The 144,179-nt window shown below is 42.3% G+C and overlaps 2 protein-coding genes across 3 annotated transcripts; both read right to left on the bottom strand.

The window, feature by feature from the left end:
• Positions 1-23,602: 23,602 nt before the first annotated feature.
• Positions 23,603-36,335, bottom strand: LOC126100152 (uncharacterized). 2 transcript variants are annotated; one of them, XM_049910693.1, is made up of 6 exons: positions 36,252-36,335; positions 28,968-29,149; positions 27,347-27,492; positions 26,917-27,247; positions 25,732-26,312; positions 23,603-24,378 (listed from the first exon to the last, which is right to left on the bottom strand). In XM_049910693.1, exons 1-6 carry the CDS (start codon positions 36,258-36,260, stop codon positions 24,290-24,292), a joined length of 1,338 nt encoding a protein of 445 aa, XP_049766650.1. In that variant the 5' UTR covers positions 36,261-36,335; the 3' UTR covers positions 23,603-24,289. The 2 variants fall into 2 exon arrangements, with proteins under 2 accessions (XP_049766650.1, XP_049766649.1); XM_049910692.1 differs by having other exon boundaries at positions 26,917-27,492.
• Positions 36,336-82,397: 46,062 nt separating this feature from the next.
• On the bottom strand, positions 82,398-126,173 carry LOC126101291 (spidroin-1-like). The gene is made up of 10 exons (XM_049911971.1): positions 126,079-126,173; positions 121,403-121,572; positions 118,803-119,294; positions 116,847-117,328; positions 115,065-115,170; positions 96,271-96,358; positions 89,835-89,995; positions 87,147-87,509; positions 84,703-85,109; positions 82,398-83,039 (listed from the first exon to the last, which is right to left on the bottom strand). The coding sequence occupies exons 1-10, from the start codon at positions 126,085-126,087 to the stop codon at positions 82,933-82,935; spliced, it is 2,385 nt and encodes a 794-aa protein (XP_049767928.1). The 5' UTR covers positions 126,088-126,173; the 3' UTR covers positions 82,398-82,932.
• Positions 126,174-144,179: the final 18,006 nt, after the last annotated feature.

The raw sequence follows: 144,179 nt of genomic DNA, 5'->3' as shown, positions 1-144,179 counted from the left end.
TAATTTTCACATCTTTTCACATCTGTCAACGCCTGAATTGCCTTCTGACAACAAATTAATGAATGACGATATACAATGTAGCTCATTAGATTTTTTTCAAACTAAAACAATCCTGATAGTCAATTGAGAAGTAGGTTTAACATTTAAAGCTGATGAAGGACGAGAAGCAGTTAACATGGACCCCCTTAATTAACCCTCGCTTACTGAGATCGCACAGGCAGGCAGAACTATAGCAACAGGCACTGGCGGCAATAAGACGAAAGCTCGAGCTGACCTAAGATAGCGCTAACTATTCCAAAATTGCAATCGAAGCTCACAAATTGAAGTAGTTTACCAGCCGCTTTAGTAAAAGGAGAGAGATACCTCTATTACACATTGCATTCAGAAGTTACTGGTGACTATTTGGAATTATATGTCTGTTGAGGCGCCCAATACAGCCCCGCTCTGGGATCTCTATCATGAAAGAGGAGTAACAATAATAATAATGGTAATAATCCTGTGGTCCCCTACAACTTACGAAATTATATTAATAAAGTTCATACTAACACGGGCGCTCGCACACATACACAAATCAACTTGACAGCTTACACTAGGACGCTTGCATGAGCACCAACGAGCCACACACCATCAGCAAATTCAGTAACCACTCGTCTTGTACAGTTAACAACAAAATTCAACAAATATTACATGCATGCAGCAATTCATGATGTATGCTCACAATGGTCACAAACAGTGTAGAATAATTAATTAACACTTGCACCCTCACCAGGTTGCATGCAAGGCAATAGAAAATAAATTTTCAAGGTGCAATGTAACAAGAATGACGAGGACTCAGGCTATCCGTTTAATGAGTTCAAATCACTGCCCAATAACGGAGGCAGATGCTCAGATTTCTGGCATTTCCAAATAAGAAAATCCAGGTCAGATTCCTGTCTGTCAAATAGTTGAGCGGCTGGCTAGTGGCTCGACTTGAGATGAACACGAAGAGTCTACAGGAAAGGCTGCCACTTCTGCCCAATGATTAGCTCCGAGAGAAGGTAAAAACGTCTGCAGCAACAGCGAATACAGTACAGTGTGCTTCCAATAAGCCAACACTCTTAAAATATGCCATGCATGTCCCTGTATTGCCATCCGGTACCACATCATTGCCCTCTTTTTTGGGGTGGGGGGGGACGTTTTCGAAGAGAGGCTGCTATCAATATTGGAAGCACTCTGCTCCGAGATGATGACTGCAGTACTCAGTTTCTCTTGTTAATTTGAATATGTGAGCTGTGCAGATGAGGAACTCTGATTTAGTTTTACTTTCAGTCGTCATAAAGATGTCAATTATCTTCAGTACTTCATGTCAGTTTTCTGTGTTTTGTTTTCAGAGTGTCACACTGCAACATGGTTCCATGTCTGCTTTGAATTTGAATGAATACTTGGTATTATTGTGTCGATACCATTTACCAATCCCACTTTCATAAACTTTTCAAATTATCAGGTGACCTTTATTTCACAAATGTAATGAGGAATACTTTAGGGTTTTGTTTCAGTGTGATGGTGTTTCCATATTCCGTGATGGCCAAATTATTAATGTAATGATGCGTATCATGCAAAACTGTTTCTTGTGGTGGGTAGGACTCGCATGCATTTATTTAAGAGGTCGAATCGTTGCTAATGCAGATTAGATTCAGTATCTCAAAAACTATCTTTAAATTTCATTTTTTGCTATAAAATATGTAATATACACTCCTGGAAATTGAAATAAGAACACCGTGAATTCGTTGTCCCAGGAAGGGGAAACTTTATTGACACATTCCTGGGGTCAGATACATCACATGATCACACTGACAGTACCACAGGCACATAGACACAGGCAACAGAGCGTGCACAATGTCGGCACTAGTACAGTGTATATCCACCTTTCGCAGCAATGCAGGCTGCTATTCTCCCATGGAGACGATCGTAGAGATGCTGGATGTAGTCCTGTGGAACGGCTTGCCATGCCATTTCCACCTGGCGCCTCAGATGGACCAGCGTTCGTGCTGGACGTGCAGACCGCGTGAGACGACGCTTCATCCAGTCCCAAACATGCTCAATGGGGGACAGATCCGGAGATCTTGCTGGCCAGGGTAGTTGACTTACATCTTCTAGAGCACGTTGAGTGGCACGGGATACATGCGGAAGTGCATTGTCCTGTTGGAACAGCAAGTTCCCTTGCCGGTATAGGAATGGTAGAACGATGGGTTCGATGACGGTTTGGATGTACCGTGCACTATTCAGTGTCCCCTCGACGATCACCAGTGGTGTACGGCCAGTGTAGGAGATGGCTCCCCACACCATGATGCCGGGTGTTGGCCCTGTGTGCCTCGGCCGTATGCAGTCCTGATTGTGGCGCTCACCTGCACGGCGCCAAACACGCATACGACCATCATTGGCACCAAGGCAGAAGCGACTCTCATCGCAGAAGACGACACGTCTCCATTCGTCCCTCCATTCACGCCTGTCGCGACACCACTGGAGGCGGGCTGCACGATGTTGGGGCGTGAGCGGAAGACGGCCTAACGGTGTGCGGGACCGTAGCCCAGCTTCATGGAGACGGTTGCGAATGGTCCTCGCCGATACCCCAGGAGCAACAGTGTCCCTAATTTGCTGGGAAGTGGCGGTGCGGTCCCCTACGGCACTGCGTAGGATCCTACGGTCTTGGCGTGCATCCGTGCGTCGCTGTGGTCCGGTCCCAGGTCGACGGGCACGTGCACCTTCCGCCGACCACTGGCGACAACATCGATGTACTGTGGAGACCTCACGCCCCACGTGTTGAGCAATTCGGCGGTACGTCCACCCGGCCTCCCGCATGCCCACTATACGCCCTCGCTCAAAGTCCGTCAACTGCACATACGGTTCACGTCGACGCTGTCGCGGCATGCTACCAGTGTTAAAGACTGCGATGGAGCTCCGTATGCCACGGCAAACTGGCTGACACTGACGGCGGCGGTGCAGAAATGCTGCGCAGCTAGCGCCATTCGACGGCCAACACCGCGGTTCCTGGTGTGTCCGCTGTGCCGTGCGTGTGATCATTGCTTGTACAGCCCTCTCGCAGTGTCTGGAGCAAGTATGGTGGGTCTGACACACCGGTGTCAATGTGTTCTTTTTTCCATTTCCAGGAGTGTATATTGTTAATACTCATCGTCATGCATGTATACATGCAGAAATGTGTGCCATTTAATCATGGTACGTCTGAATCAATTTAACACATTAATTCTACAACTAGAATTTTGTATTGAGGAAGTGGCTGTCAGCGGTTGGGTAGGAGAGAGAGAAGTCGACATCCAGTGGTATCTGCTGTTATTATTCTAACGTGAATCTTAGCAAGATACGTCTCGTTGTCTGTTGAGATGGACAGTGCAATGTGCGTGGGATGCGAGTATGTAGTTTCGCATCATTTGGTGCGGTGCAATACGTGTAACAAAACATTAAGTTGTCGGTTACACGCTTAACGAATTCGGCGTTCAAAGCTTCATTCGCATTGCATTTCCTTCTGGTACACTAACGGTACTGGTTTGTAATATTATATTATAACAGTGAGTAGTACGATACTGAGTTGAATGTGCTTCACAGCCCCAACATCTTTTAGATCGAAGATAACGTCACTCACTTATAAAAATATGGCAGTCTTACAGTATGTGGCTTGGTATGGAATACCATTTCTTTCACAACGATATTCGCGATAGTAACTGTTAGGTAGTCACACTGGCGTGTTGTAAACTGGATGAAAGCTAGCAAATTGTGTTGTGAGCTCTGCAAGATCCATGTACTAATTTGTATTTACGTGACAAACCCTATTTCTAAGGCTGTATTTTAATTTTGACAAATGGATCCATGCCGACATTTGTAAAAACGGCGATGGTACATTAGTCCTTACTAATGTAAAATTGCCACCTTCTGAAGAAGACAAATTTAAATTTGTTGAAACCTAGGTAAAGAATTCTTTATCCATTGCAACTGGTCGGCTGTTTATAATTTTATTACGTGGAACCGTTGCTGTTGTGCAGCTATGTTTAAAATACTGAAATTATTTTTTGTTTGTAAACTCAATCATCTCATTAGGAATATTACTTCCCTACCATTTCCGTAGTTCCATGACAGACATTCTTTGACTCCTTCCGATATTTTGCAAAATGTCCAACGGGTGCTCGATTTTCAGCTGAAGGCTGCCAGACAATTGAATGTGATGCAGAAAGCCGTTTCTCTTCGGATGAAAGCTGTGAAGAAGGTGCAGAAAGTGGAATAATGGGTTCCGCATGAACTGAATGAAAGACAGCAAGCAAATCGAAAGACCACTTGTGAAATGCTTCTCGTCATATTCAAAAGATATTCGTTTCTGTGGACTAAGACAATATCAAAAGAAACAAAGAAAAGGATTCTGCAAACTGCGATTGAATGTATACTAGCGTATGGTGGAGGATGGACCCGGGGAGTAGGGGCAACAAACAAGAGCACAGGCAGTAAAATGAATGGAATAAGGAGGGCAACAAGGATATCCAGAACAGGGAGGAGAAGAAATGAGAAATCTGGTAGTTATATGGAACAACTAGTAGTGCAGAATACTAAGGAAAGAGCTCTTCAATGGTACGGCCATCTACGGCGAATGGAGCAAGGACGATAGCCAAAGGCAATCTTGGCATGGTCGCCGTGCGCTGGGCAGAGATGGAAAGCGAGAATAATTGGAACAATGAGGGAGACAGGCCTGAAAGAGGGAGACCTCATTAATCTTGAATGCTGGAGAATATGAAGATCATTGCCCTGTGGCAACCGCTTAGGAGTGGAGAGGCCCTTAAAAGTAAAAGTAAATTCTGTGAATAATATGGATAATTTATAAAACATTACACAGAGATATGGACGTTTCACACATTCAGCTGCTAGAGCGCTATCAGCTGCGTGTGTAGCTCGTTTCTTTTTTTCGGTTTATTTCTGTTGTGACATGCTGTTGCTGAGAAAAGGTTCATATCTATAGTTTACTGCAGCACCTTTGATGGTGCATAATTTTAGATATCCTTAGGTTCTAGTGGAAATTTGTAGTCACTGTAATAACATTAATCCACATGTTGATTTCTTGAGGATGGTGAGATGTATGGAAGAACTTAGTATAGTGATGTCTTTATAGGTAGGTTCTTGTGAACCTAAAGGACAACAAAGGTTTTTGTTTAGGCGTCTACACGTCAGGAACCATTATGCCGTTCTTACTTCTGTGCCATCACATAGAATGAAAACGTCATCCACACACCTCTTACTTAAATGTTTCATGTCACTTTTCAGTTTTAACAGTTTTAATATTATGTCCTCTAAATAGTGTAAATTCCCAGATGGCATCGGTACTTTGCAAAAAAAAAAAAAAATGAAGCAAAAAACAGGATGCCTAGACAAAAGAGAATGTTATTTTATTGATAACTGTACGTTTCAGCAACTGCAGTATGTATTTCAGAATAAAATTCAGTTGTGAGTTGCAAATACATTTTTATAATGCTATACCAGTTTCGTCAAATTGTGATCTCGGAAGCCTACAAAATTATTCATATTATAAAGCATTGGACCTTGGTCATGCTAAGTAAATTTCTGTAATATGCTTCTTATATTTTATAGCCAATTATATTTTATAGCCAATGTCTAAAAATATATAAAGTCCCTAATTCTGTAGCCTTCTGAAGATGACAGAGCAATATGTAAAGTGAAATAAAAATATATTTGCAACTAACGGCAACCGGCCGGGGTGGCCAAACGGTTCTAGGCGCTACAGTCTGGAACCGCGCGACCGCCACTGTCGCAGCTTCGAATCCTGCCACGGGCATGGATGTGTCTGACGTCCTTAGGTTAGTTAGGTTTAAATAGTTCAAAGTTCTAGGGGACTGATGACCTTAGAAGTTAAGTCCCATAGTGCTCAGAGCCATTTGAACCATTTGAAATGACGGCAGAATTTTAGTCAGAAAATGAAACGCACTTGCCGAATATTTGTATCAGTACAAAACGCTGGTAAAATTCGTGTTTTGTTGAAGATAGTTCACCGAAATCGACGCACGATGTCACTACGGCTTGACGTATCTCTCATAAAAAAAATCTGAAAATGAAACCGTACTATTTCAGAATTATAACAACTGAAATGGAAATACTATGTCAGTCGTACGAGTTATGGTACGGTATTGTTGAATTACGAACAACAAGAAACATTAATACACTTGTCGTTTGTAAGGATTAGCAAACCTTCCACATATGGCAAGGTTACGAGAAACAACATTCGAATATAGGGTGTAGAATAGGCTTCGAATCTAAATGGTGAGCACCGAGGATGTGATGTCGGCACAAGGCATAGACGGTCCGGGTTTCTTCATTGAACGGATTCAACATACAGTTACGTAGACTTGATTCAGTGAGGCTGAGGGTGGAGATAAATACGGATTCAATGGAACAACTTTCAGCAAGATGGAGTACCCCGACAGTCGTGTATAGAGTTCTGAATCAAGTTCTTAAAAATTGCTAGATAGTTCGTAATAGACATGACGGCACTGTGTCCAGTACTTGGCCACCCAGATATCCAAAGATTAGACAATAGGATTATTTAATGGGGTTATGTAACCGTCCTCGTGCATATGCATCCTTTGTGGCAAACAAATTTTCTTTTTTGTCATCAGTCTGCTGGCTGCTTTGATGCGGCCTGCCAGGAATTCCTCTCCTGTGATAGCCTCTTCATCTCAGAGTAGCACTTGCAACCTACGTCCTCATTTATCTGCTGGATGTATTCCAGTCTCTGTCTTTCTCTACACTTTTTGACTCTCCAGCTCCCTCCAGTACTATGAAAGTCATTCCCTCATGTCTTAACAAATGTCCTATCATCCTGTCCCTTCTGCTTGTCAGTGTTTTCTACATATTCCTTTCCTCTCCGATCCTGCGTAGAACCTCCTCGTTCCATACCTTATCAGTCCAACTAATTTTCAACATCGTCTGTAGCACCACATCTCAAATGCTTCTATTCTCTTCTGTTCCGGTTTTCCCACAATCCATGTTTCACTGCCGTACAATGCTGTACTCCAGACGTACATTCTCAGAAATTTCTTCCTCAAATAAAGGCCGATATTTGATATTAGTACACTTTTCTTGGCCAGGAATGACGTTTTTGCCATTGCTAGTCTGCTCCGTCCGTCATTGGTTATTTTGCTGTGTAAGTAGCGGAATTGCTTAATGTCATCTACTTCGTGACCATCAATCGTGATGTTAAGTTTCTCGCTGTGTTCATTTCTAGTACTTCTCATTACCTACGTCTTTCTGCGATTTACTCTCAATGCATACTCTGTACTTATTGAACTGTTGAATCCGTTCAGCAGATCATGTAATTATTCTTCACTTTCACTCACAATAGCTATGTCATAAGCGAATCGTATCACCGATATCCTTTCACCTAGAATTTCAATTCCACTTCTGAACCTTTCTTTAATCTCCATCACTGCTTCCTCGATATACAGATTGAACAGTAAGGGCGAAAGACTACATCCTTGTCTTACACCATTTTTAATAAACTTCGTTTTTGGCCGTCCACTCTTATTAATCCCTCATGGCTGTTGTACATTTTGTATATGACCCGTCTCTCCCTATAGCTTAACCCCTACGTTTTTCAGAATTTCGAACATCTTGCACCATTTTACATTGTCGAACGCTTTTTCGAGGTCGACAAATCCTATGAACGTGTCTTCCATTTTTAACCGTAACGTCAGAATTGCCTTTACCTCTCCTAAAGCCAACCTGATAGTCATCTAGTGCATCCTCAATTTTCTTTCCATTCTTCTTTATATTATTCTTGTAAGAAACTTTGATGCCTGAGCTGTTCAGCTGATTGTGCGATAATTCTCGCACTTGACAATTCTTGCCGTCTTCTGAATTGTTTGGATGATGGTTTTCCAAAGGCAGATGGTATGTCGCCAGACTCATACATTCGATACACCAGTGTGAATAGTCGTTTAATTGCCACTTCCCCCAATGGTTTTTGAAATTATGATGGAATGTTATCCATCCCTTCTGCTTTATTTGATCTTAAGTCCTCCAAAGCGCTTTTAAATTGTGATTCTAATACTGGATTTCCTATCTCTTCTTAATCGACTCCTGTTTGTTCTTCTATCACATCAGACAAGTCTTCACCCTCATAGAGGCTTTCAATGTATTCTTTCCAGCTATTCGCTCTCTCCTCTGCTTTTAACAGTGGAATTCCCATTGTACTCTTAATGTTGTCACCCCTGCCTTGAATGTCACAATACTAAACTCAAAACGCGCATTTATAGACCACTCACGTCAGTGTATCATACAGGATATGTAGCATCGATTGTCGCTTAGATGTTTGCCCTGTGACGCAGGTGCCTCCAACAGAACATCTATAACGGAAGAAAAAACATATTTTACACTCCCTTTTACATTCTCTGCATTTTTTAGATGTATTGCTATGCATTAAGAACTTTAGCTGTTTGTAATCATTGTAATGAAACAGAACTGCCCTGTAAAATGGGCCACCCTCCATCGAAAGATTTCATAATTTGAACGGGTGTCCACAGCAGTCATTGGGAAGCAGGTGTATTGTAGGACATAGCGGACTCACTGTTACGCAGTTGTGGCGGGAGCAGCTCAGACCGAGGATCATCTTCTTTCGCCTTTTCGGCGCACTTACGTCACGACGAGTGCCGTTCCCCAGAGTGATTAACGCCGAGAGAGAGACGACTTACGTCACCCGGTGCCTCCCTCGTACGCTCGCCCGGGCGCCAGGAAGCTGTGTCACGTGCCCAACATAGAGGAAGAGAGAGGGACAGAGAGAGATAGAGAGAGAGAGAGAGAGGGGGGGGGGGGGAGATAGAGAGAGCGGGTGAGGACAGAGCCTATGGGAAGCGCAGGGCTCCAGAAAAATGGAGAGAAATCTTTGGAACCATAAATCATGGGACTGTAACAAAGAAGAAACTCCTCGAGTGCGAGGTCGCAAAAGGCCAATGATGTTTACGGCACTCCATATCCCACTTATGGTCTGCCATGCAAAAACAATGTTGGCTACTAATGGCAACAGCGAGCGGGACTGGAGCTATCCAATAGTGATCAAAGTACGATGGTATGGAGCGTTATTGAACTGCGTAGTCGACGAGGAACTCACAAGAGTGGTAAAGTGCTAACAATAAGTGTTATCAAAGTTGACACTTCGTCAGAGAGGAACCCAAAGACTTTCGGTGAGTGAGAAAGAAGCAGCAGACGATATATTAACATTTCTGAACAAAGAGTCAGTGGAATGGGTGGTATCGCATACATTCGACTGTGCGGATGTTGCACGTGAGGATTAAAGTGATAACGGTACGTACTTAACAAGTGAAAGTGATTTTGGGACATATGTCGAGCCGTGTAGTTCAACACCTTTGTTGGACAGGGACACACAAATCTAGTATCCACTGAAACGTAGTAAACGGCAATCGTTGTCCAAGATTGGATACTGAACCTAATGACGTAAATGGGAAAATCATCCATTGCGAAGTAAAAATGAAGATTTCGAATTAGACCGCAGCAGCATGACCGCGAATTGCGTAATAAAAACTACGGATATTCACGGGAGGACAAGGCGCACTTGTTGCAATAATTGGTGTTTGCGAGGTTGAAGGAGGCCCGATACAATTTACGTTATGGTAGTAATCCACTACGTTAAGGGAATATTTACGTCACAGGAAACAACAATGGGAAAATGGGCGTAAGAGAACTAAGACAATCGTGTGAGCACTTTATTTGGCCAACAACTGGTCGAAATAACTTACTTCTGCTTGATTCCTGGTCTGCATACAATAATCGTATTCCCTTAGAGCAAACGGTCCGTCCTGAAGTGTGTGACACTATAATTCGTACCACGTGCAACCAGTGGACAAAGTCAGGCTCTGGATGTTTCTTTTGTAAGTGCGTATAGAACATGTTGCCAATGGCCTTGCCGCAGTGGTAACACCTATTTCCGTCAGATCACCAAAGTTAAGCGCTGTCGGGCTGGGCTAGTACTTGGATGGGTGACCGTCCGATCTGCCGAGCGCTGTTAAGTAATCAGGGTGAACTCAGCACGTGTGAGGCAAACTGAGAAGCTACTTGACTGATTAGTCTCGTAAACTGACATACGGCCGGGACAGCGGTGTGCTGACCACATGCCCCTCCGTGACCACATAGAGTGACGCCTGTGGTCTGAGGATGACACGGCGGCCGGTCGGTGCCGTTGGGCCTTCCAAGGCCTGTTCGGACGGAGTTTAGTTTAGTTTAGTATAGAACATGCTATCGCACTGCCCACAGTTACGCCTTAAAGGATAGACAGTTTCACGATAAGCTCCACAACAGACTATTTTACAGTCGCTTGCATGCCATCACATTTCACCAGTTCTCATCACTCCGTTACACCAATATGAACATATACGCGTTCTTTAAAAGTGTGTAGCCAGTTGAACGTCCTTATTGGTTTGACACTACTGAGAAATTAGCGTTCTATCTCAATGGCTCCAAACTTGGTTATTATTGTGGTGCCCCATTCTGCATTTGATGTTCATTGTGTAAGTTAACGGCTTGTTTTGAACATTTCTTGAATGTCAACGACGTCAGTTTTGTGACGTGTAACACATACATCGCATAGAAGGTTAATCTCAGCACTGTCTGGAAATTCATTTTCTGTCGCCTTCCTGATGCATATCGTGTGTCAGTCTTCTGACTGGTTTGATGCGGCTCGCCACGAATTCCTCTCCTGTTCCAGCCTCTTCGCCAAAGAGTAGCACTTGCAACCTACGTCCTCAATTATTTGTTGCAAGTATTCCAGCCTCTGTCTTCCTTTGCAGTTTTTGGCCTCTACAGATCCCTCTAGTACCACGGAAGTAATTACGTTATGTCTTAACAGATGTAATATCATCCTGTCCCTTCTTTTTCAATTATTCCTTTCCTCTCCGATTCTGCGCAGGACATCCTCATTCCATACCTTATCAGTCAACCTAATTTTCAACATTCGTATGTAACACCACGTCTCAAAAGCTTCGATTCTCTTCTGTTCCGGTTTTCCCACAGTCCATGTTTCACTACCACACAATGCTGTGCTCCAAACGTACATCCTCAGAAATTTCTTCCTCAAATTAAGACCTATGTTTGATCCTAGTAGAATTCGCCTGGCTAGAAATTCCCTCTTTGCCAGTGATAGTCTGCTTTTGATGTCCTCCTTGCTCCATCAGTCATTGGTTATTTTGCTATGTAAGTACCAGAATTGCTTAACTTCATCTACTTCGTGATCATCAATCCTGATGTTAAGTTTCTCGCTATTCTCAGTTTAGCTACTTCTCATCACTTTCGAATTTATCAGATTAACTCTTAGCCCATATTCTATTCACATTATACCGTTCCTTTCATTCAACGTATTATGTAATTCTTCCTCACTTTCACTTAGGACAGCAATGTCATCAGCGAATCGAATCATTGATATCCTTTCACCTTGAATTTTAATTCCGCTCCTGAACCTTTCTTTTATTTCATCATTGCCCTTCGATGCACAGATTAAATAGTAGGGTCGAAAGACTACATTTCTGTCTTATACCATTTTTATGTGAGAACTTCGTTCTTGGTCGTTCCAACTTACTATTCCCTGTTGGCACTTGTACATATTGCATATTACCCTCCTCTCCCTATAGCATGCTTTTATTTTTCTCAGAATTGAACATCTTGTAGCATTTCACACTGTCGAACGCTTTTTCGAAGTCGACAGATAATATGAATGTTTCTTCAAAAAAATGGTTTAAATGGCTCTGAGCACTATGGCACTTAAATTCTGAGGTCATTAGTCCCCTAGAACTTAGAAGTACCTAAACCTAACTAACCTAAGGGCATCACACACATCCATGCCCGAGGCAGGATTCGAACCTGCGACCGTAGCGGTCGCTCGGCTCCAGACTCAAGCGCCTAGAACCGTTTGGCCACTCCGGCCGGCAATGTTTCTTCATCTTGCTTTAGTCTTGCTTCCATTATCAACCGCAACGTCTGAATTGCCTCTCTGGGCCTTTACATTTTGTAAAGCCAAACTGGTCTAACACATCCTCTGTTTTCGTTTCAGTTCAACTGTGTACTATTTTTTGTCAGCAACTTTCATGCATGAGCTGTTAAGCTGATTGTGCGATAATTCTCGCACTTGACAGGTCTTGCAATCTTCGGAATTATGTGAATAGTCGTTTTGTTGCCACTTCCCCCAATGATTATAGAAATTCTGATGAAATGTTATTTACCGCTTCTGCCTTTTCTAAACTAAAGTCGTTCTGAGCTCTCGTAATTCTGATTCTAATACTGGATCTTATATCTCTTTTAAATCTACTCCTGTTTCTTCTTCTATCATATCAACCCAATCTTCACCTTCACAGAGTTCTTCATAGTGCTCATTCTACCTATCCGCTCTCTCCTCTGCATTTAACCGTGGAATTCCTATTGCAATGGTAATGTTGCAACCCTTGATGTTGATTTTACAGAAGGTTGTTTCAGTTTCCTATATGCTGAGTCAATCGTACCGACTGCTCCGATTTCTTCACATTTGTCATGAAGTAATTTCGTCTTAGCTTCCCTGTACTCCTATTTATTTCATTCCTTAGGGACTTGTATTTCTGTTTTCATTAATTTTCCTGAAAATTTTTGTACGTCCTTGTTTCAACGATTAACTGAAGTATTTTTTTCTGTTACCCATTGTTTTTCCGCAGTTACCTTCTTTCTACCTATGTTTTTCTTTCCAACATCTTTTCAGAGATGTCCATTCCTCTTCAACTGTACAGCCTACTGAGCACTTCCCTGTTGCTGCATATACAGTCTTAGAGAACATCAACCATATCTCGTCATTCCTTAGCAAAAACAGACATAATGTCTTGTGGGATAACAGCAATCAGTGATTTTATAATGTTACTTAAAATCCGTCTTGACTGCAAAAATTTTTTTTTTTTATTCATATGACCGGTTTCGGTTATGTGACGTAGCATGTGAAAGTTGCTGGATTTGGACGGGTTACTCTTGTAACTGATATATCAGATCTGAAGATGGTTCTGAATGAACCGAAACCGGTCATATGAATAATATAAAAATTTTTTGCAATCAAGACGGATCTTAAGTAACATTACGTCATTCCTTAGTCTACCGTATCCCACTTCTTTTTCTATTGATTCTTCCTGAGCCACTGGTAGCTAATACTTTTTCTGCCATAACTGTTTATACATCATTTTGAAATGAGCTTGACTGAAGACAGAACTTGTGACCTGGCACTCAAATAATTCCTTGTAATCCAGCGTAACACTTGCAGCATTTCGAATCTCGTGTTAATATTCTTTTTCTCCTTGTTTGGGAATTGAATTTGGATTTTTGGATTCCGCCATCTACAAAATACATTTTGATTCTTTTTTCTAATTCCTTAAACATGTTTCGAACCCTATATATGATCTTCCGTGGGCAGAGATTTTACTTCTATCAAAATATTATACAAAGTTAATGATTTTTATCCTAACTGACATGTGTAATTGTTATATTGTTTTGATTACTCACTTGGAACAACATTTATTATGGAATTGGATCTGCAGATGCTGGCTGCGTTTATGCCTTTTCATTTTAAAGCTTCAACATGTAAATACATTTAATGTAGCCACATGTACAGTTTTTATAGTCATGACAAGCTCATTTTCCGTATTATATCACTGGGCACAACATACTACTGGAAATCTTCAGATGTCAGGAAATTCGGCACGTTTGACAGAGCGTATTTCTTATGAGAGATGTCACTGGTGAAATATTTGGCCACAGAATAATTTGAAATTATCTTGCGACGTTAAAAAGATCTGAAAAGAAGTCTCTTAAAATATTTAACGCAGATCATGCAGGTCATCAACTCACATCCACATTCCATTCGCAATACTACCTTGGTCCCACAGGGTCTTTTAATTCTTTTGAAAAAAAAAAGAAAGAAAAATGAAATTATTTTTTCCTACTAATCGTATTATTAACATTCGCTACTAAAGAATTTCGTTTTCTGCTCTGCTGTTGCTGCTTGTAAACCATGGATTTGAAAAGCTCCAACAGCATCTTGAATTATACATTAGGTAAAGACTGGAGAAGAGTTATTAATTCGAAATTTTTCTCCATTATGTAATAAGCTTTTTGTCATAATGAAATATTATGTGACGTCTCGGTTGTATTTCCTGTTCATTCGATGACGCAAGTAAATATAATATACATTTAGGCAATAATTTTTTTTACGATCTCTCATGTAAATCAGTGGCCACGATCTGTTCGAAGTAACCAAAAAATGAACGATAATATTCTTGGAATAGCTTAGCGAACGAACCAGTTTTGTTGGCTTCTTAGAGCACAGAAACAGATGGTTGTTATATAGTTTCCCTATTGTACGCATATATCAAAGGTTTGTCTATTCCTACGATGTTGCATGCAGATTTTGTATTTCCTCATATGAACTTTTGAGCGTTTTCGTAGAACCACGTGGCCCTGATTTTAACGTTTGGTAAAATTGTATATAGTCTACCTGAAACAGATAAACTGATGAGCCAAAATATTATGAACACCAGCTTATAAGCTTATTTGTCCATCTTTAGAACTAAATACATCACTGATTCTGCGTATCAGTGATCTAAAACTTTTTGGAAGCTTTGTGGGGGGGTCTGTGGTATTAAAATGTGTATGTATCGTCGATGTAATTCACGTAAACAACGGGGCACTGCTTTACGTACGCGTTGATGGTGCCAGATACCGACACACACGGATTCCATAGTATTTACATCACGCGAATTTCGTCGCCGAGATATCAACGTGAGTTCTCCTTAAAGCCGTTCAAATCACAGTAGCACAGTTATGGCACCGAGACACAGAAAGATGACATCGCCATGGGGTAAGACATCAAGCACAAGGATGATGCCTCATAACAAGGATTGAGATAATTCGTCATTTGTCATTTCATGATATACACTTTATTGTTTAACAACAATTCTTATAATTACAAATTGAAAACAGTTTCCAAAACGCATAAAAACACTCACAGTAATTTAAAGAACTTGAACAGGATCAATTCATTAATAAAAAATTTAACAATTCATACCATTAAGAAAGGGGCTTAGAACTGGGAATAAACATAAGCCCCCTATACAAGCAAGAAGTTACACCAACTAGGTAGGACTGAAGGAGGTTCAACAAACTGAGTTTTACAATTAAAATGGGTTACAAATTACTGCCACTAAAGGTACTAACAGTTCTCAAGAATGGGTAACACCTTAAAAAAATAGACAACACCCACACAGCATACAGAAGGGATAACAAGACACGCCAGTGGGATAACATGTCACGCCACTGAGTTTGTCTCTTGGCAGGCCTCTAACAATTTATAAACCCTTATACAATCTCTTAAGGAATAAAATACACAATCCCCTAGAAAAGCTAGGAAGGAATACAATTTAAATGTGATTCCCAGCTGGTACACACCAGCAGAAATACTGACTATGACCCTTACATAAATATACGATACCCCAAAATACAAGAAAAGGTGACAAATTACAATAGACGACTATCACGGGAACTTGCAGAGCAGGTTATACGCAGCGTCCGCTGCTCTTGCTGCAACGTGCAGCTATCAGTCCTTAACACTAGAAGCACCAAGTGGGTCATTTTTGACCCAAGACGGTTTTAGAGGGCCGTAGCCCACTCCATATTCATCGCAGGAGCAAACGCTCCCGTAACTTTTCATCATTTATAGGGTTGTACAATTCTCCAAAATTTCATCCCCCTGGCTCACCTTCAAGTTTGAAAAATTTACGTGTTATACCAATAGTACCATGTGGGTCATTTTTGATCCATACGCATTTTAACGCAATTTGATATCAGTAACATCGGTTTTCAGACACTAAATAGTTTCCGGGAGTGCCTTGACGTTATTCAGGGGATGTTAGAGTATGTTATGATACTTTAGGTCAAAAAGAAAGTGAAATACGAAGTATTCGAAGGTTGGACTTAATATCAACGCGGCTTTCCGTTTTCTATGAACTGTCGACATGCATACATACGGAGTGATACTGGGAAGCTACAGAATAACATATTATAGGGTGGGAAATGCCCCCGTCCCGTTCTACGCTGCTGTCTGGGGCACTGCTAACAGTTTTCTTACACGATAGCAGAACGCCATGACTGACAACTTCTTCATCCCCGTGAAACTGGCAGATGAGCTGAAACAAAATGGAAGAAGTTTAGTTGGCGCTCCTCAGAGATCACTCAAGGAGGTCCTTCCTGCAGTGCAACTGGAGGCGACACATTGTATACAACTCACTAACAAGTCAGGCTACAACCTTTTCACGACATTCTAAGGGCTAAAGAAGGAAATATCCGTATCCTGAGTGACATGCATGCTGGATGTCAAATGAATGAGAATACTGAGAAGAAACTTCCAGAAACTGTTAAGTGTTATAATGAAAATAAGGATCGAGTCGATATAGTTGGCCAAATGGCTAGACATTACAGTGTCCGAGCTGGCACACACTGAAGGCCTGTGCACGTCTTTTACTATATTCTTGACCATGCGATGATCAACGGTCCACAATTTTTAAGTTACTTGCCTCTAAGAAGATTTCACGTCTGGACTTTATCCTCAGAGTAGCAGATGCTGCCCTCTAAAAACTGCAGATAGGAGCCAGTCTCCCCTTTCAGGCATTCGATACGGGCACTGGCCGATATGAAGGTAGAATGTCTTATCAAATTCAGGTTTCTGCAAGCAACAAAACGACAAAGGGAAATAAAACACCGGGCGTGTGCTTCAAGTGCAACCAGTATGTGTGCGAAAGCTGCTCTTGTCGAATGTCTGAATCCCGGCATATTCAATTCTGTCAAGTCCTTGTCCTCAAATATTTCCAAATATGCGTAACTATAGGCTGAAATTACCTGTTCTTATGTTTTAGTTGATTGATTGCAATAAGCAAGAAAACACGCAGAGGATTTTAGTCACCAGATTTGCAATGCAGAATCTTTCACAAATATTTGGTACTTCCCTTATGTTACTATAAAAGTAAAAATACTTTTAATACTCACATAACTAATATATTTTGATTCTGTTTCAATGCTTCTATAAAGAAAACATCATAATATTGTTTTACGTACTTATTTTAACGACGATTGATGAAAGATTGTGGAATTCCTTCTGTAAAATTTTAAATAAAGCAAGTTATTGAATTTGTGTTTGACAGCGTACCATTGATTTTAGAGACGTATTGCCAACATGAAGATACTCAAAACACCACCCAAATACGAATAAATCGGCTGTTTTCTACTGTGCGTCAAAAATGACCCACATGGTACTACTACGGCTGCGGCGAAATCCGGTACTTCTAGTTTAATCAAACTGGCGAGGCTTGCCTCCGACCGATTTTACCACACGCCACTACTCGAGGCCCGTATCGGACAGCAGGAATCCCCCAAAAGCAACAACTAGCAACTAGCCAGCCACGTGGCATCCAGCAAACTGTCAGTACTAGGGCCCAGAAATGGTTCAAATGGCTCTAAGCACTATGGAACTTAACAGCTGAGGTCATCAGTCCCCTAGAATTAGAACTACTTAAACCTAACTAACCTAAGGACATCACACACATCCCTGTTCGAGGGAGGATTCGAACCTGCGACCGAAGGAGCAGCGCGATTCCAGACTGAAGCGCCTAGAACCGCTCGGCTACAACGCCCGGCACCAGGGCCCAACGAAACCAACAACAAGCCGGCCGAAGTGGCCGCGCGGTTCTGGCGCTGCAGTCTGGAACCGCGAGACCGCTACGGTCGCAGGTTCGAATCCTGCCTCGGGCATGGATGTTTGTGATGTCCTTAGGTTAGTTAGGTTTAACTAGTTCTAAGTTCTAGGAGACTAATGACCTCAGCAGTTGAGTCCCATAGTGCTCAGAGCCATTTGAACCAAACCAACAACATGCTCCTCGACTACTAGACCCTAGCTCCCGACATACTATCAGCAACTACATCGGAAGCCCAAGCAGTCAGTGGTGCCAACAGAGTGCCATGACCTCCCAGCGATTACTACCACTACTACACGTAGGGGAACGTCTCCCATACCATAACACTGCTCCCACCAGCTGTGTCCTGACGCGCTGCAGGTTTCGAGCCGCCGTTCACGTCTATGACGGCGTTCGTAGAGACGACCATCGACCTAGTGTAGCATAAATGTGATTCATGCAAGGAGAACTCCTTTCCACAGATACACGGTCGAATCCCGATGGTCTCGTGCCCACTGCAAACGTAACTGACTATATCGTTGTGTCAGTGTATGAACACGTAGCGGTGGTCTGCTGCGGAGCTCCATGTTCTCCAATTTACGGTGAATGGTGCGCTTCGAAGCACCAGAGTGCACCAACATTGTAATCTTTCGGCAGAGATGACTCAGATCGCTACCTGTCCTGTTTTCCAGAGCAGACAGGCCTCTGAAGCCCAGTTACAGTGGAGAGTCGTGGACGTCCAACCATTTACTGCCTACTGGTAGTTTCACTGTCCTTCTACCTCTTTTCGTAGATTCTCACGACAGTAGCACGTGAACATTCGGCCACCTTCTGCGCTTTTCTGAATGGATTTTCCCATTTGCAGTCCCTATCTTCGCTAGGGTGATGCCCCGCTCGTGTCCGCTTCGCTTACATACTTTTGTTAACACATTACATGCCGGGTACGAAGCCAGGCGGCATCTAGCCTCCATGTGGTCATAATGCTTTGGCTTACCAGTGTATTTATCGTAGCTGAATAATCATGGGAAATACTGCAGGCTTTGATGAGCATGAGAGTGCACGGGCATGTGGTCGGTCAGGTGAGGGGAGAGATAGTTGGTTTCGTTCACCTATGGGCCATACGTGATATGCATTTGGCCCCAAGACTAGTGTACTGTCTGATTCAGTAATTATTAAGGGGATATGTGATGCAACATGCAATTTGGACTGGATGTGGGATTAAGAATTAACGTGGATGAGAAATATAGGAATAACAGAAGATTGTACCGATGCTTCTCAGTCAGACTGCACACAGATTTATGATTTCTATGAATAACAACCTATTTTTGTTGATATTCACAAAATTTATCGCTGATGGAAGCTATCCCAAGACGATATTCCACAAAACCAATTCTAAACAGTCTTGAGGTAAATATCAAAACTTGAATGAACTGGTTCGAGGCATTTCTGTAAATAAATCACACAAATTTCCATAGTTACACTACTCTAGGTCGAAATGCCCCGAATAAACGATATACTCTACCAATGTCTGAGCAGTCATTGTCTAAACAGTAGCGACTGGCCAACCTTAGAACAATTGTGGTGCCAGATACCAACTGGGTCACATGGGTGTCGTTTCTAAAGCATAAAAAGACTAGGCGCTGATAAAATGTGGGGAAGCTATTGTTATTGATGATAGTCACATCTTCAAAACCGGCGGATCGTCTTGACCAATTAATTGCCACGGGCATGTGGTCGGTCAGGTGAGGGGAGAGACAGTTGGTTTCGTTCACCTATGGGCCATACGTGATATGCATTTGGCCCCAAGACTAGTGTACTGTCTGATTCAGTAATTATTAAGGGGATATGTGATGCAACATGCAATTTGGACTGGATGTGGGATTAAGAATTAATGTGGCTGAGAAATATAGGAATAACAGGAGATTGTTTTGTGGCTGTGAGAAGCATCGAGAAATTTTAAATTCCAAACAACATGCTGCGGAGCTCAGTACGACTCTGGTGGCAGGTTTTTCTGACAGTTAGAGAAAGAATTTTTTATGGGATCTATTTGCAAATTATTTAAAACTTCTCAATGTTTTTCACAGTCGCAAAACAATCCCCCATTACTCTCATATTTCTAAGTCACATTAATTCTTAGTTCTGCATCCAATAGACGTCAAATAATGTATGAAAGCCATCAAGCATACGTCAGTAGCATTGTTCGCTTTGCCACCTTACTTTCTTAGGAATTCAGTTTAAACTCAGTTCAGCATTGTATCTTGAGTCTCCATGGTCTCTCTCTTTAACTTCAAATAGTAGTTAGTTATGTTTAGCTACTATACAGAAGGAATATACTATCACAGTGACAACTATGATAGCAAGTATGGAAGAGGTTATACTTGCTATTTGTGACTCGCCTAACCAAATAAAAGTTGTGTGACAACAATGGGATCTTGAAATCTGAGTCATGTCTAACTGCAACAAACTTTTCTTTGGATGTACACGACTCACAAACACTGATAGCAAAGTTCTCTGAGATTTCAATATCAGTTACACTGAATGATACTACCACTGTTTGGAAAGAGGAATGCCAAATTACTTGGAAGAATGTGTGGAGAAAATTCGCCAAGACTTCCTCATCTGGCACACGCAAGAATTATAGCTTAACGAGACAATAGCGATAAAAAATTGCAATCAAACAGGCAACACGAGTTGTGAGCCAAGAACATGGGTTGGGTGACTGCAATTAAGACACTTACGTTTCCCCAAAAATCAACTACGGTGCCCCAGTCAGGAAAAGATGGTATCCGCGACATGAATAGCCCAGATACGTCCTTCTTCGCCCCCAACTTCCATCTTTGAGAAAAACTCCACGTGGAGTAGACTCAGTACTGCGGCCAGTGTGACGGACCAGAGCATCACTTATTTGGCGAAAAAAAAAAACAGGGGAATGCGGCTTACAAAACGGTCGCTAACAATCAACGGGTTGGTAGTGCCCTAGAGCAGCGTCCCACTGATTTATCAATTTCTTCGAGCAGAGTACAATGGTGGAGGCCTTCGTTTGATTGGATACACCAGAATTTTTGAGGAAAGCAGCCAATTTCCTCATTCTTCTCAGGTGGCCCCACAACATCCTGTCCTTTGATATCCATGTAGGAAAGGCAAAAATATTACACTCGATTAGTCTCTGCAGTCAGCAGTGGCTGCACGCCAGTCCATGCCCTCAGCGAGGACAGGTAGCGACTCTGGCCAACAAAAACAAGACTGAAGCCCTACTTCCGCAAAGCAGCTCAACTCCCCGGAGAAGCTCGCCTCTCCTAATGAGAGTTACTCACGGTCTTCTGCTGACAACCAGGAACTAGAGACCACACTGCGAGGGCACCTTCCCAATGAGAAAAACGCAAATACCAAGCAAACATGTCCAGCATTGTCAACAAAAAACCACGAAATAATGTCTCATATGCTTACAGGAGAAAGTAAATGTCAGATTGGAAGGAAATCTTATAAACATACACCCAGGAACAAACACTAATAGGGACATGAAACATTCTGTCTTACTGGGTTTTCCTCGCATGAGAACAGCACCTGCTAAATACTAGGCAAAGAACACGTTGGTTCTGAGAGGTGCAGAAATACGCCAACTCTGAGGAAGGAATTTTCACCAGTTTATTCCCAATTACTAGTTACAGTAACAAGTACAAAACACCAGCCAGCCATTGTAGTAGCAGACTTACCGAGACTCAACAACGAAAGACTGACACTACACCCGATCCTCGGCTAGTTGAACAGCCTTACGATGTTCCTTTACTAGGCACAGCCGGCCAGCGACCCAGATATCGTGTGATTCTACGGCATTATGTACTGAAAACGACAGTTATGCAGCATTTTATAGATGTTAGCGACAAGGTAACGTGAATGCCTTTGGTCCTTCCACTACCGTGTTGTTATTTGATGCAGTCCACCACGATTTCCTCTCTTGTTTCGACCTCTACTTCTCGGAGCTGTACTTGCACCCTACTTTCTCAGTTATTTGTTGATGTGCTCCAATCGCTGTCATCCCCTACAGGCTTTAGTCTCTGCAGTCCCCTCTAGTACCATCGATGTTATTCACTGATATCCTAACGTCTCGTCCCTTCTTCTTGTCAGTGTTTCCCATATTCCCCTTTCTTCGCCGTTTCTGCAGAGGACCTCCTCATTCCTTATCTTAGCTGTCCACTAAATTCCTGCATCCTTCTACTGACCACATCTCAAAAGTTTCAGTTCTCTCTTCTTCCGGTTTTCCTGCAGTCTATTATACACTACCATGCAATGTTGTGCTCAAACGGTACATTCCAGAAATTTTCTTCCTCAACTTAAGGATTACATTTAATAGTGCACAGGAAATCTTTCTTTACTTTTGCTAGTCTTCTTTCCGTGTCCAATTTTGGTCCCAACAGGAACTGTTGCGCACAGCGACTGTAGATTGTATGGAAGGGGAGGCACACGGCAGTCAGTCGCAGTCCCTTTAGTTTTTATTATGCTCGCAAATCTAGATTTCGGCTATAAATAGCGATTCTCAGTGCATTTTCACTACAATTCAACAGACTCGCTGCAGTTCATGTCACCATATGTTCTCGTGAAGAACTTGTGTCCCTACGCATTTGTGCAGCATCAGTTTGAATTTGAAAGTAGCGGCCCAGTACTTCTAAAGACTTTTGCCATATTGTGAATATTTTGAATTTATTGGTCGGAGAACATGAAAACTGCGCCATCCCCGACCGCGTCCCCCCACCCCTCCTCCCCATTGTCCACGCCCAGGCGAGCCTTCGGTGGTTTCTGTTGGCCAGAGAATATTGATTTCAATGCAAAAATTAACTAATTAATTTTATCGAAGTTTTACATAATTGGTTTAAAGGCCTTCGACTACTGTCGAAAAAATGTGTGTAAAATCTTATGGGACTTAACTGCTAAGGTCATCAGTCCCTAAGCTTACACACTACTTAACCTACATTATCCTAAGGACAAATACGCACACCCATGCCCGAGGGAGGAATCGAATCTCCGCCGGGACCAGCGGCACAGCCCATGACTGCAGCGCCTAAGACCGCTCGGCTAATCCCGCGCGGCGACTAGTGTCACTGAACTCGTGATTACTTACGCAGTTCACATCCGTGACTGGAAGTATAATTTTAATTTATTTCAGTTCTCCTTCTTTGTAAAGAGTCTGAGGTTTTCACAGTTGTTTTAAACTACTGCTTATCTGTTCAGTATCGAATTATGCAGAGACTGATTGGTGAATGAATGCAGGCATTGTCAAATGTAAAAGTTTATCAGTACTGTAAAAAAACATTCTTTAACAGACCGTGTGATGAGTTGGACGAGAGAAAAGATCATTTAGTCGTCTGGCAATGATGAACTGAGGCTGTCATATAAACCGAATAGAGCCTTTGTAATAATTGACTACCTTACTCCATTACTTGCTTGCCTTGTATTCTATGTGATCGTGTGATACATAATTTCTTCTGTACGTTTTCAGCCTGGTTGTCACAAAATAAAGATTTAAATAGGAGACTTGTTTTAAAACACCGCAGTTTAACACTACTAACTGTGGAACGCACAGAGACTTTTCCTTTACTTCTATTTGTCAAAAATATTAAAATTATGTGCTTGCGTATCTGGTGAAGGCATATATATATATATATATATATATATATATATATGTGTGTGTGTGTGTGTGTGTGTGTGTGTGTATGAAAATATCAGTTGCTGTTCGTCCTTTACCATGGTTCTCATGCTACAAACTATGTAAGAGAACAGTATTTGATTTGTATTTCGGTTTTTTTGAGTAATGAAAACACAGAACGTTTAAGAAAAACAATATTTATTAAAAATATATTTTACACACAATATTTTTTTTTACATTTTTATATACATATAAAAATAAATAGTCTTTTAAAAATAATGACTTGAGTACTTTCTCGTAGCGTGCCTTGTCGTCATAAGCATCGCAGATGTTGTCTTTGTGCATCTGCGAAAGCAAAGTAAGTAGTGAGTATCTTCAGTAAACAGAAAAAAAGAGTGAAGCTGTCTCGTACTTTCTGCAGTTATGATAGTAGTCTAGCTCTTTCGTTGGCTTGGGTCAAAGGCGGCGTTCAGGAACTGCATGAGATAGAGGCATTAACACGCTATCTGCACCAGCAATGAGGACAAAGGGGACACGGATAGCTGAGACAGGATGTGGAGGATGTGTTGGTATTCGGTGTTGAAAGGTAGGGTGTGAGTGGAGAAATTCCTGATCGTCGCCTGTGAAGCATTCGTCGATGGCCCCCCGATCAACGCAGCAGCATTCGAGACACCTTCGGGTCAGGAAAGGGACGTCGGATGACGACGCTGTTAGTCAGTTGGACGAAGGAGAGTCCTGAACAGCTCGGCCACGTGTTCAGCTGCGCGTGGTCGGCTGGCGCGGTGGGCGAGGTCGTGGTCCGTGGTCGCGTTGCATTTGGTCGGCTGTCGGCTGTTGGCTGGCTACTGGCTACTGGCTACTTGGGCGCCTACTTTCCAGGGTTAGGGTACGAGTAGCCACTCTCTGGCGAGTAGCCGGGCGTTGCTCCAGCTCCAGCACCGGGGCGGCCGAAGGCTCCTGGAACGAACAGCAGCTTGTACGATCGTGTTCGTATACATGGAAATCTGACTTGTATGTGGAAGCACGTTCCCCTTTCCTCGAACTAGGATTTGGTATGAAACTGGACGACACACAAGTCGTTATCGTGCAGCTGTATTGGAAATTGGCCTCAGGATGAAACTGACTAATTATGCAAAATAAATCTTTTGACGTAAGAGGTAAATTGAACAGTCCCTGGTAGACCAACTACGTTGAGAAATAACACGCTAAAATACAGGAGATAAGTTTTACTGCTAGGTCAACAGTGTAATTGACGATACTAGAAGTAACTGGGATATGCAATATGGACTAGCGATACCTAGACAAGATTTTCTGAGAAACTTAAGTATCCTAAACTACATATACATATTTATAAGAGCTAGAAAGTATTTGTCTAGAGTATATCCATGTACAGAAATGGAACGTATGCAATAAACAAAGAAAATAAAAGAAGCATTTCAAGATGAAAATAAGATGTATATATCAGATAACTGTTGAAAGGATACTAAATAGAATCCTGGAGAAGGGAAGTTCACGGAATGGCTGTAGGAAGGGACGACAGCCTACTCGTTGTCACAGTACGGAATGAAGCTCTAAAAGGCTCACTAAGTAAGAGAAGCGTAGTTCGATGAACACATAGCTTCTTAGTGACATGAAAACTACGTCAGGTACTTCACGATACACCGGTTTTTTAATGCTGGAGTGTCATATCGTTACGTGTGAAGATGAACCACTGACAACTGAAACTCTTCGTTTTCCTTAATGCTTCAACTGCAGTTCTATACGTCACATAAATACGTATGTTGGCTGCGTAAACTGTCCACAGTGCGTCGCTGAATAATAAAAAACTAAATTCGTGAAAATCTTTCGCCCACAAAAAGTTCTTTGCTGACCGAACGCTTTTTTAGACTATATCGATACATTCTCTAAATACACAGTGTTAAATTTCTGTCTACTTCAAAGTCAAGAAACGCTCCATAGCTCCATAGAAGACTTAAGCGTGACGTAGGAAACCACTGGATATTATCTTGCTCAGTTATGTATATATCACTAGCGGCATTTGTACTCCCAACAATAAGTAGGTGTTGAAAAACAAATGGACAGTGCAAAGCTGAGAGATCTGGGGAAGCGTATTTTTTCCATGAGTATCCTCACTATTCCAAAATGTTAAAAAATGGTGTGTCATTCAGGGACACGGTAATACTGGAACGTGGTATGGTTATATACCTTCACACCAATGGTATACTATGAATGATTTGGTTTGCAAATGTCTACCGACTCGTACATATATTTACCATGTACTGCTTAACGAAGGTGTCTTTATTAACTCACCAGCACCAGGAGCTCTGCCACCACCAAATACACCACCAGCTCCAGGAGCACCACCCAAGGGACCTCCAGCACCAGCACCAGCGCCTGGACGACCTCCAAAAGGACCACCAGCACCGGCTCCAGGTGCCCCACCAAAGGCACCACCAGCACCAGGTGCACCACCGGTGCCAGCTCCCGGACGACCCCCAAAAGCACCACCAGCACCAGCTCCAGGTGCCCCACCAAAGGCACCACCAGCACCAGCTCCCGGTGCCCCACCAAAGGCACCACCAGCACCAGCTCCAGGAGCACCACCGAAAGCACCACCAGCGACTCCTCCAGCCTTTGCCGCAGCTGCCTCCTCAGCAGCGTTCTGCTCCAGGGAGCGAAGGATCTCCTCGGGGATTGGTGGTGGAGTGGGCAGGTGGGCGCCCTGCGGCTGGAAGCCGTTCTCATCCGCAGTGTAGGTTATGGTGTACTGCACACCATCGTCTCCAGTGTACGTGTAGCGGCCCTGCACGGTCTCGGCCTCAGCATCAGGGATTCCAGCGTTCTTCAGGTAGCCCTGCTCGTCCTGGGCGATGCCGTTGCCGGTTTCATAGCTATTGGAAATTACAAAATTCAGAAGCATTACAATACGACCTAGCGAATTACATCATCCAGAAGGAAGGGCATCTGAGGTGAACAGACTCAAGGAATACTTGGTAGTCAAGTCAATAATGAATTGGAAAAATTACAGCAATGAGAAGCCCCTATTCATATACAATTGTGGTTTCATCTTTCCCATGAATGTTTTGCTACTACAGTGAGGTAGCATGTGTACTGCTATGTAGGTTCCTATTTAAAATTTCTTGTCGTCGTATGTTCAACTTTTAATATCGGGGGAAATTCACCATTTGTTACATTGAGACACTGGATCAAGTTAGATGACCTTAAGCTCAAACTCCCTAAGAGCCGTTAAGTCAATCACTACATGTGTCCAGTAGTTAAACAAGTAAAGAGCATTTCACTTTTGACCATTACATACACATAAAAAGTGACATGATATTATGTGCCAAGGGGTACAGTCTTCTTCTATCTTCAATATCCAGTTATTATGGAAGACAATGATTCATTAGATTCGTGACTGTGGCGCTGTTTCGGTGTCTACATGTACAATAGTATTACATAGTATTACCAGATGGCTCTGGCTTGGCCTTTGCTTACCTGAAGTAGTAGGAGCCATCACCATTGTTGACATTCTCGTACTTGAGGATGGGGATGACGGGACCACCAGCAGCACCACCAGCTCCTCCAGCGCCAGGGAATCCCCCAGCGCCAGGCCTAGCACCACCAGCTCCAGCACCAGGCCTAGCACCACCAGCTCCAGCTCCAGGGAATCCACCCGCTCCTCCTGCACCAGGGAACCCACCAGCTCCTCCAGCACCAGGGAATCCTCCTGCACCAGGTCTAGCGCCACCGGCTCCAGCTCCAGGGAATCCACCGGCGCCTCCAGCACCAGGGAATCCACCAGCTCCTCCAGCACCAGGGAATCCACCTGCACCAGGCCTAGCGCCACCGGCTCCAGCTCCAGGGAATCCACCGGCGCCTCCAGCGCCGGGGAATCCACCAGCTCCTCCAGCACCAGGGAATCCACCTGCGCCAGGTCTAGCGCCACCAGCTCCAGCTCCAGGAAACCCACCAGCGCCTCCAGCACCAGGGAAACCACCGGCTCCAGCACCTCCCGGACCACGGCCAGCGCCTGGGAATCCACCAGCACCGGGGCTTCCAGCACCTCCAATGCTGTACATTCGACACCAATACATTATACAATCGTTTGTCCCTGTACAGGATACAACGAGACTTTCAGAAATGACAATGTTGCAGCTTAGGAAGTGTCAGAGTCCATAAATCAACATATGTTGCCCCTACATCTTCATGAAATACTTCGTGGATAATAGCCCTGAAACGGGAGGATGAGAAGTACCGAAAGTGACGCTACATATTAATTTCACATTGATAGATAGAATTCTAATAATATTTTTCCACGTCATGAAGATGGACTGCCACCCCACCTACGTTTGGCTTCCCCTGAAGAATTAATTGCAACACGACTACAAAAAGGTAACTACGAATGAACAATGTTTACCAACTAGGTGTTGAAATAGTTACCTATTAATTTAAAACACAGTATACATTCTAATACATAATCTATTTGTAAATTTCTCTGGCCTTTGAACACACACAGACACACACACACACACACGCACACAGACACACACACACACACCCACACTCACTAAAACATGTCTATCTTGCCACAGTTTTGACCTTAATGTTTGGCTGCGACATCAGTACTGAGTTACACTAGATCGGTATCAGTTTCTTGGATTTGATGCTATCTAATGTAACGAAGAGCATAAAATTGTTAAGCGACCTCAGTTATAAATGACTTTTGCTACTAATCTTTGTTATGTAAACCTTTTTCCCTTCTGAAAACGTATATAACAACGTTTCTTATCTTATGTGAATGTGCCTCTTATACTTCAGAAATTTCCACTGTCCTACACAATTACTCATTGATTAGAGTTACAGTGTTTATGAAATGCAAGAAGTTACGTTTCTTGCAATGCTGTAGCATTGGGACCATAGGTATCTGTCGAGAGAAGACCCACTTGTACCTTTGTAGAACGTGCCCAATGGAAACCGGCCACACAACGACGTGTAATTATTAGAAAAGACTAACTTAAAAGGAGTTACTGCTTACTCTATTGTACATTTGACAACAAACATGAAGAACTTAAAGAACTATTCCTTGTGACACAAAACAATATTCGTGCACCTCTCGCTGCGCTATACTGTACATGTACCTTGAAGGTATGTTGCAAATGTGCCCAACCGACGAAAGTGTCTGCCGTAGGAATAGGGGTGTTAGCTACCTGCGACACAATTAGGCCTAAAATGTCTTTCACTAATGTAAACGAAGGAAATTTTTTATGAGTCATGGGGCTCCTTACTAGCTTGATGCAGCCTGCCACAAATTCTCCTCCTTCGTCAACCTCTTTATCTCAGAGTAGCACTTGCACTAAAAGTCCTCACTTGTTAGATATATCCTATAGCCTATCCTCCATTACAGTAATTATCTACAGCCTCTTCAAATGCCGCGAAATATTTTCCGTTTGCCATTAGAGTTCGCCCCGCAGTCCAACGGTGCTACCCTCACAGCCTTACACACAGATCGAAAGCTAAATGGTCTCCAACAAAGCTCCTCTACTCACCCGCCCAGTCCAGGTCTTCCAGCTGCGCCTCCAGCCCCGGGCCTAAAAGCTCCTCCAGGGCCGCCGAAGGGCGCTGCGATGGCTCCTGGAGCACCGCCGGCCAGTGGCGCTCCCGCTGGAGGCAGGTACGAGTTGTCCAGCCGCTCCGCCGCAACCACGGCTACCAGTGCTGCCAACAGCAACTGCAACACACCAAGCATCCAGTGTCCTAAACACAATACGCTACCACATACGCGAACCCCTTCACTTCGAACCACGTACAGTTGCTTACATCAAAAATTACACAAGCATCATTTGGACCAAGCGTCACCAGTAACGAAAATTATTTTCTTTTCTTGACTGACTACTACGTGACTGAATCTCCGAGATACCTGAGACAGTGCATTTTCTATGAACTGGGGAAATCGTATTGCGTTGCAATTAAGAAGGAAGTTACAGTAATGTAATTTGATATTGTATTTCTTCGTAGTAGAGATTGCGTACTTTGGGGAAAACTGGAACAGTTTTAGAGATAATAGCGGGGAGCTTACCGTAGAAAATCTGTGTATTAAATTATGCAGTAATTCGGTATGGGAGAACAGTGCTGGCACTAAATCCACTTGTCTAGAACAGGGATAACTGGCGATGAGTCCTATATCGTAACTAGATCAATTACGTTAGCTAGGTAGAGCGGTTTAATGCATCCCAACTATTTGGCACAACTACCGGTTGATTAACTGCATACTGTCAACTTTACATTTCTCGCAACTGGGCACGCTCTAGATTATATCACCTACCTGTGAGAATCAAACTGTTCAGGTCCATATTAATCATCGGGGTACTAGAGAATGTTGGTGAGGTTTAGCTGGAAAGGGAAGTGTTCTAACAGTATGACAACGACATCTGAAAACTGTCATTAGTAGCGCGTAGCCGGCCGTAGTGGCCGTGCGGTTCTAGGTACTACATTCTAGAGCCGAGCGACCGCTACGGTCGCAGGTTCGAATCCTGCCTCGGGCATGAATGTGTGTGATGTCCTTAGGTTAGTTAGGTTTAAGTAGTTCTAAGTTCAAGGCGACTGATGACCTCAGAAGTTAAGTCGCATAGCGCTCAGAACCATTTTTGTAGCCCGTAGCACTGCACCAGGCAAATTATTTCTTGACTTTCTCTTCAATATCGTTACAATGATTAAGTTAAGAAGAAATCTGAATGTCAGTTACCAAAGGAACATAACACTTTAAGTGCAGAAATAAAGTCCGACAGGAGATCTACGACTAACATCTGCGATACTGTAAGCGTCCTTTTCACCGCTTTAGGTTGCTATTAAAGCGTTAGAAAAATATATAAACAGGTGGCTCCTGTTACTAACGACGTAAAGCGGTGGCGAGAAAGTCCTCGAGAGAATGGAGACCAAGGGTTTAATGTGCCTTTAGAGAAGGAGCAGAGGGTGGACTAAGGTTAAGGAAGGAAACTGGACGTGTCCTTTCCAAGGGAGGCATCTCGTAATTCGACTTATACGACTGTGAAAACCACACAAAACACACATCATCTCCCCGAATGGGGACTCAAAATACTTTCCTAAGAGCGTCTCACCGCAGTGCCGCCACGCCCGGTTGCGTTTTTAGCTGCGGATCCACTGCAACAGCTTAACACAGTAATAACGTGGTAAACTACATGTCATAAGTAAGCTGCATCAAGCTTTAGCGTTATGGTCGCTTACCTCTGTACGGAAATCTGTCTTGTTGGTATATTTGTCGTAATAAGGGAATGAGTACCCAAGGTGAACCAAAACTATACTGGGATATTTTCTGAGTATTGTGATGTAACAGACCATGTGGTGTCCGGTAGCGCGGTACAGAGTAATGGCCTTTCAGCTGACTACTTACCTGTACTATTTACCTGCACAATCGAGTAGATGTCAACGGTAAGCATCGTTTGTCTGGTTTGGAAACAAACTTGTTACCTGAACTCATCGTGCTAGGTGCTAACAACAGCAATGCCCAGTTTAATTTTTATCCTCAAACTTGCATTCGGTATCGCTCGATTCTACCTTGGCTTCATTTTTGCGGAAGTGTTACTTGCATATTAACAGTGACACACAGCAGTAAGAATAGGCTATTGATGAAGGGTTATCCAGTATGCATCTAATATATGAATTTGCGTAATATAATGGAACAGCGGTACAAGTACGCTCTGCTAAGTTATTCCCGCAGCGATGGCAACCACATCACAGTACTTTTGCATATGATGGTTGTTGCACCGCTTTGTGTTACGTGTTGATTTCGTATTACAGGATTTTTCACTCTCCTGAAGATATTTTCGAACATACAAATTGTGGTAACAAACCAAATAAGCTTTAATTACGTTATTTCTCTCTAACTAGTTAACTAAGACCACCGGTGCCTTACCCAAAAATAGAAAAGGAACTCAGACTTATTATCGGCAGTTGAGTTCACCCTGTATTTACGTTGCAGGTTCTCGAAGGAAAAAAAGTGAAGAGAGTAATTACTGAACTAGGACTGTAGGAATCATCCATCCAGTCACCTTCGCTGTGTTTCAGCGCCAAATACTCTACGACAACTTTACACACTATTTTTGAAGGTACTTGAAGGAAAAGTTTAAAAGCAGGCAGCAGCAAGCGTATGATCTCATTTGTACGATATGATTCTTCGTCCACGGAGGATAAAACAAGGCAAAACTTTCATCAGCCCTAAGGTTGGTTTCAACACCACGGTATCCTCGTGGGAAGACGTTTGCTGTTCTCCATCATTTGAACCGGGGAACCTACAGGCCAATAAGGACTCCGAATCTTTCTGCGAGTGCTAATTTTTCACCTTAATAAACATTGACAGAGGTTAAAGAGGTGATAAGTGACAGATAAAAATGTATAGACTAACCTAGGATGAAATCTGAGACCTTGGCTAGGATTTTAACCCCGATCAACCGGGGCCACGATAAGGCACCTACTATCTAGAGCCCACGAGGGCTCGCGCTGTTGAAGTCAGCCAGGTGTGTACGTGGCTGACAGTAACCGACTATACGTCGTTACAGTGAGCGCCTCCTTCCGCTGCGTCCTACAGCACCTTCCAGATTCCTAGGACTGAACAGCGTGGAGGAGCGCCGGTGTTGCCCAGTGGTCAGTGCCGGAAATGCAGCGTTACGTAAGCGGCGCGGCTGATCTCTTCTGACCGGTGGGGCGACCCCTGCCGCTGCTCCGCCAGAAGACGCTCACCGCCGCCTCCGGCGAAAGCCTCGGCCGCCGGCGACCCCTCATCCAGACGCTAACCGCAGCGCGCCGCGCAGCATCGCACCGCGCGTGTCTACTTTCTACCTGCCGCTCCAGGCCGTTACGATCACAAAAAGTGACGTAGCCAATTCCCCTAGATTACGCGAACTGCCATTGCAGGAACGTGTGGTACACCTCTTTCCCACTTTTAGCGAGACTCGCGTAAAGAGGGTCTTCGCAGTCAGCTGAGCAAAGTGTGCCAGGACAAATTCTTTGCGGCTTCATTGTATTTCGTCGACTATGTCATAGCGTGAGAGCGTGGCCAAGCATTTACCTACAGCCATGTGCAGAATCGAGTGACATTCACAGATACACGCTAAGCCAAACCCGCCACTTCTTCGTTATTCTTCGCTTGACTAGTTAAACTTCTCTATCATTCACTACAGTTATTACTCACTTTGGCTGATCTTAGCAACATGGATTTGATTCATTGATGTCTGAAGAGTTGTATGAATGTGTCCCTTCTTCTTCGCAAGGTTACCGTTTCCTCTTCGCTTTAGTGGGCAACCTCGATGTTCTGTGAAGCGTAAAGTATCCGCCTCCGTAACCGAGGTCGCTCGTACATATATCTGCAGTACCTCTTGGATGTAAGCAGGTCTGAATCCTGGGGTTGGAAAATTTTCAGTGCCAGTATTTGGCCGTCAAGGGGAACAGAGATGGCTGCGTAAAGTTCCTGACGACTAATTTACACGTCAATATCACGGATTAAATTGCTGATCGCTTCGAAGTGTCTCGTGAAAAAAGGACACGTGAAGCTGTTGGTGGTGATCCTGGCATAGGACGGGAGCGTTACAGTCGATGGCTTTATTTACTCAAGAGTAGCAGGCTATGTGCTGACACCGCGTTCCACCCTTCCCCGAAGTCGATACTCCTCTGTTCAGGAATTCATCACTGTCTACAACAGAAGACACAGACACACAGATGACCATAACAGGTCGGAAACCACGTCCAGCAGGACCTGCCTAGAACTGTGATTCACTCATCTTTTACCTTAGGATCACTTCCTGTGTTGAAGTTGCTTTCATTGTGGCGCAAACGGAAACACCTTTTCCCCTCTAGTGTCCAATTTGACGCTGGTTAGTCTGTTGTGTGTTTCACAGCAGAATTATCACCGTCGATACTCAGTTATATAGGAAAACATGAAACGGAGATAACCACACTTTTCCTCTAGGAGCAACCGAATGACCTTTGTTAAATGAACTGCTGATATTGACACCGTTCCTGAGTAATGACTCGACTGGAAGACGATAAATCTGGCACTAGACAATGCTTTAAACAAAACGCGTCGGTGTCCCATGAACTAATTTCGTGAAACAAGAAAACACATGAGTACTGCAAAACCCTTCCGTTCGGATTACCTCAACCATTATATGAGTTTGCCGACTAGAAAAACTAACCGTTTTGCAACAAGCATATTATTACAAACGGTAGTTTTCGATGTAGAGCCGTTTCGAGCACCGGTTTCAGATCGAATAAGAGACAGCAGGGCCACATAAAGGTCATTTCTGTGGAAAGTAAACAATTACTCAAGAATGAGATTTTAACCCTGCAGCGGAGTGTGCGCTGATATGAAACTTCCTGGCATATTAAAACTGTTTACCGGACCGAGACTCTGAACTCGGGACCTCTGCCTCTCGCGGGCGAGTGCTCTACCAACTGAGCTACCGAAGCACGACTCACGTCCCGCCCTCACAGCTTTACTTCTGCCAGTACCTCGTCTCCAACCTTCCAAACTTTACAGAAGCTCCTGGAAGAAAGGATATTGCGGAGACATGGCTGTTTCACAGCCTGGGGGTTGTTTCCAGAATGAGATTTTCATTCTGCAGCGGGACCGAGTTCGAGTCTCGGTCTGGCATACAGTTTTAATCTGCCAGGAAATTTCAATGACTGAAGAGATTGTAATGGCGATATCTGCGCTCCAGAAACTGGAACGCCGGAGCAAAATAGAGGCGGAAGAAGGAAGAGCAGTACGTTTCGTTGCAGGTTCATTCAATCTCGAAGTTGTCTATCCCACTTCAGTGGCAGGCACTGCAAGAGAGGCGCTCTGCATCACAGTTTGATGCACTGTTGTAATTGAGGGAGCGTCCATTGCTAGAAGAGTCTGCCAATATTTCCTCCTGGATGTATCTCCCAAAAAAGAAAATGAACGTAAAATTACAGAGATTCGAGTCGGAAAATTACCTTCAATATTTCTAACCGCGAGTGGAATAGGGAAAGGGAGGAATTGACAGTAGTACACAAGTACCCTACGCCACACACCGCAAGCCTTCTAGAGTAGTAGATGAAGACACAGATATAAGAGTGCATCTTACTATGAAGCCAGTGGGTTACTAGTTTAGTTAGAACTGTCTTCACTCCAAGGAGATTAATCATTATATATTATATTTCGCAGAGGAAGACTGCACTGTAGTTCCTTCTCTCGATTGGTGCACAGATGACAAAATGGTGGATATCGAAATAGACGACAGAGAGATAGAGAAAATATTAAAATCGCTCAAAAGAGGAAAGGCCGCTGGACCTGATGGGATACCAGTTCGATATTACACAGAGTACGCGAAGGAACTTGCCCCCCTTCTTGCAGCGGTGTACCGTAGGTCTCTAGAAGAGCATAGCTTTCCAAGAGATTGGAAAAAGGCACAGGTCATCCCCGTTTTCAAGAAGGGAAGTCGAACAGTTCTTCAGAACTATAGACCTATATCTCTAACGTCGATCAGTTCTAGAGTTTTGGAACACGTATTATGTTCGAGTATAATAACTTTTCTGGAAACTAGAAATCTACTCTGTAGGAATCAGCATGGGTTTCGAAATAGACGATCGTGTGAAACCCAGCTCGCGCTGTTTGTCCACGAGACTCAGAGGGCCATAGACACGGGTTACCAGGCAGATGCCGTGTTTCTTGACTTCCGCAAGGCGTTCGATACAGTTCCCAACAGTCGTTTAATGAAGAAAGTAAGAGCATATGGACTATCAGACCAAATCTGTGATAGGATTGAAGACTTCCTAGATAACAGAACGCAGCATGTCATTCTCAATGGAGAGAAGTCTTCCGAAGTAAGAGTGATTTCAAGTGTGCCGCAGGGGAGTGTCGTAGGACCGTTGCTATTCACAATATACATAGATGACCTGGTGGATGACATCGGAAGTTCACTGAGGTTTTTTGCGGATGATGCTGTGTCATATCGAGAGGTTGTAACAATGGAAAATTGTACTGAAATGCAGGAGGATCTGCAGCGAATTGACGCAAGGTGCAGGGAATGGCAATTGAATCTCAATGTAGACAAGCGTAATGTGCTGCAAATACATAGAAAGAAAGATCCCATATCATTTAGTTACAATATAGCAGGTCAGCAACTGAAGCAGTTAATTCCATAAATTATCTGGGAGTACGCATTAGGAGTGATTTAAAACGAATGATCATATAAAGTTGATCGTCGGTAAAGCAGATGCCAGACTGAGGTTCATTGGAAGAATCCTAAGGAAATGCAATCCGAAAACAAAGGAAGTAGGTTACAGTACGCTTGTTCGCCCACTGCTTGAATACTGCTCACCAGTGTGGGATCTGTACCAGATAGGGTTGATAGAAGAGATAGATAAGATCCAACGGAGAGCAGCGCGCTTCGTTACAGGATCATTTAGTAATCGCGAAAGCGTTACGGAGATGATAGATAAACTCCTGTGGAAGACTCTGCAGGAGAGACGCTCAGTAGCTCGGTACGGGCTTTTGTCAAAGTTACGAGAACATACCTTCACCGAGGAGTCAAGCAGTATATTGCTCCCTCCTCTCGCGAAGAGATCATGAGGATAAAATCAGAGAGATTAGAGCCCAAACAGAGGCATACCGGCAATCCTTTGTTCCACGAACAATACGAGACTGGAATAGAAGGGAGAACCGATAGAGGTACTCAAGGTACCCTCCGCCACACACCGTCAGGTGGCTTGCAGAGTGTGGATGTAGATGTAGATGTAGATGCCTGACGGTAGCTACTATAGTTGGTCCGCAGGAGTGGAATCCAGGTACTCACCAACTTCATGATGTCGGTGGTCGGTGTTTGCGATGGTCAGATCACCGTGTGGGTGGTGATGGTGCTGCTGAGTGTGCAGTCGTGTGAGCTGTTGCCTGAGTCCGGCGCTGTCGCCGTATTTATACGTCGCGTCGCGAAACGCACCCTCTGCCTCTCCCGCCGCCGCCCTCGCCCCCACTCTGGCGGCGCAGCGGCGCGGCCACGGCGGCCGCTTGCGAAACGCGATCAGGCGAGGCGCGCGGTCGCGACGAAGAGGGGGGGCGGGCCTGGAGATGCTCCGCGGCAGCATCTAGATTAGGAGCGCGCGGCCGCGGGTTGGACGTCCGCGCCGGCGGCGACGAGGCCGCGACGCCGATATAAGCCTCCGTACGTCCACGCGGGCGCTTCACGGCCCCGGTGACGGCGTTCCCATCCGGACGTCTCTGGAACAGCCACCGAGCGTCCAAGTCTCGATGAGGCAGGTCTCGAGGCAAGGGTGCGGGCGCGGCAGCGTGAGGATTACCGAAGGATGTAGTGCAGTGGTCTTGCCACGCCGAAGCTCTCCGGCGTTCCGTCGAATGGTGTCGCTAGACGCTGTGACGTTTCTACGAAGCACCTGCTCATCTTCAGACGACGGTGTCGTACGATGGCGGAATTCCACTAGCAGACCACTACCAAATCAAAACCTGGATAAATGAACAGTCCTTATCCAGGCTGACACGAAGACTGTGTGTTTCCCGGAAAATCAGTGCGATTTGGCCATCAGGAGGAATACCGAATTTTATAGCGCAAAGTGATTTTTGTTGCTGCGTTACCCCCTGTAAACTTCAGTTTTATTACAAACCATTAGGTTTTCGAACAGGAACAGCTTCTGTCACAGCTCGCCCACGAACAGAGGGAGAGGCAGCGAAAACATTCGGACGTTTCTCTAGCCCGTTATCAGCCCAGGATTAAGGAAGCTCTATAGTTCTCCAATTTATTTGTTTCCATTTTTATTTCCTTTAACTAAATATGGCGCCGGTGCTCGCCACATCGTTGATAAATGTTCTACCATGCTCTTCCACCAACAGTCTACATCATCATCTGAAGATGACAAGCAGGTGCTTCGCCGAAACAGTGGAAGCCATACACTTAGCGGGTCACCGTTATTGACCTTGCGCATAATTGTAATAGGTACGTAAATAATGTTGCTCTAGTTATTGTACTGTGCAATTCTCAGGCGCTTACGAAACATCGAGTTTCGAATTCTTAGGAGTCTGTTGAATGAGATAGGAGAGCGACAGCCGTGCGTCCGCAGCTCGTGGTGGTGCGGTAGCGTTCTCGCTTCCCGCGCCCGGGTTCCCGGATTCGATTCCCGGCGGGGTCAGGGATTTTCTCTGCCTCGTGATGACTGGATGTTGTGTGATGTCCTTAGGTTAGTTAGGTTTAAGAAGTTCTAAGTTCTAGGGAACTGATGACCATAGATGTTAAGCCCCATAGTGCTCACAGCCATTTGACAGCCGTGCACAAAAGTCGTTAGTGCATGCGACTACAGAGGCACATTAGAGGTATGCACCTGCCGCAATAGTGTCTCGTCCATTATTTACTACATCATCTTCTGCCAAATAGTTGTATCGCTGTAATGAATCATTTCTCCGTAAAACAAGATAATTATGATAATCATAATGTTACATACGTGCCGAGATATAAATATGAATCGAGATACAATAAAAATTTATTTGTCGTGGATACAGTCATAAGCATATTGCAAGGAAGTTATAGCAGACTATGCTGCCTCAAATGGTCCGCAGTTGATTGTATAGCCTTTGGCCTATCAACAGAAAGCGGCTATGCCCATCCTTCTCGGAAGAGGCCTGAGTTATCCGACTTCCTACCTTCTGCGTTGCAATCAGCTTCATTTCTGTCTCAGAGGTCAGCCTCTTATTAATCAGCAGTTCAGGACGCTCAGGAGACATGTTCGTTCGTCTACCCTGAAAAGGTACCTTTATTTTCTTTTCAGTATGGAGCCATTAGCACGATGTTCAATGCCAGTTGATCTATCATCATAACACTTGTGCAGGACCAGGAATATTATTTTATCTGAACGGAAAAAACCGTAAACATAAAATTTTAACTGACGTTAAAATCTATTTGGAAGGAATCACTCACTACACTAAGTTCCTCTCGTTAGTGAACAAAATATGTTTCTCTTTATTTATAATGTTTTCCTACTTTCAAAAATAAAAGAATTCTTATGAGCTCTTCTGTCACAATAAACAGTTTTTTACACTCATAAACGGCACAACCATCCTCTTAGATAAAGTAAATAAATATCTCATTTGATGTAAGTATATATTCTGAAAAAACACTGTGAAATGCATGTACTACTTGTTAGAGTTTATTCTCATTACATTCACATACAGAACGCAATAGGAATGATTTCTTAAATGCTTCTGTTCGCGCTGTAACTGCTGTAATCTCCCCCGGGCCGATTCGTTGGGGGCTGCATTGTATTCCTGTACTCTTCACTTAATGCTGGTTCTTGCCAGTTTTCCTGCAGTCTCTCGGGAAACAATAAAAGTTTTCGTGCCATCAGTCTTGTGACTGGTTTGATGTGAACCGCCACGAATTCCTCTCCTGTGCCTTTCTCTTCATCCCAGAGTAGAACTTGCAGCCTACGGCCTCAATTCTCTGTCTTTCTCTACAGATTTTGCTCTGTACAACTCCCTCTAGTATCATGGAAGTCATTCCCCGATATCTTCACAAATGTTCTATCATCCTGTCCTCTTTGTCAGAGTCGACATATTCCTTTCCTCTCCGATTCTGCGCAGAGCCTCCTCATTCCTTAACCTATCATCCCACCTAATTTTCAACATTCTTCCGTAGCACCACAGTCCAAATGCTCTGATTCTCTTCTGTTTCCGTTTTCCCACAGCCCACCTACCACTACCAAACAATGCACAGATTTTGAATAGTTGCCTTCTTTTCTTCATTTCCAACCCTGTGAAAGACACATTTACATATTGCTATGTAAATACAAGGAAAAACTTGTGATGGAAAGGGGTTAGTAAGTGTAAGTTACATATTTGAAGTTTCCTCACTTCCTGGTCAACCAGAGTCAGTCGAAGACTGACCGGAACGTCCCAGACCTTCGCTCCCGCAAAAATCGTTCCGCGACCAGCGCTAGGTGACACCGCCCAACACGTTTCAGACCCACAGCTACATTTATTACGCCGGAAAGTGCTTGAATAGGGTGTCTACATTTTTCGTTAAATTACTTATAATTGGCTGTATTATACGATTTCTCCTTCACTCCACGTGGATGTCCGAAATATCTTTGACGTAGATCTGAGAGAAAGAAGAGTTCAATAGTGAGTTTTATGATTCACTTCAATGGTCACATTCAGAAACAATTTCGACAGTAACAAGTTCGTATTTGTTAAGCGATAAGTCTCTGAAAATGCCAAAAGTCGTATACAATAAGCTGGATCTACGACATCGTACGTTAATAGTTTAAGACAGCATGTCGTTAATTGCGCATGCACTACAGGACTTCTTGCGTTTGCAGAAACAGTTCTAAGGTGGTCCCATTGATAAAAGTGATAATGGTTATCGCCAATTATTGTTAATAAACTTGATAGTATTGAATTCCTTAACAGAAACTGAGGTGTTAATGGTCCTCTCCAAGAAGTGTTGGTGTTGTACGTCTGCAGGCTTTCGTCGGTGTTGTCATTGAAGATACAATCTTCATTCGTGTTATATTCCATTCAAAACTTCATCACAGCTCAACGTTTTGGTTCTTCTTGTTGCGGTCTTCTTCAGGATTCTAGGAACACCAACGGAATACTGAAGAAAATCTTAGCAGAGGGATCTAACTGTCGAGCACTATAGAATTTTAAAGGGAAATATCACGCGACATCACATCGTTGGACTCCCAAAAGGTTTATATACTCCTATCTCGACATAATGGTGACAAAACACGCTATTTCTAGGGCATCTAGACGACAGAACAGTTGCCTTTATACAGAATTTGCCTCAACAGCGTTCCGCCAACAAGGATGAGTTACACAGTTTTTAATGCTCAGCTGTGCATTATTGCCTCGATCTAAAACGCACACCTCTAGATAATTCCTACGAAACTGTTCTTGTTGATTACAATCAGTGGTTTAGATATGTACATCAAACTTGGTCGGCAGATGGCTCTGAAAGACAGAAATATACTATGTGGTGGTGGAGTCCGGCCTTACAATCTTCCTTGCTTTTGTTTCCTTAGACATCAAAATCACAAACTACCCACTAGTAACCTGTGCAAATGCTTCGTCAGATAAACGTGATACAAACGAGCGCATAGCACATTGTAACAAATCGAAGGAAGGAAACGTCAAGTGTCCTTCTAACAGACCTTGTTTTAAGACAGCAGTCAGAATTTCCGCATCGTTCCCAACGTCTTCTTCAATCTTCCTCTACCAAGTTTTCTACATCTAATACCTTCGAAATTAAAACACCTGTAACACAAAGAAACAAATTAAATCTCCTCGTAAATTGTTAGGTTTAAAGCGTTGTAACATCATTACTCAATTTTGCTCATTCCAGCTGACGTCTCTCTCGCCGTCTTCAAAGAATATGCTTTTCTTTTGTGATTATGTTCAGCGGTAGTTTGAAAACTATGTCATGATGTGCGATGGAAGGCACTAGTTTTGAAAAATATCTTATGTGATGTTTGTCTCACGCTACTGCTGGGAAAACGCTGTTTTTTTGCGATGCATGTACGATATTTGTAAATATTTTAAGTATATCATCATGCGTAAGTGGTGTTTTCTCTAGGAAGGAATGCAGATCTAGAACGAAGAGCAACGAACTCACTTTACGACAGGTACAACAGACCGTCTTTTTCTCTTATTTCTTTAATACCTAGCGACACGTCAAAAAATGAAGGAATAAAATTTTGTAACGAGCCGGCCGAAGTGGCCGAGCAGCTCTGGGCACTTCAGTCTGCAACCGCACGACCGCTACGGTCACATGTTCGAATCCTGCCTCGGGCATAGATGTGTGTGATGTCCTTAGGTTGGTTAGGTTTAAGTAGTTCTAAGTTCTAGGGGACTGATGACCTCCGAGGTAAAGTCCCATAGTGTTCAGAGCCATTTGAACCATTTTTTTTATAACGAAGTATGAACCTAACTGATTCTTCACACTGACTGTCTTCTCACAGCATTGTAGAACACGTCAAGGGCGTTCGTAGTGTATTTATTTACGTTTTGTAGTTTTCATTGAAAAACATTTTTTTCCACTAAGGTTCGGTAGAAGGGTGAATTCAATCTGATGTTATCGATTCTTGAATAGCCTATGTCTCTGAAGTTATAAGGACAATAACAAAACCATTATTTTTGTTTTCTTTTTAAAATGGACTTGTAGTCCGGGGTGATAGGTTACAATGCAGCATCACCGGTCTATTGCGGTCTAACTGTGTTGGTGAGCCAGTAAGTTTCCACTGTGTAGTGTATTTATTTACGTTTTGTAGTTTTCATTGAAAAACATTTTTTTCCACTAAGGTTCGGTAGAAGGGTGAATTCAATCTGATGTTATCGATTCTTGAATAGCCTATGTCTCTGAAGTTATAAGGACAATAACAAAACCATTATTTTTGTTTTCTTTTTAAAATGGACTTGTAGTCCGGGGTGATAGGTTACAATGCAGCATCACCGGTCTATTGCGGTCTAACTGTGTTGGTGAGCCAGTAAGTTTCCACTGTGCAGTGACTGCGTCACTGCAATTCACTTTGGAGGTGTGGCGGTGGGGCTTGTGGTCCCGTACCACCCTCTGACGGTGATAGTGCTACATGAGTCAGGCAGAATTTATTGCCTAGCGTGGGCAGGTGAGGGTGTGGCGGTGGGACTTGTAATCCCGTGCCGTGGTGTGTGTGCCCACAAAACCATTAATAATTTTTGTTTGTTTTAATAAATGAATCGCCTGTAATCACCTGCGAGTATTTGCAATAGATTCACAATGGTTTAGTTTTATGATGTTTTCCACTCTCGTTGTGTTCATATCTTCGGTTGTCGTGTGTGTCTCTTTACCCACAGCATCTGTGACACAACGCGCCAAGTTATTTTGCGATGTACGCTGTGAAAATCCAGTCATATTGTTTAGTGGCTCCGTAGGAAGAGATAGTGACATCAAGGTGATGACAGACGAAAGTACATATTCCCCAGTAATTGATGTACACATCCACTACGGTGATAGGCGTGACGAAATCTAACAATAAATCACGATGTTGTCTTAAAGGAATCAAAATGTAAAGCAACTGGAACGGTTTCCATTCGGCAAGTGACGAGCTTAAACTATCGAAGCTTAGATGACCACTCGTTCTATTCATTTTCTCGACCCTGGTCTCCATTCTGAGATATGGAATACAATGGCTTGGATGGAACGACCTGACGATTTTTTTCCCCTAAAAGTAACTCCTCAGTTAAATAGGCTACGATGCAGTGATAACTGAACTACGTCTCTTACCAAAGATGAGCACTCACGATCTAGAATTCAGTAGGCTACAAAGAAAGTGTGTCAGCAATGCAAGCCACAGCAGGTGTGCATTACAGAAGCGTGATACGACTATTGTTGCAGTAGATGCACATAAATGATTCAGCAGAGAATGATTCGCACTGAGCGCAGCATACTCTCTTGTTAGAGGCGAGGCACAGTCTCATAGAACACGTTTGTGAATACGAAATAAGAGAATCAGTTCGTGGCGTGAAAAGAAGAAAGAACTAGTATGTGCATACGGAGACCATATATTGGAGTAGAATTTGACGTTCTGATTCGTTTGTTATCAGCGGATTGCGTCATACTGATGAGTTACACAGGAGTGAGAATTTGAAACTAAGCAAAGGTGGTTATCTTTATGAATAATACGAAATGGAATCCAGGGTATGGTGAGGTACAAAGCTTGTTTAACAGATCATGTTTCGTAGTTCCTTATGATTAGCTTTTTTTAATATTTTTTTATTTATCATTTATAATTACTGGATTAACAGGATATTACACATATCTTTTTAAAATAACTATCGTTAATTTTCAAACAAACCAATTATAAATACATTTGAACTAAATTGTCAATTTGACAATGTCAATGAATAGTTGTGTTATTTCATATAAAGATAGATATTTTAAAATGTTCATTTAGTCAACGTAACAAAGACAAAGAACACGATGGTATTCTATTAAAATTGGCAACATCTGATGCCTTACATAAAATGAAACGAAGATGTATAGTGTGTCTCGTGTGTACGTCATGAAAATAACAGTGGCTTGGACATGTACAGAGGCATATAATTTTTCTCTTAGTTAATATCCAAATGGTACAGGACAAGGTTTTGCTATTACTAGGAGGGCGCACCTTCTACCATCCACAGTATCTAGACATCACCACAGCTCTACATTTCGAGGTTAGTACGTGAAACCACTGTGCGGTCTCTAGAGTACCATGCAAGTTACTGCTACTCCCGTCTAGTATCAGCCACTGATCAAGATTGTGAGGCTTTGGGCATACACTTTGAACTATAGGTGACTGCGGTGTTGGCACAAGTGTTTATCCTACCCAGTTCCATAATGCGAGGTACTAACGTGCTAATGTATATCAGATCAAAGAATGAACCATGGCAAGTACTCATAGTAGGAAACCAATATATATATCACCTTTTCAGGATGTATAGTGAGTTGCTGCTATTCTTAAGAAGGATTCAAACAAGAGGACCGCGTTTCGTTACAGGTTCATTTAGTAAACGCGAAAGCGTCACGGGTGTTCTCAACCAATGCCACTAACAGGAGCAGCAAGAGAGGGGTTCCGCAAGAAATTAGCATTAACGTAAAATTAGAAAAATCCGAGCTGCACGGAAGCCTATCTACAATCGTTCTTCCTGCTAAAATTCACGGCTATAAAGGAAAGGGATCACTGTGGCACACAAAGCTTCCTCCTCTACACACTTTGACGTGGCCTACGATGTATAGATGTAGATGTAATTGTTGATATTGATGACGATATAAATATAGATGTAAAGTATGTTATATAAACAGCCATTGGATATGCACCACGTAATGATCACATGTAATATATCGTTGTTTTTTTTTTGTTGACATGTTTAAAGGTGCTGAAAACTGCATATGGCGTAAATTACAAGCTTCCTTTAGGAGAAAAAAGTAATTTTCGTTAGGTGGCGATGAAATCCTTAAAAAAGGATGTCGACTCCAAACCTCTGACAAAAAAAGTCTCTTGGGTCACCTGCGATATTTCATTTATCCTTAAATAAAGGAATGTATAAACACACTAGCATCTGTCTAAAGTAATTTTAATACCACTGATTAGATGCATAGCAGTTTATAAGTGGAGGGGATTAGAAGGTTCAGTGCAGTTTGAAGCCATTAGAATCTACAGTTAGAACTTATTGTTTCTTAACATATAAAGTCGGAGATTTTAGTGTAACATTTACTGGCAGCGAAGAACGCTGCTGGTGGGTGCTGTAGAATGTTGAGTAGCGAGAATGAACTGTCACCGTACAACACCCTGTCTGTTCATCGACTCAGTCAATAGCGAGACATTTTCGTGTCGTCAGACTTCCAAGTGTCTAGAGCCTGGGCCGCTGACCAGCCCCTGCGTAAATGACACCTTGATCAGCGGCCCCCGTTACAGAAGATTCGGTGTGACGAACGAACACAGCCCCTTTCTGCGGTATCAGCACAGGGACACCAAATTTCAACCCCTAGGTTCAGCCCAGCATGGAGGTCGACCAGCTGTGGTAGTCATTTCTGTCATTGGCCAAGGGATACATGCCCTACTAGGGAGGTGGTGTGCTAACTTCGCATAGCTAGCATGTTGTAAACTGAGCCACTGCACTGGATGCAGCCCTGCTGCGAGCACAGGCCACCCAGGGGCGTCTTCTTTCGGCAGGTCGTGCCGTCTAACACTGGACTAATGGGTGTAGGGCACCTGGCGGATACCAGAGGCATGAATCTGGATGGTCACCCGTTCATTCAGCAGCAGATTCATCGGCAAGACGTCCTGTTGAGGCCACGGCAGGGAGGTGGTAGCAAATGGGTTGAGAGGTCATCTAGTTTTCCCTGGTTCGGAGCCTGGTGTAAGTGTCTGTGGCTGCTTGACCGTCGCAGCGTGGCTCCTGGCCTTTGACCGAGACAGGCTGGATGCACTTCATTGCCAAATTGGTCAACCTCCATGATCTCCTGGACCTGCAATTTTTAGTGCAGTGGCCCTGTGTTGCCTCTGCAGGAAGGTTTTACGTTTCTTAGTGACATGGAAATGTCTGGAACGGCGTCCACTACTCGAGGCTCCGTTATGTCATGAGATAGTGGGTCGAACTTCTCAAGTTTCCTGAATGCTGGACAGCAGCCTAGGATGTGGACATGCGCACGTGCGACTACCCGGAACTGACTCGCTATTGCTGAAGCTGTTGAACGTGTAGTGCATTGTACAGCGGCTGCCAATGTTTGGGACCCAATGATACGTGTAAGACATTGAGCACAGTCGTGTGTTCTATCCCGTTACGCTTCCTTTCCCCCGAATTCCTGTAAAGTACGCCATGACTCTGTGAATTTTGACTTCGTGTCCTCCACACACAGTTAAAAATTTTGTGTTTTTCAGTATTTGTATTATTTCTCAGGCACTGAATCTCTATTTTTCCTGGCTGCACTTCCTTTACTTCAGCTCTCATTTTTAGTCCTGTTAGCAGCCATCTCGTGGGAATGGAATGGGTAGCAGGAAGGTATTCTAACACTTTTTGCATGCTACATTTGCACGACGTACCCTTTCATATTACATATATCACATGCCTTTAATAACTCAAATACAATTCTCATTTATAATTTAAGTCATACCCAGTATTTACATCAACAGTGTTACTGAGATGAATCGCAGATAATGTGAAAAGTTTTAAAAGCATTTCGTTGACAGCTGCAGAATAATAAAGGAAAACTGGAACTACTACTTGCTGTGAAGTACATGGATTTCGAGAGCAGGCAACTTGATTGAACATCTCTTAAAAAATTCTGTCTAGGTTTAAGTAGCAGATAAAGTCAGTGTTCAATTTTTATCTATTAAACGTGTCCACTTGCCATAAATATAAATAGTAAGCATACCCAAATTAATTAGTAATATCGTAAGTTCCTTAGCCAACTGACTAAACACAGATAAATTTCGATAACTCAGTCTTTGCACTGCAACTAGAAATATTTTCAGTTGTATTGCAGACCAGCACAAGGAATTTTGTTGCACATATTTTTTATTTCACCTCTGGCAATGTCTGTTTATGAGCAAATTGGAGGGCTGCCTAAGTCCACATTAAACTGTAGTTCGTCATATGCTTGTATCTAGATCAATAAGGTCATAAGAAGGCAAGGGTATACATCCTGTACATCCCCAAAAGGACCATGCTCATTAAATCAATGTGGTACTCAAACCATCATAGGGTTTTATCACAATTCTACCGTGACATACAACGCAAATGTGTTACTTTCTATGCCGATAGTTTCTTCGACGCCGAATGGCAATAACTTTGGAACCTGAGATATCCATTGCCACTTACCTGTAATATGCTCAGCATAATTTTGAAACCCTGACGCCGTCTATGTTTCACATTCGAAGTCACCAGCCAGTGCATGGTGGTCGTGAATTATCAGCTGCCGAATTAACGTCTTCTCTACGATTTTATGATGGTGAGTCAAATGGAAACTTAAAAAGTACAGTACTGTTTTAAAGTCTTGTATGTCCCTGTAGAGTTTTTGAACAGAACTTCTAAAAACCCATTTGTCTTTGAAATTTCAAATATATATTAATGAAGGACAGTCGACAAGTGAGAAGGAACACTAAGTTGAAGTACAAGATTGTTTTTAAGATTTTAATTCAAGGAAATAGGTCTACAGTATGTACAAATCGGTACAAGGACATGCCTCGTCGCCGATGATATCGAAGTTAAAAATTAAATATTTTGTTGAAATTTCTATTTAATTTGGTCATTGTGTAAAATATTGTGTGCCACAAGAGCATTATTCAGTAGTCATAAATTTAATTATCTTAGAATTGATCTTTCCTGTTGGAAAACCCACAGCGTATCACGGAAAGTGTAACGTGCAAAGAACTTCAGAGGGCGCTATATCACAACTTCGTACTAATGGCTGTACATTTTTCCCTGAACAAAGAACAACCTTCCAACACCAATGCTATTGTACCCCACATCATTACCGGTGGAGCATGTTTCATGGTTCGCAGAGAGTAGTCAGGACCGATCCTTTCATTGGGTCACACATGACGAGCTGTGCACTCATCATGGAAAATCGGCTTTCATCTGAAAATCCGTAATTCTCCGCTGCACTTTTCTCCAGTTTACGTACAGCCTGGCCTATGCCAGACTCTGTTTCCTCATTGCAGCAGTTAGAAATTTCTTCTTGGCAACTCCAGTCCTCATGCCCATTGGACAGAGTATTTTTCTAACAACCGATGATCTGCAATTAATTCCTGTGGCCTCTTGCTTTTCCCACTTCTACTGAACTAGCATTCCTGTTTTTACTGCTTAGTTGAGGAAGTACCGTGTCCTCCTTGGACGAAGTAATGCATGTAAGCCTGGTTCGTGGTAAATTTTCCATATTTCCCTTGGTTATCAGTTTCTGTAGATTTCGACTCACAGTTTAATTCGAACAGTTTAATCTTTTCGCAACATCAGTGTTGTTTAGGTCTTCGTTGTGCAAAAACTCGATGCACTTTTCCTTTCTAGGCGTTAATTCGAAAATTTTCAGTATGACGGTAAATGCACACTCGCACAGCACTAAGAATTTCAAAAAAATCCAGCAATACTTTCAGACGGGAGCTAGCGAACGTCACACCTCATTTAACACACAGTACTTTCTGAGGCAATAAATCGGCAGTATGATCTGTGTGACAGTGTGCAATTAACAAAAGAACATACGGCGATCAACGGCTTGCAGTACTATGGAACAGCATTGTACAACACAATTCTCAAAACCTGCGCTATCGATATGGCGGTTGGCAGGAGTTTATTTATGTATCATATGGCTGTTACACACAGGGGTTAAAAGTAATACGTCACAATTTTTTATTCTGTTCTAAATATCGGTTAGAATATTAATGTCATGCATATTATTTTGTCGTCTTTCACGGTTCACTGACAAGTTGCAATCCTCTGCCACTAGAGCACTCCGAATTGTAGAGTGAAACACGGCGATGTGTAGCGTGTAACTATGTCAGTGCGTGAGAAACTGGAAGTACGAATTCTAAGAGTTCGTGCACACATCAAACACCCTTTATTTCAACATGACAATGCCAGACCACACAGGAGCCCTTAGCCATTAACAACAACCCGACACATTGAGTTTCCTGTCCCCCCTACGTGGCCCCATCCGATTTTCAACAGTTTCTGAATCTTTAAGAATACCTTCGAAGAATTAACTTTGATAGTGATGAAGTAGTGCAAGCAGAGGTTGAGACTGGCTCTGTTAACAAAGTCAAATATTGTACAGTGAAGGCAACAACCGATGGGTCTCTTCGTTGGGTGGAATGTGTTCGCTGTCACTGTGACTATGATGAGAAATAAACATGTCGACATTAAGAATGAAGACGTACGATGTTAAATGTGTTTGTTTTATTTACAAAATCTTAAGTGTTTTCATATAAAAAATCCAGAGGCATTATTTTATATACAATCTAAGAAAACAAAATTATCTGAATGGGACGGAAATCGGTAGATGTGATGTAAGTAGACACACAAATGAGATAGGCAGCCCACCACTGTCTGTGGCATCACCAGACATATCTTCGGCGTGGAATTTCAGTGACTAGAGTAGAACGGTCATCAGTGATGAGTTGTGCTGAGAACTGGGCTCCGATGAACAGTTACGTACATTTTAGACGTTCGTGCAGCAAAACTGCCTCCCAAGACATAACACTTTAAATTATTACTTCTTTAATATTAGATCTGTTCGCAACGTATTTTGCACACAGTGGCCACACACTGACCTCTGAGTGAAATTGCAAAATTATATTATTATATGACATTCAGTTCAGGACGTATGCTAAAAACAACGAGATGCATTAGAAATCATTCAAACTGTGCTCATCCGTGTTCGATGATGAGAACACATGGCGACCACCAACAAATTTTGAACATAGTTTATTACCCATTCCAAAGCTTTTCTCTCTACTTACTTAATGTCAAATATGTAAAACATTAACTCAATTGTTAAGCAGTAAGTCTAAAGCTGTTTATACAAAGAAGTTCTATGCTTACTGGTATCTGACTCTTTCGATGTATTTCGAATGTTGGAAAGTTTCGTGTAGGCCTTGGAAGATTCTTTCGGATATTTCCCTGCATCTTTACACAACCAAAAACTTCGGTAATAAATACTGCAATGAAAACCAATTGCTACACCCAAGGATAATTAATGTAGAGTAATTAAATTTCCGGAGTACATTTGACTAAGTAGAATATTTAAGTGATTAACAGCGCAAGATCACAGGCTAATGTAGGCGCGAGATAAGCTATTACAATTATAAATTGCTCGTACATTAATAGTAGATCGCCATTATGTTGAATGCAAGCATGCAAATGTGCATTCATTGTGTTGTAGAGGTGTCAGATGTCAGTTTGTGGGATGGAGTTCTATGACTCGTTCAAACTCAGTGAGGCGTTCACAATCGCTGTTTATCACCTTAAAGGTATTATTGACCAACATCAACCCATTACGTCCAATCTCAAAGGTAACAAATGATCATGAGCACTACATCATGTATTTAAAGCAAACCTAATTAGCATCCTCACAGTGGCGCTACTAGCGTGTCTCTTAGGCGACTGACGTAAAATTTGAATGGATATCATATTCCAGATGTAGAAAGACGCTTTCAAATTTCATTTATGTCACACCACTCCTTCTTGGTGTTGCGATTTTTTTCTCCATTGTTTTTACGCGACATATGATAAATGTCTGCGATGGTTGCGGTGTTGCTAAGCGTGTCTCACTGCTGATTTAGATGAACTCTGAAACTCATTCAGATGACCTATGACCTACGTATAGTGTTACACGTACAACAAAACGAATTCGTGAACTTACATAATTTTCTGAACTAATACCAAAATTGAGGTCTAGTCAGCAGTGTTTATATACTCTTTCCTAACTGTTAGGAAAAAGCGTTTGGGGAATCTCCTTCCACGCGGATCGTAGGCAAATGAAAAATGCAAAAGGCATCAACAGCGGTTCCTAAACGACCATTGAAAACAAATTACGGACTATACGTATCGGAAACACGGAAGGTGCGTGAAATACCCTAGTAACATACAGGTGAGGAAAACAGTACTCCATAATTCTTTCTCCAAAGGATAGTTACACACCCATCGTTGCTAATGGAAGAGCATTCTTCTACTGATATGCTGCATGAGGACTTGCCTACATTGACAAAATTACCAATGACTAATCTTTTTGATACAGTGGTTCGTGTACCGATTGCAGCACTCGACAGCAGTTGTTGCAAATAATGGCACCTCATATCCTAAACCATTGTGATTATGCCCACTATACCCCCCCATGAACCATGGACCTTGCCGTTGGTGGGGAGGCTTGCGTGCCTCAGCGATACAGATGGCCGTACCGTAGGTGCAACCACAACGGAGGGGTATCTGTTGAGAGGCCAGACAAACATGTGGTTCCTGAAGAGGGGCAGCAGCCTTTTCAGTAGTTGCAGGGGCAACAGTCTGGATGATTGACTGATCTGGCCTTGTAACATTAACCAAAACGGCCTTGCTGTGCTGGTACAGCGAACGGCTGAGGACATGCAGCTCTAGATTAAATGATGATGGCGTCCTCTTGGGTAAAATATTCCGGAGGTAAAATAGTCCCCCATTCGGATCTCCGGGCGGGGACTACTCAGGAGGACGTCGTTATCAGGAGAAAGAAAACTGGCGTTCTACGGATCGGAGCGTGGAATGTCAGATCACTTAATCGGGCAGGTAGGTTAGAAAATTTAAAAAGGGAAATGGATAGGTTGAAGTTAGATATACTGGGAATTAGTGAAGTTCGGTGGCAGGAGGAACAAGACTTTTGGTCAGGTGATTACAGGGTTATAAATACAAAATCAAATAGGGGTAACGCAGGAGTAGGTTTAATAATGAATAAAAAATAGGAGTGCGGGTTAGCTACTACAAACAGCTTAGTGAACGCATTATTGTGGCCAAGATAGACACAAAGCCCATGCCTACTACAGTAGTACAAGTTTATATGCCAACTAGCTCTGCAGATGATGAAGAAATAGATGAAATGTATGACGAGATAAAAGAAATTGTTCAGGTAGTGAAGGGAGACGAAAATTTAATAGTGATGGGTGACTGGAATTCGTCAGTAGGAAAATGGAGAGAAGGAAACATAGTAGGTGAATATGGATTGGGGGGAAGGAATGAAAGAGGAAGCCGCCTTGTAGAATTTTGCACAGAGCATAACTTAATCATAGCTAACACTTGGTTCAAGAATCATGAAAGGAGGCTGTATACATGGAAGAAGCCTGGAGATACTGACAGGTTTCAGATAGATTATATAATGGTAAGACAGAGATTTAGGAACCAGGTATTAAATTGTAAGACATTTCCTGGGGCAGATGTAGATTCTGACCACAATCTATTGGTTATGAACTGCAGATTGAAACTGAAGAAACTGCAAAAAGGTGGGAATTTAAGGAGATGGGACCTGGACAAACTGAAAGAACCAGAGGTTGTAGAGAGTTTCAGGGAGAGCATTAGGGAACAATTGACAGGAATGGGGGAAAGAAATACAGTAGAAGAAGAATGGGTAGCTCTGAGGGATGAAGTGGTGAAGGCAGCAGACGATCAAGTAGGTAAAAAGACGCGGGCTAATAGAAATCCTTGGGTAACAGAAGAAATATTGAATTTAATTGATGAAAGGAGAAAATATAAAAATGCAGTAAATGAAGCAGGCAAAAAGGAATATAAACGTCTCAAAAATGAAATCGACAGGAAGTGCAAAATGGCTAAGCAGGGATGGCTAGAGGACAAATGTAAGGATGTAGAGGCTAGTCTCACTAGGGGTAAGATAGATACTGCCTACAGGAAAATTAAAGAGACCTTTGGAGAGAAGAGAACCACTTGTATGAATATCAAGAGCTCAGATGGCAACCCAGTTCTAAGCACAGAAGGGAAAGCAGAAAGGTGGAAGGAGTATATAGAGGGTTTATACAAGGGCGATGTACTTGAGGACAATATTATGGAAATGGAAGAGGATGTAGATGAAGATGAAATGGGAGATAAGATACTGCGTGAAGAGTTTGACAGAGCACTGAAAGACCTGAGTCAAAACAAGGCCCCGGGAGTAGACAACATTCCATTAGAACTACTGATGGCCTCAGGAGAGCCAGTCATGACAAAACATCTGGTGAGCACGATGTATGAGACAGGCGAAACACCCTCAGACTTTAAGAAGAATATAATAATTCCAATCCCAAAGAAAGCAGGTGTTAACAGATGTGAAAGTTACCGAACTATCAGTTTAATAAGTCACAGCTGCAAAATAATAACGCGAATTCTTTACAGACGAATGGGAAAACTGGTAGAAGCCGACCTCGGGGAAGATCAGTTTGGATTCCGTAGAAATGTTGGAACACGTGAGGCAATACTGACCTTACGACTTATCTTGGAAGAAAGATTAAGAAAAGGGAAACCCACGTTTCTAGCATTTGTAGACTTAGAGAAAGCTTTTGACAATGTTGACTGGAATACTCTCATTCAAATGCTGAAGGTGGCAGGGGTAAAATACAGGGAGCGAAAGGCTATTTACAATTTGTACAGAAACCAGATGGCAGTTATAAGAGTCGAGGGGCATGAAAGGGAAGCAGTGGTTGGGAAAGGAATGAGACAGGGTTGTAGCCTCTCCCCGATGTTATTCAATCTGTATATTGAGCAAGCAGTAAAGGAAACAAAAGAAAAATTCGGAGTAGGTATTAAAATTCATGGAGAAGAAGTACAAACTTTGAGGTTCGCCGATGACATTGTAATTCTGTCAGAGACAGCAAAGGACTTGGAAGAGCAGTTGAACGGAATGGACAGTGTCTTGAAAGGAGGATATAAGATGAACATCAACAAAAGCAAAACGAGGATAATGGAATGTAGTCAAATTAAGTCGGGTGATGCTGAGGGAATTAGATTAGGAAATGAGACACTTAAAGTAGTAAAGGAGTTTTGCTATTTAGGGAGTAAAATAACCGATGATGGTCGAAGTAGAGAGGATATAAAATGTAGACTGGCAATGGCAAGGAAAGCGTTTCTCAAGAAGAGAAATTTGTTAACATCGAATATAGATTTAGGTGTCAGGAAGTCGTTTCTGAAAGTATTTGTATGGAGTGTAGCCATGTATGGAAGTGAGACATGGACGATAACTAGTTTGGACAAGAAGAGAATAGAAGCTTTCGAAATGTGGTGCTACAGAAGAATGCTGAAGATAAGTTGGGTAGATCACGTAACTAATGAGGAGGTATTGAATAGGATTGGGGAGAAAAGAAGTTTGTAGCACAACTTGACTAGAAGGAGGGATCGGTTGGTAGGACATGTTCTGAGGCATCGAGGGATCACAAATTTAGCATTGGAGGGCAGCGTGGAGGGTAAAAATCGTAGAGGGAGACCAAGAGATCAATACACTAAGCAGATTCAGAAGGATGTAGGTTGCAGTAGGTACTGGGAGATGAAGAAGCTTGCACAGGATAGAGTAGCATGGAGAGCTGCATCAAACCAGTCTCAGGACTGAAGACCACAACAACAACAACCCCTTAATAACAATGGCTGCCAGACTGTGAATATCACTTTTTTCCCAGTGATCTTCTCACTTATTTGTTTCCGTCCTCCGCGACTTCCTCTGCTGTGGCACACTCAGAATGCCGTAGCATTTCCACACAATTACTATATTATTCGTTGCATATATTCAAATAATCCAATATTCTCCCCTCAATACCTGAACTTTAATGCTCTCGCTTTTCATAGTAGTTGGCTCCTGACTTCTTCAAAAATATTATAATTTCCTCCTCTGTTTTGGATTGTATTTTAGACAAATTCGATTCCTAGCGAATTCTGCCGGGAATCTCTTCTTATCTTAACAGTATGCTCTATTTTCATCATTCTCATGTAACACCACATCTCAAACGTTTCGTTTCTTTTCTTTGCCAGTTTTCCTGCACCTCTTGTGCTCCATCATGGTACACGGGATCAAAGCAAATCTAAAACAGTAGTGTTCTGAAACAATTTAATAAAATGACCATGAAGAGCTCTGTTGAGTTTCTGGGGAACTGGTAGCGAAATAACCGACTTCCTTTACAGCAGCCAACTGTAGAAATGCACCAATTAAAGCGCAAAAAATGGTTCATAGTAATGATTTGACCTATTGTTTGGTGCTAATTTTTACTTTCCTTCATTTGATAGCTTTATGACGAGGAAGATTTCCACAGAATAAGTACCTCAGTAGGTGAATGAATACTTCTAATAGAGAAGGTATTTTTGTAGCACAAAATATGAGACGTGGGTCAAATATGTAAATCGAATTTTCCTTAATTTACGTCGATGACCGATTTAATAATATGGCATTAGGAACCAGAAATAGCTCATGAACACAAGCTTTCCAAAATTCAACAAAAATTTCTGCGAAATATAAGACACATTGTCAGTGCTCTGACTGGACTGAAACTCGGAGTGAAAAGTGTACTTTCATGAAGTGACGAATAGCTTACAAATATGCTCTACACTTCTTGTAGTCACGTAATTAACTCTTCTTTCATCGGTAAGATAATAACAAAGAGCTTTGAAATGAAAACATGTAGACGTATTATAGTACGCCACCTCAAATACTGTAATAGCATTACGTGAGTGATTTCTAACGGGTCAACATGAAGAGTAAATTGAGTTGTCGCGTCGTGACGTTTACACTTGTACAAGTCACATGTCTGTATAAAACTAGTAGACAGAAGAGGCACTTATGTCACGATGACGGAGTACCAGAGGAGGGACTGTGACCACAGCACGGAATGACATACATCTTGGGTGAATGTCTGTAGCGGGTAGTATGCCTGCATCCTCAGTACTGCCTCGAAAACCGAGTACAGCTATGATTTTTCGACGGCCCTCGCATTGTTCCTTGCTCAGGATTCCGTCGTACAGAATTTGTGAATGCCTTGAGTAAACGAGCAAATGAGCATCGTCGCTGGATCACTCGCATATTGTAATAATTTTGGATGAGCCTCGCATCACACTACACTTCTGTAATTGAGGCTTACTTCTGTTTAGAAAGAGCTAGTTTTGTGAGACACGTACAAATTCTCATTCCACTTCATTCTCAGCATCCTTCTGCAACATGTTATCTGAACGCTTTCTTTCTAGTAGGAAAGTTTTCTTCAGGCAACTGTGAGCAGCGTTTATATGTTTCAGGAAATTCATGCCACTTGGCTGCATTAGAATAATTTGTTAATTTGCTACCGGTTGCGCTCACTAACAGTCATCTCGTAATTGAATGAACATTAGAAAACAGGAATGACAACAACTTATGATAAATTTTCTACTACAAGTACACAACGTTCAGTGTCGCTAATGGTGTTACCCAGCAGCAGTAGAAGCACATACTCGCACACTAACGCCCCACAGACCCGATTGCCTTTATATCGAGTTCCATTGTCAACCAATTGAATCGTTGGTGTTTTGCTATACACTATGTTAGTTACATAAAATGCGATACAATTTGAACGCATCTCTCGGCGTCCTGGATCCCATACTACTGCATATATACTGTGCATAACTATTTCAATCGACAATATTAATTTTTCTGCAAATATTCATGCCTTTGTACTGGCTTCCATTACTGTTTTCTTATATGTTTAACATTTGTGACTGATTCGAGTGACAGGTGTTCAGTATTAGAACATTTTCAGTAATTTCCATCGGTTTACGCGGATTACAAGACGTTTGTTGTTGCGAGTGCCAGATTATTATATAAAAATTTGCGTTCAGTAAATATTCTATGACGTCCTTATCGTCTTACCGGAGAAAAAAACTAGCATTACCATTTTGTGTCTGTAACTTCAATTAAATGAATCTAAAGAGACAAACACCGCCTCCATTACAGGTTCTACGATTTTGAATTGTCTCATGTGACAATCCCGAAATTCTACATACATTCGCCATACTCTAACGACCATACAGTTAACTGAGACAGTGAACCATAGATTGCAGTAGAGCCGTGTATTGTGACGCGTGTTTAGAAAGCGAAACCGCGTAGAAGATTCTCAGCGATCAGGAACCAAGGCGAATCTGCCACTTGCCTCATAGTAATACTGTGTGGCTGCCGGTGAACTTATGTCATCGCCTGAGCATTTTAAAACCGTGTCCGAATCCAGTCGTGAGTACTTACCCTATCGTAATCAAAAGGTACTTAATTGTGTACGGACCTTAGTACAACAGTCCTGCAGCGCTGTATCATAACGTGTATTAAGTAACGGCTCATTTCAATTACCTACATCTAACAACTACTTGACGATAATGGTAATGTTTAATGGCAATACCACAATGGGAATAGAAAGGCTAACTTGGCTTATAGGAGTTGTTCCCAACGTATAAGAAAAAGGATGGAGAAAGTTTCTCTCTCCTTTAAGTCTCTGCATACATTTCGTACGGCACATAATAACTTCACTGACGTATTTAATTCCTTACTTTACAACTTGCTGATGTCAGTACATGTTCTATTGATAACAATACGAGCACTAACACATTTATTTGGAGTGGGAAACTAGAAACAAATTATGGGGAGTTAGTAAAAAATTCGGTGGTCATTTTTACGAATGTGCCTTGGAGCAATAAAAAGTTTCCAGAAAATTTATAATTAAGTAATTACAGTAGATGAATGTTTCTTTAAGTTTCCCCTTTTTAAAACTATTCCTTATTTAATATTCGCCTTGTTCATTTTATCAGTTTTTCATTAGTGTGACGCAACGGATATCATTTCATGTTAGGCCAATGTGTTGATCCTGAATAGCTTGTAACTTTTTCTATATTTTGTGACTGTGTCTCACTTTTTCCACCCGCAAATACTTTATCACAAAGCACCCTCTTATAGCAAGAAGCATGAGAATATCGATAACGAACACGAAAATAGGATCACATGATAAGGTGCCATGCCATGACAAAAATAATTTATAAAAATTATTATACTTAACCATCTTTTAAAAGAAAATTTGATAGCATAGAATATCTCAAGAAATAAATCTAGTCGTTGAATAACAGAATAACATTTTGCAAGCAATGAAAAGCATGAGACAGCTGGATTAACAAAATAGATTTTACGTGTCACCTAAATTTTCTGCAGAAATGAAGTTGGGGAATGCAATATTTTTAAAGAATTAGAACTCAAATTTTAATAAAAAACAATAATTAATAACCAATGAAGACAGCTGAATAACTAGCTAAAGTAGTTAAATAATTGTCGCTCCAGCAATATTGTGAGACTTTGTCATAATAAGCCCATAAGAGCCCTGAAGTAGTAACAACTGTAACCCAGAATAATAAACGATGCATAACTACAGTAAATGGAGAAACACAATTTAAAAAAGCATTTACATCTTTACAGCATCTGTTCACACAACCAGCAAGATTTGGTCCGAAAAATTTCAGGGAGGGTGTGATAAGTGGTCTCCGTGCTGAAGTGATAATTAAAACATTAACACTGTTCTCAATAATCAGCAGCCGACACGGAGAAAGATGAACACGCAAGTAAAATATTAATCAGGACAGGCAGAGAAGTTGAGTGTTCAGTGTCAACTCTTGAGTGATAACAGAAGAAAATTTAAGGGCAGACGTAGGCCAAAACGCAGACTGCCATTTCAACATCGCTGTGTTCTACAATACTGCAGTTCAATTGTTAAAACGTGAAACTATTATGTAGAACATAATGCGCGATATTGTGGCAGTTTTTGTTTGATGATCTTCATGGACATTCATTTAATAAGGATCTGAATGTTTTTTACCAGTGTACGTATAATGTACCTTTCCTCATAAACCAGTCCGCAGCTCGTGGTCTTGCGGTAGCATTCTCGCTTCCTGCGCACGGTGTCCCCGGTTAGATTCCTGGCGGGGTTAGGAATTTTCCCTGCCTCGAGATGACTGAGTATTGTTGTGTCGTCTTCATCGTCATCGTTCATACCCATTACAGTCGAAGGAAGGCAATGGCAAACCACCTCCGCTAGGATCTTGCCTAGTCGGCGGTGCGGGTCTCCCGCATCGTCCCCTACGCTCTTCGGAGAATGGTGCCTCATCATCATCATCATAAAACAGTTAAGCGTTAAATCTGAGCCTTTACACCTTACATATGCATGAAAGGCGGGTAAAACTTGTATAACAGATTTTTTTTAGGCTCTCAGTTGCTTTGAAAGTAATTTTTCAGTTTTTTTTTAAACCAAGACTGGATCAATTTTCATTGTACAGTGAGAGAAAATTTTTCTCAGACACAGGATAAAGAAAAAGTGTTGCACTGGATTATTCAATAAGCCACATTTCAAGATGTTAGCTTTTATAGTTTCTGCGAAAAGGTATACGATATCTCAAAAAAACACTCTTCGAGAGTTTTCATTTAGAGTATTATATTGTCGTACCACTAGACACTATTGCTATCAATATCCATAACCTTCATAATCTTCTTCTTCCTGGAGTACTGCCTTCCCCGGCCTCTTTTGCTTAGCTATCTTTTGCATGTTTTCTTTTGCTTCGTGGGCTTTGTCAAGTAGTGCTTCATCGATGCTTCTGAATATCTTCAGGGCGGATGCACCTGAACTGAATCCTAATCTTTGCAGACACATAGTCCTACCTACATTTCTACTCTTAATGCTACTCGGGCAGCTTTCTTCAAAACATTTGAGGGCTCACATACTATTCTTTGACCTCTCGTCCATATAAGGTGATTGTAGCCCTCATTCACGTTTTGTGTTTCCCCCTGTACGTATTTTTTCACCAGTTCAGCACTTGAAACAGCAAGTGGCTAAAAATCCTTACGGGTGAATGGCTTTCCACTGCAATCTACCTGAAAATATCTTTGCCATGATATGTCACAGATGAAGTGCTAAGGATTGCCATCTGTGGAAAATCTGTGGAAGAACATTGCCAACAAAGCTTTCTGCATTTATTTCACACTATGTACATTGTCTCTTGTGGATTTTCCATAATATATTTGTAGTGCGTGAATTCCTTTCTCTGTTAATCTGTTGGAACATTCCAGTGGATACACATTTTATAATTTCTTGCCCTTGATATCTTTCACAGTCTTCTAGATACAGCTGCACTGTGATTGTGTAATCGAAAAATGAATGTCTAGCGTTGAGCAGGTGTGGATTACTGGTCGGAAAGAGGGGGCGTGGCGGACACAGAGGGCAAAAGAAAATTTCTTAAAGCATATTTCTAGGCAGTATTCCGGTTATGGAAGTTTGAAATGTTTATCTTAAAGCACCAACATACATTTAGCAATAAAAAATTGTATTTGTCCTCTTTTCTTCCCTATATCTGTCCTTGACTTAATGTTCTCAAAGAATAATTTTTCTTCCAGATCACCCCGCAGTAACGGAGTCATAGATTCAAAGTTGTATGCCAAAATTAATGCGCCTCGCCTAACTTCGTTCCAAGGGTTCTCCAGTGAGTTAACAGCCAGCCCTAAACTGCGGGAACCCACCAATAGTGCAAAGGCGCCAAGACGTTACTTGCTCAGTCTGCCACGACATGGCACTGTAGCACACGTAGCCCATCACCGGTCGTAATGCCAGAAGTCACTCTAGCGAGCTCGAGAAAACCGCCTAAGTCAACACTGGACCGGCTGCACGGAAAATAAACACATTCTCGCCGGTTAAGAAAGGTAAACTCGCATACACTACCCGTCGGGCGCATTGGCACGAGTCACATTTCCTTCTTTGAATTTCTATTTGGCAGTTTTCATTTCATCAACTGACATTCAACGTTAATTTGTGACACTAATTACCGCTTATCCTTACTGGTATTTTTGCAATTTTTCACATCTCATAGTAGCATCGTATTTTGCTAGAAATGTAGCGTTTGGGAAATCTCTTCTTCGGTACTGGCGTAACATCTCAGCATCAGTAAATTATCTTTCGTTCATAACGCTTCTCATTTTTACGACAGTCTTCTCTTTGCATACTTCTGTTCAGTGTACGTAATTTTAGTGCAGATAAACTTCAACATCTTTCCCTCTGCCCATATTCACTGATTCCACTTTTTGTGTGGTTGTTCTTTCCTTTCTGCGACTTTATATAATATATTCATTGGTTCATTAACTAATGGTTATTCTTGGCAAGCCAGTTTTTCCTTTCAATATTTCGTCTACATTTTCCATGCAAACGTAAACACTGTAAATATTTTCCCTGCATGTTGGTTTGCCATTGAGGAGCATTTGTTTTCCTCATTTCCATCAGTACCTCTTCAGTCTTCTTATTTTTCCTGACCATAGCACGGATCGGCGCGGGGTCAGCATGTTAATATGTATTTGACAGCGTTAGTTGTAGTGAGTGGGCGAATATCCTCTCTTTCGCCCCTGGGGCAGAACTGGTGCACTACATCTGCCTGCGTCTAGTGTTATCCCAAGTACGAGAACGTTTACGAAATTCCTGTGAAATGCATAATTAAGGCGGAACGTTTATACCCGTTCGGTATTCTCCTACTCGGATGTAGAAAACCGCCTAAACACTATTTCCAGTCTGACCAACCCGACCAGCACCCCATAAGGTGCTAGACTGGCCCGCCTCTCCCAATCCCAGGAGTGGAAGGGTAAAGCGCTCAGCTATCCTTTGTCAACTGAATATTGTTGATCGCTAATGTGTGGATGTATTCGTGTTGTCTTCACTGTGCTAAATACCACACTACAGACTAAAGCCGGGCCGGCCGAGGTGGCCGAGCGGTTCTAGGTGCTACAGCCTGGAACCGCGCGACCGCTGCAGTCGCAGGTTCGAATCATGCCTCTGGCATGGATGTGTGTGATGTCCTTAGGTTAGTTAGGTTTAAGTAGTTCTAAGTTCTAGGGAACTGATGACCTCCGAAGTGCCATAGTGCTCAGAGCCATTTGAACCATTTTAGCTAAAGCCTGCAGGATTAAATTTCTTAGCGTTCCAGCAAGGGGTCATCAACTTGGGACGTTATGTTGACACCCTCGCCAAACTCAGTTCTGCCATCCCACGAAACAAACCAGGGCTCTTGAGTGAAGGTGTTGTACTCCTGGATGACAATGCAAAACCGCACACAGCAAGACTGACACAGGATCAGAATCGTCGCTTCGGATGGGAGATATTGGATCATTCTACCTACAACCCCGAACTTGTACCATCGGACTTTCACCTATTTCCAGCATTGAAAACCGCTCTCTCGGGACGTCACGTACAGACCGGCGCTGAGGTGAAGCAGGCTGTGCATCAATTCTTTGGATCACAGAGCACCGAGTTTTACCAGACTGGTTTCTTCAAATTAATTGTACGTTACTAAAAATGTCCCAATGTCGGTAGCGCTTATGTCGATAAATAGTGAAAGGTGTATGTATTTGATTTTGGCAATAAATTTTCGGTGTGAAAAACAGTGATGAAACTAATTTTCGCAGCATCCCTTGGATGTTCCTCCATGGGTTGTATTGCTTGTGGGCAGACACATGTTAGATGGAAAGATTAGACAATATCCTGAGGATGTCGAGAACATTAGGGTCAGGCCATTAAATTCGTTCTGTTATCAAATGGTTCAAATAGCTCTGAGCAGTATGGGACTTAACATCTGAGGTCATCAGTCCCACAGAACTTAGAACTACTTAAACCTAACTAACCTAAGGACATCACACACATCCATGCCCGAGGCAGGATTCGAACCTGCGGTCGTAGCGGTCGCGCGGTTTCAGGTTCTGATATCAATGATAGATACGATAAGGAGCTGTCCATTTGAAGTAACTGTTTTCGAACCACGGGAAGAATAAGTTAAGGTACCTAAACGAGAACTTGTTGACTTCAGGGCCGAAACCACAATGCTGATACAGTAGCATCCATAATTTCAACCGAAATTGTATGTAACAAGAAAGCTTGTATTTATTCGTTTAGAAAAATTACCTATCCCACTTGGGAGGCAGATACCTAAAGCCAATTTCTGATAGATTCGGTGATAGTTCGACAATTTTAATTTTTCTCACATTTTGTTCCAATCTTTCAGTCACACTGAAATAACTGATTGTAACAGAGATTGTGTCCTTTTAATGCTGACATGTGATAACCACACGTAGATAGTTCCACACATGAAGTATGGAAATGGAAAGTGGCCGTTAGAAACGCCGAGACGACATATTAGGAAACATTTTAAATTTTCTACCATCGAAGAATTCTGAAAAATAATTGGACAGGTAAAGACCTAAATGAATAAGTACTAAAAGGAGTAGTTGAGAATTGAAATATAGTCAAAGCACTTATCACATGAACTATATAGTTAACCTGTAAAGACAGGAAAAGATATCGAGAGATCGAGCGCAGCATGAAACTAGTAGAAAGATAGGTAACCTTAAAAAAAGTACGTACAGAACCTCAGTTACTGCCGAATGACGTAAAAATCTCAAAGCACGCAGGATGGTGAACGACCAACTATCGTGGACAACGTACAAACTACTCACTTGGGTTTACGTTTAAATCCGTGAATTAATTGGGTATTGCAATGGCCCTGCAATCCATGTCACACAAAACAACGATTGGGTCGTATGCTGCCATACTTTTGGGAACAAAAAATTAGACTTGTGGCCTAATGTGAACACCATCGATAGAATCCTTTCGGAAACTCCGAAATCTGTGAGGAAGTGGCAACCAAGCGACTGTTCAAGTTGGTTTCTACGATATATCCGACTCGAGAAATATCATCAGACTTTTAGCACAGTTTTACTCACACTGTCCAGAAAATATCAAGGGCGGGTAAATGCGAGAACTCCGAATAATCAGCATGGCAAATCTCGCAACCAAGTTGCTGAAAAGAAAAATATACAGAAGAATGGAGATCTGAGGATCAATCAGGAGACTAACAGATTGTCACAGGAAAGGTAAAGGCGCCGGAAGGGCAGCTCTTGACGTAATGAAAGCAAGACTTTAAAAACATCAAGCCCACAGGTGTTGTAGTCCTAAATAATAACAGATGTCCTACCATTCTGTCCCCTCTCCTTGTCAGTGTTTTCCACATATTCCTTTCCTCTCCGATTCTACGCAGAACCACCTTATTCCTTACCTTATGAGTCCACATAATTTTCAACTTTTGCACTTTTGCACTTTTAGCACCACATCCCAAATTCTTTATTGTCTTCTATTCCCCTTTTCTCACAGTCCATGTTCGCTACCATACAATGCTGTACTCTAGACGTAACTTCTCAGAAATAAAATCCTCAAATGAAGGCCTATGTTTGATACTAGTAGTCTTCTCTTGACCAGGAATGCCTTGCTCCGGCCATCATTGGTTATTTTCCTGCCTAGGTAGCAGAATTCCTTAAATTCATCTACTTCGTGACCATCAATCCAGATTTCTCGCTGTTCTCGTTCCTGCTACTTCTAATTACTTTCGCCTTTTTTCTATTTACACTCAATCCCTATTTTGTACCCATTAGACTGTCCATCCGTTCAGAAGATCACGTAATTCTTCTTCATTTTCACATAGAACAGCAATGTCATCAGCGAATCGTATCAATGATACCCTATCACTTTCAATTTGAATTCCACTCCTGAGTCTTTCTTTTATTTCCATCAATGCTTCTTCGATGTGCAGGTTGAACAGTAGGGGCCAAAGATTACATCTCTGTCTTACACTCTTTTTAATCCCAACATTTCATTCTTGGTCGTCCATTCTTATTATTCCCTCTTGGCTATTGTACATATTGCATACTACCCGTCTCTCTATAGCTTACCCCTATTTTACTGAGAATTTCGAGCATCTTGCACAATTTTACTTTGTGGAACGATTTTTGCAGGTCGAATAATCCTATGAAAGTGTGTTAATTTTGTTTTAGCCATCCTTCCATTATCAACTGCAAAGTCAGAATTGCCTCTCTGATACCTTTACCTTTCCTAAAGCCAAACTGAACGTCATATACCACAACAACAATTTTCTTTTCTATTCTTCTGTATAGAATTCCTGTTAGCAATACAGGTGCATGAGATGTTAAGCTGATTGTGTGATAATTCTCGCACTTGTCAGCTCTTGGAATATTTGGAATTATGTGGATGATACTTTTTCGAAAATCAGATGGTATCACAAGACTCGTAAATTATACGCATAGATGTAAATAGTAGTTTCGTTGCCATTTCTCCCAATGATTTTAGGAATTGTGATGGAATGTTATCCATCCCTTCAATCTCATTTGATCTTAAGTCCTTCAAAGCCATTTTAAATTCTGATTCTAATACTAGATTCTCTATCTCTTCTAAATCGACTCCTGTTCTTCTGCCACATTAGACAAATCTTCCCCCTCATAGCATTTAACAGTGGAATTTCCGTTGCACTCTTAATGTTTCTTTTAATGCCACCGACGGTTGTTTTGACTTCCCTGTATGCTGATTCAGTTCTTCCGAGAATAATTCTTTTTTTTCGATTTTCTCACATTTTTCATACAGCCATTTTCTTTACGCTTCGCTGCAGTTCCTATTTATTTCATTCCTCAGCCACTTGTATTTTTGTATTCCTGAATGTCCCTGAACAGTTTCGTACCTCCTTCTTTTATCGTCGGTCGCTGTGGCCGAGCGGTACTAGGCGCTTCAGTCCGGAATCGCGCTTCTGCTACGGTCGCAGGTTCAAAACCTGCCTCGTACATGGGTGTGTGTGATGTCCTTTGTTTAGTTAGGTTTAAGTAGTTCTAGGTCTATGGCACTGATGACCTCAGATGGTAAGTCCCATAGTACTTAGACCCATTTGAACCTTCTTTTATCGATCGGCTGAAGAACTTCTTCTGTTACTCATTGTTTCTTCGTACTTAGCTCTTTGTAAGTATTTTTTTTCTTTTCAGCTTCAGTGATTGGCCGTTTTAGAGATGTTCACTCCTCTTCAACTGTACTGCTTACCGAGCTATTCATTGCTGTATCTATAGCTATAGAGAACTTCAAGCGTATCTCGTCATTCCTTAGAACTTCCGTATCCCACTTCTTTGCGTATTGATCTTTCCATGCTAATGTCGTCAACTTTAGTCTACTCTTCATCTGTACTACATTGTGATCTGAGTCTATATCCGCTCCTGGGTACGCCTTACTACCCAGTACCTGATTTCGGAATCCCTGTCTGAACGTGATGTAATCTAACTGAATTCCTCCCGTATCCCTCGGCTTATTCCTCCTCTTGTGAGCCCTGATTAGAGTATTCTCTTTTACTAGCTGAAATTTATTACAGAACTCAATTAGTCCTTCTCCTCTCTCATTCCTTGTCCCAATCATCTGTTCGCCTCTAACCTTTTCTTCTACTCCTTCCCCTACAACTGCATTCCAGTCGCTCATGGCCATTAAATTTTTCATCTCCGTTTACGTACTTTATCACCCTTTCAGTAGCCTCTAATCCTTTCTCTATCTTCAGCTTGCGACGTCCGCACGTGTATCTGAACTGTCGTTGTCGGTGCTGTTTTTCTGTTGATTCTGGTAAGAACAACAGTACCACTGAACTGTTGACAGCAACACACTCCCTGCCCTACCATCCTATTCGTAACGAATCCTGCTCCCGTTATACCATTTTCCACTGCTGTTGATATTAACCTGTACTCATCGGACCAGAAATCCTTGTCTTCTTTCCATTTGACTTCATGGACCACTGCTATATTTACATGGAGGCTTTTCATTTTCTTTTAATATTTTCTAGCTTACCTACCATGTTCAAGTTTCTAAAATTCCATGCCAAGTCTCGCAGAACGTTACCCTTTTGTTGATTATTCACTCTTGTGCTCATGCCTCTATAACCGTCCATAATTGCGGAAATGTTGCGGGTGTAGTATTCTGAGCAGGAATTGGTCCGTCGATTGTGTCCAATTTCGAGCGATCTGGGTGGCCCACAAATTGTCCAGAAAGTTCTTCAAACCAATAGCCAACATTTGTGCCTGCTGATGTGGCTCGTCGTCATCAACAAAAATTCCATCGTTGCTTTGGAACATGGAGTCCCGCTAATGGCTGCTGACGGTTTTAAAGTAGACGAACATAACCATTTACAGTCAATGGTTGGTTCAGTTGGGCCAGAGAACCCAGTCCATTCCACGTAAACACTGCCCACCCCATTATGAAGCCACCACCAGCTACTACAGTGCCTTGTTGACATCTTGGGTCCACGCCATCGTGAATTCTGCACCAAACTCGAACCCTTCCATCAGTTCCTACCAACTGAAACTGGGACTCATATGGCCTGGTCGCTGTTTTCTAGTCGTCATGTGTCCCACCGATGTGGTCACGAGTCAGTAGATGGGCTGCATGCCCTGTCGTGCGGTTAGGAAATGCACTCGCGTCGCTAACTGCTACCATAGCCCATTAACGCCAGATTTCGCCATACTGTCCTAACGAATATGTTCGTCGTACGTCCCAGATTGTTATCTGCCGTTTTGTCACTCAATGTTGCTTGTCTGTTAGCACTGACAACTCTACGCAAACGCTCGTTAAGTGAAGGCCTGAAATATGGTATTCTCGGTACACTCTTGACATTGTGGATATCGGAATACTCAATTCCCTGACGATTTCGTGCGGCCATAATCACCTGGTACAGCTTTTCACAGGAATCACTTGAGTCGAAATAACAGCTCCACCAATGCACTGTGTTTTCATACCTTGTATGCGTTATCCTACACTATTGGCCATTAAAATTGCTACACCACGAAGATGACGTGCTACAGATTCGAAATTTAACCGACACGAAGAAGACGCTGTGATACGCAAATGATTAGCTTTTTAGAGCATTGACACAAGGCTGGCGCCGGTGGCGACACCTACAACATGCTAACATCAGGAAAGTTTCCAACCGATTTCTCATACACAAACAGCAGTTGACCGGCGTTGTCTGGTGAGACGTTGTTGTGATGCCTCGTCTAAGGTGGAGAAATGCGTACCATCACGTTTCCGACTCTGATAAAAGTCGGATTGTAGCCTATCGCGATTGCGGTTTATCGTATCGCAAGATTGCTGCTCGCGTTGGTGGAGATCCAATGACTGTTAGCAGAATGTGGAATCGGTGGGTTCAGGAGGGTAATACGGAACGCTGAGCTGGATACCAACGGCCTCGTATCACTAACAGTCGAGATGAAAGGCATCTTATCCGCATGGCTGTAGCGGATCGTGCAGCCACGTCTCGATCTCTGAGTCAACAGATGGGGACGTTTGCAAGACAACAACCATCTGCACGAACAGTTCGACGACGTTTGCAGCAGCATGGACTATCAGCTCGGAGGCCATGGCTGCGGTTACCCTTGACGCTGCATTACAGACAGGAGCGCCTGCGATGGTGTACTCAACGACGCACCTGGGTGCACGAATGGCAAAACGTCATTTTTAGGATGAATCTACGTAATGTGAACAGCATCATGATGGTCGCATCCGTGTTTGGCGACATCGCAGTGAACGCACATTGGAAGCGTATATTCGTCATCGCCATAGTGGCGTATCACCCGTCGTGGTGGTATGGGGTGCCATTGGTTACACGTCTCGGTCACCTCTTATTCGCATTGACGGCACTTTGAACAGTGGAAGTTACATTTCAGATGTGTTACGACCCATGGCTCTACCTTCATTCGATCTCTGCGAGACCCTACATTTCAGCAGGATAATGCACGACCGCATGTTGCAGTTCCTGTACGGGCCTTTCTGGATACAGAAAATGTTCGACTGCTGCCCTGGCCAGCACATTTTCCAGATTTCTAACCAACTGAAAAGTCTGGTCAGTGGTGGCCGAGCAACTGGCTCGACACAGTACGCCGGTCACTACTCTTGATGAACTGTGGTATCGTGTTGTAGCTGCATGGGCAGCTGTACCTGTAAACGCCATCCAAGCTCTGTTTGACTCAATGCCCAGGCGTATCAAGGCCAGAGGTGGTTGTTCTGGGTACTGATTTCTCAGGATCTACGCACCCAAATTGCATGAAAATGTAATCACATATCAGTTCTAGTATAATATAGTTGTCCAATGAATACCCGTTTACCATCTGCATTTCTTCTTGGTGTAGCAATTTTAATGACCAGTAGTGTACTACCATCTATGCATGTGCATATCGGTATCCCACGATATCTGTCACCTCTTACACGAAATACTTTCCGATAGCGAAAGTTAATTTCGTTTACTTGTAGACATGTGATTCGAGCTCTATTAAAAATCTGATACTCTCGTTAATGTTGCAGTTCTGTCTCGAGTAAAAATAGTAGTGGCAGTTACTGTACACGACGTCAGGTGTTCACATTTTTGCAATATTTGTGTCTACGGTATACCGCATTCTGGAAAGTAATACTTGTGACACTAATAGGTGTTGGGAGTAGGAAAATTGTCTCAGAATGTTAAACGTTTTTAACTTCTGTGGAATGGTGTTTTTCATTTCATATCATGTATTCCTAAAACTTGCCTTAATTCCAATAACTGACAGACTGTAAAGTACTCGCCACGTTCTTTTCGAGACGGATGTAGCTTACTGAAATGCATTTGGCATCTTTGTTAACAGGAAACGCCGCACCGCACTATAGCAGTTGGCTAAAGGCGCAGAGTCGTCGTGGTACCTGTCCCACCTTTGGAGGTTAGAAGCTAACGTAATTCATAACTAGAATAAATTTAACCTAACCTACCCTCCTTGACTCCGTCAAAAACGGACGGAGTAGATCGGTCACACCGTGACAAAGCTGTCGGCCGATGTTGCGCACGCTCGTGAGTTGTCAGCGCTGCAAGACAAACGATAAAATATCCCCCCTCGCACTTCTATTAAGCCTGCAATAGCTGCGCTATACAACACTCTGCCTCTCAGGTAAGCGGCAAACATTACGTAGCTCACGGCTACGGCTACGGTACATCTTACAACATTAATGCCGCTGTAAGTATTTTTGTTGGTTATTGGGCAAGAAAAAAACGCTGTTAACAAGCACTTAACGTCATCTGACGTTCCTGGTTTCATCTGTGTGTTTAGATGCATACTATCATAATACACAACTGTGAATTTCTGGTCGCACGAATACTTGATTCGGGCTCTATTAAAAATCTGATACTCTCAGCAAGGATGCAGATCTGTCTCGAATAAAACAAGAAGTGACACTTCACATACTCAACATCGGCTGATTACACGGATGCAACATTCAGGTTTGCGACCACTGTTTTAGAACTTACCGGAATGTTTCCCCAGTTAGAAAGAGCCGTCCGCCCTTTTACAGCCCTCTGATTTGCTTATCAGCCACAGCCATTTAAGAGGCGCCAGAGATTGGTCATTTGACACCCCTCCATAAAGAACTGTCTCTGGAAGCTGCGTCTGCGGTAAGTTGAGAATTTTGTCACGAGCAGTCGGAGAGTACACACTTTCCTCATTAAGTGTTAAGTGAGATTCAAAATTTTATATGTCGCACTCAAATCTGGCGGTATCAGTAGCCTCATGTGAATGGGGGGGGGGGGGGGGGGGATTCATGTAGCTCGTATTTACTTTTGTGTGCGAAGTTTAATTCTTTCTTATGGAACTTACTATCATGAATTTGAGTTTTGCGTGGCCTTGAAGTAAGTCGCTATGAAATCGATAGGTAACTGAACACTAGTTCTCTTTCGCTATCCTCAGTAGCAGCTAGGTGGTCATAGTATAATTTCCGTTTGCTCTAAAGTTTGCTCATTTTATTACTTCTCTTCAAATCACATTAATCATCGAATGGAGACACACAGCAACAGAACTTACCAGCGTGACTTCAAACACTTTGTTACAGGAAATGTTCAAAATGTCCTCCGTTAGCGAGGATACATGCATCCACCCTCCGTCGCATGGAATCCCTGATGCGCTGATGGAGCCCTGGAGAATGGCGTAGTGTATCACAGCCGTCCACAACACGAGCACGAAGAGTCTCTAATCTGGTACCTGGGTTGCGTAGACATGCGCTTTCAAATGCCCCCATAAATGAAAGTCACGAGGGTTGCGGTCAGGAGAGCGTGGAGGTCATGGAATTGGTCCGCCTCTACCAATCCATCGGTCACCGACTCTGTTGTTGAGAAGCGTACGAACACTTCGACTGAAATGTGCAGGAGCTCCATCGTGCATGAACCACATGTTGTGTCGTACTTGTAAAGGCACATGTTCTAGCAGCACAGATAGAGTATTCTGTATGAAATCATGATAACGTGCTCGATTGACCTTAGGTGGAAGAACATGGGGCCCAATCAAGACATCACCAACAATGCCTGCCCAAACGTTCACAGAAAACCTGTGTTGATGACGTGATTGCACAATTGCGTGCGGATTCTCGTCAGCCCAGACATGTTGATTGTGACACTACATACTGACGAAACTAAAATGAGCTCTAACATGGAAATTAAGCGTTTCCGGACACATGCCCACATAACATCTTTTCTTTATTTGTGTGTGAGGAATGTTTCCTGAAAGTTTGGCCGTACTTTTTTGTAACACCCTGTATATCGTGATCTTACACGACCGTCGCACATATAGTGATGGACTTATCCGCCCACGAGGAGAGGAATGACCAATGAAAACTTACCCAGAGTGTAAGTAGGCTGTTTAGGTTCTTATATTGCTAACGCCCCGTAGCGCTCTGTATGAAAATCACTGGCAATGCCGTGGGCAGTCTGTGGCTAGTTTGCATTGTTGTCTGCCATTGTAGTGTTGGGCAGCTGAATGTTAACAACACATAGCATTGCGCAGTTGGAGGTGAGCCGCCAGCAGTGGTGGATGTGGGGAGAGAGATGGCGGAGTTTTGAAATTTGTAAGACTAGATGTCATGAACTGCTATATACATTATGACTTTTGAACACTATTGAGGTAAATACATTGTTTGTTCTCTATCAAAATCTTTCATTTGCTAACTATGCCTATCAGTAGTTAGTGCCTTCAGTAGTTTGAATCTTTTATTTAGCTGGCAGTAGTGGCGCTCGCTGTATTGCAGTAGTTCGAGTAACCAAGATTTTTGTGAGGTAAGTGATTTGTGAAACGTATAGGTTAATGTTAGTCAGGGCCATTCTTTTGTAGGGATTTTTGAAAGTCAGATTGCGTTGCGCTAAAAGTATTGTGTGTCAGTTTAAGCACAGTCATGTATAATTTTTCAAAGGGGACGTTTCATATGTCGACCCTTAGCCGAGGATACCTCACTGGAATCTTCTGATTTTTTTCTTGTAGTTTGTGTAGTTAGTGTAGCTACTGTTTATTGCTAGTGCGTAATTGTAGAGAGAATCTCCTTTGTACTTGCAGTCTTTCGTCGTTGTACAGTAAAACAGTTGTGCCATGCATGTAGATTTGCACCAAGTATTTCGCAGCTGCGCTTGCAGTTAACTAGATATTATTTTCAGTGCTATGTTAATGTGTTCTCTTATTTTTTCTCTTCAAATTGTGCTTTTCTGTGTTATCGTGTGAAATATTGTGACAATAATGGCGTGTGAAAAACGTAACACTAGGCTCCAAAGTAAACTGAGAAATAATAGTCACGACGAGCGTAGCTTATCAGCACCACTGTGTAGTGAATTAACAGACATTCGAAGTAATAATTTGGTAATAGTGCATAGGGAAATGGAGTGAGCGGCAAATAATGGTGTAGACAATGAAACAAGTAGTGAACAGGGAACCATTATCGATCGATCTGTCGGAAACAGCTCGCCTCAGCAATCCGAAATGACAGAACACAATATTGCAAATACTGTAGACTTAGGTTTTGGATCCTCACCGTTTTCTCAAATGAGTCAAGACACATTTTCTACTTGTCAAAATGTGAATGTTGCCGGTGAAAATGCACTGCCAAAAAGCATAGAGAAACAGATTCCAGACACTAATGCATTATTGTTGCAATTAATGCAACAAGTGGAACAAAATCAGAGACAAACACAGCAACAGTTAGGCACAATGGAACAAAATCAGAGACAAACACAGCAAAAGCTTCAATTGTTAGACACCTCACTTGAACAAACACGTGAAGATTTAACTACTGAGTTACATAACATTGAATCGAAATGTCAAAAAGTCTGTAATGACGTGTAAACACAGATTTGTGAGCATTTTCAACCAATTTTTTCGCGGCATGAAAATACATTACAGAATCACGAAGCAGCCATAAAAGAACTGCAAACTATTGTTCATGAAAATCATGAGACCTTTCAAGCTAAAATTGACTCAGTTGCATCTACCGATTCAGTTACGCAACTTGCAAAAACTCAAGAAAACTTAAAGGACACAGTAGATGCTCTGAAAATTGGTTCAGAAAGACACATGGAGGAAATTAGTTCATTATCAGAGAAAGTAGTTGAACTTTCGGATCAGCTAAATAATGTATTTTATTTACGAAGGTAGATGATAATCTGAATGACACAAAACCGGTAGTCTTTAATGGCACAGAAGAGAGTGAACAAATTAGGAAATTCAAACAAAATCAGAATCAAATTAATACGCAACACTAAAGAGAAATCCGGGAAGTACAAGATCAGCTGACCCAGGTAATACAAGAATTACATACTTCAGAGGACACTCGCGCTCCAGTACGGGAAGAGAGTCATAGAAATACGGAACAACCACAAAAGAACAGGATACTTCGGAAATTATGAAATAAATTGGCAAGGCGCATTGAATTTTGAGATTGAACCGCCGAAAAGACGTAACAATGAGAGTTGTGCGACTCGACGAAACAATGATTTTGACTATAAGCTGTTCATTACTACATGTAAATTCAAAACATTTAAGAATTCTGGCAACGACATTCATCCACAAGCATGGCTTCATCAATTCTCTCATTGTTTTCCTCCCAACTGGTCATTGGAGCACAGGTTAGAATTTATGTGTGGCTACTTGGAGAATGAACCAGCTGTAAGAATGCGATCGGTCTTTCACGATTGTTACAGTGAAGGAGAATTTTATCATGCCTTCCTCTCAGCGTATTGGTCTCAAGCTACACAAGACTGAGTAAAACATAGCATCATAATGATGAAACGTTTCGAACAATCTGAATTTTTCAGTCTTACGAAATATTTTGAAGACATGTTGCATAAGAATCAGTATCTTTCAAACCCATACAGCCCCTCAGAACTCATCCGCATTTGCTTAATCAAACTGCCTGAACATTTACGACATATTATTTTGGCAGGACGTTGCAAAGACGACATCGAAGCTTTTTAGGGACTCTTACAAGAATTAGAAATTGACACTGACAATCGCAGAATGCGAAAACGAACACAACAATTACAGGTCACATCCGTCGAAATTCCGCGATGAAAGAAATAATAACTGGACACAACAAGGCTATTCTCACAACACAAATCGAGACCACAAGAGACACCACCCTTATGACAACCGTTGGCAGAATAATAGTTACAGAGAAAGATCGCACTTCTGTAGTAATGAATTTGACAGAGGTAACCATAGAAACAGACAATATGGGAACAAAAATAATTATTATCAAGGGAGACAGAATAACTTCAGACGCAACGGTCCACCACGCTGTATCGATTCCGGGAGAAATTCTCCACCACATGACCGACAAACAAGAAACTATGCAAACTACCGACAAAACGACAGACCTGAATTCCAACAGAACTGGCGAGCTTCAAACAGGGCAGGGCCTTCTCGTCAAGGTGAATTTGTAGAAGTTCGGTCTCCTAATCCCAATAACGGCGCGTGCCAACAAAGAGACAGACAATGACTTGCACCGGAGGCAGCCACGTGCGCCGGCTGGCTCAGAGAAAAATAACATAGATGCTAACCTTGAGAAAAATTTTAGCATTCCTTACCGACATACACAACATGATAATTGCTTTGAAGTTGAAACTCTGCGCACTGGAAAGGGTTAACGATTGCACCACATTTCACATATAAAACTGTTTATTGAGAGGTAATCTGCTTTTTAACTTAGTCTTTGCCATAAAACTTTTCACTTCACACTACTAGTACAATTTGTCACACTGAGAAACTATTAACATGCAACAATGATTTGAAGTTAATTATCCAGTCAAGAACCTAGGGAACTTAGACAAGTAATTATGAGTGCATTGTTATAGTGAACAGACGACACAGTGTTGTTATTTGTACATTCTTCCATGTTACTTGCATGATTACATAACGAATATACAGCTTACATACTTAGAACATATACTGTTAATGAGATTTTAATGCAACATTTTGGTTTAGTTGAAAAGACATTCTTTATTGTAAGTACTTTCTGTGAGATTAAAGATGACTTAGTATTTGGTTTCTTTGACAGCCACACAATTATATCATGACGCTACTAATGAGTGACACAATTTATATTATTGCTTTTGCACTGTATCTGTTTTATATCTGCACTGTTTTTCTGTATTATTCTGGAAAGTAAAACATGTTTTAGTAGTAACTTTTGTGGTATAGCTACAATGAGACAGCCTTTTCCGTAGCACAACAATACATTACAGCACAGTACTTTGTTCATCACGGCAATAAGCGTAATAAGTAAGATACCGATACACAAAGCATTTCACTTTTGTTTATCATGAGGTAAGTACATTGACTTCCACAGAACTTTGCTTATGGACGACGATAATTACGACACTTGGCACATTTTTTAACCTTAAGTAATGACAGAAATTATCTTACAGCAAGACGCAGATTTGGCACTACTGGACAGGCATTTGAGTGATTAATTTTGTACTTAAACCATTTTTTTTCAAGATTTTTCAATTACAAAGAAAGTTTTCCATGATACATTTCATTCCATTGCTGTAATCTGTAACACCTGAGGGTATAATTACATTAATCCTCAGGGGGGTACACGCTTACTTTGTGTACCATGTGTCTGGCAAACACAAGGAGCCCTGGAATTTGCTTATACAACTTTACACATCGGTACCACATTTCTCTAACACGTAAATTACACAGATATCTGATCATTTAACTGAGAGAGACAAACATTTATTTTACTACATCAGTGACAGATGTTTACGTAATTACACCATTGGATAACTTCACACTTACGAAATTGTATTTTGTCTGTGCTTTGTGAACTGTTCATATTTTTTCGGAACCAATGTGATACTATGAGAGCTTTGAATGATGTATTTGGTAAGGGAGCATGATTCTAAAGTACGTTTGAGGTAGATGACACTCTTGAAATGAGCAGAGAATTTTTTTAGGTTTTGACATTATTACAGAGAGCTACGACGTTTTTGAGATTTGACTGAGGTGTTATGATGTTATGATGACGATGTGTATTACGCTGTTGCACTATGTTTATGATCAATAAGCTGATGCTACATGAGGAATTTGATTATGCTACATATTTATTATGATGAAATATTGAAGAAGTGTGGACGCAAGATTGACGTGTCGACGAATATGTGTATGTGTAATAAGGTAAGGAATAATGAGTAGTGGTTAGGGACTCTGGTTTGTGAAAAATGATGTTGGAAACCAAGAACCGTACTTTAAGAGTTATGAAATGTGTGTAAATGCGTGAATGTATCACAATACCGCCGAAAATTTTTTGGACACTGTTATATTTATAAGATTTTGTTTCTACAGATTTGTAACGCAAATATTTCTACCTGTGAAATTTTATTTGTATCCAACTGTCACTGTAGCGGAAACTGATGTCGTAAGTATTTCGGTAGGTCACTGTAAGCACCCAGTTGCACGACAGTCGCCTGGAAAAAAGCCATTAGTGTGTGCCCTTCAGAGGCACAGGTCGAGAAAAATAGAGGTATTATGCTCGCTATTGACATTTCTTTGTAGAAAGCATCGCAAATACGACACACCCAAACTTGAAAACATATGATTACACTGTGGAGCTCTTAATTTATGATATTTACTAAACTCCCTAATGAAATGATGAGAAACATTTTTACATATATTGTCTTTCTAGTTGAGAGATATTTTACTGTCTTTGGAGATGCCATATGGCTAGCGAATGACGCTTCACGACTTGCTTTACCTATTGTGTTTAATATCTAGTTTCTAGCTCCACTGTAGCATTGGTTAAAATAAAATTTTATAAATGTACTAATATAAATATTTTATGCCTACAGATCCAGTAAATAATAACTGTATGATGTACTTAAAAAAACGAAGGAGCACAAAAACATTTCACAGAAATTGCATACAGAATTTTCTTTTCAAGTACTTGGTAATTTCTTTTGTAGAATAATTTGTGGTGCACCACTTTAATTACATAGACATTAAGATGTGAATATACATTTCCCTTGTCTGCACTGTTGTCTTTAGCGTAATATTTTTTCCGCTTGAGCTATGTCATGTTTAGGTATAAGTTATTGCATTTGCTGCTGCTGTGTGCCAGGCATAGTGCTACTAAATTTAACTTTGTATTACTCTGTTCAGCCAGTTTTACTACTGATTTATTTTTCTTGTTGCTGCACATTGGCTCATATTAGTTGTAATTTTGCATTTTATCTGTTAATTTAGATTTACTGCTGCTTGCTTTGCAGATTGGCATTTTTTTGTCATTGCTGTTTGTGTTAATTTGTTATGTGCTGCTGCATTGCCTCGTCCCTTAGTTTAGCATCTGAGCTCAGTAGATTTAAGTTAGCTTAAGATGGGGTAGGCTATATAAGAGAACGAGTTGTGATGAATGGAAAGAAATGCATTGAGAAGCTATAAGAAAATGGTTTGGCCAAAGAAAGTAGTGTACAGTGGAGAAAAACTACTTTTGAAAGAGGATATGAACAAAACAGTAGGGTTTAGGGACAACAGGTTTAGATAGGATTTTCTTGGAAATAAATGATGAGGTAAGAGAATGGAAAATAAATAATGAGGTAAGAAATATGTGAACATATAAATACAGAAAGCATGCTTGGATAGGATTGTTTTGGTGGAAACAAATGTTGAAATAAGAGGAAAGATCTACGGAATGAAGTTTTCGGTTGGACTGCAGTACCAAATGTCACACTGAAAACAAACCCTGTCCTGAATTTTTGTGTTATTACACTATGTGTATTTGTGTTTTTCCTGTCTTTATGTGTTTAGCTGATATGAGTTATGTTGTGGAATTTTTCTAATAATATATTCACTTTGTAAAGATGCTTAGACATTATTTATTCTGTTTTAATGCTCATGTGTGAACTTGATGTTTCGAAAGTTATTCTGATCTTTTATGTATGAACTTATGTCATAATTCCTGTAACACTGATGTATATGTTTATTTCTATTCTTTTGTAAAGCCTGTGTTACTACAAATGTTATCTGTACTGTTATGTTCTTTAATGATGTATTTTGTAACTTTGTAATTGTATTCTTAAGTTATAAAATTGTAATTGACACCAGTTCATCAAATTAAGTAACTTGTAAGTTACATTTCACTGCACACATTTCTGTTGGTCATAGTATGGACAATATGTGAGAAGTAGGGACTGTTAGTGTTTGCTTGTGTGTTAATAATTCAGCAAGGGACTGGATAACAGCATTGCTGGTTCTAAGGACAAAAAAAAAAAAAACTTTGTGAGTGAACAAGTGGTGGTTTATGGACTTGCTATATAGTACAAGACTCTTCGATGGTGATTGTGCACCTGTACAGTCGCAACAGATGGCTGTTGGCCGTCTCTACATGGACTACAGTGGATCTGCATCTTTGATGGCCCACCAATACCATCATCTCTACATGGACTACAGTGGCTCTGCATCTTTGATGACCCACCAATACCATTATTTCTACAAGGACTACAGTGGGTCTACACCTTTGCTGACTCACCAGTACCATTATTTCTATAAGGACTGCACTGGGTCTGCACGTCTGGTGGCCCACCAATACCATACTCTCTACCAGGGCTACAGTGGGTCTGCTCTGTGATGACCTACCTACCAATATTCTTCAAAACTTCGACTGACTCTGCTGTGGGTTTGCTCTGTTGTGGCCCATTACCTGTGTGCATGTCAAGAGTCAGCACTGTCTTTCCGTTCGACAGACAACACTACTTCTTCAAGATGGCATGGAAATCCACTACTTCCGTGTGCATTCTCTTTTACTACTCAGACTTTGAGAAAAAAAAACACTGTAATTTTACTGTGATGAATGATCAGGACTGTCTTCATGAGACTGTGAGAAAATTTTAGCTTTTGAGCAACATTGTATCAATAAGTGTGTGCCTTTGATATATTTGTTATTGTAATTATGAAATTTTTTTTCAAATTGTATTGGCCACTGCCTAAAACAATTTGTAAAATTTTTTGTGGGGAGCATGGGGGCTATGTAAGTAGGCTGTTTAGGTTCTTATATTGGTAACGCCACGTAGTGCTCTGTATGAAAATCACTGGCTGTGCTGTGGCCAGTCTGTGGCTAGTTTGCATTGTTGTCTGCCATTGTAGTGTTGGGCAGCTGAATGTTAACAACACGTAGCATTGCGCAGTTGGAGGTGAGCCGCCAGCAGTGGTGGATGTGGGGAGAGAGATGGCGGAGTTTTGAAATTTGTAAGACTGGATGTCATGAACTGCTATATACATTATGACTTTTGAACACTATTGAGGTAAATACATTGTTTGTTCTCTATCAAAATCTTTCATTTGCTAACTATGCCTATCAGTAGTTAGTGCCTTCAGTAGTTTGAATCTTTTATTTATCTGGCAGTAGTGGCGCTTGCTGTGTTGCAGTAGTTCGAGTAACCAAGATTTTTGTGAGGTAAGTGATTTGTGAAACGTATAGGTTAATGTTAGTCAGGGCCACTCTTTTGGAGGTATTTTTGAAAGTCAGATTGCGTTGCGCTAAAAATATTGTGTGTCAGTTTAAGCACAGTCATGTATAATTTTTCAAAGGGGACGTTTCAAGAGTGCCAACTTAAACAAAATGTTTCTCATTTACGTAGCACTGTGCTCGCTTTCGTAACAACTCAGAGCAGCATCGACATCAAATTATTGTACCTCCTCTCTCTTTTATAACGACGAGAAGAGCGGATGGAATGACAAGCCATGATTTAAGACATCGAGGAATAACTTGAATGGCACTTGAGGGGTAAAAATCGTAGACTAAAGCAGATACTGGAATACGTCTATCAAATAGCTGAGAACTACGTGTGCAAGCGCTTCACTGTGATGACGAGATTGGCACAGCAGAAGAATTCGTTATCCACCGCATCTAGCCAGTCCAATTACTGATGACCCTCGAAAGCCTCACCACCCAAAAAAAGAAGAAACCTAAGAATACTATGATTTTTCGATGGCGTGGTAACCAGCACCCATGTAATTTCAAGTATAGAATGGAGATGCCAATTCAGCAGCACTAAATGTAATTTGTCAGTTCTTCGTGTTTCGACATTCATGTCTTTTTGATGATGCCAGTTCTACTATCAGAGGATCACCACACCTCATTAAGATGTACCTATCGTCAACATTCAAGATATTTTTATTTGTTACAATTTTGCACTGGTCTGTAAAACCGTTACATTTCCTATAAAATTAGCAGAGTACTCTGATTACACAGGTCTGCAAAAAATATTTTTTGAAATTTATTTGAAATTTGATAACTGAATTTTATGTACATTTCAGCGCTGATTTCAAAAATGCAATCCATTTTTTTCTGTCACGTCAGGTTTCCTCGCAAAAAAAGGAGTATTATTGGATATAATAACAACGCTATAAAACGTTATAAAATATTATTTCATGTAGAAATCACGTTGTAAACTACATTTCCAGTACACTCCCATTTCTCTTTAAGCTTATAGGTCCTTTCGTTTCTGTCAAAGCTTCTTTTATTGTTTATCCAGTTGTGGACTCGTTGAGGATCATCTCTTTTTTTCATCCTGCAGTAGTCCACTGCCATGTTGATATTACATCTTTGTTGATATCTTCTTTCCATTTCTTTGATATCTTGGTGGAAACTTTCCTCTGCTCTTCACTTGCATCACCAAGGTTTGCAGGGAACAAGTCAAGATGTGAGTGGAGAAAATGAACCAGCTTCTTAGATTTGTCGAGCATGTCTACGACGATTGTCTCGTAGGTTGGATCTCTTTTGTTTCCTAGGAAACCGGTAACAACTAACTTAAAAAATGTCCATGCTGTCTTTTCTTTTGTTTGCATTTTGTCCACAGAGTTGGACTCAATTGTTAGTTTTCTAATTTCCTTCTTTTAGCTTTGCCTCGGACAGCCCAGAAAACTGTCCACAAAGATATCTGAAACACCCCCCTTCTTTTGGCAATGCCTTAACAAATTATTTCATCAGCCCCGTGAAGTCGTGGCACTAACACCTTTATGGGATTCGCAAGGCTTTTCCTCTCAACAGTTTTAACCCCTAACTGTAAGGTTTTTTCTCAAGGGCCAAACTTTTTTATATAGTGTTACTTTCTGTCTCTACTGTCCCATTCAAAGAGAAAGCATGGGAACTTTGTGTAGCCTCTTTGCTGACCAAGCAACATTGAAATCACTTTTAAGTCACCACAAAGTGTCCATTTGTGGTCTGAATAGCAGAGTTTGCTTAAAACCAGTTCAACGTTTTCGTAACATTCTTTTAAGTGAACCGAGTGTCCAGCTGGTATAGAGGCACACTTATTGTCATTGTGTAGAAGTACTGCTTTAAGGCCTCTTTTTGAAGTCTCCACTCATCAGGAGCATATTCTATTTTGAAACGTGCCATAAGTCCAGGAACATCACTGCAAAACACCAAATCACCTTCTTGAGAGAAGAAAGATACAAATACCTTTTCCCTCGATCGATACCAAGAAAACTATGTACCTGTAGCCAACATATGTTTATCTTTCAAACTAGACCCTAAAACCTCTGCCCATTATTTAGAAAGGCCTAGGTCAGTTTAGATTGTGAGAATGGAATGGGATCGGTTGAACCAGGATCGTAGCAATCTCTGTCTTCTTCACTATCGCCTTGCTGAGCCAATGGCTCGTGATCATCTATATCATCCAAAGAACCTGGAGGAGACGGTATTGGTACTTCAGGTCCATGAGGAACAGGGCGAATGCCTGATTGAATGTTAGGGCCAGAAATATCCATTTCGTTTTTCAAATTGAAACCTCGTACGATACAAGAACAAAAATAAGAGTTCTCACTATCATTTTTGGGCTCCCTCCAAACAATTGGTATTCCAAAACATAGGGACTGCTTTTTAAGTTGAACCCATTGCCTCAGTTCTTCAACACAAACTGAACAAACCTTGTGTGGGGCCCAAGGCGTATCTTGATCGCCTAACTTTATATCAAAATAGGCGAAATATAATTTTCAACAAAATCGGAAATGTTACTTTTTCGCTTTTTAACGGTATAGTTACCACAAATGTAGCAGAAGCAATCTGGCTTGTTTATACATCCTCTGGCAGCCATTGTCCATTGTCCATAGAACAACTTCACAACACAAGAAGCCTGTCCCTACTTTAAAGCTCTAGTAGCAACAACACGTGTACAGCACAGAGTGAAGAGGTACTGTGAACTGAAGGACAATAGCAGAAGCTCACTGCTTGGTGATGGCAGGGGAAGGGGTAGCGCGACAAACAGGCACTGACATGAAAGCACTGCTGGTTTCTTATAATTACTCTTTATTTTGTGTATATCTAGTATAACAACGGCTAAATAACAGTTCATGGAGATGCTAAAAATCAAAATTCAAACTCACAAGAGTGCTGAAATATTGAAAAAAGCTAAAACTAGACAAGCAATTTGTGAAGTAACTGTACTTGATGGAATTTTTTCACTATTTTTCCCGAAATCAGTGTTGAAAAGACTATAAAAATCACTTAACAAATTTGAAGCAATTTTTATGTCGCAGACTTGTGTTATTAGATATATCATCACTTAAATACTGTCACTCCTTCCTAGGTTCTAAACGTGATACGACAACGTCAAGCATTCGAGTCGAACTTTAAAATTCCTTCTGAAGGAAATGTTTACCTTTGAAAGCGAGGATGGTTTGGTTTCGTATGGCTTTTGAACCTCAAAGTTTTAGTGTTGTGAAGGAAAAAGAACAACTTATGGTATCAATTTAAAACAACGTTTATTACAAAATAATTTTTTTACATTGTTTTTTTTTCACTTTTGCATCACAGAAATAAATAGTGTTTTTATGGGCACAGAACACGAGTTTCTAGTCGTGAACTGTGCCACGCACAATGCCATTGTCGTCATAAGTTTTACTGTCTGAACATTGAAGCAGAAAATAGTAAAGGAGTAAGAAATAATTTAGGATATTTACAAGTGATGTTTTCGCAACATAGAAATAGTCAGTAGGAGCACCAGAATATTGTCATGGCGCACTAAATCTTGAAGTATATTCCGCTGTGCTCTAATATTTAGAAGGTAGAAGGACACAGAGAGAAGGCTTTCGACTGTCGCGTTGCCTTTAAGTTCCACTAAGACAACAGTGAATTCGTCAGGTATACTTGAACACTTCTCAGAGTCCTTGCAGTCGACACAGTGGCAAAAGAAGTCCGCATTCATGTGTGAAAATGGTAGGTGGGCAGTGGACTGAGACACTGGCTATGTCCAGCTAGGTGAGACAAGCGGGCTTGTTGGACATCCAGGCCAGCTGGAAACCTCCAGACGCTTACTCATCAGGGTTGGGGTTGGTTAGGGTCAGGGTAGGTGTAACCTCTGGCCACCGCGTAGCTGGGCAGGGCGCCGGGCCGGCGAGCTCCAGCACCGGGCCGTCCGAAGACTCCTGGAAAAAAAGACGCAGAGGCTTTAGTCACAAACAACATTGCTTCTCACGTATCACTGGAAATTCTTTCGATCCGGCAAGTTAACTTGGAATTTAATTTACTCTGGAGCACATGAATCGTATCCTATTGTTAAGACTTTAAGCCATAAATAATGGGAGATACTTAAACTAGAAATTTTATATTTCTATCAGCTTGTGGACTGATTTTACGACCTTTACTGGGCTCTCCTCTAAGTGAGGTATCGTTGTGGTTAATACTTCTCTAGTAAGTTGGAAGTTCGTATTCCCGGATGGTCATTGTCTTTTAGACCAAACTGACAGAATTGTGATAATTTCTAACTCACAATCTCGTAAGTAGCTATAGAATTTATGATACACTTGTGTCTGCCACGACAGTACGATCTGGAGACTGCATCAGAATAATTCTTTCTTAAGTTTGTACGTGTCAAATTCCTCTCATACATCAACTAGATTCCGTTGTCGACAGAGGAAAAAGTAACTGTTTCCAAGTATTTTTGCGTAATTGGATAACACAAGAAGCTACACAATTATTCATGACCTACTTAACAACGTATTATTGTGATTTTGCGTAAATTGTAAAAGTGATGATGAGAGTGAGCTGGCCTGTTATACCTCATTCCATCAGCTTTTGCTCCAGGTAGGAGATAGTATGGGCGAAAACAAGGAAAAAGCTATCAAGTAAACATGTCTCTAAATTGCACACATGAAGAGCTTTGAATACTTGCTCAGTAGAAGAGACGTGTTTCACAGTAGCAAAAACGAAAATTTCTTCGAATAATTGTTCTTATCGTATCACTGTATACTGACCATACCTCCCGGGATATCCTCTGTAGAATGAACAAAAACGCAGTATACCAACAATTGAATTGCATCTGCAAATAACACAGATATAAAGGCCTTCAAAGGGAAGAGTGCAGTCAGATCGATAATAATAAAGAAAATTCTACACCAATTATTCCTCTTTACTGACCTAAGATGTGATATTAATTACTGACCAAGACATTGAGAAGAAAGTTAATAAATTTCAGTTATGTGCATGACAATCGGAAAATCTTTGGAATGTAAAATAAGGAAGAAAACACACGCAAAATTTCATGAAGTTGTGATTGCACCTAGTCCTTTATATGGTTCCGAAACATGGACAGTAACAAAAACAGGAAAATCACGTGTACAGCCAGTAGAAAAGAAGTGCATGAGATATGTAAGGGTCTGTAGTAAAATAGATAGAATAAGGAATGAAACAATAAGATCAATCTAAATTTCCTTTCAGTTATTGACAAGATAGAAAGTAATGGAACGAATTATCATGTTGATTGCATGATTATAAAAAGACTGCCAAAGATTAATTATTTATCGGATGACTGGAAACAGAGAACTAGGTAGATTGTGTAAGAGATGTAAGAATGACAGCGACTGAAACAGATGAGTATGACATACTCGTAAGAAGGATAATACGGTGTTGAGGTTTGTCACCATCATGAGCTGCTTGCCTCAAATTTAGTGACCAGCAGTACACCCATGTACTGTTCCGTCGAAGAAACTCTTCATCTCAGCCTGTAAGAGGCGGGAGCTAAGGAGAGGTGGTTTCCGAATGGTAACAATGAAGTGAACCAGAACAAGGCTGAGACTTTTATTAACTTACCAGCACCAGGGGCGCCGCCGAATGGAGTTCCAGCTCCAGGGCGACCCCCAAGGACACCACCAGCACCAGCGACACCACGGAAGCCTGTACCAGCTCCAGTTCCAGCACCACCGGCGCCACTGTAGTCGCCACCGACAACTCCTCCAGCCCGGATGGCAGCGGCCTCCTCAGCGGCATTCTGCTCCAGAGAGCGAAGGATCTCTTCGGGGATTGGTGGTGGAGTGGGCAGGTGGGCGCCCTGCGGCTGGAAGCCGTTCTCATCGGCGGTGTAGGTGACGGTGTATTGAGCGCCGTCGTCTCCAGTGTATGTGTAGCGGCCCTGCACGGTCTCCGCCTCAGCATCAGGAATTCCGGCATTCTTCAGGTAGCCCTGCTCGTCCTGGGCGATGCCGTTTCCAGTCTCGTAACTGGTAAAATAAGAACGAGGTGAGAATATAGTATCATTGCTGTGATCAAGAGAATGTTTCTAATGCCCTGATGTTAGTCGTTTGGCATACCCAGTGCAGCTTATCAAGTAGAGGAAACCCTCAGGTTGTGTGTGTGTGTCTGTTTGTATGTTTCTGTGTGTGTGGTAGCGGTGGCACATATTGTCAAGTAGTTCCATTTCATTATCAGATTTTTCGCACTGTTGGCCACGTATGTTAACATGCTGCTTGTCTATTAGGAGAGTTTCAGGGAGGTTCAACAGCCCTGGATCGAATCCGTCCGCCAGATTAACGACGAGGCCAGTTCGACAGTCAGCTTGGATGTGGTTGTAGACGGTTTTTCACATTTGACTGGGTGAATTCTGGGCTGGTACTCACGGGGAAGGTTTGCCGACGGGGCGTGAATCAGTCTGTCAGATTAACGACGAGGGCCAGTGGTAAAACCAACTTGACTGTTGTTTTTTTTGTTGTTTTGGGCTTGTTCCCAAGGTGAAGCATTGTCGAAAGGACATTGCCAGAGTCAGTAACTAACATGCTTACCCCGAAACAATATTGGATAAGGACCAAGATAAATACGAAAGAAGTTTAAATTATCAAATTCTGTGGGACCATGATAATTGTTACAGAACCATACGGTATATGTTTCACAGAATGCTGATTAGAAAATTTATGAACAACTGAATCAAAGAACTAATAAATCATGAAAAAGACTATGAGTGAGTGTAAGAATAACAACACTTTACAGAGAAGAATTCTGAACTACTGCGAGAAGCCCGTGTACGGAATAGAAGTGGGGTGGCACAATGTTACCTTTCAACATAGATCTGAGTGCTGGGTTCTTACTATTCAGTTTTTCTTCCAGTTCTGCTGGAAGCCTGTTGCAAATGACACCTGATGCATAGTGCTATACAAGTGTATATCGTATTTTTCATTCTGCTGTTTACTGGTTATATATTATATTCACGTCTAAATTATCCAATATTGTACACAACAAATCCCATAATGATACACACGCACAAGGAAAGCAGAGACAGAATTCCAAGACATCTGAATAACTGTGAAAAGAAAGCGCGCCTCCAGACATCGCGGATGTCAGACCCTTTTCTCCGGCTTCGAATGTTTTCGTGATAGCACTGTTCCGTCCGAATATGTAATACAAATGTATCTTTCCTTGTCCCAGAACAATTATAGCGAGAATTATAGCGAGAACTATAGATGTTGTGCAATCACAGACTGCCACTGGGCACTTCTACATTAATTTTATTTTTGTGTAATTGTTAAGCGTTTTACATAAGCATTTTTAGTCTGCTTAGAGAATGATTTTCATGCGTTACCTTCCTTCTGCAACTATAGTAAGAATCTTACAGACATATAAAAGAGGTCTCAGACGATTTACTGTACTGGAAAGTAGACCTATTTCGGCCAATTCCGACTGAATTAACATATTATTTTGCATGGCACAAACTAAAAACTAGCAATAATTGCATAATTAACGTCTAATTATTGTGTACACTATCGGCTAACTAACTTGTCAAGTGAGTTCCATTTCCTGTCTGTGAGGCCACTGAGATCAGAATTTGCATTGGCATAAAAGATGAAAGGCCATTCATAGCGCCTTTGTTTTTATCACACTACCAAATATGGGGTTTACTACTATAGAGCGAAGTTCCTCATTCCACACTCATTGCTGCACGTGGCTCTGTATCTATTGTAAATCTGATGATACTCATTCGAATTTCCACATCCTCTCTGATGACAGAGCCCCATTGGATTGAAGTTTGGCTGGAAACTGTGTCTGCTGAAATAAGATTTCGTACTTATCTTAATGCCTGTGTGGAGTAACAGCAGACTCTTTGTGAGATCACTGGGCTTGATGTGTCGCTTACAGCTAATCTAGCAACAAAAGTTTTGCTGGTGAAAAATGTGTTAGAAAGGTAACAAATGAAGATTTGAAATGTGAATTAATTTGGTTCGGTTTCTGTGTGGGTATGTGAATACTGTCACCTCATAAAAACTTACCTGAAAGCATAGCTTCCATCGCCGTTGTTGACATTTTCGTATCGGAGGATGGGAATGACTGGTCCACTTGGAGCACCAGCGCCTGGGATGAATCTGCCAGCACCACCACCAAGACCAGCACCTGCACCTCGGCCAGCACCAAGACCAGCACCTCCAAGGCCACCTCGGCCAGCACCGAGACCGGCGCCTCCGAGACCACCAAGACCTCCAAGACTGGCGCCAGTTCCTGCGCCTCCCAGACCTGCGCCAAGGCCGCCTCGTCCAGCACCAAGACCTCCTCGGCCTGCACCACCAAGACCACCAGGACCACCAAGACCTCCAGGTCCTCCTAAGCCAGCACCACCGAGACCAGCTCCTCCGAAACTGTAAAAACACACAGGTGTGAAAATTTATGGAACAAATACTATATAGAAAAGCCATCTCACACCAGAGAAATTTATACAAAGCAATTGCATTTTCGCAGTGGATCACTGATGATGTATATTCTGGCATTCCTACAATGTCACACAAACAGTTGGTCTGAGGACCTACCACTATCAAGAAACGTAGAAATCAATGTAATTAGAATTTCCTATAAGTACAATACAGTACATGTAATTCACTTAACAAATAAAAGGATTCCATTACCAGCCTGAGATTGAAACTGAAAACTTAATATTCGGTCCCTTTACTGTACATGCATCATGCAAGCCTGTATTTCAAAACAATATGAACCTGATGTTTTCAACATAAATATTTTCTGCACTCGTTACTAAAGCCGGTACTATAAAGAAATTGCGGTGCCTCCATGGTAGTAAAACCTGTAATTACTACCAGTGACGTACCTAAAACCCTAATGTTCACAAAGGAAAAGCATTTTTCAGTTTCCCTTTTAAGGTTTACCACCTGTGTTTATACAAGGAGGAAACGATGACTCTTTACAATCTACCACAGTGGCAGATGAACTTGAGACGAAGAAATTGATACATGACATTTGTGGCGTATCAAACGAGGAAACAGACTCAAACTTGTCTACAAAAGGTACCTAAGCTACAGCACAATGAACTTCACATGATATTTTGGTTAAAGTAGTTCTTGAATATTAAAAACCACTTGTTCAGCTATTTATAATATGGATAGCTGGTGTCTGTGTTTATTTTACTTCAAAATATTGTGAATTTTAACAGCACAAACACAAATAAGTATTTTGTTTGTCTGTCCTTGTTGCTACAAATCTACTGCGCTTGTGAGGGTTAAGTTTATGACGAACTGTGAACGTAATTTGTTCATGCATAAGTCTTCTTTCTTTCACAATGCCCAAGGGAAAACTGAAGTTATTAACGTTGACAATCCAGCCTCGAAGGCCAGAGACAGTTGCCATGTGAGCGAGTGATATGCTTGCTTGAATGTGTGTGTGTGTGTGTGTGTGTGTGTGTGTGTGTGTGTGTGTCTGTGTATTGTCTAATTTAGAAGAAGGGCTTTTCGCTGAAAGCTCACATGTTTAGCAGTCTTCTTGTTGTGCCTGTTTGTGTCTCAACTTCTCCACTATGCGATGTGTAGCACTCTATGATTTTCATAATACTGCCATCATTCCATCCTGGATTTACCACTGTTTAACGTTAACGAAGTAGACGACTAAGCTGTAGCTATTGTGCATCCGCTGTAGCTTAGAAAGACCCCGAAAGTCTGATAGGCAACAAGTTTCCAATATAAAATTGTTCGTCTCGACTTCCCTTTACACTACTGTGATACCTCCAGTTACCTTTTCTACTCTAAACTGCATTTACAGTAATTTCTTGCTTTTCATCCAGAAGCTGCTTGATTTGAATGTTGGAATATACTCAAGTTTAATTTTTGTACGTGAGTGTGAAAATTATTTTAATGACAAGTATGTATGCAAAGAAAAGCACGTTCTCTAAGTCAACCTTTTCTCGCATCCTATTGGAGTATTAACTAGTGCCGTATTGAAAACGGTTATGATTTTACAGTAATATATTTGATATTTCATTATCTGATCATTACATGCAAAATTTCAATTACATTCTGCATAAAGAGGGACAAACCGAATACAAAATAGCTTCATTACAGGTAGTTTTCATTGATAAAATCTCTCTATGTATGTATATTACAAAAAAAGCAGTAAAATCTACTTTACGCTGCATTGGTTTACGTAGTCATCTAGCACTCTTCAATGTCTAACTTGGTGTGTCCCAATGCGCCAGAATCCCATTACTGTAAAATGTTACACGTCAAAAAAGTTCTGTGGGAGGAAACAGCTCTCATTTATGTCTCTAGATCATCTAGTCCGCAAAATCACTGATTTTTCACCATTAATTTCCTTCTCTTGCCTATCCATCAAAGTTAAATTTTTTTCCACGGACTTACATCTGTATCTATGGCCAGAAAATGACTAAAATAGAGTGGTTGAGTGTAGCTGCTATTTCCTTGCAGTACATTCATACGCTTAGTGATGTAAACATTACTTCAAATGACGCTGTGCTAGTTTCTGTTGGTCTGTCTTCAGCTTTTTAGAACCCAGCTGTAAGGCATAATTGAGGTTGACGATTCTAATCCTCCGAAACTGCTATTTCTCAGGGGGAGCTTACTTCAGAGAGTCAAGTGTGTTACCATTAATAGCAAGTCTCCTTGTAGGATCTGCTAGTAGATTAGAAAGCACCAGTACAAGTTGAATGACTACAGAATACTCACCCAGGCCTTCTAGGTCCGAAGACTCCACCAGCTCCAGGTCCGCCAAATGGCGCTGCGATGGCCCCTTGTGCTCCGCCCGCCAGGGGTGCACCCGCGGGAGGTAGGTACGAGTTGGCCAGACGGCCAGCTGCCGCCACACCCACGAGGGCTGCCAACACCAACTGAGAAACGATAAAATTTTTAACCTAAAACGCAGAATGGTTCACTGGTACAACTCGAAGCACTCAAATTGAGAATTTTCACCCAGATCCTGAAAATAGATAAACAAAAACTATGTGTAGTCGTTAGTGTGGTAAATTTATAAGAAAAGAAATATTGTGTTCTTTATGAAAGACAAACGGCCCAAGTTACTCGTATCAAACATGTGTAGTCTACCTATCGCCAAAGAAACCACAAATCAAATGGCCTTGTGCTATGGTAAAATACAGGATTTCAAATCGCTTTCCGGCTATCCAAGTATATTTTCTGTTATTTCCTCATATCTCTAAACGGGAATATAGGGTTGCTTTCTTCCCCCTTCCGCCATTATGCTGCACCCTGAATTACTTCGTCTTCCTACGCACATTAAACCGTACCGTTTCTTCCAAAGGGCAGTGGGCTTATGTTTACTGTCATAGGAAGAAACATCAGTGGACAGTCAGCATCATATCATGATTCGTCATACTTACGATCAAAAAGTGATATTGCTGAGTAAATAGTGGTATGAATATGTTTAGACTAGAAGCAAAGGGGAAGATGAGAACAATAAGGAAGGTGGAAGTAATTTAGAAATAGATACGTCCTGACAGCAGCAGACATGAATTGTAGATAGTTAACTAAAATGTTTATCAGTGCGGTGTGCTCCATAGATGACGTGGCGTGCAGAAACTGACTGGAGGTCCCCATAATGTATATTGTAACGTTAGTTCACTTTAAACGTAGCTGTCGGGTTTATCTTCGACCTCATAATTCCATGCCTCACAACAGTATGTAAAAAATTAACGAATTACAAAAGGAGAATATTCTAACACCATATCACAGTTCACAGAATGGCAACTGTAAAACGAAGTGAGGATATTCTAATAGGTACACAGGACGTGTTAGTCCTTGAACGCAGTTGGAATGAGGAGCTGTTCATCAGGTCTTTGATAATATCGGAGTTGGCTGAATTAATACGAAAATATTCTTTACTGCCGGCCGTGATGTCCGAGCGGTTCTAGGCGCTGCAGTCTGGAACCGCGCGACCGCTACGGTCGCAAGTTCGAATCCTGCCTCGGGCATGGATGTGTGTGATGTCCTTAATTAGGTTTAAGTAGTTCTAAGTTCTACGGGACTGATGACCTCAGAAGTTAAGTCCCATAGTGCTCAGAGCCATTTGAACTATTTTTTTATTCTTTACTCGTTCCAGGCTTTTTCATATCAGAAACAAATTCAGTTTGGACCTTTGAATCTCATCTGTCTTTTTGCGTGAGAGTAGATCTCCATCAGAAATCTGCCTGCATTTTTAATTATGGACAAAGAAGTTCATAATTGAGCTTAATTGAAATTTCAGTAACTTCTTGTCCAATAAGGAAGTCAGGTTAGATATAAATTTGAGTGTCAACATCCGCGTCCGTAGCCGAGCATCTGCATAGATGGCTGCCATGCGGAAGACCCAGGTTCGATCACAGGTACTGCCAAGAACTTTTCCTTGTGCGGGAGGACTGCTACGGGGTGCACTCAGCCTCGTGACGCGTGTTGAGGAGCTGTTCAACCGAGTAATGGCGACTCCAACGTCTGGAACTTCTGTAAACCTGCCGGGATAACAATGTGCTGGCCACATTCCCCTCCCAACCCACGTGATGTCGCAAGACAGGGAATGAGACGGCGTCTGGTAGAGCTCCCTGGTCAACAGCCATTCTACTAGTATCGAAAGGCCAAATATCAATGAAGTTAAAAGTGCTTACTTACACTCAGTTCTTTGAGTGCATCCATCAGTGCATATAAGGATTCAGCAATACATCATTGCGTATCTTGATGTATAGAAGACAATATATTTGTTCAGACATGTTCTAGAAGGATACTCTCATACAGCCACTAGATCTCTAATTGTTCATTTACGTACTACGCTAATTTCGTTAGTCGGATACTTGTTTTGACATTGACGAAACAATAACTGACAGTGGGAACGAAAAAATGTTTCCGTTCAGTCGTGATCTTGTCAAAGGTGACCACTACTGCTTGCTTTTTAACTAAATAATGTCTACTTTTTCCGATGTCGGAACGAATTCAAGTCACCTCATACGGTAATATTTGCAGTTCTCACGCAGTCTGACGCTAACGAGACGGGAATCACCCATAGGACCTTAGCAGTCTATAACAATCCCGTGTGGTACAAGTCTTTCAGTTCGACACCACTTAAGTGTTTCTAAGCTGCACCAGTATTCCTAACCGTGGAAGGGGACGTAAAGTCTATCGTAGACTCCGAACTGCACATCTGGCGAATCTTCACATGAGAGTAGAAGTCTGGGTTAAAGGTATATTAAAATACTCCCTGTCCGTCTAGCATTCGATCGGTGACTTTTCAGCTCCAGGCACTCACTTTGCCAATTTCCAGTGAAAGATACAGCGTAGAACACTGTCCATACCATTTAAAGATGATACAGGTTAGTTGTTAGAACAGGCGTCTATTCCAACTAGTATTTGGAACTTCTTGTAAGCTGGTACTGTAATTACTTGTAACTGTGCGGAGAATGTTTCCGAACAGACCATTTTCTGCATTCACGCCATGAATTAGTTCACCGACTGTCTCCTAAATACGTGAAAAGGCTTCTGTTCCCAGGAATGTACTTGATCACTGCTGGTTGTACAACCCTAAATCATTTTATCTGCCGTGACGATTCCTTGAAAAAGACGCGACTGGTTCCTTCACAGTTCCTTTCTTCATGGGATCATTTAGTTGGCGGCGGAGCTTTAACGAGATGCTTAGCCTGTATGTACGTCCTCCTTCGTAAGAGTAGAACAAGAACTTGGCACGGTCACAATATCTAGGAATAGTGTTCCAGAGTGATATGAAATGGAATGAGCGCTTATGGTTGGTAGTAGGGAGGGCGAATGGTAGACGTTGTTTTCTTGGGTGAATTTTGGTAAAGTGTAACCCATTCGTAAAGGGGACGGTGAATAGAACGCTAGTAGACACATTTTTCGGTGCTGCTAGAGTGTTTGGGTTCTGCACCAGGTGGGATTAAGGGAAGACATCGAAAGAATTCAGAGGCGTGCTGCTAAGTCCGTTGTCGGGTAGGTTCGCTCAGCAAGCAGCTGTTTCGTGAACTCAGATGGGAATCCTTAAATGCACTATTGCGGAAATTCAGTGATCCGAAATTTGAGGCCGACTGCCGAACAATTGTATTGCCACCAATGTACATTTCGGGTAAGAGCTAAAAAGATTAACAGAAATTAGGGCTCGTAGACAGGCTTACAGACAATCGTTTTCACCTCGTTGTGTTTGCGAGTGGAACAGGCGAGGAAAAGAATAATGGTGGTAAGTGGTACCGTACGGTGCCTTGCTATGTGTATATGTAGATGTAGATGACAACTGTGTCACCGTGGACTGTGGTAGTGGGTCACAGAGCAGAAAGCTGGTACACAATACCCTGTTTGAAGGAGCCGCTGCAGTCAGCCACGTGGGTGTTAACTGGCGTAGTGAGCACGACAGTCACGCCCGCTGTGCACGCCCACATACAGTGACTCATGCGCATGCATCTTAACTACGGCAGACTGGCTCCGCGAATTATTCACGTGTCTTACGATTAGCAAATGATTGCGGCCCCTTGGCCGAGATCCTCTCCAGAAGCGCATATTGACTCACTGCCGCATTTTCGTCACTGCACCCAGCAGGACGAATGCGGATTGCAGCGGCTGCTGCGGCTCTGAAATCCCATCTGGACAGAAAGACTAGACGCAAGAGCCGAGTTGCCCGCGACCTCTGGAGCAGACGCCGGCCTGGCCGTGTCTCACTTTCTAACGCCCGCACGGCACGGCACTGCGCTATTACGGCAGCAAAAAGAGACCGCAGCCAATCCTCCGAGATTACGCGAGAGGCGGGCAAGACTCGTCTGGCGCGTCTTCGTCGGTCAGGCCGCCTCACTCGGTGGGTCGCAGTGAGGTAGGCCACCAGGCGAACTCACGTCGAAGCTGAGGTGTGCGTTGAATTCCGTGAGGACCGAGTCGTATGGTGTCAGGCAAATACCATATCGATATCCAGTTTTTTGGTTTTACAAAATTCCTCTAAATCACATTGTCTACCACGATGATTCCTTCCCAAGTACAAGACTAGTTCCTTCACCGTTTTTTTCAGTCGCGTGATCATTTAATCGGTGCTAGAGCGTTAAGGAAGTTTTCAGCAAACTCCAGTCGCAGACGCTGCAAGAGAGGCCTTGTGCATCACTGAGTGGTTTACTGCTGAAAGAGCATGTGTTCCAAAAAGGGAAGGTCAATACTTTGCATCTGCATACGTCACGTTTAGTGAGAGGATCGGTGAAGCAACAGCTCTGAGATCTCTGGTCAGTAGTTCTTCTCACGTACTATTGTAAATGAAAGGGGGGAAAATGTATTGGTAAATGAAGTACCCAGCACTGCACACCGTAATGAGGAGAGCGGACTATAGATTTACCTGAAGATGTGGATAATGGGCCGCTCAATTTCGAATGATCTCATTACCGAGGAAGTCTTAAATCTTCAAAATTACTTTTCTTCCTCTGTCCATATTTCCACCTAAATTCATAGACTTTTCCTGTTCATTAATGTTGACTGTACGTAAAGTATGGAAATTTACAAACATGTTCTATACTGTACAGTAAAATGGAAACGGCAAAACGTAAGTACACTTTTAGGTAGAAATAAAAAAAAACTCTTGAAACTTGTGGGCCCGTCCACGTATTGCCAAAGATGTTTCGACACACACTGCAGAAGTTTCCTTTGAGAGCAATTACACATCCTCCATAACAGTTGCAATCTCTCCCCATGCGATTTATATTTTTTTATCTCTGAAGAAAGATATTCGTGACCGTCTATTTGCTTCAAACGCAGTACTGCACTATTCGAGGTGCCTGAAAGATGCCTAAGGAATGAATCGATTTAATGGCAGATCTTGTGGAAAAATGAAAGAACGCATTCGCCTTTTAGGTACTAGACGCAATGGCCGCGCGGAGTGGCTGCGCTGTTAGAGGCGGGCGCCATGTCACCGATTGCGTGGCCTCTCCCGCAGGAGATTCGAGTCCTCCCTCGGGCATGGGTTTGTGTGTCGTTTTTAGCATAAGTTAAATTACGTTGATTTAAGTTGCGTGTAAGTCTAGGGACCGATGACCCAGCAGTTTGGTCCCTTAGGAATTCTCACACATTTGCACATTTTTTAGTAGACGAAATACGAGAATAGGGGAAGCTTCCTAGTTTCCTGATGAGCGGTACACGTTTTCTCATGTAGTACCCGCTACCTGTCACACAGACCTAAGTCATTCTAAATCGAAAGTTTCGTGTTTAATGCAATTTGACACGTAATGTTCCCTTTAAATTTGTAGACGTAGGGACTGGTCATTAGTCACTGTCTTTTGTTAGGTTCTATGATCGAAATACGACTGGCCCGTTACCTGATTACCGAAGAAGTACTAGAGCGCTAGGGCACACAGCATGCTATATCTGACTAGAGATCAGACCAAACAACGCATACATGTTGTCGCAACGGCGTGTAGATGATCTCGGGTTGGATATGGTACAAACGACAATCTGAGGTAACTCGTACCCTTGACCTTTTGTAATGTTACTCAGGCTCAGCTACTACACTGTCGAATGGATGTTCAGAATCACAAAAAGAAGTGCTTTCTGTTCTAAATACTAAATTTGATGACAGCTGGGAAAATTTAGGCTGCAATAGATAACGAATGTTAAGGGAGCAGTTGCGGATGGCAGTTGTCAAGGTGAGTCTGCATTTCGTAGGTTTCCACAGTCATTCCTGTCTGGTGGAAAGGTTAAATCGAGGAGCGCTCTGTCACTTGTGTCCAAGTGAAGTATTTCGTCAGCAGTAAAAGCGGTCACTACGGTTCACGGAATACCGAAGTGTCGTCGAATCGAAAGGCGTACTGCGTTGCCGGCCACTGTGGTCGAGCGGTTCTAGGCGCTTCAGTCCGGAACCGCGCTGCTGCTACGGTCGCAGGTTCGAATCCCGCCTCGGGCATGGATGTGTGTGATTTCCTTAGGTTACTTAGGTTTAATTGGTTCTAAGTCTAGGAGACTAGATGTTAAGTCCCATAGTGCTTAGAGCCATTTGAACCAATTTTGAAGCTTATTGCATGCTTGAAGTTGGAGGACTGTACTTTCATCAACCGACTAAGAGTCCAGTTGCCACTGGGCTTCATTTTATAGTAACCAGTGTATGAACGGTTTTGAAACACCCCAAACATCTTGAAGTAGCTAATCTACTCACCAGTTTCATTATGCTTGTGATAAGTGCCCCTGGCTGGAAGATCACGGTGCGAATGACGACGCTATCGCCAGGAATGGAATGGAGTGATCTGATGCTGGCAAGTGGTGTGGCCGCTCTATTTATACGCAGCGGCGCTACGCACCCTCTGCCGCGCCTCCACGCCCCTCCAATTCTTCCGCGCATCCTTGCACCGACAGGTCTCCGCGGGCAACGGGGTCGCTTGCGAAATGCGATCATCACCTGCCGCATACGCGGTTCGCACGCTACCTCTGGAGACGGTGGTCGCGGTGGAGGGGCAGCCAGATTATGCTCAGTCAACATCCAGATTACGGGCAGGCGCCGTAGGCGGAGCAGTGCTGAGTGCTCCTCCCTGACGGCTACTGTGCGGCGTCAGCGCGGTGTCACGACACTTTCAGTGCGCGTCTGGACAGCCGGGCTCACAAGTGTTCTCTCTGAAGCATTTAGGAACGGGTGCAATTCGTGGACGCTTAGTATCTACTTGTGCCCTTTCATTATACGAAATACCCCATGGAATTATGTCACAGCGAATGTTCTTAATCCTGTACAAGTTCCAAGTTGTGAATTGATGATTTATGATCTGAGGTTTTCCTAACTTGCTTTTGCTCCTTAACGGCTTTGTATTTAGAACTGTGTTCAATCTCAGAAATGTTTCTAATAAACTCTTTCACCAGTACATTCAATGTGGCCACCTAGGGGCAACGTAGCTATTTCAGTTTCTTCTCCATTGCTCTTCTCCGTCACTACCCTATCATCAATTTTCCCAACGAATTGAATGTACGAACAAACTTGCGGATTGCAGTCGGTCGTCGCTTAATACATACCATGATATTTAGACACTGTACACCTACCACTCATCTTCAGGTGAGCCATCGATGGCTGGAACATTTCCTCATCACGTCTTTTTCTACCTTCTTCCTACAAATTCAAACCTTTTCTCTTACTTTTTCAAGCTTTCAGTCGTATACTTAAAACTTCCCTTCTAAAAATATCTTTTTTCGCTGCCCCTCTTATTTTTATATTGTGTATTTCTCTTTCTCAACTTCATTTTTTTAATTTCTTTGCTCCAGTTTGTTAATTTCTTTCTTCAAGAATACCTCAACACTTTTTTACTCAGGCTATCTTCACCCTGTATAAATGTCCAAAAAATACCAGTCTTCACAGTTTCGACACTTTCATTAGACGTAAGGAGTGCGTCCGAATACTTCGTCTGCTACTATGGTTGGTGTGACACTAATTTTATTTCACGATGTGTGTTTATACGTCTCTTTTAACATGTTGGATACGGTTTCGTGCGTCTTTACTCCAATATTTACAATTTTTTTAATTTACATTTCAGTTTTAGCCACTCAGTTGCGTAAAGGCATTCTGATTTCACTGCCATATTATAACGCATTATTTTTTAACTTCCCGGTATTCAATTTCCATCGTACGTATGTCTTCTCATTCCAGATGTCCTTTCTGTTTAGAGGGTCCTTTAATGTACAGCAGATTTTTCTACCACTTTTCCGTGAATTATCTCTGCCAGATAATTCAACATTTTCACTTTTTCCACTGATCGGTCTCTGTCTATAAAGATTTTGAAATATTAATTTATTGTAGTACTTATCTCGGTTTTCGGTGCAGGATTCTGAATCTTACTATTCTGCTGTCTGTTCTACGGTGCCAACATGTATTTCTGCATCTGCTAGATTTTCAAATAGTACAACACAGTCGTCTGTAAATTCCATACAATTCACTTCAATACAGTTTTCGTCTTCTTGATATTCAATTCTCCTAATTTTTTCTTCTCATTCTTTACTACCAACACGCACATGCTAATCGTTATTTGAACTCGTTACCCTCACATTTCGGGTCTACCGCGGCACCAAGGGACTGATAGAGGTTCAGGGTGATAACATTATATGGCTACGCTTAACGTTTCTTAAATGTTTCAGTATATTTGGAATTCTCACTTTAGAAGAGACTCTGTCGTAAAGTACAGCTAATGATCACCAGACTGTGTTCCAATTTTCTGCATTCCACGCTTTTCATTGTGTCATGGACAGAGATTAGGTGGAAAATTGTGGTGATACGTTCACCGGATTAGAACTTATGCTCTTAGATCTCTTTTTGGTCATTGAAAACAATTTTCTACGACCTAGTATACAGTTGCACGTTCCGCCCACATTTTACTGCATGCTGTAAGCCTTAAATCATTGCGTACCTGTCAATTCGCTCAAGTGATGTGTACTGAAATTGGTACATTTAGTAGTGTTTTCCCGTTTAAAATATCTCCTCTACGGAATGAACAGCTATTGTCAGGCAGAATATGAGTAAGTGCCTTGCAGTCGACCAAATTAACCGATACTGTTCTAAATGTTCAATGGTATGAATCCATAGGACTTTATGAAAAATAGCTACTTTATCGTACTAATCTTAAATTTCGGTAAGCTGCCATCGTAGGAGCAGTAACCGATCTAACAACTGCGTCAGACCGTTGTTGCCTCATATAGGTGCTGGTGAACGCGACGCCGTTTTCTGCCTGTTTACATATCTCTGTACTTGAATACCCATGGTTATACCAGTTTCTTTAGCACCTCAGTGTACATACTAAAATATGTGTATAGAAATTTGATTGACATATTACATAAATCGATGCTATTTTCTCTTATATTATCGTTACTAGTTACATGAAAGTGTTTAATACGTTACAGAGAATAGAAGGTGCAAGATTTGATGCAGAAAAGAATCGAATGTCGCTAGCACGCCTAATTAAAGGACAAATTAAATCTAATACATATGTAAAAAATGACTTTTCGTCTCTAAAACATCCGATAGCTTATCTGAAGAGTTTACATTGGCATTACATGTGGAAAGCATGAGAAGCTGTAGGTTTAGTTACGCTACGTGATTTGTTATTCAAATTATACTTTATCGGCAAAGAGCACTTAAAATAACGTCACTGCATCTCTCTCAATATATGTGACTTGCACTGCTCAATGAAATACGTATTTGAGTGACGTATACTCTGATGGGCAGATTGTGACTGTTTAAAACGTGGGGCGTCCGAGGTCACTGTCATATTTTTCTAGAATTTTGCGAAAGAATAAATCACATATCGCATTTGTTTTAGTACTTAGTGCAGGACCTGAGGGTGTGTGCAGTTACAGAATCACGCGCGATGAACCGAGAATGCGGTAGCAGTCAAGGACACCAAGAGTCGCTCGCAGCGCTCTGTCGAGGCGTCCGGATAACTGCAGGTACGGTAGCGACTAGCTATTGCCACTTGACCCCAGTCACACCTGACCCCATCTGGCTGCCACCGCTCACCTCCGTGATTGTGAGAAATGAGATGCGTGCCTCGTACTACAGTGGTCGGTGGTGTCTGGAGTGGAAAGACATTCCAGACCAGGGATGTACATACAGTACTTGCTACTACTGTGGGCCACAGATGCCTCACTGTGCACTGTGACTGTATAACGGCCACAAGGGGAAGGAAAGAGTATACAGGGTGGTCCATTGATAGTGGCCGGGCCAAATATCTCACGAAATAAGCATGAGACGAAAAAGCTACAAAGAACGAAACTCGTCCAGCTTGAAGGGGGAAACCAAATGGCGCTATGGTTGGCCCACTGGATGGCGCTGCCATAGGTGAAACGGATACCAACTGCGATTTTTTAAAATAGGAACCCCTATTTTTATTACATAATCGTGTAGTACGTAAAGAAATATGAATGTTTTAGTTGGACCACTTTTTTCGCTTTGTGAGACTTGCCGCTGTAATAGTCACAAACGTATAAGTACGTAGAGTCACGTAACATTCCGCCAGTGCGGACGGTATTTGCTTCGTGATACACTACCCGTGTTAAAATGGACCGTTTACCAATTGCGGAAGAGGTCGATATCGTGTTGATGTATGGCTATTGTGATCAAAATGCCAAACGGGCGTGTGCTATGTATGCTGCTCCGTATCCTGGACGACATCATCCATGTGTCCGGACTGTTCGCCGGATAATTGCGTTATTTAAGGAAACAGGAAGTGTTCAGACACATGTGAAACGTCAACGACAACCTGCAACAAATAATGATGCCCAAGCAGGTGTTTTAGCTTCTGTCACGGCTAATCCGCACATCAGTAGCAAACAAATTGCGCGAGAATCAGGAATCTTAAAAACTTCGGTGTTGCGAATGCTACGTCAACATCGATGCACCCTTACCATATTTCTATGCACCAGAAATTGCATGGCGACGACTTTGAACGTCGTTAACAGTTATGCCACTGGGCACAAGAGAAATTACGAGACGATGACAGATTTTTCGCAAGCGTTCTATTTAGCGACGAAGCGCATTCACCAACAGCGGTAAAGTAAACCGTCATAATATGCACTACTGGGCAACGGAAAATCCACGATGGCTGCGACAAGTGGAACATCAGCGACCTTGGCGGGTTAATGAATGGTGCGGCATTATGGGAGAAACGATAATTGACCCTCATTTTATGGATGGCAATCTAAATGGTGCAATGTATGCTGATTTCCTACGTAATGTTCTACCGATGTTACTACAAGATTTTTCACTGCATGACAGAATGGCGATGTACTTCCAACATGATGGATGTCGGGCACATAGCTGGCGTGCGGTTGAAGCGGTATTGAATAGCATATTTCTTGACAGGTGGATCGAAGCACCATACCATGGCCCGCACGTTCACAGGATCTGACGTCCCCGGATTTCTTTCTGTGGGGAAAGTTGAAGGATATGTGCTACCGTGATCCACCGACAACCCCTGACAACATGCGTCAGCGCATTGTCAATGCATGTGCGAACATTACGGAAGGCGAACTACTCGCTGTTGAGAGGAACGTCGTTACACGTATTGCCAAATCAATTGAGTTTGACGGACATCATTTTGAGCATTTATAGCAATAATGTGGTATTTACGGGTAATCACGCTGTAACAGCAGCGTTCTCAGAAATGATAAGTTCACAAAGGTACATGTTTCACATTGGAACAACCGAAATAAAAATGTTCAAACGTACCTACGTTCTGCATTTTAATTTAAATGTTCGTGTAAAATTGTGAGCCATATGTTTGTGACTATTGCAGCGCCATCTATTAAAAAAGCGAAAAAAGAGGTCCAACTAAAACATTCATATTTCTTTACATACTACACGAATATGTAAAAAAAATGGGGGTTCCTTTTTAAAAAGACACAGTTGATATCCGTTTGACCAATGGCAGCGCCATCTAGCGGGCCAACCATAGCGCCATCTGGTTTCCCCCTTCAAACTAGACGAGTTTCGTTCTTTGTAGTTTTTTTGTTTGACGCTTATTTCGTGAGATATTTGGCCCGGTCACGATCAATAGACCACCCTGTATAGTTTGCATAATTTGTTCACAACATTGGCTTCATAAGCATTCACTTTATTGAACACGTTTAATTACAGCAATGTAGTTTCAAAGCAAGTAATTTCTACATAGTCCGACGTTTTTTCAGGAAGAAAATGATAAAAAAACCTTACAAGAACGATCTTTGAGAGGTCTGTCGTTATGATATCAACGGCGGCCCGCATGCGGCGTAGGGTCGCGGTGTGTGCATCCCTGCTGCAGACTATTCCAACACAATACTCTGTGATGAATAATGAAGAGAAACAACTTTGGATTTTTCCAGTTGAAAGAAATGGGAACATTTCAATTCAATAAACCTTACCAACAGCGTTACACCTTAAGATATTTTATTTTGAAAGCAACCAGTTTCGGCAATTCATTGTGACATCTTCAGGCCTCATACGCTTTTTTGAATTAACGAACTTACCGTATAGCGCCATAAAACTAGATATCGTGGATCCCAGTCGTTGTGCAGCTGATTCATACGACAGCGTGACAGCTGTAGGCAGGTAACGTAAAGTGCCTGCAGAGACTAGGCTTCCATGAAGGTGCATTCACATTAAGACACCCAGAAGCATCGATGAAGCGCGACTGCGCAAAGTTCAGCCAGCTGAAAAAAAATGCAGAAGTTGGCTAGGCAAAGGACACGGGGGGAAGAGATTACTCCAGGAAGATGACGAAGAGTATAAATATTATGGATATGGACGGCATTATTCACAAGAAGTACAGCAATATTTTCAAAAATTGAAATAAAAACTTTAAATTCGAATTACCGTTAACCATTTTTTGAGCTGTAATGTACCCTTTCTCACGGACTATAGAAGCTAATATCCTGAAATCTGGCATAGCTCTTAAGAATTACTTCCTGAATAATCATATGTAGCACTTTTCCGTTATCTTCTCTCTGAGAAAAGTTCTCCCTTAAAATTCTGAAATATATGGCAGCCCCAGCAAACACGAAAATGAAAACTTAATTTCAAAGCAGTTATGACCCTAAACAAAACCCTTTCCACACGTTTTGTTACCCTCTTACGCAGATGTCCACTGTAAAATTCTTTTTTTTTATTGCCTGATTAGTTTACGAGGAAAGGAACGTTTTACACACAATGGTAATTAAAAATTCTGATCCTTATAAAAAGTATGTCGATGCGCATTTTCATACAAAAATTGCACATAATATCAAGCATCATGTCGTATATATAAATCTCAAGCTTTACTATTATAGTTGCAACATTTTTGGTAATATTTATGTTTAAGTACTGTAATGTGTTTGCCCTGCTTCTGTCCTTAATAACTCCAGTGAAATCTGTAAGATTGATTGAAACAGGTCAATAGCGATGTCTGGTTGCAGATACCCAGAAGGACACATATAATGTCATATTTCATGTCTGCATGGACATTTACTCTCCAACCTGGCATTGGGATACGGAAAGCAACTGACGAGACTGCTACACAAGACACTGCCTTGTACTGAAGCAATATACGTTATTTAAAAGTGTTAAATGACTTTTCACTTGGGTGTGGAGTATAAGTTTTAATCTGAGATTAAGAGACTGACAGACAAAAAAATCTGTAAGCTTCCATCAAATTAGTCAAAAGACTCATCAACAGGTTCCCTTCCCCCAACCTCAATTCACCCAAAAAAGGAAATGAACAGGATGGTTCATTTGATATTTTAAAAGCTGATCAAAACTGTTTACTAACTCCTTAAACACTGTCGTTATTATTTGAATTAGCGACACCTTTCCAGAAGTGTGTAGCTTACTAGTTCGCTCTGTTCTCTTGTCTTAGGGGTGGGAAACTTCTCTAAAGGCGGAAGAATCAGCAATGATCAACGGTATGAGTATGCAGAAGGCAATAGAAACCATTGCATTATAGACACACAACGTGTATCCACAGGATATGTGGCCTGTAACTGAAGAAGTGTCATGATGATCTCTCCATTGGCAAAAGATTCCGGAATAGTCCCCAATTCGGATCGCTGGGAGGCGACCGCCAAGGTGAGGTTACCATGAGAAAAAGGTTGAATAGTCAGCGAGAGGATAGCGTTCTACTAGTCGAGGCGTGAAATGTCAGAAGCTTGAACGGGAAACTAAAAAATCTGAAAAGGGAAATGTAAAGGCTCAATCTAGATATAGTAGGGGTCAGTGAAGTGAAGTGGAAAGAAGACAAGGATTTCTAGAAAATAGGGTAATATCAACAACAGCAGAAAATGGTATAACGGGAGTAGGATTCATTATGAATAGGAAGGTAGGGCTGAGAGTGAGTTACTGTGAACAGTTCAGTGACAGGGTTGTTCTTACCAGAATCGACAGCAAACCAACACCAACAACGATAGTTCAGGTATACATGACGACGTCACCTGCTGAAGATGAAGAGATAGAGAAAGGGTATGAAGATATTGAAAGGGTAATACAGTACGTAAAAGGAGATGAAAATCTAATGGGGGACTGGAATGCAGTTGTTAGACAAGGAGTAGAAGACAAGGGTACAGGAGAATAGGGTAATTGTTGCTCATGTCGGCACCAATGACTCCTGCCGTCTGGGTTCAGAGGTCATCCTCAGTTCGTACAGGCGGTTGGCGGAATTGGTGAAGGCGGAAAGCCTCGCTCGCGGGGTAGAATCAGAGCTAACTATTTGTAGTATCGTTCCCAGAACCGATCGCGGTCCTCTGGTTTGGAGCCGAGTGGAAGGCTTAAACCAGAGGCTCAGACGATTCTGCGGAGATCTGGGGTGCAAATTTCTCGACCTCCGCTATCGGTTGGAGAAATGTAGGGTCCCCCTGAATCGGTCAGGCGTGCACTACACGCCGGAAGCGGCTACAAGGGTAGCGGAGTACGTGTGGAGTGCACATGGGGGTTTTTTAGGTTAGAGAATCCCCTCCCTAGGCCCGACAAGACGCCTCCTGAGACGCGTCAAGGTAGGAGTAGGCAAAATGCAACAGGGAATAACAATATTAATGTGCTAATAGTAAATTGCAGGAGTGTCTATAGAAAGGTCCCAGAACTGCTCTCATTAATAAACGGTCACAACGCCCATATAGTACTAGGGACAGAAAGTTGGCTGAAACCAGACGTAAACAGTAATGAAATCCTAAACTCAGATTGGAATGTATACCGCAGAGACAGGCTGGACAGTGAAGGGGGAGGCGTGTTTATAGCGATAAGAAGTGCAATAGTATCAAAGGAAATTGACGGAGATCCGAAATGTGAAATGATTTGGGTGAAGGTCACGGTAAAAGCAGGCTCAGACATGGTAATTGGATGTCTCTATAGGCCCCCTGGCTCAGCAGCTGTTGTGGCTGAGCACCTGATGGATAATTTGGAAAATATTTCGAGTAGATTTCTCCACCATGTTATAGTTCTGGGTGGAGATTTTAATTTGCCGGATATAGACTGGGAGACTCAAACGTTCATAACGGGTGGCAGGGACAAAGAATCCAGTGAAATTGTTTTAAGTGCTTTATCTGAAAACTACCTTGAGCAGTTAAACAGAGAACCGACTCGTGGCGATAACATATTAGACCTTCTGGTGACAAACAGACCCGAACTATTTGAAAAAGTTAACGCAGAACAGGGAATCAGCGATCATAAAGCGGTTACGGCATCGATGATTTCAGCCGTAAATAGGAATATTAAAAAGGGTAGGAAGATTTTTCTGTTTAGAAAAAGTGACTAAAAGCAGATTTCGGAGTACCTGTTGGCTCAACACAAAAGTTTTGTCTCAAGTACAGATAGTGTTGAGGATCAGTGGACAAAGTTCAAAACCGTCATACATTATGCGTTAGATGAGTATGTGCCAAGCAAGATCGTAAGAGATGGAAAAGAGCCACCGTGGTACAACAACCGAGTTAGAAAACTGCTGCGGAAGCAAAGGGAACTTCACAGCAAACATAAACATAGCCAAAGCCTTTCAGACAAACAAAAATTAGGCGAAGCGAAATGTAGTGTGAGGAGGGCTATGCGAGAGGCGTTCAATGAATTCGAAAGTAAAGTTCTATGTACTGACTTGGCAGAAAATCCTAAGAAATTTTGGTCTTATGTCAAAACGGTAGGTGGATCAAAACAAAATGTCCAGACACTCTGTGACAAAAATGGTACTGAAACAGAGGATGACAGACTAAAGGCCGAAATACTAAATGTCTTTTTCCAAAGTTGTTTCACAGAGGAAGATTGCACTGTAGTTCCTTCTCTAGATTGTCGCACAGATGGCAAAATGGTAGATATCGAAATAGACGACATAGGGATAGAGAAAATATTAAAATCGCTCAAAAGAGGAAAGGCCACTGGACCTGATGGGATACCAGTTCAATTTTACACAGAGTACGCGAATGAACTTGCCCCCCTTCTTGCAGCGGTGTACCGTAGGTCTCTAGAAGAGCGTAGCGTTCCAAAGGATTGGAAAAGGGCACAGGTCATCCCCGTTTTCAAGAAGGGAAGTCGAACAGATGTGCAGAACTATAGACCTATATCTCTAACGTCGATCTGTTGTAGAATTTTGGAACACGTATTGTGTTCGAGTATAATGACTTTTCTGGAGACTAGAAATCTACTCTGTAGGAATCAGCATGGGTTTCGAAAAAGACGGTCATGTGAAACCCAGCTCGCGCTATTCGTCCACGAGACTCAGAGGGCCGTAGACACGGGTTCCCAGGTAGATGCCGTGTTTCTTGACTTCCGCAAGGCGTTCGATACGGTTCCCAACAGCCGTTTAATGAACAAAGTAAGAGCATATGGACTATCAGACCAATTGTGTGATTGGATTGAGGAGTTACTAGATAACAGGACGCAGCATGTCATTCTCAATGGAGAGAAGTCTTCCGAAGTAAGAGTGATTTCAGGTGTGCCGCAGGGGAGTGTCATAGGACCGTTGCTATTCACAATATACATAAATGACCTGGTGGACGACATCAGAAGTTCACTGAGGCTTTTTGCAGATGATGCTGTGGTGTTTCGAGAGGTTGTAACAATGGAAAATTGTACTGAAATGCAGGAGAATCTGCAGCGAATTGACGCATGGTGCAGGGAATGGCAATTGAATCTCAATGTAGACAAGTGTAATGTGCTGCGAATACACAGAAAGATAGATCCTTTATCATTTAGCTACAAAATAGCAGGTCAGCAACTGGAAGCAGTTAATACCATAAATTATCTGGGAGTACGCATTAGGAGTGATTTAAAATGGAATGATCATATAATGTTGCCGGCCGCGGTGGTCTAGCGGTTCTGGCGCTGCAGTCCGGAACCGCGGGACTGCTAAGGTCGCAGGTTCGAATCCTGCCTCGGGCTTGGGTGTGTGTGATGTCCTTAGGTTAGTTACGTTTAAGTAGTTCTAAGTTCTAGGGGACTTATGACCTAAGATGTTGAGTCCCATAGTGCTCAGTGCCATTTGAACCATTTGAGCCATATAATGTTGATCTTCGGTAAAGCAGATGCCAGACTGAGATTCATTGGAAGAATCCTAAGGAAATGCAATCCGAAAACAAAGGAAGTAGGTTACAGTACGCTTGTTCGCCCACTGCTTGAATACTGCTCAGCAGTGTGGGATCCGTACCAGATAGGGTTGATAGAAGATATAGAGAAGATCCAACGGAGAGCAGCGCGCTTCGTTACAGGATCATTTAGTAATCGCGAAAGCGTTACGGAGATGATAGATAAACTCCAGTGGAAGATTCTGTAGGAGAGACGCTCAGTAGCTCGGTATTGGCTTTTGTCAAAGTTTCGAGAACATACCTTCACCGAAGAGTCAAGCAGTATATTGCTCCCTCCTACGTAAATCTCGCGAAGAGACCATGAGGATAAAATCAGAGAGATTAGAGCCCACACAGAGGCATACCGACAATCCTTCTTTCCACGAACAATACGAGACTGGAATAGAAGGGAGAACCGATAGAGGTACTCAAGGTACCCTCCGCCACACACCGTCAGGTGGCTTGTGGAGTATGGATGTAGATGTAGATGTAGAATATGGGTTTGGGACAGGAGTGAGAGAGGAGAAAGGTTAATAGAATTCTGTATTAAGTTTCAGCTAGTAATGGTGAAAACTGTATTCAAGAATCACAAAAGAAGGAGGTATGTTTGGAAAAGGCCGGGTGATACGGGACGATTTCAGTTATATTACATCATGGTCAGACAGAGACTCCGAAATCAGATGCTGGATTGTAAGGTGTGCCCAGGAGTAGATATAGTAGTTATGAAGATTGGGCTGAAGTTTAAGACATAAGTCAAAGTTAGCGTATGGAGGGCTATACGTGAAGCTTTCAGTGAATTCGAAAGTATAATTCTATGTACTGACTTGACAGAAAATCCTAGGAAGTTCTGGTCTTACGTTAAATCAGTAAGTGGCTCGAAACAGCATATCCAGACACTCAGAAATGATGATGGCATTGAAACAGAGGATGACACGCGTAAACCTGAAATACTAAATACCTTTTTCCAAAGCTGTTTCACAGAGGAAGACCGCACTGCAGTTCCTTCTCTAAATCCTCGCACAAACGAAAAAATGGCTGACATCGAAATATATGTCCAAGGAATAGAAAAGCAACTGGAATCACTCAACAGAGGAAAGTCCACTGGACCTGACGGGATACCAATTCGATTCTACACAGAGTACGCGAAAGAACTTGCCCCCCTTCTAACAGCCGTGTACCGCAAGTCTCTAGAGGAGCGGAAGGTTCCAAATGATAGGAAATGAGCACAGGTAGTCCCAGTCTTCAAGAAGGGTCGTCGAGCAGATGCGCAAAAATATAGACCGATATCTCTGACATCGATCTGTTGTAGAATTTTGGAACATGTTTTTTGCTCGAGTATCATGTCGTTTTTGGAAACCCAGCATCTACTCTGTAGGAATCAACATGGATTCCGGAAACAGCGATCGTGTGAGACCCAACTCGCTTTATTTGTTCATGAGACCCAGAAAATATTAGATACAGGCTCCCAGGTAGATGCTATCTTCCTTGACTTCCGGAAGGCGTTCGATACAGTTCCGCACTGTCGCCTGATAAACAAAGTAAGAGCCTACGGAATATCAGACCAGATGTGTGGCTGGATTGAAGAACATTTAGCAAACAGAACACAGCATGTTGTTATCAATGGAGAGACGTCTACAGACGTTAAAGTAACCTCTGGCGTGCCACAGGGGAGTGTTATGGGACCATTACTTTTCACAATATATATATAAATGACCAGTAGATAGTGTCGGAAGTTCCATGCGGCTTTTCGCGGATGATGCTGTAGTATACAGAGAAGTTGCAGCATTAGAAAATTGTAGCGAAATGCAGGAAGATCTGCAGCGGATAGGCACTTGGTGCAGGGAGTGGCAACTGACCCTTAACAAAGGCAAATGTAATGTATTGCGGATACATAGAAAGAAGGATCCTTTATTGTATAATTACATGACAGCGGAACAAACACTGGTAGCAGTTACTTCTGTAAAATATCTGGGAGTATGCGTGCGGAACGATTTGAAGTGGAATGATCATATAAAATTAATTGTTGGTAAGGCGGGTACCAGGTTGAGATTCATTGGGAAAGTCCGTAGAAAATGTAGTCCGTCAACAAAGGAGTTGGCTTACAAAACACTCGTTCGACCTATACTTGAGTATAGCTCATCAGTGTGGGATCCGTACCAGATCGGGTTGATGGAAGAGATAGAGAAGATCCAAAGAAGAGCGGCGCGTTTCGTCACAGGGTTATTTGGTAACTGTGATAGCGTTACGGAGATGTTTAGCAAACTCAAGGGGCAGACTCTGCAAGAGAGGCGCTCTGCATCGCCGTGTAGCTTGCCGTCCAGGTTTCGAGAGGGTGCATTTCTGGATGAGGTATCGAATATATTGCTTCCCCCTGCTTATACCTCCCGAGGAGATCACGAATGTAAAATTAGAGAGATTCGAGCGCGCACGGAGGCTTTCAGACAGTCGTTCTTCCCGCGAACCATACGCGACTGAAACAGAAATGGAGGTAATGACAGTGGCACGTAAAGTGCCCTCCGCCACACACCGTGGGGTGGCTTGCGGAGTATAAATGTAGATGTATATGTGGATGAAGAAACAATACGCAAAGAAGTGGGTTATTGAAAAGTTAGAAATTTGTGGTAAGGTCTTATGGGACAAACTACTAACGTCATCGGTCCCTAGGCTTACACAATATTTAATCTAACTTACACTAAGGGCGACACGCACACCCATGCCCGAGGGAGTACTCGATCCTCCGACGGGGGGAGTCGCACGGACCGTGACAAGAGGCTTCAGACCACGCGACTAACCCGAGCGGCCAGTTATGGAAGTACTAAGGAATGACGAGATACAGTTGAAGTTCTCTAAGGGTGTAGATACAGCAATAAGGAATAACTCAGTAGGCAGTACTGTTGAACAGTAATGGACAACTCTAAAAAGGCCCGTCACAGAAGTTGGGAAGAATGTAACTGAAAATAAACCATGGTAATATTTCGATTGATCCATGGAAGGAGGAAGTAAAAAATGTTCCAGGAAGCTTAGGAATATAGAAATATGAGTCGCTGAGGAATGAATTCAATAGGAAGTGCAGGGAAGGTAAGACGAAATGACTGCAGAAAAAATGCGAAGACGCCGAAAAAGAAATTATTGTCGGAAGGACAGACGCAGCATACAGGAAAGTGGAAACAACCTTCGGTGACATTGAAGGTAAGGGTGATAGCATCAAGAGTGCAAAGGGATTTCCACTGTTAAATGCAGAGGAGAGAGCGGATAGGTGGAAAGAATACATTGAAAGCCTTTATGAGGGGGAATATTTGTCTCATGTTATAGAAGAAGAAACAGGATTCGATTTGAAAGAGATAGGAGATCCAGTATTAGAATAAGAGTTTTAAAGAACTTTGGAGGACTTAAAATCAAATAAGGCAGAAGGGATAGGTAATATTCGTTCAGAATTTCAAAACTCATTGGGGATGTGGCACCAAAACGATAATTTACGTTGGTGTGTAGAATGTATGAGTCTGACGACATACCATCTGACTTTCAGAAAAGCATCATCATCACAATTTCGAAGACGGAAAGAGCTGATGAGAGCAAGAAATACCACACAATCAGCTTCACAGCTCAAGCATCCAAGTTGCTTACACGAATAATATACAGAAGAATGGAAAAGTCAATCGAGGATGCGCTAGATGACGATCAGCTTGGCTTTAGGAAAAGTAAAGGCACCAGAGAGGCAATTGTGACGTTGCGGTTAATAATGGAAGCAAGACTAAAGAATAAACAAGACAAGTTCATACGATTTGTCGACCTGGAAAAAACGATTGACAAAGTAAAATGGTGCAATATATTCCAAATTCTGAAAAAAGTAGGGGTAAGCTATAGGGAGAGACGGGTCATATTCTATATGTACAACAGCCAAGAGCGAACAATAAGACTGGACGACGAAAAACATCGAGGAAGCAGCGACATCGCGGAAGCAGCGACAGAAATAAAATAAAGGTTCAGGGTTGGAATTAAACTTCAAGATGAAAGGATATCAATGATACGATTAGCTGATGGCATTCCTATCTTGAGTGAAAATAAAGAAGAATTACATGATCTGCTGAACGGAATGGGTACAGAGTATTTGTTGAGTGAAAATCTAAGAAAGAAGAATGTAACGAGAAGTACTGGAAAAGAGAACAGCGAGAAATTTAACATCAGGATTGAAGGTCACGAAGTAGAAGAAGTTAAGGAATTCTGATACCTAGGCAGTAAAATAACCAATGAATGACGGAGTAAGGAGGACATCAAAAGCAAACTAGCAATGGCAAAATGGGTATTTCTGGCCAAGAGAAGTCTACTAATATCAAATATCGGCCTTAATTTGAGGTAGAAATTTCTGAGAATGTACGTCTGGAGTACAGCATTCTATTGTTGTGAAACATAGACTGCAGGAAAACCGGAACAGAAGAGAATCGAAGCATTTGAGATGTGGTGCCAAATGAAAATAATGTGTACTGGTAAGGTAAGGAATGAGGAGGCTCTGCGCAGGATCGGAGAGGAAAGTAATATGTAGGAAACACTGATAACGAGAAGCGAAAGGATGATAAGACATCTGTGAAGACACGAGAAATTGACTTCCATGGTACTAGAGGGAGCTGTAGGGGCCAAAACTGTAGAGCGAGACAGAGATTGGAATAAATCCAGCAAACAATTGAGGATGTAGGTTACATGTACTACTCTGAGATGAAGAGGTTAGCACAGGAGAGGAATTCGTGGCCTGTAGCATTAAACCAGTCAGAAGACTGATGACTCAAAAAAAAAAAAAAAAAAAAAACGATTTTGTAGAATTCTCTAACTTCATGTACTGCGTGACCATCAATCCTGATCTTAAGTTCCTCGCTGTTCCCGTTTCTACTGACTCTCATTACTTTTCGTCTTTCTACGATTTACTTACAATCCATACTTTTCTACTCATTACACTGTTCATTCCATTAAGCAGATCATGTAAAACTACTTCACTTTCACTCAGGATATTTATGTCAGCAGCTAATCGTATCGTTGATGTACTCCACCTTGAATTTTAATTCAACTGCTGAACAATTCTCTTATTTCCATAACTACTTCTTCGATGTAAAGTTTGAACAGTAGGTGCGAAAGACTACATCCCTGTCTTACACCCTTTTCAGTCGGAGCACTCGGATCTTGGTCTTCCACTTTGATTCTTCCCTCTTGGCTCTTGTATATATTGTACATTACCCGTCTCTCCCTATAGCTTACTCCCATTTTTCTCATAATTTTGAACATCTTGCACCATTACACATTGTCGAACGCTTTTTACAGTTCGACAAAGCCCATGAAAGTGTCCTGAATTTTCTTTAGTCTTGCTTCCATTATCAACCACAACATCGGAACTATTTCTCTGATGCCTGAAGCCAAACTGATAGCCATGTAACACATCCTCAATTTTGCATTCATCTGTATATTATTCTTGTCAGCAAACTTGGATGCATTATATGTTAAGCTGATAGTGCGATAATTCTCGCCCTTGTCAGCTCTTGAAGTCTTCGGAATCGTGTGGATGGTATTTTTCACAAAGTCAGATCATATATCGCCACTGTCATAGATTCTGAACATCTTTCTTATGCCATTTTAAATTCTAATTCTTAAACTGGATGCCCTAGAACCGCACGGCCACTCCGGCCGGCTATCTGATTTCGGAATCCCTGCCTGATCATGATGTAATTTAACTGAAATCTTTGCATACCACCCGGCGTTTTCCTAGTACACCGCCTCCTCTTGTGATTCTTGAACAGAGTATTCGCTATTACTAGTTGAAATGTATTACAGAACTCAATTAATATTACTCCTCTCACATTCCTTGTCACAAGCCTATATTCTCCCGCAACCTTTCCTTCTACTCCTTACCCTAAAACTGCATTCCGGACTATTAGTTTTACGTACTGTATTACCCTTTCAATATCCTTTCCCTATCTCTTCATCTTGAGCCCTACCACAAATCATTATGTTCTTCCCAGTTCATTTCACTGACCCCTACTATATCTAGATTGATCATTTGCATTTATATTTTAAGATTTTCTGGCTTCCTTAGCTCTGGCTTCCTACAGCCAAACAATGAATTTCTGTTATTCATTCACGATAGAAGACGCTATAGACAGACTCAGCATTTATTTAACAGTAGGTGTTTCAGTTTAACAAAAGTTGAGAATATATAAACTGCTAACATGAATGAATTGTAAACGAAAGAGTCAGAGAAACATTTGAGATGTTAATAAAGGAAAGTATTGCAATCCGGTTCTACTAAAGATTTTATGTTGTTTTCACTGAATAGTCAACAAGTAAAAACCTAAATAAAGATTAATTGTAAACGAAAGTGGCAGAGCAGTATTTGAGATGTTAGTAACGGAAAGTGTTGGAGTCCAGATTTACTGAAGTATTTACGTTGGTTCACTGTGTAGTCAACAAGTAGGAACCTAAATAAAGATGAAGCAAAGGAAAACGTATACTTTTTAGGATGATCAGAGAGAAGAGGATAATACTCGTCCTCGATTAAACTTATGAAATTACTGAAGTAAAAAGGAAAGAAGACAGATCAGAGTTTAATTTTCCTTCGACAACGACCTCGTTCTAAACCAAACGAAATTATTGCTCTGTGGAAGTGAATGTTGAGTAACGTCATGGACGGAACAAGTTTTGCAGCTATTATTAGTCACAATCAAACGTTGCTTACTGTGGATAATCTATCTTATTTATACATGAACTAGCCAGTTATTTGTGCTGACTTCATCACAAAATAAAGGCGAAAGTTTTTCAACCAGTCCGGAAATGTGAGTACGATGTGGTATTGCATATTACCATCAGATTACAAACTGCAGGAATGAGATCGAGACTAACACTTTTATCCACTGAATCAATTTTATTCGCTAAGTGGCCATCTAGACGTACAAAAACAGAAATGCTTAACTGTGTCAGTAATGTAAAATCGTCACAGACTTATTACCCATTGTTACGCTTCCATATATTAAGATGTTATGTTAAATATTTCTATACTGATTGCCTAGAATGATAGGGTAATCTCTACGCCTTTTCCATGTATGTGTATAATAGAAGTATTCTTCTGTTATCATCCTCTTTTTTGCGAGTTGTCGCAGAAGTGTTCAAGTGTCCCACTTGCGTTCAGTAGAGAAACTTCGGATAACGAAGTTTTGGAGATGATGTTCAATACATCTGCTTTCTAAATGCTTGATGGAAGATAAAGATAAATGTGAAAGGGAATGAAACAAATGTAAAAGCTTTTGATATTTACTTAAACAACATTTATTACAAAATAACTTTTTTTACATAGTTTTTTACTTTTGCATTAAAAATAAATAGTCTTTCAGAAGTAGAGAAGGCGGGCTACTTCCCGTCTTGTTTGTCGTTCACGATGCCATTGTCGTCATAAGTATTGCTGCCAAAACATTGTTTCATTATGACAGCGGAGGAGGCAAAGAAGGTAGTACTGAAAGATATTTACAAATAGGACTTTCGTCACGTAACTTTGTTATAGGAAATCGTAGAAGTAGTCCATCGCATAAATCTGCTGCCGTCGTCGAGTGGAATACCAGGAAAACTTCAGTGTTAAGTTTTCCAGCGTATTCCATAGTGAAGTGATATTTGTAAGCAAAGGAAATGCAGAAAAGGAGAAACAGCGAAGGTGTGAGTCGATCTGTCGAGTTGTCCTTATGCTCGGCTAAAGACAACAGTTAAGTCGTCTGGTATATTTGAACATTCGTCAGGGACGCGGCAACAGTAGAGATCCGCATTCCTTTCTCCAGCGTCACGTATGAAAGTGGTGAGGAGAGGTGAAGATAATGGTCAGCAAGGTGGGCAGTGGGCTGGGCCACTCGCCACTTCCAGCTGGTGAGCGCGCTGGCCGTCCAGTCCAGCTGGAGGCTTCCGCGCGCCTACTTTCCTGGAGTGGGGTAGGAGTAGCCGCTGGACGGCGAGTAGCTGGGCAGCGCTCCAGGTCTGCCGCCAAACGCTCCAGCGCCGGCACCGGGGCGCCCAAACGCTCCTGGAACAACGCCACAGGGCCGTCAGTCGCACAGAGAAATAGTTAACGTATCACAGTACCGAGACCAATATAGGTCGTTCATGTTAATTTCAATGTTCGTGGCATACTGCGCTACGCACGAAACGACACGACATACAGGTGGTTCAATGTAATAAACTTTAATCCTTGAGACAGCTGAGACCTAAAAAAAACTCTGTTATTTCAGTGTCTCTGCTACGGATTCTCTTCCCTCTATTAACATTTCTCAAAACTTTTTCTAAAATAAGCAGTATTACTGATCACTGTCTTCCCATAATTCGTCATGTCGGGAGCTCTAAAGATTTAATTATTCCAAAATAAATTTTGTTTAGTGTCACAAATCGAGCTAAGCCGAAACCATGCTTTCAGCGCCGAAAGGTGTTTGCACTTGTCTCGTAAGGTCAGACACGCTGTTATAACTGAGTTGAAGTTTTAAACATTCCATTTCTGTGGAGTACTATTCGGTACATCACTTTACGTTGCAACATGGAAAGTCATTGGTAGTATAGAAGGAAGTGATTGCTTGTTCCCCTTCCCTTCCCCAATTGTTTATGCTACTGACTTGGAAATATCACCGATATTATCTTCTGTATACGTTCGCTTTTAGGTACCTTAGGGAATTTCACAGTGACGATAATGTATGCAAACAACGTCTTACCATTCATTTTTCTCCATACACTCTACTTCAAACTTCACTCTTCAGGTTATCAAATTCTAAAACAGACTGTAGTAGCACGTATGAAGACTAATGTGAGGCTGCCTCGTGTGAAATTCAAAATGAAACATCAGTTAATAATGTATCATTCTAAATAACCGAAGTTGCATGGTAGTATTAGGACGATATTGCACAATATTCTAGAATAAATGGCGACCTTAAGTGTACAGATGGAAAGTGTTATTTAAAATCGAAATCTAAGTTTAGTTTAGCTTCTGTGGCATGGATTTTAGTATTGATCTTCGTGAATAATAAAGAGATGATAATATGTATCCAGATTCCACCAACTTGCTGGGCGCATATTGAGATAGGGACCTCATAAACGCACATTTCTAAACCAGAGATTGGGATTTCCCCATGTAAAAATACTTTGGACCAGAAATCGGTAGTACTGATGGTAGCGAGTGGATAAAATCAGCAGAGCTATCCTCCTATTTGTTGCAGGCTCTAAAGGGTATTAACATTTTGGTGAATCTTAACAGTTCTATTATCAGCTACTGGTGAGTCTTCCAGGTCGCACGAGAGTGGCCCATGAAACTTGTCTGTTCCTAGCGTTTCATTCACAGCTGCGCTGGAGATCTCCAGTGGTCAGTTGGACAGGAAGCAGGAGCATCTATGCGATGTTCATCACACCTCTGGGCGAAACGTTAGGAAAGGAAATACTCAATGTGCCATGTTCACATAACCTAGAGGAATCACAAGCAACTAAGACATCTGAAACTTGGTAGAGTACTTGCCCGCGAAAGGCGAAGATCCCAAGTTCGAGTCTCGGTCCGGCACACAGTTTTAATCAGCCAGGAAGTTTCATATCAGCACACACTCCGCTGCAGAGTGAAAATCTCATTCTGGAAGCTAAGACATCTGGTTCCGAAAGCGTTCCCTGCGTGACTACCGGTATTGTTACTTAGACGCCAAATCAAGAACTGAACGTTTAAACACTTACCAGGTGCCCTGCCACCAAATGCGCCACCAGCTCCAGGTGCACCACCGAAAGCTCCAGGCGCGCCACCGAAAGCGCCACCAACTCCAGCTCCAGGGCGACCTCCAAAGGCACCACCGACACCAGCTCCAGGAGCGCCACCAAAGGCACCGCCTGCTCCAGGAGCACCTGCGTATGCACCTGCTCCAGGAGCACCAGCGTACGCACCACCAGCAATTCCTCCACCGCGGGCAGCAGCGGCCTCCTCAGCAGCGTTCTGCTCCAGGGAGCGCAGGATCTCCTCAGGGATTGGGGGTGGAGTGGGCAGGTGGGCACCCTGCGGCTGGAAGCCGTTCTCGTCGGCTGTGTAGGTGACGGTGTACTGCGCGCCGTCGTCTCCAGTGTACGTGTAGCGGCCCTGAACAGTCTCGGCCTCAGCGTCGGGAATGCCGGCGTTCTTCAGGTAACCCTGCTCGTCCTGGGCGATGCCGTTGGCGGTCTCGTAGCTGTAGTCACCAAAACAAGAAATTGGGTTTATAGTGTCAAAGATATTACTTAAGTAACTACGTTAAGGATGGTATCTCTAAATGTCTAATACTAGAAAGAAATTACGCAATGACATCTTATGAAACGATCAACTTCGAATTAAAATTGTTGTAGATGACATTGTGTTACAGCAGTTAGAATCATTCAGCTACATCATTCAAGATGGATATGCTACTAATAAATTTCTTGAAGCAAAGTTGGTCAGATTCTAAGACGAAAGTGCCTCTTATCATAACCTTCAAGATCACAAGCAGCTAAGACATATGGTCATGAAAAGGTTCACCGTACGACAATCGGTAGTCTTATTAAGAGGCAGAATCAAGAACTGAACATTTATCGGGTGCCCTGCCTTTCCAGAACGAAACACACCAAGACACAACACCCGTTCATATCACAATTAAAACTTGATTCCTAAAACATGCGCCTTGCGGGGTAGCTGCTCGGTCCTAGGCGCCTTGCCAAGGTACGCGCGGCTTCCCCCTGTCGGAGATTCGAGTCCTCCCTCGAGGACTTAATTTAGATTAAGTAGTGTGTAAGCCCAGGGGCTGATGACCTCAGCAGTTTGGTCCCATAGGAAAAAAGCACAAATTTTCCAAAATTTCCAAAAACTTAGAGCAGCAGTAACTGGAATACGGAAAGTTCTAAGACGAGCAAGAGGTTTCACTATAAATTAGTGTGTAAGAAGTGATCCAGAACTAATGGTGGATGCCATCTGTGAAACTGGTAAGAAGAACAAAAGCTTGCAAAATTGGCTTGCTATAAACCACATCAGAGAAGAAGACTGAATCTCCTGTTCTCTGAAGTGAAAAATTTGAGTTTTAGTAAAGTTACAGAGAGTTAGCAGGAAAAGTATTTTAGTCTAAGACTGACAAAGAAGAAGGTTGGTTCATTTTTATGTTATGAATGTACGAGCAAACCAAATGCATTAGACCCACCAGGTGGGTTTTAGAAATGAATACATAATATAATTAAACATCACTATGTATTTCAAGAGTAATTTAGCCAAAACACAGTGAAAATTTAATACGAATTCCATATATAATCTGCTTACTTTCATGAAATGTCTAATATTTTATTGTATCTTGAAGATCAAATGACAGTGCTTCACATTTGTCTGGGAGAATAGAATTTATGAGTAAAGGTGTAGTACAGGAGTAATTATACCATCAATAAAAGTAAAAATCTGAGGCAAATAGACTATTCATGACCCTAGAAAGAAAATTGTAACTGAAGTGAAAGTAGATACTTTTTGTTGGAAATAGCCTAAGAAAATTCGTCGTCTCAGTGAAAACCGGAGTACTTGTAGTTAAAGATATTGTTACAGTGTCAAACATTTAAGATTCCTGATGATCATTGTGCTCAGCCGAGTAATATAGGGATTAATGTAACTAGACAAAACGGGAAATCATTTGAGGAGTCCATTATACAACTTACCTGAAGGCATAGGAGCCATCACCATTGTTGACATTTTCGTATCTGAGAATGGGAATGACAGGTCCCCTGGCCACACCAGCTCCAGCACCACCGAGACCAGCGCCTCCGAGTCCACCTCGGCCTGCACCAAGACCAGCACCTCCTAGCCCGCCGAGACCTCCGAGACCAGCGCCTCGTCCTGCACCTCCAAGACCACCCAGACCAGCTCCTCCAAGACCGGCGCCTCCAAGACCGCCTCGTCCTGCACCTCCAAGACCACCAAGGCCAGCGCCTCCAGCACCAAGTCCAGCGCCTCCAAGACCGCCTCGTCCAGCACCTCCAAGACCACCGAGACCGGCACCTCCGAGACCAGCTCCACCTAACCCAGCACCACCGAGACCGGCGCCTCCGAGTCCGCCTCGTCCGGCACCTCCAAGACCACCGAGGCCAGCACCTCCAGCACCAAGGCCAGCGCCTCCCAGACCGGCACCACCAAGCCCAGCTCCTCCCAGACTGTAACAAATGTATTGTTGTAATCAACCAGTACACAATTTATTACCATGATTAGGAAGGCAGTGATAAATATGAAAGGTAGCCTTAGTAATAATGACTGATAGGTATGCCCCATTCGAAATAGTGTTCCTTGCTATCCCTTGATCTGTTAATCAGTTCACTGAATTAATTACTAAGATGGACACCAAATGAAAACTACAATACCACTTGGATTTTTGTGTTGGGCAGTATATTAATAGAGTTAGAGTTTACTGAGAGACTGTTTGCAGTAGTGAATAGCTATCGAATCTTGAACACTGATCTGTATTATAAACAAATGTAATCAGCAGATAACACAGAGGTAGCAAAAATTATTACTAAAATTCTACTTAGTCGAGATATATCAAGAAACTAGTACTGCACTACATATGAAGTGGCAGGAATGAAAGATGCCGGCCGGTGTGGCCGTGCGGTTCTAAGCGCGTCAGTTTGGAACCGCGTGACCGCTACGGTCGCAGGTTCGAATCCTGCCTCGGGCATGGGTGTGTGTGATGTCCTTAGGTTAGTTAGGTTTAATTAGTTCTAAGTTCTAGGGGACTGATGACCTCAGTAGTTAAGTCCCATAGTGCTCAGAGCCATTTGAACCATTTTTTGGATAGAAACATTTAGCACTTATCTAAACAGATTAGTAGCCTCTCCTATGAAACAGACGTCTCGAAAAGTTCAGCAAAACAGTTCTAAGTAATATAATCGTCACCAGTATCAGTGTACAGTAAAAGACACATTCTGATCGTGGTAATATCATCGACTTCCCATCGGCAGGCTATTCTGTTCCTTTCTGTGGCACTTTTACACATATTTGCAGCTTGATTTAACGAGGGTGTTAACGGATTATACAAGAAGTCTTAAAATAGAATAACTAAAACGGTAAAACAGGATTTTATGGCTTTTTTTGTTTCACTAGAACTCCATGGAGTATAATATGCAGAGCAGGAATAAGAGTTGGCCTTTCGACCAACTGTGAAAGAAGAGTACCAAAGAAAGTCCGAGATATTATGCTCGGTAGAATTTTACCCTGGAGTTTGTGTACTATACAGCGAACTACCGGCTTCATACGTCTATATTGTGCCCTGAGATAACGCTGTGTTACTGTAAGGAAGTATTAGTAATCATGGTAAAATGTTAAGAGCTGTTGCAAAAGAGTAAGCATAATTACATTGTTTTGGCACCATTCATTATTATAAGAGAAAAAAATCCACGGCTTACTGTATAGCTTGAAAGGAAACATCATCAGTCTGCTTTATATCCCAAAATCTAGATCTAGTGAAGGTATAATCTCAGGGAAACTTTATTTTGTTTAGTAATCAGTGACTTTTCTTTATCTGAGTTTGAGATATACAGATTAGTAAATGCATATCTACAAACATAGAAGCGTGTTGTTGAGAAATTTCTATTGTTCCACATATGATGGGCTCTTCTTAGAACAACTGAGGCGAAGCCGTGTGTATTGGCATCAGTATTTATCACTCGCATTTTACATGGCACGGATTCACTCAGCCGGCTTTTCCTTCAGTCGCCTTAACCTTGGCGGGAACTAGCCGATTGCGAATCAACATGAGCGTGGCCCTACCACTCTGTAAAGGAAACTTGGCCGCTGGTTACTTTACAGCGCAGCTCAAGGAATCGTATCGCGTCTGCACAGTCTGCGACTCTGCAAGGTATGCCTAGTTAGCGCTAAGTGACCACACCCGCCAAGTATGCGGCTGTGTCACTAGGGGAGTTCACATGGGTAATCTTCGGGAACTTCCGGCTACGCATACGAAGCTTATTTGTCGTCTCTCTCTTGCGCATGATACCTATATGAAGACCTAGGTAATCGGACCGGCATCAGTAGTACACTAGTTTTCCTCATTTCGTTACTGCCTAGAGTGTAGGATGGCTGATTGTTCAGTGCCACAATACTAAGTAGTATCGGTGTAATCTCAACGGCCACATATAGTGTCGTTACTCTTAATTCCCACTTTTCTTAAAAGATAACTGCTTTCTCAAAGCGAGATAAGAGTCCAAATAAGTGTCAGTGAACGTATTTGGAGGTTGTAGTATTGGGAGCATTATGCCCAGGTACTCACCCGCCGGCTCCGGGCCTTCTAGCTCCGAAGACTCCTCCTGCTCCAGGTCCGCCGAAGGGCGCTGCAATGGCTCCAGGGGCTCCACCAGCCAGCGGTGCACCAGCAGGGGGCAGGTACGAGTTGTCCAGGCGACCGGCCGCAGCCATGCCCACCAGGGCTGCCAACAGCAACTGCCAAATACGACCATCTTAATACCAGTTCACTAGTGACTATCGGAATGTGTTTTCCCAAGGTGAGCAACACAAGTTCTGGATGAACTGTCTGATACAGGATACAGTGAGTGAAAAATTCGATGTAAGGGATGGTGAAACTTACGAGAAAGCGGTCTGACGATATGACGTCCTACGTCAGTTGGACATAGTATAAGGAATCCAATGAAGTGAGAGCATTCTGTTCAATGTGGAAAGAAACTACGAGGCGGCAAGAGAAGAAAGATAAGCGATTGAACCGAAGACATTAAACATACAAGTCGAAAATCGTTTGGGATCAAAAGACTGGACGAAATGGAGCAGTATTTTTGCAATCTGCAAATTTTCAATGAATTCTTAAGAAGATGGGATTTCATCGTTACATTAGGATACAATAACAAGGCGTCGGTCCCTACTGCTATCAAATAAAGTCGAGAGGAACAGAAAGACTGTAAAAGGGTGAAAGAGACCTCACAGTACTGTCTCAGCCGTCTAATCACGTGGCTAACAATACAAATCGACTTTGGAAATATTTTTTGACGTTCTGCAAATCAATTTTGAACTGTGTGTCTAGTAAAATATCAAAAACGAGATGGTGACTTGCATGTAGATTGTCCGTAAACACCAGCAGGAAGTGTGTAATTGTTATACATGTGGTGCGCACCTACAAATGAGCAGAAAGTCTAGCAGTTCATAAAACACGTGAAGTTCCAAAATGCGTTTCAGTTGAAAAGCATACCATACATTTCGACACATAAAAGTTATAAACAAAGACTCAACTAATGGCGGTATACAAGTCATGTTAATTAATACGTATTATGGTGAATTACCGGGCGTACAATTTTCCTCATTCTTCTTGTACTGCTGTTACTAATTTAAAACCAGGTAGTTCTTGTGATCTGCGAGAAACTCTACCAAATGTTCCATCTTTCAAACAAAAATTGCCTAGTTTGCTAGCAAAGTCTAACGAAAGGAAGAAGAAAAAGACCAGTAGAGAAGCATCCAAACAAGCTGGCAACAAGTAGTCGTGATTACGCAGCTTAGAGCTGCTATAATACTCTTAAAACTAACAAAAATCGGAAAATTATGTTTCTATTTTAATCCGTTAAATTTTAACGTATTATCACACTCTGACACTTCTAATAAACTTCTCGTGAATGGTTGCCTATCTTTGAAGTGTATCTTGTCTACGATTCTGCAAAATTGCTCTTTCTCGGTTGTATGTATCTAATTGTCATGGAATTTCAGCCGTATTTACCAACTTCATCTGCTACGACATAATTAAACAGTAAGGATAACGTATCATTACAACTGTAGACATTGTCCAGTTAGAATATTTTCAAAAATCAAACATAATTATTATATCTGTACATTCTACGTTCATAGACCACGAAACACATATTCCTGTGTTCAGTGTCTTAAATCTAGCCACTTGCTGTCGGTGAAATCTATCTTATACACTATGGAACTACCTCTTGTTGCAGACAGGGTTGCATAGAAATACGTCTTACAGATATGTCTTGGAGAACTTCCAGCAACGAACGAGAAGTGTGTCAGTCGACTATTTTACTGGGTCAAAAGAGCGAGAAGCGACAGCACAATACTCAATTTGCAAGGAGCGCCACTAACGGCGCTCCATCACGTGGGCGTTCAAGCGCCGCACACTGCACGAAGTCACGCCCGCTCTCTACGCCTACGTAGTGGAGACTACCCACGCCCACGACGTAAACCGCAATTCTGAGAGACGTTCACTTCTCCTACAAAGAACAAACGCCTCCCGGTTCCGGAACTACGCATTCCCGTAACGTCCTCCACTTAGTCGACCACCCATACATGAGCCGCCAGCTGGATGCTCGCGCATCTCGAGTGGAAGACACGTCCGAGAGAGGCGAACTGGCCACGGCCCCTGGAGCAAAGCCGGCCTGGCCGTGTCTCACTTTCTAACGCCCGCGCCGCGCCGCGCCGCGGTATTACGGCAGCAAAAAGAGACCGCAGACTACCCTCCGCGATTACGCGAGGAGCGGACGAGTCTGAAGACCGCTCGGCGGTCAGACTGTCTGGTCCCGTGCAACACAGCTGACTAGGTCGACGCAGGAACGACGTAATTCTGCGGGCGGCCTAACGTGCTCACTAGTCTACGTCGAGACTGGTAGCACAACGGCCAACGCACTGACCACTGGAGTTCAGGTGCCCACCTGGATATTGTGGAATAGGATTCACGAGTTTAGCGGTTATGTTTCACCATCTTATTCAGCTGAGCAGGTATTTTACTTCAGTTAAAGCTTCTGGGCAGGGTACACAAAAGCTATTCGCAGACGTTTCGGCCGTATCTTCGGGAGACGTCTTCGGGGATAAACTGGGAACTCTCGCACATGGCGACGAAATATTAGTGAATGCTTTTATACACCAACAACAGCCTCTCAGCCCCGAAAGGAAAAATAATCGTTTATTGTATGTGCAACTAGTGCTCCATGTTCTAATAATTTCATGTGGACGATGCATTAAAGATTTAACATCACATGAGAGGTGTCTTTCGTCCCAGCTCTGTTGTCAGCATGAATGGTGCTATTTTGAGGACTCGAGTTCCGTTCCAGAACAGCCAGGAATTTTTCCTCGGCGGGAAGGCTGAAATGGGGTGGACTCAGCTCATAAGGTCCACTGAGGAGCCACTTGATACCGAAAAGGTGGATCCGAGGTCAAGAAAGCCGACAACGAGCGAGAGAGCGCTGTGTTGATCCCGTGCCTCTCCGTACTGTATCTAAATGATGCCATTGGCTGAGGATGACACGGTGGTCAGTCGCTCGACATTGGCCCATCCTGGCCTGAATGCGAATCTTTGCTTGACTTGCTTTGGTGTGAGACGAACGAAAAGCCCATTTGCTCATTCTGAACCGTCTGAACAGATGTCTAATTTTGTTTATCTCCGTTACGTGTTTAAATTATTTATAATGGGCAAAATTTGTCCTTTCAGAATATCTCCTCCCTTTTTACAGTTCAATACACCTTTACGCAGTTGTTGAGAATAGCACTAAGATGCGACTCATATATAGATCTCCTAAGTTTGTAACAACAGTTCCTTCAAATATAAATTAGACCTGGTTCGGCGTTGCAGGACGAGGAGAAACTGTAGAATCAATTTCTTTGTTCGGTTCGAGTGTGGAACTTGGTGTCTGACTGGATATTCTGGTAGGAAGGCTGTAAGGACAATGAGAACATTAGAGACGAATAACACGAACCAGTTAGGGAAGGACGGGGACTAAAGAAGATCGCGTTGTTTAGAAACGAACTACCGCGAGATGCCTCTAAAGCGATTTTAGGAAAACTTAGAAAATCTAAAAATGGACCGCCGGTACCCACTGTGTTACCTCACTTAGTCGTTGCATCCTGCGTCATTTAAAGTGGAACAAACACAGAAAACGCGAGACTGAGATTACAGAGAAATCTAGATCATCCGAGGAAAGTAACTATCAAAATAATCATTCCACCGACCTTTGTGTCTTCCTCCGGCTTTGACTTTTGCTAGTTAGGATTAATAAACTAGATACAATCACCAATAGAAGAGCAGCGTGTTACCTCAGGAGTCCTTCCGTAAGTGCAGGAGCGTCATGTCGATGACTATAGCCAAGAGGGAGACGCTACAAGACATGTGATGTGCAATGCGAGAGGCTTAATGTTGCAGTTCTGAGGGACACGTTTCGAGAAGCGGCAGACAACATACCATATTCTGCTATATATCTCTTTCCAAGCACAATACGCGAATGGATCAGTAGAGCATGGAAACCGGTGGACGTGCTTATAGTACCATCAGGCACTATAACGCGCCTTAGTAAATAGATACACACCTAGACAAGGAGCTCTAACTTATCATAGGCAAAGTGCCAGCTTATACTCCAAATGTACTACAGCATTGAATTATGCTACTAGTTCACTCTTTCGTTCGCCTTGCAGTTCGGATGCCGACTGACTCACAGGAGATCTGAGCACAACTTTCTGTAGATTCGCTAAAAATGTTAAGCAGTAGTCGTAAAGTGGGATAGCTGCTGTAAGGTTTAAGTATCTCCCACTGCGTTTAATGACATCATCATGTTTCATGAGAAATTTGACTAAAACTTTTACGCTATCCGAAAGAAATTAGTCTCCAGGTATGGTTTGGCTGGAATAGTTACCAGTTTGCAATAGTATGTACCGTTGGAAGAAGATTCCGGGCACGAATGGTTATGATCAACTCCGTAGCTCGTAGAACGTGGCCCAGTTACACTAGAGCAGTCTACCGAAGCCACATCATCGAATAACACAAACAGCAATACTAACGTGCAGACCGTCGAAATCGAACACTGGAAACAACACGATTACCTTTATTTTAGCGCAGTTAAAGATCTGCACTGAATGACCTGGGCTTTGAACAACTCAGTACCGTCCCAAGAAATCTCAAAAGCGACTAGTGCGTGATTACTAGACATCTCGACGATGTCTGAGCAGTGTACTCACCAGCTTCATGATGTCTGGGATAAGTGCCGCTGGCTGGATGATCGCTGTGTGAATAATGATGGCAGTGCCGAGAGTGGATTGGCGTGATCTGTTGCTGGCGAGTGGTGCGGCTGCTCTATTTATACGGAGCGGCGCAACGCACCCTCTGCCGCGCCTCCACGCCCCTCCAACGCTTCCGTGCATCCTTGCGGCAACGGGTCTCCGCGGGCAAGGGGGCCGCTTGCGAAATGCGATCATCACCGGCCGTACAAGCGGTCCGCACGTTACCGCCGGAGCAGGCGGCAGCGATGGAGGAGGGGGAGGGGCTGGCGGATCGCCGTCAACATCCAGATTACGGGCAGGCGGCCGTGGGCGAGTCTTCCACGGCGGAGGCCGCACAGTGGCGAAGGAAACTCCCGGTTACCTGCTGTACGGCGACTATGTTGCTTCACGGCGGTCGGAGTGCACGTCTCAGCAGCTGCAATTCGGTGGAGAACAACAGCCTATTCACAGTTTCGCTCTTTAGCGGTATATACATAACGATGAAGATACGTGAATCGATAAAATTCTGGAGACATCCTGTCAATCTTGGATAACAAAGTTAGCAGGAGCTAACTGGGTTCGAGTCTCGGTCCGGCACACACATCTAAATCGTCCAGAATGTTCACTGCCGTGTATACGTTGGTGTCGTGAAATTTTAATTAGCAAGGTGACAAGATTCTTCTTTTCCTCTTCTTCTTCTTCTTCTGTACGTTCCGTATTAGGCCAGTTGTGGCCAGTTACGATTCTCATATATTCTCCATCTGTGAATGTCTATTTACACTTTTGCTTTGAAGTTCTCCGTCCCACATGGCTGTCTCTCTCGATGTATTCATTGTAAATTTAAATTTCATTTATTTACGTTTTCATCCAATTTTTGTTTCTCACTCCACATTTTCAACTCCTTTCGAATATTTTTATTTCGTATTTTAGTTATTCTGTCGCATCGCCTCACCACTCTAAGAAATCTCATTTCCGTTCCTGCTACTTTTTTTTCCTTGCATTTTATTCAATATTCACGATTCACTTACATATAGTAGGGTTGGCAATGTGACTGTTTTATATTAGTTCCTTTGTGTTCCTTTCAGTTTTTTATGTTCTGAGGCTCTATTGGTTGTGTAACAAGTACTTCCAAATCTATTAAATTTAATCTGCATTTTTCTTCGCGTTCATACAATCTCTTACATACAAGTTAGTTAAAATGTAAGTGGCGTTCAAAAAGTTTCCACTTGAAGCGCTTCTGCAGATCTACTAAGGACACTGAATACATTACGCTTGTCTGTCCTCTTTTAGAATACTGCTGCGCAGTGTGGGATCCTTACCAGACAGGACTGACGGAGTACGCTGAGAAAGTTCAAAGAAGGGTAGCACTTTTGTATGTGTATGTGTGTATGTGTGTGTGTGTGTGTGTGAGAGTGTGTGTGTGTGTTTGTGTGTGTGTGTGTGTGTGTGTGTGTGTGTGTGAATTCCTAAAGGACTAAACTGCTGAGGTCATCGGTCCCTAGACTTACACACTACTTAAACTAAGAACAACACATACACCCATGCCCTAGGGAGGACGTGAACCTCCGGCGGGAGCGGCCGCGCAATCCGTGACATGGCGTCTCAAGCCGAGCGGCCACTGCTGGCGGCACTTTTGTATTATTGCGAAACAGGGGATAGAGTGTCACTGAAATGATACATGATTTGGGGTGGACATCATTAAAGCAAAGGTCTTTTTCGTTGCAGCGAAATCTTGTCACGAAATTTCAGTCACCAACTTTCTCCTCCGAATGAGAAAATATTTTGTTGACGCCTACCTACATAGGATGAAACGATCATCATAATAAAATTAGGTAAATCAGAGCTCACACTGAAAGATATAGGCGTTTGTTTTCATTAGTGCCGTTTACGAGATTTGAATAATAGAGAATTATTGTGAAGGTGGTTCGATGAACCTCTGCCCCTTAAATGTGATTTGCAGAGTATTCATGTAGATGCAGCGTGTATGTAACGTAGCGTGGCTCCTATATGGACATATAAGCAATGACGTTTTAGCAAGTGATTAGTGTGGCATTTGTGTCTTTCCAAAGTGTGTGCGCTAAATGCGGAAACCAAACCTATGGCGACATTTTTACCAAACGCTTCCAAATGGAATCAAACTACTGTTACTCTTTCCCTAGCTGCCGAAGTGCAAACAACGGTAGATGTTCGTCAGAGAATGAAAAATGCGTACGGAGCAGCATGTCTGGGAAAACCACCGTAGTGGAATTGTACAAGTTCCAAAGGGGTGCTGCTGCTACAGCTTCGCCGGTTCGTGTGGCCGAACGGTTCTAGGCGCTTCAGTCTGGAACCGCGCGACCCCTACGGTCGCAGGTTCGAATCCTGCCTCGGAAATGGATGTGTGTGATGTCCTTAGGTTAGTTAGGTTTAAGTAGTTCTAAGTTCTAGGGGACTGATGACCTCAGATGTTAAGTTTCAAAGTGCTAAGAGAGATCTGAACCATTTTTTTGCTGCAGCTTCCTGATGACGCACGTCCCCATAACGCAAATATCGTAACGCAGAAGTTACGCTAAGCGGCAGACACTCGAGCACCCGCCCCATAGTCCCCATGCGATTATCACGCGTCCGTTTCCTTTTTTTAAAAAAAAGGTCCTTTAAGGTTCGACGCTACCCGTCGGAGACGAAGTGCAGAGGGCACTTACGGACTTCTTCAAGTAGCAGAACACGGAGTTTTACCAAACGGGTATCTTCAATGTGGTGTGTAGGTTGGTTGATTGCATCAGTGTTCACGTTCACTTTGCCTGATACCCATAACGTTTCTGTACTTCGAATGGAAACTTTTTGATCACGTCTTATATTTTATCTAGTCATTTGGTTTTTCATTAACTGCTACCTTAGTTCTCACTGAATATTTTCCACAAAATACCACTGACTTAGATTCACAAGAAAATACCCGCACATTATATTCTGCGCATATTTTATTCAGTTCGCGAATTCCTTTTTGTAAATTATTTTCTGTTGAAAAAGATCAAATGAAAGGTTAAGTCACGTGATAAATTGTATGCTTTTAGGATATTCCCGCAGCCGTGGTGCAGCTTGAAATCCTCGCACCATAGTACTGTTGTACACCGCTAAAGAAGCCAAAAACAAAATGTTGCCTTAAGCAGATAAAGAGCAGTATCGTGCAAGTAATGCGTTCTTTGCCTCATCGAAAATGACGCATGTGTTTCAGACCAATAAATATGACTTTCTTACCAATCTCCATGGACCTCACACGGCTGCAAAATTTCCGCTGAGTTTCCTCACCGATAATCACACTTTTTGAAAAGGCTCTCCAATTCTGTTTTCGCTTCTCCAGCGACGTCCACTGTAATGATGCCAGAAATTAAGTCTATCCCTCTTTGAATGCATGAAAAAGCGACGACTTTCCTGATTCTTTTTTTCAAGAAAAATAAAATGCAAAATCTGATGATACCGTTTTATTCCTTAGTGTTTTGTCTTTAATAAATGCTTTTTGTGTCCTCTTCGGACGCTTCCTGTAACCGCTGCACCAGATGGAAGAACCCCTTGCAGGCATAACATTGGTCATCGGCGTGAGATTTCGATCACTCCTTTTCAACTTGTAGAAACAATAAATTTTAAAAAAGACATTTTTAGGATATTTTGTATCAGCATATGTAGGATAACTGAAAAATACTAAGTTTTTAGAAAATCTGATGTGATGAAACACATCTCATTTTATTTCTCCACAAAATCGAGACATAAGCTTGTGCTGAAAATAGACTAGATGTCGCCAGCGGCTACATACGATTACAGCGAATTCGGGAGTCAAATTTCGATCTCAGATTCAAGCATGTTGATAATCTGCATAATGACTTTCAGGCCACCTCTTAAACTACATTTCGGGTAGTTCGTTCCAGCTGTTAATGTGGTTTTCGCAGATATTTTTTCCACAAATCGGCTTCTATCTCGATAATGGAGTTTCTGGGTTGAAAACCACTATAAAGCAGACATCTCAGAGAAGCAAAATCGAGATTTTCAATTTATCAGAGGACAAATACCGTAAATATGTTCAAGGACTGCAGACACGTAACTGAAAACAAACAAATAGTTTACTACGTAACTTTATCATTTAGAGGATATCATTAAAGCTTCATAATTAACCCTGAAACTCCGCTGAAAATACGTGAGCTCCGTAACATCATCGCAGCCTTCCACTACATCATTTCGTTCAGTGATATTATTTCTGCAGTATATAGGGGTAGCATCTGCGCTTCAGTTGTAGATGTGGAGTGGTTCGAGAGGTCTCTTAATCTATAAGAGGGAATTCATAACTAATAATGCACGGACCATGTTGGAAATTTGGGTTCAAGTCTCTTTGCTACGTTCAGTTTTAACTTTTGATGCAAATTTGTCGTTGTACTATACAGTTCAGGAACCAATGTATTTTGCGCTTCTGTTTCTCGGTTCCATCAAGTGACGGTTCTTTTTCCACTATATCTGTACTTATGGGTGAATTTGATGTCCGAAATGGCTCTAAGGATGTTACTTCTTCATTTTAGCATGAGATGATGCTCAGTAACGAATGAATGAGGCTCTGTAACTTTACAGTATTTACAGTACTAACTATTTTCGTATTTCGTCATCTTCCATTTGGAGTCCTGTTGGCTATCGATTGCAGTTACTTGGTAGCAGGGCAAATAATTTTCAGCTGTTGAAAGAATATTAAACGTATGTCGCTGATCGACAATATGGTCTGTACAGAAGCAGTATTACAGCTGACCCGTTGGTAGTATTTCGTTGCGAGCCGTGGAGCACTGTAGTCGGGAATAAATGTTAAGCTGGTGATTAGATTCATATCTGAAAATAGCAGGAGAGAATCGAACCGCAAGGTAAAGTCACGCTTCTGTAGCGGGAGTAGACATGCGATCTAGAATTTCAGCGTGGAAAGTTCACGTAGCGCCTCGTTGGTGCCTAGCGTATTGCGCTTTTTGTGAAGTTTTGTTGTGCACTTGATGATGAACTGATGGAATACCTTTCGTGATCCTAAATACCACTGTACTAATAGTGGACCCTTCACTGTCACTTTATGGAACAGACACTGGTTTCAGGATGGAGGAGATATTGTTACGTCGTTCAAGAACGTCGTAAAAAGGCGGTCGCAAGAATTTTCATGGCCACGACAATCGTTCATAGCGCCTTAAGAATTTTCTTCCACAACAACACCGCAACGATGTTTGAGGTAACCGGTTCAAACATTCATTACAAAAAAAAAATTATGCTTCTGACACAAAAGGTATTAACAACTTCATTTCTGATTTCTCATCATTGTCTTAGTTCACACTTTATCCTGTTCCAGAATCAAACAATTTAAAGCTGATCGCAGCATCCTCTTCGTAGTCGTTCTGTCCTCCTTCTACCCTTGGGTCTTCACTTTCCTTGGGATCCGGCTTTCATCCGTACTTAGTAAATGATCAAGCCATTCCTTTCTGTGTTGACATCTGGTGTAAATAGGTTTTACCTATGTAATTATTTGGTTCTAGTGCAAGCAAAACTCATAAGTTTCTTTCAGAATCGCTGTGCTAAAGGCTTGCCTTACGTAGTCCTTCTATCTATTTCGCTAAATAATCTGTTTAGCTGCGCTTCGTTTTTATTAAATATATTCGAAAAATTATTAGTTATCCAAATTTGCGTACAAAAAATTACAGGATGTGGAAGGGGAGGGTGCGGGGAGGGACGCAGCTTTGGTAGTTGTGCTCGAGTCGCAGCGCAGGCAGCATTAACTCGGTATGGCTATGCTTCTGAGTATTCGAGAAATGGGCCAGCCAGCTTTTTCCTGGTTTCTGCTTCAGTTGCTGGTAGCTTTCTACAGGGTGACTTATTCCTATAAACGTGAACTGCACTAGTAGTTTAGACGCTACATATCCCCAATACTATTACATCGATCACGCAACAAAGGAACTTTATTTCCAGTGACTATGACATTGTACACGCTGTACAGTTTTAAGTTTGCCATGGGGATAATACGATAATACTTCCGAGCTTTTAGGTTTACTATATAACAAAACACTCTTATTTGAAAAATAATTTTTAGGTAATCTCTAGAAAAAGTCTTTCAGTACTCTAACCCGCATTTAATCTGAGCAAAAATCATTTCGTCAAACATCTGGGCAACAAGTGCAACAAACATTGTTATCACCATCCTTTTGCCTTCTGGTGTTGATATAAATGGCTCGTATTTTCAAGCAAATGTACTGCCTCAATACGTTAACAAAGGTGTGCATTATTATCTGTTTTCCTTCTCGCAGAATGCGCCACAGCTAGTTATGTGCGTCAGGCTCGATTAAAAAATTACTAATGAACTGAGCTTCCAAAATAGAAAGGGATTGTGACGGTATGGTATCATCATGAGAATTAAATTACAGGTGATGGATACGCCAGTGTACAGTGGTGAGGTGTTTAACAGCGTTGAATACTGCAGTTTCGATTACGTGGTAGAGATTTGAAAGATGGAAGAAGCAACGCAACTCCTTCAGTTTGAGTCGTAGTGGCAGTAAGTCGATAAAGGACGCCCAGATTCTCGCAAAGAGGCAATGACGGAAGCTCCAAGAATATAGTTCCAGTCAAGAGTCAGAAGCATTTTTTTCTGTACCCAATAGGCCCGTCACAGTTCGTTCTCATCATGTTCTTTTCTTAGTTTCTTACGAAAGGAAATATCTTTTTCCTCTTTGAGCCGCATGGTGCTGATACAGGCAGACAATACATAAATTTCTACTATACACATTTTATTACTACATTTAATTTGTCGTCGCTTGTTTCGAGCCTTAGCTCATTCGCAAATGGTCACTCACTTTACTTTATAGACACGAATAATAATATTGCTATTGGTCGCCTGACGATGAAAAGAGATTCAAGGTGAGTAGCGACAAATTAAATACAGTAGTAAAACGTATACCGCGTGCATTTATATGTGCTTTGTTAACTGAACCGGACTCATAGAAACTAATTCTTATTGTACAGTTGAACGCTTTCTATTACCTCTCAAGACAACAGATGTTTGAACTAGTACCCTATTGCTAGCTCTCGCGATCAAGTAATATTCCACGTTTTACAATTAAAAAAGAAGATATAAACAACTGTCAAACAACACAAACGGCGACATGGACCTGCGTGATAACAGATGGATGCTCCTGTCACTGTGTGCGGTGGATGCCTGCAGGTGCGTCTGTGGTCTCCAGGCAACCGACACTGCTCTCATGTCGCCATAGTTATCCAGATGACTGACTGCAGATGCGCGGCCTTGATTGCTTCGAGCGAGCATCTCAACGCAACATCAGAATGCCTTTATTGCTTTTCCTGCCCATTTCAAAGATTGCTGACGCTACTTCACGATATAGCAGCACTGCTTATGTGGCCCAGTTCCTGTTATAAACATCGAGGTCAGTTTTGCAAATCCAAAAGACATGAATGTAAGCAAAGAAAAATAAAATAACGCCGAAAAAGGTGTCACACAGAGTAACGGTTTGTAGCCACAATTATTTCATGTGTGTATCGAAAGAGTACGTTGTAGAGGAATAATTAAGAGTAGGAACGAGAATAATGAGCAAGATACTGTGGAAGACACTATAGTTACTTAATTCTTCACACACTGTAATGGAAAGAAGGACGCACTACAGAAAAAGGGGCGGAAATAGATAGAAGTGATGTACATACACAGAAAAAAAATAGTTTCAGAAAAAAACTGGATGATTTATTCAAGAGAGAGAGATTCAGAAACTGAGACAATCAATAACGGGTTGGTCCAGTTCTGGCAGTTATACAATCAATTTATCAGCATGGCAGTGGTTGATAGAATTATCCGATATCCCCCTGAGGGCCATCGTGCCGAAACTCGTCAGTATTCAGTTTTGTTTCGAACTGAGCCCCGATGATCAGCGAAGAGACGTGTGGAGGCGGCCCGGAAGGCAGTGGGACACCAACCTGACTGCCGCCTTCCATACGACCCGATAGCTAGGTGTGGCGGTCTGACGTGCATTTCATTTTATTACAGGACCAGGTTGGTTGTCATTCGCAGCTCCTTGCCGCACAGCAGTCCATCGACGGTATTACTGTGCCCCATTTGTTGCGCTTCGCGGCAAGCCTTCTTGTGTTTACATTTCAGCAAGATAATGCCCGCCCGCATACTGCTTGTCTCCGTGCCAGTCAAACCCTACCACGGCCAGCAACGTCGCCGGGTCTCTACTCAATTGAGAACGATTGCAGCAATCTGGGCAGGGATGTGACTTCATTCGCGCTCGGGAGTTTGACGATCTAGAGTACCAGTCAGTCTCAAGCCCAATAACTGCTTGCAAAAGGGGCAGAGATGGCCCAAAACGTTATAGACTTCCACAGTTTGTCGAAATTTTTGTCTGTAAATGTGCAAAATATCTACCCATTTGTCTCCCATTTCTTCGTTGCGCGTCTTTTCTATTTCTTGTCTAATAGTGTATGATCCAGCCCCAAAAACGGATATTATTTATTTAATTGTAAATTAACAGATTTTTAGTTAAAAGAGCGTAATTGAGTGTGTAAAACGAGATTTATATTAATAAAGTAGTCAGCGAGCTTCAGTAATACAATAAACATACTTCATAGTTGTTTTCGGTGTACAGTGTTGCTCTATGTTTAACCATAACTATAAGCTATAATGGTTACAATTTACTAAAAGTAAGCATTGGCATAAAGTATGTTATGGATCTTTTTGTTAGTGCAAGTTGCCTACATCAGTGGCAAGCATATATTCATTGAAAATTATGACCATTAACCTATTATTCTCATCCATGTGAGCCCTTAATCTTTGGTTCTCTTTTGGTCGTCTGGTCTTTACCATAAGTGGTTTTCCATGTCACTCATCATTTCCCCACCTTAAACTAATGTTGCTTTTCACGTCAGCCTTTCCCCCAACACGTTCCACTTCTCCGCCCCTTTCCCTCCTCCTCCGCCACCCCTCTGGGAAATCCCTCAGCATTCTTCCCTCCCCTCCCGGAAAAAGAATTGGCGGAGAAATCGCTGTCTCCGCTGAGCTGTTGGTGAGGGAAGACAAAAGTTGGAATTATCTTTATTTCTGGAAATAGTGGGTGTTACTCAGTTACTTTATCGAAAATATTAGGAAATACCTAAGTGTGTGCTGACCTTGACAGCAGGGATCGATTGAGCTAATGCACAATGCCACCCTTCATCCCTCAACCACTCCCTACCCATCCCTCCTAGATAAAATTGGAGGGAAAGTCGGTGAGCTGTTGGTGTGGACGGACATAGGACCCCCCCACCCTCACCTATTAGAAACCTTTCACCACTTCTGATGTCAAATCAACTGACTGATTAATTAAACTGACCAAAACTTGTTGGGACATAGATTGTCTACTCGTATGACATTGTGAGTTTTTCCTTGGACAGTTATATCAAATTCCTTTATGTTAGAACCCTGCCTCCATTGGGATTCGATCCCTCAGCCCCCCAGTTCCCCATCCCCTTTTCCCCATCCCCTTTTGGAAATACTGAATCACTTTTGATTGATAGACTCGATCCTAACCTTACAGTTCACCCTAAACCTGTCTTGCAAGTCCGCCTGTGTAGCTGAGTGGTAATGTGCTTGCGTCCCATGCAGCTGGCTTGTCGATCCTAACCTTACAGTTCACCCTAAACTTGTCTTGCAAGTCCGCCTGTGTAGCTGAGTGGTAATGTGCTTGCGTCCCATGCAGCTGGCTTGGGTTCGATTCCCGGCCGGGTTGGAGATTTTCTCCGCTAGTGGACTGGGTTTTGCGTTCCCCTCATCATCATTTCATCCTCATCACTGGCACATAAGTCGCCCAAAGTGGCCGCAGCTGAAATAAAACTTGCACTCGGTGGCCGAACTTCCCCGGTTGGAGCCTCGCGGACAACAATACCATACGATCATTTCATGTGTGTCACAACAGATTTCTAGATTTTTTTCTTTCCTTGCCACCTGTTGCTGGAGACGGCATTGTTACTTCTGTTGGTAAGAAGTCCATTACGTTGGAGGTACCTGAGAATTTCAAATTTCAGCTCAAGCACATTGCTATATCCTAAAAAAATATGTGGAGGGTTTCGACTGATGTGTGTGCTCGCAGTACCACTACTAGAAATAATAAAGTGACCAATCGGAAATATGGCATCTCAACTGGAAGCGGTACCGTAAAAAGCGAAGGTTCTGTCATGAGATAGGATAGTAACAACAACAAATACCACTGCAAGACAGAACGTGCTGCAATGTATTGAGAAGCTCTAAACCACAATCCTAGTAGTTAGCATAGATAGATGCCTAAGGTCACAGAAACAACTCATCCATATAGCCCACTCAACTCCCAGATGTCCACACATATAGCGCACCTATCCTCTCCTACACCGCCAGCGCGGAGAAAACTGCCGCTGTGAGTGCAGCAGCAGCTATGAACGCGCGTGTCTGCCAGTGCACAACCCAAGTCATGGAGGGCATCCGGGGGATAGTCAGAGTGGAAAGAATTCGGATGTTATACATGTCTCCAGCGCCAAAACTTGTCAGTGATCGATATAAAATCTTCTCGAAAATCCAAGTAAAAATCGGAGAATAATCGCAACACACACGATCACGAAAGATACCCATCACATATTGATCATTAGTTCGCTATTCAGCCGCCTATAAGATGACACAGAAAGTAGACGGAGTAACCGGCTGGGAGAGGTTGTAACGAGGTATGATTTACTGGTAGACTGATGAAGCATTTTAGAGAGAGTTAGATATTGCGGCAAGTCATTTATCACACATTTAACCATTTTTCCGTTATTTTCTAGAGGTGTCTCATTTGTGTGATGCAACCTGCGTTCGACTCATATACAATTGCGTTTTCTGTGTGTGCCTTCCAGCACTGCCTACCAGCGATTGTTAACAATAACACCTCTCCATAATGCAGTCAGCTGAGGACGTCCAGTGCATGTGCAGTGAATCATGTCCAGCAGACCGATGGAAAACCTATTTCGGCACCTTATTTAGACGATCAAAGATGTATACGAAATTCTCCATCCTCCTACGCATCTTGGGCATAAATCGAGTCTTCAGTTTCATAACTACAGTGATTCTTAATTAGTGACACGGGTTTGTGAGGCACTTCAATCCCTGTGTATGCGTCTGCTTGAAAGATGGCTTGTGTGGAAGAGACAGCGCTCTGTTCACGTAGTTAGGGTTGTATGGTGGGTAATATCGCATGTCAGACAACGCTGCTATGCATTTGTCTATTTCCTCATAAGATGTCGTGGTTTCACGCATTGTCCATTGCTGACGATTATAGGACTGCTGTGAGTATAGCATAATTTCCGAACCGTAATCAGATGTGAACAGTGGGCGCGATATTCAGGGAGACAATTATTGAACTATATGGAATAAAACATAATTTAGTGACAAACTATGGCATGCACACACTTTATTGTACATGTAAATGTCACTACAGATAATCGTATTTAGGTTATTAGATGTTCGATGTGCCTCCCATCATTGGCGATGATGTGGCGCAGGAGAATAGTGAAATTCTGCATGACCCGCAGGAGTGTCGGGGCAGCGATGCTCTCGGTGACCTCCTGAATAGCTGTTTTCAGCTCAGCAGTGGTTTTGGAGTTATTTCTGTACATCTTGTCTTCAATATAGCCCACAAAAAGGAGTCGCATGTGTTCAGATGCGGAGACTATGACGGCTAATCGAAGCCCATACCAGTGGCGTCTGGGTAGCCCAAGGCCAGAATGCGGTCCCGAAAGTGCTCGTCGAGAACAGTCCTCTCCTGCTTCGATGGAGTCGAACTCCGTCTTGTGTGAACCACATTTTGTCGACATCAGTGCCACTTTTGGAAAATGGGGAAGAAATCACCTTCTAAAACCATCAGCTACCGTTCTGTAGTTTCCAAGTCATCGTGGAATATCGCACCGTTTATTCCGTGACTGGACGTTGCGTACCACACAGTCACGTGTTGTGGGCAGTCCGCCCCCGGTAGCTGAGTGGTCAGAGTGACGGAATGCTAATCCAAAGGGCCCGGGTTCGATTCCCGGCTGGGTCGGAGATTTTCTCCGCTCAGGGACTGGGTGTTGTGTTGTCCCAATCATCTTCATTTCATCCCCATCGACACGCAAGCCGCCGAAGTGGCGTCAAATCGAAAGAATTGCCCCAGGCGTACGGTCTACCCGACGGGAGGCCCTCGACACACGACATTTCCATTTTTACCTGTTGTGGGCGAAAAGACTTCTCGATCGCGAAATGCAGATTCTCGGTCCCAAAATGCGCCAATTTTGCTTATTGGCGAACTCATCCAAATGAAAGTGGGCTTCGTCGCTAAATTTGGAAATTTGTGGTAAGTTACTATGGGACCAAACTGCTGAGGTCATCGATCCCTAGGCTTACACACTACTTAATCTAACTTAACTGTCCTAAGCTAAGGACAACACACACACCCATTCCCGTGGGAGGAGTCAAACCTCTGATGGGGGAAGCCGCGCGAACCGTGGAAAGGCGCCCCAGACCGCGAGGCACCGCGCAGCACTTCGTCGCTAAACCAAAGCATATTCACATCATACTAATTCTCATCATGCCCGGCGACCACCAGTGGAGTTTGAGCGTCCTAATGCAAACCGTTCGGAAGTTATGTCGATTTTATTTCATATAGTTCAATAATTGTTACCCTGTTCCCCCAGAAGCTACATAAAGCACAGATCACAAAGAATCTAGGTTTTCTTTTCTTTGGTAGTAGTTTTGTCATATTAAGGATTCCAATCATAGTGAGTGGGGTAGAGAACTTGTAGAGTGAATGTATTTCATGTGTTGTACATGTATTTCCTGGGAGGAGTATTAACAGCGTTTGATTCCACGCGACTAATATTTCGGAAACCACTTGCTTCAACATTAGGGCATTCTTAAGTGCAGAACTTTGTAGCTTTAGGAATGCACATTGATGTTCTACAATCATTTCTCTCTTCCCGGAACCTTCTACGTATGGAATCCAAACACTACAACAATTCTACAGAATTTACGTAAAATGTTTCAGGCTTCTTCCGCCTGGAGCTCCATTATGTATATCATAGGTCTCTTCTTCTTAATCGTTTGTTTCATCATCACAATGCTCGCCAATGTAACAGGCTCGTATCTACTATACAGTAATAAGGAGTTCTGAATTTCTCAGCATGGAACGATGTAGTGAAATCGTGTGTAATTGGACGGGTGACCTGAGATATTACGGAACAGTCTTCACAGAACGGCAGTTGCAGTATTGGAATGAGAATCCCAGTCTACAACACTAGCGTCGGTCAGTACAAAGCAACAAAAAAAAAATTGACGTGTATTGATCACGTGGAACTCAGCTCGTTCTGTTCTTTCACAAGATATTGAATGTAGCAGGTGTGGTACACTCCTTCTTCTGGTCAGTTCCAAATTAAATGGAACATAATATTGCAGGGATTGTTGGTTACAGACAGAGGCCTTTATTCTACAAGTGTGAGGATACATTGCGACTCATCCTGATAAGGGAGATGACAAATTGTAACAAAAATCTGTATAAAGTGTTTCGAAAAGGAACGTAGTTTTTCCACCTCCTCTCTGCTGAGGGCTATTTCCTACATAAGAAATAATATTTTCATCATGTGATGTAGACAGTGTAACGTGGTTTGTGATATGTCCACATGTATATAACCCTCTCAAAGTAATGGAGGGGTGGTTTAGCAATGATACAGATATTGGGAACTGTGCTGCATCATCAGGCCTTGGCGTTGAGACGTTTCGCTGACATGATAATGCGTGGAGAGTGATACTTTGGACCTTGACTAATTGAGTAAAATGCGTTGAAATTACGGAAACCCCGGTAAAATTACGAGAATTGATGTAAAATAAGTAGAATTAATGAAAGTACGACAAAAAAATGTGGAGGCATGAGGATACTTATATGCTCACTTGGCTGTATGAAAATCATTCCAATAGTCCACTGGTGTGATTGATATCTGATAGGGCATATTATACATGCCCTAAGAGTTTAAGTCCTACAAAATACCTCCTTGCTCCACACGCAGTTATGCATTGTTAAGTCACAAAAATGAAATGCGCTGCGCCCAAAGGTTTGGAAAGCAGGGTGATTACCACCAAGAAACTCAACAACCCTTCACACATCTGGATGCAATATGCACTGCTTCCAGACATCTGCTTGCCGGCCAGGGTGGCCGAGCGGTTCTAGACGCTTCAGTCCGGAATCGCGCTGCCGCTGCGGTCGCAGGTTCGAATCCTGCCTCGGGCATGGATGTGTGTGACGTCTTAGGTTAGTTAGGTTTAAGTAGTTCTAAGTTCTAGGGGACTGATGACCACAAAGTCCCATAGTGCTCAGAGCCATTTGAACCAGACATCTGCTTCCATATCACTGCGGAGGATGAGACTGGATGTTGAGGTTATCGCCTTCAGATAGCGGTTTCTCGGTTTCCGTATATCGAGATGTCTTCCATATTTTTGTCAAGTAGAAACACCACCTCTGTCTTCTATTTCAACAAGTCTTTGGGTTGTGGGAGCAGCTTAGTTTACACCAGCTGGTGTTTGGCTTTCTGTAAGAGTCAATGGATCCAAATGTGTTAATGTCGGTTTAGTGTCTAAGACAGACTTCAAAGTCATAGCTGAAAAGAAAAATATGTGGATCTATACACAGCTGTAGTCATACACTGCTTTGACGTGTTGCAACAAAAAAAATGAAATAAAATCAGAAGAAAGAAACTTTTTATGAAAGAAGGACCCTCTGTAGTGATTGATAGTCTGTGAGATATGGCTTTCCTCCTGTACATACGACGAAACTTTACACAGGTCCATGGAAACGACTTTGATCACTGACAGCATGCTCTAATGGACCAATTCATGTATATTTAATGGGATCACCACATATGGTTGATATCAGTGCGAGACAGTATTTGTTTCCGATGTATCGGAAGAGAGAGACAAAGTAAATTCATATTGAGTCCTCCACTAAGTGAAGTTAGCGAAGTTTTTATAGTTCGTAGTTTTACTCCGTTGGTTGTTACAAAAATAACGAGGAGACAGAGAGACACTGTGGTGTCAACGACGTCTCTGACACTGTTACACTCCCTTATTTATAGCGAGGTAATCATAGGAATACGACAACGGAGATAACGACATGTACAGAGATTTATAGACTGTTTTTTTCAGTATCGATTAAATGTGAATGTTACTCTTTCGAATTTCTTTTTGTAGTCCTCGTATACTCTGCATGTTTGCGAATTTCCTCCTGTAACTTAGTGTGCCACTTTCTGTCATTGTGTTTGCTCTCTACGTAGCCAATGACAGAAGATGGACGAGACAGACTTCTATATATGGAACAGTATTATTGGAACGTGATGGGAAAAATTTTTGGAAATTGTTGGTAAGGTATTATGGTACCAAACTGCTGAGGCCATCAGTCGCTAAGCTTTCACACTACTTAATCTAACTTAAACTAACTTACGCTAAGGGTGACACACAAAGCCATGCCCGAGGGAGGTCGCGAACCTCGGACGGACGGAGCCGCGCGGGCCTTGAGAAGTCTCAGACCGCACGGGTACTCCGCGCGGCCGTGATGGCAATTTGAGTGAATTAGCAGGGATCTCTGTACCGCCTGAGGGTATCAGTTCTACATGCTCTGTCAGACGACGACTATGCTCTGACAAACGACGACTATCATAAAGGAATGTACCTAACATAAATGAAAGATACAATGGATTTTTTTATTGTAATTACACCACTTCTACCTCAACAAATACATGATAACGACGACGTTGCGGGAGGGTTTTGCTATTTGGTAGCTGTGGTAGGCCGTGAGAAACGATGCCCGTCTGTGTGTGTGTTTGTATATGTACCATAATCTTTTGGAAGCTATACACCTATAAATGATAATCACGATACTTGTCAGGAGGCTAATGGCGTTGAAACATAATGTTACTGTGGTCAGTGTTTCTGGACTATGTCCATTTGTAACGGGAGGTGCAGATTGATGCTGAATCGTAGTGTTTAATTGTAATTACTTTGTTAAATACGTAGCTACAATCTCTGGGGGACTCTGTGTGCCATCCGTGTCCGTGGCGGATTCAGCCTGTAACTGTAACGAATTGACATTTCCAGCTTAAGGTATGGGCCACACTGCTATGCTCATGAATGGTCAGGTGGGGTACAATCATGTCATCCTCTAGGCAAATATGTTGGGTGCGATCGTACTCATGTGTGTTACGAGTATTCTCCGATTTTGACGTGGATGTAAGAGAATATTTAATATTGATCACTGACAAGTGTTGGCACTGGATGTATTGATAACATCCGAATTCCTATCACTCCAATTATCCCGGGAGTGCTGCACTCTGACAGCCAGGCACCTCCACGACTGTTCCTGCTGTCATGTCGGCAGTTTTCTTTGACCTCTGAGCGTTGCCATTGGAGGTGTAATAAGTGATGCGCATCTAGGAGGTGACTGGGCTGTATATCCAAGTGTTTTCAGCGACCTTAGGAATCTAGTCATGACAACTACTAGGATTGTAGTTTAGTACTTCTCAGTACAACACACTCTATCTTGCAGAGATATTTATTGTTGTTAATACTCTATCACGTGGTAGACTTTTCCTCCTCCTTCTTCGTCCTGTTGTACCTGAGAGAACGAAGTCAGGAATTCTATAGTGTTTTATAAAATACACTTAGCAGACCTGTGGTGGTTGGCAATGCCACAATTCTGATGATATAAATTCAAGCCGAAGGTTGAAATTCAAAACATCATTTTAAACAGTACTACTTCCAATTGAAACATCTTCCAATAGAGATATCAAATTCCCGATTCGTCAGAATATATATTGTTTCCTATAGTGGTACTGCGAGCACATACATCAACCCAACCCCTCAGCAGGTTGCTTAAGGGCATAGCATGCAATTGAGCTGAAATTAGAAATTATCAGCTACCGTTAACGTAACGGAGTTCCTACAAAACGATGCAACCCTTTTCATAACCAGAAATGAAAGCGAAGGAAAGAAAGAAAAATGAGGAAGGGTTCAGATACTGGGTTGTTGCAGGATCGAATCTCACCAAATTCACCAGTCTTAGGGTCCGCTAATACCATGCACGGAAAAATTGTCCCACAATGAGAGTATCGATTTAATGAAATAATTAATTAATCCAATAGAGTGAGGAAAGAATTCCAAGACCTCCTCCACAAGCCAGCATTTTTGGAATGGCTAAGGAATTCCAAAGTGTCTGCTGCTTTGTCCAGGACAAGAGAGGATTTAGCTTAGCACATGACAGATGCTACAACTTCTTCTCGGGTGTGTTTGTTGTATAGCAGTGGAAATGTGAAAACAAAGGTATGCACCGAGTACCTGTGCAGGTCTCCATGACGGGCGAGGTGGATATGAAAGACAGGAGAGGTGGGGAGGAGATTTTGTTTTGTGTGTTTTTGCACATGATGGTCCACATAAAAAGGATGCAACCTCTTGAGACAGAGAGAGGGAGCAAATGATCAAATTCCGAAAGAAGCCGGCGTCCCATATCATGCAATCCTCAGGTGGATTAAGTTTTGGAGCGACCGACAACTCCCATCCAGTGCTTAGGACTCAAAGGATTGCTAATAGCACTATGTGTGTGATGCAGTGTGGCGAGCACATAAAAATGTATTAGGCACCACTCTGAGTTGAGCTGGTGAGCAACTCTGCTCTGTGCGCAAATGTCGCACGTGATGCATGTTCTTTCTTCGGCGATTGGGAAAAAGTACCTTTGTAAGCCGTATGTGAGACATGCGGGATTATCAAATGTTGTTGTAATACCTCTGATTTGCCAGATACGTTTAGTTTGATCTGTAAGTGTTAGGTTCGAGTCTATTACTCAAAAGTGTGTCAGTATTTTAAGAAGTCGGTGAGGAACCTGAGTGTCGGAGGCTTCCAATTGAGACAATATTCTAACGTAAAGGATGATGCCTAACTGTGCGAGGTAAACAAATGATGTCATAAGAGATAGCCACCTATTTCCCACTAATTATTTATAAGTTTAATAAATTTGTCAGTTAATTTGATATGGAAAGTGGTGCGAGTT

This window comes from Schistocerca cancellata, chromosome 9 (genome assembly GCF_023864275.1).
Source record: "Schistocerca cancellata isolate TAMUIC-IGC-003103 chromosome 9, iqSchCanc2.1, whole genome shotgun sequence".
NCBI lineage: Eukaryota > Metazoa > Arthropoda > Insecta > Orthoptera > Acrididae > Schistocerca > Schistocerca cancellata.
This window is presented reverse-complemented; position numbering and strand designations above follow the sequence as displayed.

Coding starts and splice junctions, on each gene's coding strand:
- LOC126100152 (XM_049910692.1), bottom strand. Junction 26,313..26,916: donor GATGGCTCCTACTACTTCAG/GTAAGCAAAGGC, acceptor AATTTCCAATAG/CTATGAAACCGGCAACGGCA. Junction 24,379..25,731: donor TGGCAGAGCTCCTGGTGCTG/GTGAGTTAATAA, acceptor TGTTCGTTCCAG/GAGCCTTCGGCCGCCCCGGT.
- LOC126101291 (XM_049911971.1), bottom strand. Junction 119,295..121,402: donor AGAAGGCCCGGAGCCGGCGG/GTGAGTACCTGG, acceptor CATTTGTTACAG/TCTGGGAGGAGCTGGGCTTG. Junction 85,110..87,146: donor GATGGAAGCTATGCTTTCAG/GTAAGTTTTTAT, acceptor TTATTTTACCAG/TTACGAGACTGGAAACGGCA.